Source organism: Ceratotherium simum, chromosome 23 (genome assembly GCF_057802395.1).
Source record: "Ceratotherium simum simum isolate JZ-2026a chromosome 23, ASM5780239v1, whole genome shotgun sequence".
NCBI classification, from domain to species: domain Eukaryota; kingdom Metazoa; phylum Chordata; class Mammalia; order Perissodactyla; family Rhinocerotidae; genus Ceratotherium; species Ceratotherium simum.
The window spans coordinates 30,397,638-30,525,036 of record NC_141922.1 but is presented as its reverse complement, the minus strand read 5'-3'; the positions used below and the strand labels follow the sequence as shown (position 1 = coordinate 30,525,036).

The window sequence follows — 127,399 nt, the reverse complement described above, 5'->3', positions numbered from 1 at the left end:
TCTTGACCAGTTACCTTTTTTTTTAATTTAATTTATTTATTTATTTTTCCCCCCAAAGCCCCAGTAGATAGTTGTACGTCATAGCTGCACATCCTTCTAGTTGCACATCCTTCTAGTTGCTGTATGTGGGACGCGGCCTCAGCATGGCCAGAGAAGCCGTGCGTGGGTGTGTGCCTGGGATCCGAACCTGGGCCGCCAGCAGCGGAGCGCGCGCACGTAACTGCTAAGCCATGGCGCCAGCCCGACCAGTTACCTTCTTAACGTGTGTCTTTAGGATCTGGTTGAGGGAGTGAATGGCACAGAAAAAAATCATCGCCATGCATAGGAAATTCAAAAGACCTACAAGTTGATGGTATGTTGAGAGAAATTGCTGTAGTTTCTTATTCTTACGTCAATTTTGGCTCATTATAAGGTATTCTGCCCATAATCAGTTTCATTTGTTAAAATAGTCAATCCTTAATTTATACAGCAATGCAGTTTCCACACCTGTTGACTATTGCTGAATAAAATCATTGCTTACCTATTTTATGGAGAAAAATGACATTATCGTAAGGTATGTTGGGCTCTGGAATCATTTTTTTTTTTAATTTTGACTCAGTATTTTACTGTAGTTGTAAGTGATGTAAGATGTGCAGAAGGATATAGATATATTTGACTTGCTTCATTTAAGTTTAAAGTACACGAAAATACAAGTGCTTTTTATTCCTTTTTGAAGCTTTGCAGTGCATCTGAACCTCATAATTCCCTATCTGTCTTGATTAGAAGGAAATTTTATGGAGTAAGGTAGTACATGGGTGATCGTTTTAAAAATTTTCTTCCATGTACTGCTTTCAGTGAGAGATGTGAAAATTATTGACTGCTTCTGTTTTTTATTTTCTCTATACAACCAACAAGCCAGAAACAATGTGCTGGTTCAGGAGAATTAAAGGTCAGTGTAAAATGCCAACACCTATTGTTTACTGTAGAAAGTGAGGCTGGCAAAGCACTTCAAACACTGTGAGGTATTGGACCGCAAGGAAGGAGAGGGAGGTTCTTACTGCACCATCAAGTTAGAGAAATAATGCACCTGTTAGTAGTTTTTCATATTCTAGTCCATTACAGCTCTAGTCTAGCGAAAGTTACTTTTTCCAAGTTATTCAAATAGCTGTGACCAGAAATGACACTTTGAGGGAACAAGACTGAAAATATCCTGAAAGTGGGTCAGACAAGATCACCATGGGGATTCCTCCAAGGCCACGAGGAGGAGGCAGCTCTGATGCCTGCCTTTAATAGCGTTCACTAGGGGAGCCCGGACTGGGGGTTTTACATCATCATTTACATCACCGTAGTCCCAGATGCTTCCAAGGCCTCTGTACTTGAAGCCAGAGATCCTCTTCACGGTTAAACCAACAGAGCACCGGCAAAGTTTTGCCAGGAAAAGTTAGAAAACAACTCCACTAAGCATTCATTTGTTTAGGACAGTAGAGGATTGAGTCCTTTCGCATTACCCAGAATACTACGCCAACGAACTGAGAGTTACTACCCAGGAGACCTTAGATGAACTGGCAGTTCTCGAAGAACCTGGGATATAGTGAAGTGTTTTTCAAGCTGTTCTCAGAGGTGATACTGAGACCACTGCAGAGAAAGAGAAGGAGGCAAATGACGGGACTCCAGGCCTGGTGGCCCTGTTCCAAAAACTTCACTTTTACGTGATTTGTGTATTGGGGTTTTTACGTTGAAAACATTTTTTAAAAGAGATACACCTTTTACAAAACTTAAATGCTACTGAAATATTCCAATCTTTTAACACAAGCTCTTCTTAGTAGCATTTAAACTTTTTGAATTTTAAAATTCTTTGGAATTATTTTTATAAACATTAGTTGTCACAATCATTGTGATTGTGGAAGAATCAGTAGTGACAGCAGAGCATGTCTTCCAGTGGTTTAAAAATAATTACCTGATATAAACTGGTTTTATATTATTTGGACTTTCTAATTGTTTTTGTTTGGAACTATTGGGAGTTTGTTGACATTCTTTTAATATTTTATTGCTATAAACTGTTATTTTAAGATTTTATTTATTCAGTTTTTTCCCCCCAAAGCCCCAGTAGAGAGTTGTATGTCATAGGTTCACATCCTTCTAGTTGCTGTACGTGGGACTCGGCCTCGCGTTGGACGGAGAAGTGGTGCCTCGGGGCGCCCCCGGGATCCGAACCCGGGCCGCCAGCATCAGAGCGCGCGCACTTAACCGCTAAGCCACGGAGCCGGCCCTATAAACTGTTATTTTAAATTTTTGATATCAACTGTTATTTTTAATTTAATTTTAGACTGTTATTTTTAATGTCTTCATTGTGCACAATTTTGCCTGGTAAGACTGGGAATAAGTGAATTTTGTAAAAGAACTCACTGAGCCAAAATGGAAGTCAGAAACTACCCCAAACCTTTTAAAATGAAAAATCCTCAAGAGGAAAACATATCAGACCCAACCACTACTTAGGCAGGGCCTATGAGAAATGCAAATCACAGACTTCCTTTTGCTCTTGCCACAAATGTCAGAAACGCTTGGCATCTGAGTGCATTGCATTTTTTTTCTCTTTCTGAACAGCTCAACTTGGAAAGGTCAGCATATCCCTTTCGGGAAAATCTCTTCTGATAAATTGGAATGTTTGCACATATAACTATAGGAAATGTTTAACATTTGCTTTGATGGGACAGCAATTTGTTCAATAGAGTGGAATTGTTCTTCTTTTTCCATTTTCCTGCCTATTTTACATCACAGGCACCCAAATTACTGAGAGCAATTCTGAGCGCTTCTTTCTATGGGATCAGATCATCCTGTCCACAAAAGTAGCCAACGCCTTGGGCTTCCGAAAGGCAAGCTATGTTCCATCTTTTATTTACTCCAAGGGACTCATTTGTGAGAGACTTTGTTCTGAATAAAAGCAGTAATTTTCCACAGAGTCTACATACTGAAACCCTGGAGGAGGAGGGGGGCAGGATGTGGAGGAGGGGGAGGAGAGGAAAAACGGAATAACTGCTCTAGGATCTCCTGTTTTACCTTTGCATAAAAATTTGTTTCTGTGTAGATAGTATATTCAGTGTCCAATGTTTCAAATCAGTTAACTTTCTTTGAATCTTCTAGTTTTTGTAAAGAAGGATACAGGTCACTAATGCAACAAAGCAAGTTGCTATTTGCGATCAGCTGCCTCCAATTTGATAATCAACATAAATATTTGTGGTTCATGGAGAATTCTTCTTCACCAGAACCCATCTTTCCATCCATCTTGAATTGATGAAGAACAGTGCTGAGTTTGTGTGGTTATATTTGTTTCTGTAGCAACAAGTGGATACCAAAACCAAACTTATGAATTTTCTTAAAGTAAAAATACTTTAACTTAGCAACTACTAAAAATAAACACAAGGAGGGATTGCAAGGAAGATAACAGCATCTAGGTATTGGTCTGGGCTGGACCACAGGAAGGGACCTGAGTCAGCTTGGCTCATGATTTTGGGACACTTCCGATTATTCACTTCCAGAAATAGCTTCTCTTCCATTTCAGCCAAATCCCTCTACCGTGTGCTGTGTGAGGGCCCAAGTGTGTGCGAGGCACGTGTGTATTCCAACAGAAGAGATGGCCTATCAGAGACAAGCCACCTCTCTCCAGACGTACATCCTCATGCCCTACATCCTAACCCTTCTCATCTTCCCAAGGGTTTCCCTCCTTCAATTAATCCTTTCTCTCCTAGGTCATCATTTCTTTCTCTTCATTGGCTCGATCACAAAAGCATACAAACGTGCTCTATCTCCTCTCAATACTGAAAAATAAAACAAATTTTTGTAACTCATATCCCCTTGTAACTACCACCCACTTTTCCTCTGCCCCTTCACAGCACAAGTTAAAAAAAAAAAATTAGTTGCACACATTGACTTCTACTTTCTTTCTTCCATTCACTTTCCAACCCACTCCAATCTGGCTTCAATCCCCATTTCTCCAAAGAAAATGATCTTGACTAAGACTTTGCTGTCAAAGCCAGCGGACATGTATCTACTCTCATGTTCCTCAAGTTTCTGGTAAAATTTCAACACAGTTGGCCACTCCACTCTTGAATCACTCTCCACTCCTGGTTTTCATAATACTACATTCACCTAGTTTTCCTCCCACCTTTGGGCTGCCTCTTCTCAGGCTGTTTTGTTGGTTCTTCATCCTCTAGCTCTACCTAAATGTGTAAGTGCCCTAGGACTCAGTCTTCGGCTTTCTTTTCTTCTTTACACTCTTCTTGGATGATTTCATCCACCCCATAGTTTTAAATACTATGTAAACACTGAAGAACTCCAATTTTAAAACTCTAGCCCTGACAAATCCTGTGATTTTCACATTCATGTATGTAATTACTCTCTTGACAATTTCACATAGATACTTAATAGACATCTCAAGTTTATTTTCCCAACCAAACTTCTCTTGAACTCTTTCCATTCTCAGTAAATGGCACCACCATTGACCCAAGTGCTCAAGTCAAAAACCTGAGTCATCCTTAATTTCTCTCTTCTTCTTAAACCCTACCTCACTCCCTCCTCACATCCAATCTACCAGCAAATGACATCAGTTCTATCTTCAAGTTTTATCTTTAATTATTTAACTTAATTATATCCCACTTCCACCTCCAAATTTTCATAATCACTCATCTCGACTATTACAGTGGTCCCTGCTTCCATTCCTGCCTGCTTACAATGCATTCTGTACATAGCGTCCATAGAATTAATAAAAATGAAGAAAACCAGATTATATCACTGCCTTGTTTAAAGTTCGTTAATACTTCTCATTGCATTGGGAATAAATTCAAACCCACCCTAACATGGTTTACATGGCCCCAAACTAGGTTCCTGTGCACTTCTCCAGCCCCTCCGGCCCACCCTGACTCTACTCTTGCCACCCTGGCCTCCTTGATGCTCCAGTAACATGTTGAGCCCTTTTCTGCCTCACAGGCTCTGGGTTTGTTCTTGCAACATTTTACCCCCCATATCTTCATATGATTGGCTCTTTTTCATCCATTAGCACTAATGTTTTTTCTTCAGAGATGGGTTCCTTACCTTCACTCCTGTCACTCTTAGTCAAAACACCTTATTTCCTTGGAAGCACTGACCACAATCTAAAATGATCTTGTTCATTTCTTGGCATGTTCTGTCTTTCACAGGCAGAATGTAAGCTCCCCAGGGGCAGAAACTTTGTCTGTCTCCATTATTTCTGACCAGCCCTAGTCAACTGCCTGGCATGCGAGCACCCAGTAAGTACTCGTTGGACGAATTAATTCATTCAACAACTCTTTTTAGAACCTCTACTATGTGCCATGTACTGTTCTAAGTTCTTGACGTGTCTGTGAACAAAACAGAACACAGATGCCTGCCCTTGGAGAGTTAATATTTTAGTGGGGGAGATGGGCAATAACCAAGACATAGTAAGTAAAAATATAGTATGTTTAAAGCTGGTAAGTACTATGGAAGGAGAGTTTCTGGGTGAGAACTTAGTATATTCTCCAGTCTTTTCCCTTTGCCTGGTAAAGAGGAAAGGGCACTTGCTTTGCAGACACTTGAAATGCTTGCTTCTAGAGATGAACTATGAGATCATGAGCAATTTACCTCTTTGAGACTCAACTCCCTCATCTGTAAAATACAGTAAGACCCACCTCACAAGGTTGGTGCCAGGAATAAATGAAATATCAATCAAATATTATCTCATCCCTTCCCAGCCACCCACCCTCACCCTATTATTCCAAGGGGAGGGGGCACTTGGTTCTAGCATGTTCTCCCTCTCTGCACCCATAACATGCTTAAAAAAAAATCAACTCAACTTTCCTGAAAATTACTCAACACATCCTTACTGAATAAATATAGGGACAAACAAGTGTATGGGTAATTTTAAAAGCAAACAATCAAAGCTACTTTTATTCAGAAACAATGCTTTTTAAAAGACAGAGAAGGAAATCCTTGACTTTAATAATTATTTTTCCCTCTTGCTCATTTCTTAATTCCATTCTTACAGACCTCTATTGATAATGATGCAAGTATCTGTCATCCATTTAGTCTTTCTTATCACATATAGAAATAAAACCACAGAGATTATTTCATTGGAGGATAAAACATTTATTTAAATGGAGACACTAATCTTTATTTTCATCATGCTGAAGTGTGTGGTTACAAACAATTTCCAATGAAACACTATATAGAATAAGCAAAAAATAAGTTAATACATTGTAAACTTACATACAGTTTCATCAATTAACAGGTTTAAGAACAAACAAGCCATTTTAAGACTTGGGAGCTACATTTAGTAAAAAATTGCAAACACTCAAACCTTATCAATCCCAAGTAAGACATTAAAGAGCTAGTCAAGACTTCTTCAAACCAATGACACAAATACGTTTTTATTTTTGGTTACAGTCCCCTGCGATGCACAAGACCATTGGAATGCTGGAACAATTACACATTTTAAAACGGCACAAAGCAAAGCAAGGAGATAACATGCCAGCCTTACAGAAGCTGTCTGGAAAGTGCAAACCTTGCATTTTCTCTTCCTGAACCACTAGGATAAGAACGGGTACCTCAGACGACACGGCAGGGTCACGAGCATGCTTTCTATACCACACTGCTGGGACATTTACTTGAACCAGGTCTCCATGCCTTTGAAGATACCTCCGGTTTTAAACAGTGAACAGGCTTCAACTAAATATAGTGCAAATCAAATACCGAGGAGCAAAACGACAGAATAGAGACCGCCATAGGTTGACCTGCTGTTTCTCCACCTGGCACAACGCCACACGGGACAGATTGGCACATGGAAACAACTACTTCTATTTAGGTTTTGATGTGGAAGGCGGTGCGGCGGAGCGAATGCAGGGCGACCACACAGCAGCCCCGGAGCAAGGCTCCGATGTTGTAGACGGGATCTGTCCCCCCTCTCTGAGTACTGAACGCCCACAGAACGGTGGGGACCACAGGGGCGGCCACAGCCAGGAGATCCACCAGGAAGCTGCTGCTCCAGTACTGCCTCCCGACGCTCCCCCGGGACAGCCGGATGATGCCATCCAACCTTTCTTCCGCGGAGACTGCGAAATCCAGCTCTCTCATGAGGCGGTTTTCTTGAGCTTCTGTATCCACCGTGGTGTGTGGGGTCTCCACGGGAGACAAAAGGATGGCTGAGTTCGGATTCCTTGGAGTTAAATCAACCACTAATGCAGAGATGGGTTCCGGGAAGCTTTCTGTCGAGTCAGCCACAGACTCATCAGGGGATGCTGAGCTCAAGGGACAGGGCTCCCGGAGCTTGAGCACATACTGAATGAGCTCCGAGACTGCAGGGCTGTAGGGTACCACGTCGGTCTGCACGGCTTGCTCCACCGCCACACTGCCCTCCTCCTGACCCACCGCCATGGGGAGCATCTCAAGGACCTTTGCCCCAGGGGTGGAATGAAGGAGCTCCAGGTCACCAGCCCCTGTGGTGGTGGCTGTCACCATCTCATCAAACAAACCTGTGCCGTCGGCCAAGCCATCTCCCACGAGCAGCTCGCTGTCGGCCCCTTCCTCTACGCTCTGCTCTTCCAGAGACAGCCCATCTGCCATCTTACCAAAAGGGGTGTTTAGGGTTAAGCTTTTTTCGGGGGAATCACACGGAAAGTCTAAACACAATTCATCCCTCAGAGAGCCACTGTGTGCCATCTCCATGCTCTGAAGTAGAGACTCCAACTTCCTGTTTTGAATGTTTATGTCCACAAAATATTTCTGAATGCCTTTATCTTTATCAGCCAAGTTGGTCCTCATAGTTTCGATGACCTGTTTGAGCTGTTTAATCTCTTTCCTGGCTTCCTTGAGGGCCAGCTGGGCCTCCACCCGGTGGCACTCTTCCTCAATCCAGTCTTCTCTCATGCGGGCCAGCTGGGACTTCAGCTCCACAATTTCCGTTTCCCTGGAGTGAGAAGACAAGCGCGGTTAAGAAAAACGTTGACTCTGAACCAGGCAGCAAGCAATTCTGACACACGGCCAGGAGGCCACGCTTTTCCACTTGAAACAGAGACGTTAAATCAGCTTTGAAATTCTCTTCCTGGGCAGGTATTAGCCACGAACTTCCCCCCCCTTGATTGTAAAATAGCTAAACTAATGATAGTAACTAGAATCAGAACAAAAAACGCTATGCTGTTTTTTTGAGTGCTGTTTTTTTGAGTGCTCACTATGTGTCGGACATTGCACTAAGTACTTTACAAGCGTTATCCTCTACTCAATACTTAATATTTGAAATTTCATTATCAGAACACATTAGAGTCTTTTAGCCTGCTTTTATCTCCATAGCCTACCCTTTTGTATGTCTACAGTTTGTGGAAGGAAAGTCCATCTCACTTTTAAATACCTATCAAAGACAGAAGGTAGACTGATAAATTTTACCCTGGCAAAATTGTTCTGGTCATATTCCAATGATAATTAAAAACACTTTTTAATCATAACAATGCTACATGTTTCAAGGACTTTGTGAAAAGTTGATCATTCTATCTCCTCTCAGAGATGATGATATTGGATCCATCACACACTGAAGAGAATCTCATATTCTCAGTGGATATGAAGTTCACGTAGGATCCTGATATATGTGAAGAGATGTTGTTAGTATGGCTTCTTTACTTAGGCTTGAATATTCTCCAGTTTCCCTGCCTCCCCAAACCTCCCTCCCATGACTGCTCAAACCCTCCCATAGACTCCTCAAATCAGACTTCCAGAAAGTAGGGTCTGACTCACCCTCACAGCCACCCTAGTCAGAGCTCTGCTTGTCTATCTCAAAATGTTCCAGGGGAAAACCATCAAGCAGAAAATCTGGCTGGCCGCAAGACGTCAAAGGTCTTTTCTCTCTGAGATAAGATCTCTTGAGCATGGGCTGTTTTGTTTTGTTTTGTTTTTTTACCTTAACACTTGGCCAAGAATAACAAACCTCTTCCTTCAGCACAGAAATAGCCCGCGGGAATCACAATGCACACGGCCATCCACTCTCTCCCAGAGATAAACAGGGCTTAATCGAGGCCCAGTGTGTGTGACCCATTCTGCTGGAAGTACAGGATTGTTCCTGCAAGTGTTCTTGAGATTTAAAAATAGTGACACACACACTCAACTCTTCATGTCAAAGCTGTACACACTCAGAAAAAGCAGAGGGTCTCCCTGGAACCTTAGAGGGTCCCCTGAACTCCTGAAACAGCCAAATCACGTGGGATTAGGAAATGGCTCTTTTCAGAGGCTGATTTAAGGAATCTGACAAAAATTAAGTGAAATCATGTTTCTTCTTTTCTATTTTTCTATAATGTGGGTTCATATTTCACTTATGGAGAAAGAAACCGTCCTAAACCACAGCGTGCAGGGAAGGCGCTCCACCTTTCATGAAGTCGGCGCTCAGACTCCTTCAGCTTGGTCTTCAGGTGTCTCACGGTCACCTCTTTCTGCTGCAGAGGAGTCAAATACTGCTCTGGATTTGGGGGTTTGACACCATGGTTTTCACCACAGGACATGTACCTTCCAGACCGCCTGAAACAATCCAAGTAATGAATTGTTACTCTCTCTATAAAAAGAAAAGCTAAGGCAGAGCTAACAGCTTGAGAAGGAAGGGCAGCTGTGTGTTGGGGTCTTAAACCTCAATAATGTGACCTCACTTCGGAAGGGGGACTGTAATATAGCTGCTCATCTCAGGACTGTTCATTACTTGGAAGACTGGCGGGGCGGGGTGTTTGTGGAGGGGGTGGGGACAGTGGGGAGGGAGGATTTTCTACGGCTTAGGAGTGATCTCACACAAAATAATGCCTAATTGTCCACGGGCTGCCTGTCAGTCCAGAGCCACATGCTGTTATATTAAACAACAATGAGTGGGGGCAGGCGGGAGGGAAGGGTGGGAGTGAGATGACCTAACTTTCCACACAAGGCGCTACTGCCTCAAGATCCTGATTGTTATTAGCTGAAGCCAAACTGTTCTGAAATCAATCCTTGGCGTGAGTGTGCTGATCTGGTGGAAAATTGCCTTCTTCTGAAGAGAAAAGGGCTACTCCACCCTCACCAGAGCATGTTTTGTGAGAGAGGCGCCCAGTGTTCTACAAAACTTTCCCAGCTGGAATCCTGGCCCCTCTCTGGCCCGGCCAGGAGCTGGGCATCCCCGCTGTAAGAGAGCTGACTAAGGAGAACAGGACGCCCAGAAGGAAGAAGACTGAAGGAGGAGGGCTGGTAGCTCCTTCCCCAACTCTGGACCAATCCAAGCCACTATGCTCGCCCTGCTCCCCTTGAGCCTGCACTCCATCCAGGACGGCCTATGTCCAGTTTCCAACCCTCCAGACCCCCTGTCGTGGCCCGTTTGGATGTGTATTTCTTCTTTCTACCCCCCTTAACCCCACTGGGACTACTTAATTCCTTCAGATCTCATTTCAATTTCACTTCGTCAGGGAGGCCTCCTCTGATCCCTCCAGACTGAGCTGGAGCCTCTCCCGACCTTTTACAGACACATATAGCAACAGGTACTTGCAGCATAATCTTAACATGTTTTTGTCATTAGATGACTAACGTGTTTCTTCTCTGGGCGGGAAGCACAGGGACCATGTCTGCTTTCACGCTCTATTCCCAGTGCTTTCCCTAGTCCCTGGCACAATGCGCCAATAAACATCTGGTGTCTGAATGAATGAATGAACACATGAACGCTTCTTCCCTGTTCGGAGGGAAAGGCGGAGGACCCTCCGACTGCCGCTGTGCCATTTTCCTCCCTATCCACTCACTACGTGGCTTGCTGCACCTTAATAGAAATTGTGGCTCACATTCCCTCTACAGCCCTTGAAGAATTAGCTTAGTGTGGGAAAGGAAAGAGAAATGTCTTATTGCAGAATAAGGCAGGGGATCAAGAGGTGCGTAACTTGTTTTTGTTTTTTAAAGAAAGGCTTACAAAGTAGGACAAACTAAACCACGAATTGGGAGATGACCAGCACTCACCTCATGATTGGGCTGCAGTCACTTCCCTTGTAGGAGCCCGAGTTGCTGCTACTTGGGGAAGAAGGTGCATAACTGGGATGGACGTTCACGGGACTCAGCTGATTTCTGCACAGCATGGACAGAAGGTCCTTTTCCCGGGGGGACGGTGGACTGTTGCCAGACTTGTATGAGGAAGCTCCATTACTCCGCCCATGGGGACCTCGACTGGGAGAAAAGCAAGGAAAATGTTAAAATCTTAGGGCTACCGGCATCCAAATGCTAATGCTTTATTCCTTTATAAAGCTACTTACTACTAAGGAAATCCAATTTACAGAGTTGAAAGGGGCAAAATAATTATTAGTGCAAACTGTCCTTTTGAGCAGCCTTCTTCCCGCCTGCCCGATATTTTCTCTCCTCGTGTCATCAGCACAGGCAACCTCTCCCTCTGCTGTTCTTTCAGACTGTTTCTGACCATAAGGCTTGTTTTGGATTAAACCCAACTGCCTGCTAAGAACACAACCCATGTAAAATATTGATCTGGTTTAGGTTCATTTTGAAGATGTGGTTTTTGTTCCAGTACACCTGTTTCAGTTTAAAAATACTTGGGTTTGGTTTATGTTGGGATAAGAAAATTAGGGTGTTTCATTTGGAGGATGGGGGAGAAGGGGGTGGCCCATGAAGAATGAGGAGAAAATAGGACAGATAAACATAGTGCACATAATGTATCAATCTATAATTTTAACCACCTCTTTTTTTTCTTTTCTTTCTATCCCCAATGACTCAGCACAACCTTTATCCCTTAACTGCTGAAATGTTCTAACAGCCCCCTCTTCATTTCCCAGCCTCTTATTTTGTCCCCTCCAGCAAGGAGGCTGACCCTGTGGCTGGAGTGGCCTTTCTAAAATGGAATTTGAATATCACCGCCCTCCTCAAAGCCATTCAATGACTCCCCACTGCCTCCAGAATAAAGGCCAGACTCCTTCACATGGCCCACAAGTCCAATCCCACTACCTGGTCCAACCCGTCCTCTGCCACCCCTCCCACTTCCCTCCGAATGCCAGCATTCCAAACGACTTACAGTTTCCTGACGATCCATGTTCTCCATCATCTTTATACTTTTGAATTTATCATTTTCTCTGCCTAGAATGTTCTCCTTCTGCTCGCTACCCTAAGATGCAGGACACTTCCTACTTCGAGACTGATGGGAACCAACTCCAATAAGCCTTCTTTGGATTCTTCCTTCCCTAGGCCGATGTAGGTGCTGCTCCTTGGTTCTCCCTAATACTCTGTGCAAACTTCCATCCTGGGACTTTTCACACCGCATCACAGCTGTATACGTCTTTCCTGCTAGACTACGGCATTCTGAGGGCAGGAACACAGCCTGTTCTTTTACATCCCCACGACTTCCTGGCACATGCCAGGTGTTCCCTAAATGAGTGCGAAATGAACAAACTGGGTTTGGGTCCCGGCACTGCCACTGACTTGAACTTAGGCAAGTAAACCATTTAATATGTGAGGATATATAATAACCTTTCCTGCCTCCTTCCTCACAGGGTTGATGAGAAAATCAAACCCAAGAATGCAGGTGAGTGCATTTGATAAGCTGTTAAGGGCAATTCAACTGCAGAGTATAATTACAGGATAAACTTGTTTGGACTTCCCTGTTAATCTAGTTCCAGAGATTTGACACCCACTAGTGTAAGGAAGCATCTTGAGAATGTTGAAATTACTTAAATAGGATAACAGTCCTATGTCAGGAGTATTTCTTGACGACATTACAAGAAAACAAAAGGGAGCAAGATACCTTTCATACAGCAGTACTGCTTTTTGACAATCCTCTCTTTACAATTTTATTTTATTTTTTTGTGAGGAAGATCAGCCCTGTTCTAACATCTGCCAATCCTCCTATTTTTTTTTTTTTGTGCTGAGGAAGACTGGCCCTGGGCTACCAACCGTGCCCATCTTCCTCCACTTTACATGGGACGCCCCCACAGCATGGCTTGCCAAGCCGTGCGTCAGTGTGTGCCTGGGATCTGAACCGGCGAACCCCGGGCCGCTGCAGCAGAGCGCACGCACTTAACCACTTGCGCCACCAGGCTAGCCCCTGCAATTTTAATTATAGCTGTATCCAACCAACACATCTCGACGAGAAACATGTGTAAATGTAAATGTGAGCATGCGTGTGGGTAGACTTGGCTCCAAAATCATAATTACTTATTTAAAATCAAATACAATTACAGCTAGCTGTCAACCCAGTAAATCACACATAAATGAAACATCATCAAATTCTAAAGTTAAAAAGTTCTTTTCTTTTGAAATCATCCAAATAGATTCTGCTTCCTTTTCATGAGAAGGGGACACTTTATACGGAACAGATGGGCTGATGGCTTTGTGACAAACCAGCTTCCGCAGCCCAGTGGTGGGGAGGACTCCACGAGAACTGAAAAGAACATGTACTCTGGCTTGGATTCACTTCTCCATGCTTCACTTCTAAGTCTGGCACCAACCGGCCTGACTATTTCTTAATGTGACTATGAGAAATATGGAGGATTAACCATTACAAGTTAGGAGAGAAAGTAAAGAGCTATCCTAACTCTGACCTGGTTAGAGTTAACCTTCACTGAGGACCATCTGTGACCCTGCCTCTGTTCCAGATGCCTTATGACCCTTGTTTCACTTAATTATGACCATCATGCTATACAGCTGGTAGAATTATTACCTCCCTTTCACATTATGTGAAGTACATAAAGTACTCAGTAAAGTACTCAGTGAAGTGAAGTAACTGAGGCTCAGGGGAAAAAACTGGTCCCAGAACAGACAGCTAAAGTGGGATTTAAATCCAGGTCTTTTATCTCTCCAAAAACGTCTCCTACTTAACATAAACGGAATATACTGTTTTAGGCTTGTAAACAGGTATGTTAGGTACCGGTTATGTATGTGGTTATTACCCGAAGAATTCACCACCGACTTCTTCAGTGTGGTACATGCACTAAGATACAGATTAAGTTAGATGAGGATTTTGTAAGGACTCATCTGCTATACAAAATAAACACTTTTCAAGCTATTAAACATTACTAAAGTACAATCAAGTCTTCAAATATATTTCAGGAAATGAGTTATTAGACTACTTGTAATAGCTAACTTTAAAAAAAATAAACTACATGCTTAAAAGTATCAGTTCTGTTCCTTATATTTAGTTTAGTTTAAATGCTAACATATATGGATACAAAATCATCATGGATAAACCATTTTCAAAGGAGAAGCCAGAATTCCATGTTGGTCATGGCCGTGAACAGGCAAACCCGAAGCTCCCCTCCTCAGCCCACCCCAAATCCCTAGATCTGGTGGACAAGAATGCAGTGCTCAGAGGAGACAGAATTCTGCTGACCCCGCCCCCTTCCGCACACCTGAAGACAGTAAATGGAAAGCGAGAGAAAGAGAGACGTGAAGAAGGGAATCTCACAAGGGCCCACGTGAATTCCTATTCCCCAGCCACTGCCCTTTACTTCAGGTCACATTACTGTCACCATCATCATCATCACCATCATCATCACCATGATTATTGTTATGGGCTGAACCGTGTCTCCCTAAATTCATACGTTGAAGCTCTAACCCTCAGTACTGAAGAATGTGACTCTATTTGGAAACAGGGCTTTAAAAAAGGTATTTAAGTTAAAATGAGACATTAGGGTAGGCCCTAATCCAATTTGACTACTGTCTTTCAAGAAGAGAAATCTGGACACAGACAAGCACAGGGAAAAGTCTAAACGGAAAAACAGGGACAAGACAGCCACCTACAAGGAGAGGAGAGAGACCTCAGAGAAGCCAATCCTGCCGACACCTTGATCTCGGACTAATAGCCTCTAGAAGTGTGAGAAAGCAAATTTCTGTTGTTTAAGCCACCCAGTGGTAAGTCTGTGGTACTTTGTTATGGCAGCCTGAGCCAACTAATATGATGATGATTACCACATTCATCACCACCACCACCAGCAGCAGCAGCAGCAGCATGCCCGATAGTACTACTTTCACCACTACTGACTAAAACAACCATTTACTGACCCTTTTACTAAGTTCTGGGCACTGTGTTAAGCACTCATATATATCAGCTCATTTAACTCAGTGAAGTAGATGCCATTATTACCCCATTTTCCAGAACAGGAAACTGAGGCTCGGGGCGCCAGGTCTTGCACCTAGTAAATGATGGAGGCTACCTCAAGCCCAAGTCTGTCTGACTCCAAATCCCAAGCATATTTTTTCTTCTCACTTCTATCTGCCTCTGATCAGATTAGGGTTTTAATTTAAGAAAGAGAATTCCTCAGAAATATCAGCAGAGTTGGCCTTTCTATAAGAAGAGATCATTGGTAAATCTTTAAAGTTTTATTTTTAAAATCACCTGTCAAAAATATTCTCACCAACTCCACTGTCCCTCATTTCTCCCACCCCTTCACCAAATGTTCCCGCTAGCCTTCCTCCCAGGAGCTAATTCTCCACTGAGAAAACTCCTTTATTACAGGAGGAACGAGCCAACGAAAAGGATCACAAATTATTACAGTTAGCCGTGGATACCTGGCCCATCTAGAGTCGTCCTCAATGCATGGTCCTGTAGAACACACAGATTACGTGAAATGCCCAAGATATTCCAACACCGCAATCTACTGATGGTACTCTGTGCCTGGGTCAGATAAAAAAGACTGAGGGAAACGGGTAAAACACGGCCAATTTCAGTTTTCCATCTATTAAGCATATATCTGATTTGCACAGAATTATATTGAGCTACTTTACGTTTAACATATCAATTTTCAATCACTTAGAGAAATCATGGATTCTAGACTAGGATATTTTCCCTAAGTCACTCAGTATTCTTGACATTACCTTGGAATTTAAACACAAACACAAATTCCTTTGAAATGCTTCATAAAATTGGCTTGCTCTTCAGGCCATTTCTTTTTTCTTTTACCTCTCTGTTCTTGGATACCTGGTCCCATGGGTATGTGCTAATTTCTTGAATGGGTTAGATAAATGGTTTATTCTCAGAGCAAGCCACATCTGATTTATAGTCATGTATAATTATACATATTTATATATACATATAGGACTGTGTCTAGTCAGAGTCTTGTAGAGAATGTTTATAGTCACGTCCTCTGATCCCAGAGGCACTTTATTTCCAAAATAGATGGTGTTTGGGGATAAAACAATTTTGCTCTTTCACTGTGGACTTCATGCTTTTGTTACAGGTTTGTCTGGCTTCAGCTTTGTTTATAACAATAAAACTGCATTGGGGGTCTGTCTCAGGTCCCCTTCTAAACATCAGCCAAACCTCCTGCTCATCCAAGAGAAATGGGAAATAGCTGCTTGCTGAGTCCTGGAAGTGTAAGTTTCAGAAATGCCAGTTTTCATTTTTAAGAAACTGAACAGGCTTTCTTTAGGCAAGGACCTTAAAAATCATGTAGTCCAACCCCCTTTTTACAGATGTGGACACTGTGGCCCAGGACAGTCCAGTGACTTGCCAGAGTCTAGAGACAAATCGTCCCCAGGCATCTGTGTGGCCCACTCCATTGCTCTGTTCAGGCTGGCTCAGAGCTCACCTCATCACAGAGGCTTCCCAGAACCAACCCATCTAAAATACACCACACATTCCATTACTCTCTACATCCTTTCCCTGCGTGTTTTTAAAATAATTACATTATTTATATATTATTGTCTTTCTTTCCCTGTGAGAATGAATATAACTTTCCCAGAGTTTTGTTTATGGCCATATCTCCAGAACCTGCCTCATAGTAGATGCTCAATAAATACTTGTTGAATGAATAAATAAAGTCACTGATGGTAGCAGAGAATCCTGTGGCATACAACCAGTCCCACCAAACGTGAACAGTGGCTCCATTTCCCCACAGTCCTGCTCTCCCCCAATCCAAACAGCATCAATGGCGAACATTTGTTGGTGCTTGCTATCTCCCAGCACTGACCCCACACTTTACCTGTATTAACTAATTTAATCCTAACAATAAACCCTACGAGGTGGGTATGACTATAGCCCTATTTTACAGATGAGGAAACTGAGGCATAGAGAAGTTACTATTAACCAACTTGCTCTGGACCACACAGCCTGTGGGGGGTGGAGCTGGCATCCAAACCAAGGCAGCCTGGCTCCAGAGCCCACATACTTAGCTATTCTGCTCTACTGCCACTTTCCGTGGCGGCCACCCATGCCTATAACTTTATACTTTCTTCACTCCTTCCTTAAGCGAGCACTGGGGTGGGGGTGGGGCACAGGGTCACTACGCTTCTTTCACAAGGACAAAAAAGAGGAAGCTCAGGTAGAGGAGAGAAAGGGTGCAGTCAGAGTCTCCAGGGCTCAGAGATGACAGACGCGTGAAAGGGAGGCAGCGGGGGGAGTGGGAGACTACTAGCTCCATATCCAGGTGAGTGCATACGCGAGTGAGGGAACGAGACGGAGGAGTGGACACAGGGCCAGGGACTGGATGGACACAGCCATGGCTGGACAAACAGGCCAAGCCACGTGACCACAGCAGGGAAAAGCACCAATTTCAAATCACTGTAAACAAGAAACAAAATCCACTCACTAACAATAAAATACGAACGGACAGTCATCCAGGGGGTTCTGGAGAAACATAAAGCACAGGTGAGTCACCTGCGTAAAGCATCTCAACAATTCCAGAGCAGGAGACAGTGCCTACTTGCGTGAAAAAGAGGAGCGCTTGCTTCCCGCAGCAGACATATGGACCTCAGGAGCGGAAATGCTGCCCGTGCTGCTCGAGGAGCTAAAATCGGCGTCACTACCTGAAAAACAACAGGGGAGAGAGAAGCGTGAGGGACAGGAAACCTGAGAACACGCTGGCCAGCCCCTGCCTTGCGAGGTCCCTGGCGCCTGCGTTTGCACACACGCCGTAACTCAGCAAGTGGCGAGATTCCAGCGCTTCCAGGCTCTCAGTGTTTTCCTCCAGGCAGACAGAGGAGGCGCGAACACAAGCACATCACTTCATAAACACAGCTTAGGAGCACAGCAAGGCTGGTTTCCTAAAGGTGCTGGTTTTCCAGCAGACTATCAACCAGGGACCCAGGCGAGGGGAGAAATGCACGCCTCTCCCCGTGTCAGGCGCGCCCTCAACATCGGCGTGCTGGCCCCAAGTTTAAGCAGCATGAAAAGCATACTTGTCAGTCCAAAAGTAGTTTTTCCAAGACAGTTTATCTTTGGGCTTTTGTAGTCCGCTAGCCATACTTGAATTGGGCACGTTAGCGTCTGGAGATAATCAACCAGCCAGAAGCATCAGGAAGAAAGCCTGGGCTCCAGATAAATGCTCGAACTGGCACTATCTGATTACTGACTCTCTCGGACTGCAGCTACAGTTATTCTATAAAGAACAGAACCTTAACAAAAAGCAGGAAGTGAACACTTCCAAACAGAATGAAACAAGTTTGCGGTGACAGTGATGGAACCTGTGAATTATACTGAAATTTGGAATTTTAGTTTTGGGGGGGTGGAAGGATTACCCATTAGTTTACAGAGATCACAGTACATTTTGAGTACAGGCTAGAGTTCAGTATGTAATTAGAAACATGCCGCGTGGTACAGTAATTAATACAAATTTATTTTTAACAAAAAACCCATAGTTCTGAAAGAGTAATAATGGAAATATTTCATGGGTTGCCTGGGGAAGTGAAAGAGAGTGGAAGAGGCAAGAAAGAACAATGGGAAGAAGAAAAAGAGGATCTTTTTTTTAAAAAGATGAAATTCTATATGCTTTTGGAAAATAAATCTATGTATACGATTTTATTTGACCTTGTCTCTCAACTACTACAACACAATTTGTGACTCTTCTGGTCTAGAACCCCGAGTCAGCTCACATTTCTGAGTTGAGGAAAATAAGAATGATCTAAATTTCTTGAGTTTCTAACAAGCAGTGAACGATAATTATCATCATCATCATAACTATTTATTGAGTGCCTACTGGATTCCAGGCCCTGCAGGAGATGCTTTCTATTCTTTTGTTAATCTTGACAACTTTGTAAGGCAGATATTAATCTCACTATTCTACTATTGAGGAAACCAAAGCCGATTTGCCCAAAGCCTGTGGGCAATGAATCCCATCCAGAACCAAATCCCCAGGCTACTTCTACGATACCACATGGCGTCCTCAGGAAGGCAGTGGGTTCCAGAAGAGGTTCCTGAATAAACTATACACTACCATCTCCCTCTCAGTCAAGATGAGCCACAGGTACAAGATGCGGCCAGACCTGCCCACTGGTGAACAGATCTTCTCACTCATGGGTCATATTAGTTTGGCTAGAGGGGTAGGTAGCCAACGGCAGAGAGAGAAAAATCCCTTCTCCGCCTTCTAGGATCTCTCAGGAAGTTCAGCCTCTTCTGGGAAAGAGATCAAGAATGACCCCTTAGCACAGATGACAGCAGTGAATCCCAGCTCCCAGCAGAATTCTGGGAAGATTAGAGTGGCAACTGATCAGGACTGAGACCAGCTATTCATTCTGGATTTCAGAGACTTTGTCTAATGACGTAATGAACTCCTACAAGCTCCCTGAACTTAATTAGTTGCCTCTGAGTAATGCGCTGGCTAAACTGTAGCATTTTACAATCTCAAGGATTAATGATTGCTAGTCCTCACAACCTAATTCAACCAGCCTTGTCTGCTAGTAAATTACCAGGTTGGTGATTAAATGATAAAGGCAGACGATTCTAAAAAATAGATTTTGTGGTTGCAGCCACCAGGTTTGAGACATCATTTTCTAATGTAAAATTATTACTCTGAAACACCCAATTGCCATTCCTTAAAAGACGTACAAAAACTCATCAATTATAACTCACCTGCCTGCATAAAGACGGAAATCATAGAACCGAAACAGACAAGTGCTGAATATCCATTGTTACCTCATGATGCCTTTGATCTGTGGTAATTATGTACTCTGAACTGAAGGGACAACTTTGTTCTACATGACCGCTACTGGAACTCAATATATTGACTCTTACGTATGTGCAGGGCCAAGGTCACTGGTTCCTCTGCTTTTCTAACTTATCTCCAGCACATCTGAGAGAGCTGAGAAGACTCATTCCGGGTACCCAGCAGCTGCGTTCAGGACTCTGAGTAATATGCTAGTGAAAAGTGTATAGGCTACTTCCCAACTATTTCAGTTTCTGATTTTAAAAAATATAAACTATTTCCAGTTTGTTTAATGCAATGTAAATTCAATGCACTCTTTGTAAGGGCTACACAGAAAAGTCAATTTTACTACATCATCTGATACACTCTCTCCATTTACTAAGCAAGATAACTAAGAGGAAGGCTGGAGACCTGACAACTCCCCATTTATCTATTAGCTGGCAACAAAGATACAAGGAAGGAGAGGCACTCAATTTGTTTCCTTTACACAGTGCATGCAACTAGGTTGTTGTGGGTGCTGTAGTTCAATGGCCTTTGGGGTTACTAAAATCATACAAAGAGAGTCCCTAACCTAAAATATGAGCCAGACAGCCCGGGGTTCAAATCCCATCTCTAAGGCCTATTAGATGGAGGCCTTTAGGCACGTTACTTCACCTCTTTGTGTCTCAGTTTCTTAATCTCTGAAATGGAGATAATAATCATAGCACCTGCCTCATAGGGTTATTGTAAGCAATGAATATACATCTATCTATCTTAGAAAAACACCAGGTCTGTTGTAAGCTCTCAATAAACGTTAGCTGTTATTATTATTCTGCAGGGGTTAAAAGGACAACTTTTACTATACTATACATTTCCTTTGTAGAAAATAGCAATGATCTGGAGGAAAAAATGTAGTCTGTAATTCCATCACCAAAAAAATAACTGCAGTTAACCTTTGGGTATACAACTATTCAGCATTCATACTTAATACATTATCATGTAACCTAATTGTTTTTCTTTTAATATGTGAATTTTGTTTTATTAAATCAATAAATATGTAGGCTATGTCTAATTTTTCTATTATTAGTAACAAACACTATGTGCCAGAAACCATCCTAAGCATCTTTTACATATTAACTCATTTATTTCTCATGATAGCACAGACCCTACGAGCTAGGGACAATTATCAGTCCCTTTTACAGGTAAGGCAGAGAAGCTGAGTGACACACGAGGTGACAAAACTAATAAGGGGAGCCAAGATTGGAACCCAGGCTATTTGACCCCATGTTCTTTTTTTTTTTTTTTTTTTAAAGATTTTATTTATTTTATTTTTTCCCTCCAAAGCCCCAGTAGATAGTTGTATGTCATAGCTGCAGATCCTTCTAGTTGCTGTATGTGGGACTCGGCCTCAGGATGGATGGAGAAGTGGTGCCTCGATGCGCACCCGGGATCCGAACCCGGGCCACCAGCATTGCAGCGCGCGCACTTAACCACCAAGCCATAGGGCCGGCCCGACCCCATGTTCTTAAATGTAGGCCTAACGTTCAACAGATATCCTTGGGTGTACAAATTTATATACTTGTCTGCTTATTTCTTTAGACTAAATTCCTAAAAGTAGAAATTTTAAGTCAAAGGATATGCTCAATTTAAAGACTTTTAATACATATTCCATAGGGATTTTTTGGATGGCATTAGCCTAAAGCAGTTTTGTGGTCAAGGTGTTTGCCCCCATCTGCTTATGTGCAGACACCTGATTGGTAAATCTCTGACACCACAGGAAATACTTTGACAAAGCATGGGAAACGATATTTGGCCATTGAAGAACTGTGCTTGAAAAGCTGAAGGGAATTTAAAAATATGCATATCCAAGTCATCCTCATCAATACTGTCTTCGTTCCTTATCAATATTGTCTTCGATCAGCTGCTTCCGGGATTCCAGGACTGAACAGGGAGGATGAACTTGATGACCTTTAAGATATCTTGTGGCACCAATGTCTTGGTGACTATGCATCCTGCAGGGGAAGACATTTCCCAACCATCAAGAAGCCATGCTCACTGGCCTCCAGGAGCTCTGGTGGTTTTTCACTTGGTAGGATTGCTGGATTCTCTTGAGAGGTGTTAACTTTTGTTAATAACGTTAGGATAATAATAAGCATTCTGTGCATGTGGTGGTAAGGCTGGAAATTAGTGAAGGAAGGAAAAACAGAAACAAAAGGAGTAGGTGCAAAAACTGCTAGCCCAAGACATTTTTTTAAAACACTGCTTGTGCTCTGGTCTCTTAGGATGTTATTATTTTTGCCTGCTTTCAGGAGATTGCAGAGTCCTCAACACATCAGAACACTGCGGGACTCTGAGAACAGAGCAATCCTGCTGTCTACTAAGCTGTATTAAGCCATTCTAACCACCAACTGAAGCAACCCCAAACCTTCCTTTATCCTTTGTCACCACAAAGCTATCAAATTAATTCAGTTTGACCATCTATATCCCCACCTCAAATAGAGGCAGCAAATTAAAAAAGAAAAAACACAAAAAACAGTCCCCCAGCCCTCCATCCTCCCATCCCCTCTCCCCACACACAGATACATGGATCTTTTATTTAAAGGTGTCAAGGGAGACGAGAGGAGCCATTTTCACTGAAGCCAAGCAGAGCTATTTAGGAGCAGCTGGAGCAGTGGACACACGTAATTACAGAAGACACTATTAAAAGAAGCTACTCTAAAGTAGATTCAGTAGAACTCTTAGCTGCAAAGCTTTGGGGGGCCCAGCCAACGAATCCAAGAAATGCTTCGCAGCCTAAAAAGGATTTTTGTTTCAGTTTTGCAAACTATTCCCTGAAGCCCCTACAGGTGATCATCTCTGCAAGGGAATATTTGATCAAAAGATCAATCAGTATATATTATATAAATATATATACAGGTTTTCTTGCATTTCAGAAGTCTTTCTGAAAAACTGTAAATATCATTCCCATTTATATCATAATTTGAGAAAGGATTCATCTTCATTATGAATGATGTTTGGCAGATGGAGCTGCCATAAACTTAAAAGCATATACATATAAACATTTAAAAACAAAAGGGAAGTTCAAATTTAAAGTATTTAGACGTGAACAATTTTGTATTGATAAATATAACTACATAAAAATAAAACTGCTTATGGGAAAACAGCAAAGTCAAAGACAAATAATAAACTGAAAGAAAATATTTACAACATGATAGACAAAGGGCTAATCTCCTTAATTTACCAAAATCTCATACCAATTTTAAAAAAGAAAACCTAACAGAAAAATGGGCAAAACACATGAACAGGCAGACAGCAGACAAATAAAGAAAAACAAATGACCAATATACATGAAAAGCCACACTCTCACATCATAACATTAAAAATGTAAATGAAAACAAGGAGATTTTTTTCATCTATCAGACTGGCAAAAAATTCAAAAAATCAAAGTTTGATAATACTGGTTCTGTCAAGATCTCAGGGAAAAACACTCTGATAAGAGTTAGTGAGATTGTGAGTTGATACAACATGTATAAAAAAGGAAACCATACTGCTAGGACTTTATTCTGCATATTAACATCCAAAAAGACAACCTAATTGTCCATTAATAAAAACTGGTTAAGTCGGGTGGTATAGCAACGTAGGAGAATACCCTGCAATCGTGAAAAGGAGGACATGAACCTGTGTGTGCTGAAGTGAAAAGATCCAGAAGACCTGTTATTAGATAAGAAAAACAAGATGCAGAATAGTGGGTGTGGCATATCTGCTTGCATGTAAATAAATCTTTAAATAATACACAAACTGCTATATGCATAGAACATTTTTCCTGAGGGATAAAAAGAGATTGGTTAATAGTGGTTTCCCTTGGGAATGGGACAATGGGGATATAAAGAGACTCATTTTCATTTTCTATCTTTCTGAGCCATTTGGCTTTTCTAACCATGTGCTTATTACTACTATAAAAAAATACAAATAGGAGTACAGTGCAAGTATGGACAATTGGTTTTTTCTTTAAAAAATCTGAATGTTTTTAAAGGAAAAATCATTTTACAATAAAAGTAATCATACCATATAACGTAGTATGAAGAGGGCTTTGGAGTCAAGCCACTTGACTTTGAATCATGGCTCTTCTACTAACTCTGTGGAGCCTTGGGCAAGTTATTTACCCTCTCTCTGCCTTAGTTTCCTCATCTGTAAAACGGGGATGAGGATATTAATAGTAAGTATCGCTAAGAGATTGTGGGAATTAGGTGAAACATGCAGAGAAATTAGAACAGTGCCTGGCACAGAGCAACTACTCAATATATGTTAGCTATTATTTCTGGCTAGCACTACTGGTACAGTAGCTTGAAGCCCAGAAGAGGGCTTTTCAAACATCTTTCCCTTAAAAAGCCTCACAATAGGAAACGACTTATCCCACTTAAATCATACATTTTTAAATCACTCTTTACAAAGGGTGGTTTTCCCTCAATCATTCTTCAGTGGAGAGCATGTTTCTATTTTTTACCGTGTGTGTGTGTGTGTGTGTGTGTGTGTTTGTGTGTGTACACAACAGAGTATGTCTAAACATTCAAGGTCCTAAAACAAACTCCCCATGGCCTCTTCCAAAAATCTCTAGTGTTGCTTCTAGGTTAGAACCCTGCCTTCAGAAAGCCACAGGGAAAATGCACATAGGTTTACAACAGCTGTCTTCTTAGCAGAGGCCAGTCCCCTGAGCCAGGTAGCTCTGAAGGTCTGAGAAAGGGAGGGAGGAAGTGTGGGAGAGGAGGCCCAACAGGACAGAGAGGGTCAAGGACAATTCCACCTCGTTCACTCCTTTATCTTGGGCTGGCTGACCTACCTATTTTGGCAAAAATACAGGCAATCCACCTGCTACCAAGAAAGTGGATGAAAAAAATGATAAACAAAGAGGGTGTAAAGAAACTTCTATAAAGCAGGAGGGGGCCGGCCCCGTGGCTTAGTGGTTGAGTGTGCATGCTCCACTGCTGTCGGCCCGGGTTTGGATCCCGGGCGCGCACCGACACACTGCTTCTCCGGCCATGCTGGGGCCGCGTCCCACATACAGCAACTAGAAGGATGTGCAACTATGACATACAACTATCTACTGGGGCTTTGGGAAAATAAAAATAGAAAGCAGGAGGAAGAGAAAATTCTGACCAGGACAAAAACCTTATTAATTTCTCACAGGAACCCAGGATACATCTAGTCTCTCTCTGCTTCACCCCCAGCAAAAATTAAAACTATGCATTGGCCAACCTTAATACAGGGAAGGAGAATGGGTGCTATTTGGCTTTGTGAATGACCATCCAACCTCCCTTGGCCTGCTCTCATTAGTAACAAGTAAATACAGGTAATTTACCATCGATGGCCAAAAGAAGAATGCTAGAGAAGCCATCAACTGATTCAACCCAAGGCCAACGAGATGCCTCTGGTGTCCTCCAGCACCACTGCCATGCACTACCCAGCATTACCAGAAGGGGGTGCCAGCTGCAAATTCACGCACCAACAAGCTCTACCTACAGAAGGCGCTATAAAGCCTGGCTCCACCTTTCACTAGCTATGTGTTCTCAGCCAAACGTTTTTAACCTCTCTAAGCCTTAGTTTCCTTATTTATGGATATATGTATATACACATATATATGTATATATATATTTTTTAAGGTTAATTTATTGTTTAACAGAAATTTATTGAGCGTCTGCCATGTGTCATGTGTCAGGCCCTGTTCTAGGTGGGATGATTCCCACCTTGCTGTTGTGAAGTTAAAATGAATGAAAAGTGAAATGCTTGGAAAGTGCTTGACATGCTCATAAATGTTATCCTATAATTATTAATAATGCAATGATTCCTAAACCTTACTGTGCATAAGGATCACCTGGGAAGTTGAATAATGGTGCAGATTTCTGGGCAACACTCACAGAAATTTCAGTTATGAAGGTCTGGGGGAACCCAGGAATCTGCATTTTAAGTAATTACCGTGGATGATTGTGCAGCAGGTGGTCATGGACCACATGGTGAGGAGGAGCTCCAAAGATAAAGCGCATACGGAATCTCTTTCCAGGTCTGGTCAAATTGCTTTCTTCAATGGGAAGTGGAAGGTGAGTGAGCAGAAGTTAAGGTGCACAGACCACCACCAAGAGGAGTTAGTTCAAGGGCAAAGTAGACAGGAGAGAAGAGTTGAACGTACAGAGTGACCTGTCCCCTCACAACTCTCCAGAAGCACTTTCTGGGCTAAATGCATTCTCAGAGGATTGGAAGGGGAGATGGGGACATGGAGAAGGCACAGGCTGTTCAAAATCAGGCCAGTGCCAGACAAACTTATGTGCACATGTAAAGCTAATAGGATACTTAGCAGTTGATCCATGGTTTGAAGTCCTCATGATCCTGTTTTAAAGAGGAGGGGCTGACCAGTTTGGAGTTGGGGGGTGTCAACACCATTCAGCAATCCAGCATACTCTCCATTTGGGTTATCCCATCAGCCCTAACCTGATGCCTTTGGTGTGGTCAATGTGTCCATGGGTGACAAACTGAATGGTACCAAAGGAACCACACAAGCATGTATTGTCTCCCACATTGAATTAGCATCAGTCAAGAACTCTACGGCAGGTGGGCTCGAGGCTGCCTTCCACTGAACAGATCTGGGAAGGGTCGCATCCATAGTGGCCATGAACTTCATCCTTATTATCTTGGGGGCCTGGTAATAACGAGTACAAATCCTCCCTGGAGATTTTTCCAGACTCTAACCTGTTCCTTACCTTTGATTTCTTGTCAAATTTAACTGAACTGAACTGGATTTCTACCTCTTTAAAGAAGCTAGCTGGAGAGCCTGCTGCTTCTATTTCAGGAGAAGTGTTTATGCAGTGTTCACCAAAATGAGGTGCCTGCCCTCCGTGTCTGGCAGGAAAACCTAAATCAGAGAAAAGCAGCCCTCGAGGTGGTGGTGGTGGGTTTGGAGGAGGGGTGTCACTACGGTGGAGTTAACAGAGGAGGAAGGAGGAGATGAAGGGGTGGGAGAGAGAAATGGGGACCGACATGCCACCAACACCAAAATGCCAAGGCACGGCCAGGACTGACATCTGTGATTTTAAGTCATGAATATAAGGGTGAAGGAAAGGACGGGTCTTTTTTGAAGTCACTTTGTCTTCCACTCTCCTCGGTGAGGTGGTGCTGTCTGTCTTTCTAGGAAAAAGACGACATCATTTACATCTCACTGCAGAGACATGAGACTCTAAAACAGCGCGTGTGTGTGTGTGTGTGTGTGTGTGTGTGTGTGTGTTTAACCTCATTTCTGTCCTTCAGCACAGTGTTTTTAATTGACTCTTAAGACCTAACAGCCTTAACTGCCTCCCTTCATCCTCATCACCGCCTTGTCACAGCCTCCAGGGCAACCGTACAGTGTCTGCTCTCCACTCACAGGTGCCTTTCCACCCTCGGCAGCAGCACCGGGAGCCACAGTCGACACTGCAGTCGCGTCTCACACCTGGCTCACGCCCTTGACTTTCTCCACAGCACTGACCTTCCCCTTCACTCCATTTAACCTGTCTGCCAGCAGAGGTACCTCACCGGACCTTGTCAGCGCTCGGCCATGCTCCACCTGTAATATTCTGACGGCCTTTCACCTTGGTTCATGAATGATCTATCTCCTCTCTCTTTCTCTCCTGCATTTTCAATCTCCATGAAGTTGTTTTTCTTTGCTTTTTACACGATAATATGGTTTGGTAGCCTTAGTTACTAGCTGTGTGACCTTGGGAAAGGCACTTAGACTCTCTGTGACTCACTTTCTTCTATGAAAGGAGAATGATAATATTATCTATCTCATAGAGTTGTTGTAAGGATTATGCAAGTTAATATATGTAAAGCATGTAAAAAGTGGTGCCTGGCACTCAGTAAGCACTTTAAAATATTGCTATTATTTTTATTTTTCTTCTCATGATCAACCTCTCTGAACCACATGTGGGTCCCAACACACATGAGGCCAAAATCAGAGAGAAGGACTTGGAGCAGGGATGAGGAGGGAGGTAAGGCTGTCTCATGGGTGTGAATGGCAAGCAAGGATTGAAAACAAGCATGAAAATAAACAAAGAGAAGATGGTTCTGACAGAGGATGGTCAAGATTCCTCCTCCTCCCTTTAGATTATAAATCAACAAGTAAATCCTCAGACCTGGGCTGTATTGACTGAACTCTCCAATATCATGGGAAAGCCTAAAGCATATTAAACAATAGAGAGCTAACTACTGAACCTTCCCATAGGGTCTGTGGGTCACAAATAATGCACCGTGGGAGACAACATCTCCACAAGTGTGAGACTTCATTGGTTCATATTTGTATGTCCCACAGCTCTTTGCACACCTCAAAAAATGTACAGTTGAGACAGGCTGATCCTGCCCTCAGAAAAAGGCAAACGTCTTAGAAGGGACATAAATTAGGTGCTAAAAGAGGTCAACAAAGGGAAATACTATCTCCTGCTGGAAGGATTAAGATTCCATGGAGGAGGCTCACTGAACTAGCTAGTTTTTGAAACTATTCACGACTATTCCAGACTGTAGCATGAAGAGCCGTGAAGACAGGCGTCTGGGGTGAAGACAACAGCGTATGGAGAGAGTTGTACTGGAAGAAGGAGAAGCAACAGCAGAGAAGGAGGCAATAAAGGCAATTTAGAGGCAGGCTAGTTTAAAATCCTTCTAAGCCATAGGCCCCAAAGTTTGTGACTGGCAAAGTTCTAAGCTTCTCATACTGGACACAAGGGTCTTTATTTTCTAAAATTTCTACCTTTGCTTCTCTGAGAAAACATATAAATGTGTTACCTTTCTCAGAAAACTGGATATCAAAGAAAAGGAAGCACATGTTTTTCCTACCCCAGTGATACACAGCCATAATGGTGTCTGAAGTGACTACCGACAATCTTCAATGGTCTACAATACTCTCCCTAGTGAACTCCATTTATAAGCTGGACCAACTGAGATGAGAGATGGGAGAAAGTGGCAAAGACTTCAGGTCTTATAGTGCTGTGTGAAAACCAAGCACGCACCTAGAGAGTGACATTTCAATATTTTCTCTGCAACCCAGAAAGCTATTTTCTCATCCCCCCTCTTTAAATGTACATCTCAGATGCACAAAATTGGAATCAAATTCCTTAGTTCTTGACACACTCTCATTACTGGTCCATGCAAGACTATCTTTATTTCTTTACTGACTGGTTTGTTTATGTATTTATGTTTTTGTTTATTTCTTTTCATTTAATATTATAATAGATAAACCACTACCCATCACAAAAACTAGAACATTGATGCTAACTTACATCTACCTCCTCCTTCTATCCCCTTCACCACCTCCTTTCTTTCATTTTTACAAAGAATTCTCACATCTCTATGTATTCCTAAAAAGTAGATTTTCTTTTGTATTCTGTTTTGCCTGTTTTTCACTTTTTAATAAACAGGTTATCATGATATATATAATGTGGGAGGACAATTTTCACTCAAAATTATATTGCTACAATTCTCCATATAGTTGTAGTGCATTTATTTGACTGCTATGTAATATTCCATTGTATGACTTATACTATAATTTATTTCTTCACTCTCCTGATAAGAAAATGAGTTGGGTTTATTCCAGTTGCTTACCTAGCTAGATTTTCCATTCTGATAAACATCTATTTGCATTTCCAGAGGCACAAGTCTCCCTAAGAAAAAAATGCCAAAAGAGTAAATCCACTTGTATATAATGTATTCTGTAGGCAAAAAGAAATGCTCTGTGGATCATTTCCCTCTCATTGTTATGGAGAATCAAGAGTTAAAAGCAACTAGAATCTCTGCTTTATCCCAGCCCAATTTTAGGATCCAACATGCTTAAGGTGACCATTCATCCTAGGTCATTCTGAGTAGTCTTAAAAGATAAGAATTACCTGATGTCCTCTGGGTTTTGCTTGGGTCACTCCATGACCTTGCCCCTTAGCCTTGGCAATAAGATCAGCCCATGAACTTGAGAGGCTGACCCAGAGCTACTGGATTATGCATATAAGCTTGATGAAGGAGAAAACCCTTGTCCCAGGTTGGGGAGGAAGGGAGGTGGCTGGCTTCCTTGAGAGTATGTGCTGGTGCCCAGAACTTGGTTCAGCACCTAGTTCCAAGGTCAAACGATGAGTCTGAGTCAGATGTCAGGGAAATACCTGGTTTTAAACCAGGCCCCATTGTTTTGGAGAAGGGGAAGCAACTGTGTAAAAGTCTCTATATTAGCAAGCAATTGTCCTGCTTTAGAAATGTTAAAGGCAAAGTAAAGATTTCTGTCTTTTGATTTTCATCTAAGCATCTATGTTAGAGCTGATATTCTGTCGCTTCAAAGTGTCTTTGTGAAGTTAAATAACTAGGTTTGCAGAGCAGGTCAGGTAATTTTAGGGTAGATTTTAAACCATCCTCTGCTCCTAAATTCACCAACCATTCTTCTCACTCCTCTAAGACCATGGTTCTCAAAGTGTGGTCCCAAGCCAGCAGCAACAGCATCACCTAGGGACTTGTTAGAAATGCAGATTCTCAGACCCCACCTCGGACCTCCTGAGTCAGCAACTCAGAGGCAGGAGTGGGGCCCAGTAATCTGGTTGTAACAAGCTCTTCAGGTATCTGAACATTGAAGTTTGAGAACAACTGCTCCAAGACACTCTTTGACTGGGATCCCTCATAGAGCAGCTTCCCGAGTGGCTGCCTCTGAGAAACAGAGCAGCAGGCTTGACTGTGATTTAACATATAGCTGCACACCATGGTACCCATTCTGGCAATCATTTTTACACATTTCACATTCGAAATGAGTCAATTTCTTCATTTACTTGGCATAAATCAGAGTGTTACTAACCATGCTTCATGGAACTGACAATACATATTTAACAGCTGTGGTTAAGAGCAGGCTCCAGCATCACTGGGTTCCGAGTTCAAATATCTGATCTTTCATTTAATGGCAGTGTGACCTCAGACAATCGCTTACCCTTCTCTACACCTCACTTTCCTCGCTCCAAAAAGGGATCAAAAGAGGCCTATCACAAGGGATCCTGTAAGAATTAAATGACACAATGGGGACTATTGCAAGTGTGCAGCAAATACTCATCATTAGTATTACTGGCCTACTTACTCATATGTTTGGTATGCGTTGCTAAACACTAAGTTTCTCTAAGCATCCTTGCATATGGGCATCATAAATGTGTTTCAGTACTGTGACAAATAACAAGGTGAAGTGTTTATTACATGACTAAACTCTAACATGAGTGATAGGTTTATTACCCATTACCTGGCTTCTCTCAGTAATGATCAGAAATGACTTCTTCACATGCTGTTCAAAGCACTTTACATCTATTCTCATTTAATCCTCACATCAAGCCTATGAGACAGGTACAATTTTATTTCCATTTTCCAGATGCGAGAAGGAAGGAACAAGTAACTTGTTTGAGGTCACGCAGCTCATGAATGGTGAAGCTAGGATTGGAAGCCAGGCATATCAGCTTGAGAAATATCACAATAATAAACGCCATCAAAATATGCCTTCAACACTGAGAACGCACACCCGCATGAAACTTCAAGAGTTGGGAGAAATTTTGTTTTCCCCATAAATGTTTGCTTGCTTGCTCTTGCAGAGGGCGTACTGAAATCTTCGAAAATTCATTTACAGACAGTCTGCAGCACGGGTCTTAACAAGATTATCATCACTCTGCTCTGCTCTGCATCCCTTACTGAGAGCGAACAATTAGTGAACACAGACCAGGCTAGCAAGGAGACTGCTCTTTTTTTAGCACATTAACCCTTCGGGCTGAGCCATTCACCTATTTTCAACAGAGATAATAGGACTGAATCTTCACTCTTAAATGAAAAGTTAACATATTGTGAGTACACTTAAAAGAAGTATTGCCATTTAAAACATCTAACAGAAAGGGGTTTCTCATGGTATAGTCTGAGGACCACTTGCATCAGTGTCACCTGGACTATTTGCTGAAAATACAGCTTCTCCACTGAAACCCCAGATCTGCTGACAGAGATTTCTTCAAGTCATTCCCACATTTTTACAAATTGCCCAGGTGATCTTTCATGCACACTAAAGTTTGAGAACCACTACAATAAATCGTTCTTGTTTTCAATATTTAACTATAAATTACAGCCACCTGCTCAAATCTGTCTGTTTAGTAACGCTGTGATCTGTCTGCTTCTTCCCATCCTGAATGCTCCACGCCAGGCCAGCATCATTTCTCGCCCAGAATTGCTGAAGCAGCCACTCACTGTGTCCCAGCTGCTCGGCGTGGCGCTGAGCACTCCATCTTCCACGCTGCTGCAGAGCATAAATCTCATTAGGTGATTCCTCTGTTGAAACCCTTTAATGGCATCCCGTGTCCTTAAGATAAGGTTCACACTCCCTGGCATGATTTACAAGCCCTTCACAATCTCTAACCGGCCACTCCCACACCCCCAGCCAGGGCAACCATCCACTCCTGTATTCACACGAGCTGTTCCTGCGCCTGGGTGATTTTCCTGTCCCTCTGGGCCTGGCTAACTACTACCGGTTCTTCAGGTCTCTTTAGCTTTGACCTTTTATTCCTCCAGGAAGGGGTTGGGTGCCTCTCCTTTATGCTCCCATCCCACCCACAATTTCACAAGCATTTATCACATTGCATTGCCATTTTCCAGCACACTGTCAGCTCCTTGAGGGCTTGTTCATCACTGTATCCTAGGGTCTAATGTAGCCTTTAGCACACAGTAGGTGCTGTTGCCTTGAAAAATTTCACAGCATTAAAGGTTCCTCCACTCTTGGTCTTCAGCAACGGCTCCTGGAAAGGCTCTCTACCGAGTCACCTTCCTCTTTCTCTCCCTTTAGGTTGGGTTGACCGACCAGTGTTATTTACAATTAGGATAAATATTACCTCCACTCCTACCTCCACCCTATATGCCCATATCTCTTAAAACTCCAGTTTTCAGCCCAAAACTTAGCACACAAAAACCATGCCGCTAGTGAAGACCTCTGTCTTGTTCATCACTGTATCCCCAAAGCCAAGCACAGTGCCTGGCACAGAGGAGACTCCGAAGAATATTTGCTGAATGAGGAAGGAAAGATACCAAAAGAACTTACAGATGTGATTGTGGAAACAGCACCACTAAGTCTTGAGAAATCACAACAGAAGACAGGTAGCAGGCTAGAGATGGACAAAAAGTGTACAGGTTATCAAAGCAGAGAAAAAGACACATTCTGAAGATCTGCTAAGTTTGATGTTGATCTCCAGTAAAATTGTAGAAAAGGTCCCTCAATAAGGCAAGTCTGAGCAGCAAGAGTTCACTAAGAACCAGATATAAAAAACAATTCTCACTTCCTTTTCTGACAGAGTTATGACTGCGGGCTGCCACATCAATCACGTATCTGGAATGCAAGAGGCATTTAGTCAAAACATTTAGGATAGTCTTATGAACAAGGCTGACATGTGCGCTGGACGACAGCACAATTCAGTACCCAAAGGATGTTGACTAATGGATTGCCTGTCAACCTCAAGGGAAATCTCTAGTAACGTGTCACCTGGTTCTGTTCTTGCCCTTATCCTATTTAACATGCTTTATTAACAACATGAATGAAAACATGGAAGGCATGGGGTTGACGGCAGACTACCGATTACACAAACGTTGAAGGGATAACTAATACAACGAATAACAGAGTCAGATACTAATGTTACTAGCCACTGTGTACTGAAAGCCTACTCTGTCAAGAACTCTACATCTGCTATTTCCTTTCATCCTTCCTCCCAAAGACATACAGGGTATAGAGAAGGAAACTGAGGTTCTGAGTGGTGATGAGCCTTGCCCCAACTCACAGAGCTAGTAAACAGCAAGGCTGGTTGTCTGACTCCAGGGTCAGCTTTCTTCTTTGCCTACTTTGCTTGGTAGCTTGTGATCAGAATTTACAAAGATCTAAGAACTGGAAAGCAAGATGATAACACGCCATTTAGTCCATTTCAAATATGTGTTGAGCCTTACACACACTCAGGCACTGGAGGGGAAACACGGAGAAGTACAGTTCTGTGCTCAAGGCTCCTTTCAGGAGGAGATGAGCTACAGAGACAAACAACTAGGATATGAGGCAGGACATGATGAGTGCAATACAGAGAGAGGGGCACTAAGGGAGCATGGAGGAAGAAGGAATACTCTCAGCTGGGGTGAGCAGAAGAGGGCAGGGAATATGTCACCAAAGAGATGCCACTTGAGAGGGGCCTTGATCACCAGCGAGAATATGAACAAGTGTTGGGGGTGCAGAAGTGAGCAGACCTTAGGTGAAAGGGATGGCATGAACCGAAACATGGAGGAAGGAAAACACAGGGCATATTTAGGATATACTGAACCCCTTGTTTGGCTGGAGTATAGTGATCAGAGGAGAAAATGCAGCCAAAAAGGTGAGCTGTACCCAGAGAGCTGAAGAATGTGAACGCTATGCTAATGAAAATATGGAAGGCATGGAAGGTTATGCTAAGGGTATTTACTCTGAAGTCAAGAGGGAGCCATGACAAGTTTTGAACGGGGTGGTAATATGAACAGAGCGATGCTTTATGGAGACTTGGTGGCAGCAACATCTGGAGAAGGGTCTGGAGGCTGGAAGGAAGGCAGGTAACAGAGTGGGGAGATGGGCCTATGGTTAAGCAGGAAAGAGCCCAGACCGCGGAGTCCCTTTCCACATAGCTCTTAGGTTCACAAGTAACTGCATGGGTTCAAAATCATTTAAAACTCCAAGTAAACAAAAGGATTTAAAACAGGAAAAGCATAAAGTAAGTTAAACATTAAGAAACACTTTCCTCTTATGTTGCACTCTTGACTGCAGTGCTGCCAACATAAAAGAACAGTTGAATAGAAATACATGTTTTTCGTACAACCAAAGAGCAGAAAAACAAAAGAGGAATTATCTCAGTCAAATGAAAGCAAAAAGTCCCTCAAATTGCCTGAGGACTATGTGAAAAATTAAATAATCTAATCAGAATGGACTGAGATGCTCCAAGATCAATGCTAGATTTACCACTGTGTAATCAATCTTTAATGCAAATATTTTTTATTTGTGAGCATAAATGTCAATAAAATAAATACAAGCTGGGTAAATTCTGGCAATTTCTGACATCTGTACAGAGTGTTAGAACAAAAGCAAACAGAGCAGTGGAAGGCCTAGCGGGGTCTGTGTTAATTCAGACACATGTTTAAAGTGAGAACCTGGGAGACAGGGAATAATGAAGTCACATGGAAGCGTTTCCAGGAGAAGGCCTGGCAGCACAACGGAGAGAATTCTGGATCAGGGTCCTGGCTCGGAGGAAAGCAGGTGCAATGCAGATTGAACAGCTCCCGCATTCCGCCCCTGAGACACCTGTTCAAGGCCCACGGAGCCTAGCACCTGCCCAGGCAGGGGACTTCACCTGGGACGCCATGCTCCCACTGTGGCCTTCAGAGCTGGATGCGCGCTTGGGAGAGACAAGGCATTTTGCAAACCAGCTGAGCTTCCAGAGGCAAGCTCCAGCATTTCACTTCACACCATTGTTTATCAATTGAAAACTATTTCTAACTCTCAAGCTTCTGAACACCATGTTTTGAATGTCTCCCCGAAAAAGTTCTCTACTTATTCTTGTGTGGTTTATAGCATTTAAAGAGAATGAAGCATACTCACGATTAGATTCTGTCCTGTACACAAATTATGCTCTGCATTTCCACGGACTTGTTTAATGGAACCTTCCCCAGGAGCTCAACTCAAAGTAACGTCTGGCACAGAGCACTCATTCCCAGGCCAACCCTCTGCTTGCCCAGTGACTCTGCCCCACCCCCTACACAAGTTAACTTTTAAATTCAAGTGTACTCAGTGTTCTCAATTCTCTCCACCCCTTTCCTCCCCACCCCCTAATGTTCCCTGAAAAACCAAAATGGGATGGAAAGGCCAAGCAGACCATGACAAAAATATTAAGGCCACTCTCTGGAGGACCACTGGAGAGTGTGTGTTTGCATGGCAGTAAAATGGAGAGGATAAGCAGGAAATGGTAATTTGGAAATATCCCTAAACAATTAAATAGTATGTGACTAATTTCTGTAGCCTACACCTATAAGCACCCCAAAGAGACAAAACTAACAAGGCTCAAAAGGAACAAACCCACTAAAGTTGAATTCTAATATCACCTTGACATATAGCATCACAGAATTATCCTGTAGGCTCTGGGGCATACCCATTCATTCACAAACATCTGGTGAGGATCTACTTAGTTCTCACACTGTGCTAATTATGGAGAACATAAAAGCAAACAAAACAAAGCTCCTTGGAAATTTTACCCTTGTGTTCCAATATATTTTTAGGGACACATACCTAAAGTGGTAAAATTATTTTTAAAGTGCAAGGAAATGATAAAACACACATTTCAATATAGCAGTTACCTCTGGGGGGAGGCAGAGAATGGGATCTGTGAGAGCACACAGGCAGCTTCAGGGGTGGGAATTCTTAGAGTGGAAGGTGGGGTCACAAATGTTTTTTTTACTATTATACCGCATAGCTTACATATACGTCATATATATATTCTTGTTATGCATCATATCTTATATATAATATTAAAAAGAATAAGGGAAGCAGCTAAAATGAATTTAAAATAAAAGATAAAATGGTTAAGAAAGAGAGAGGAAAGAAAGAAAGAATATAGGAAGGAGAGGGGAGGGGAAGGGAGGGGAAGGGAGGAGAGGAGAGGACAGGAAAGGAAGGAAGGAAGAAAGGAAGAGAAAGAAAGAGAACATGGTCCACGTCCAAGAGAGTCTCACACCCTAGACAGAAAAGAGTGATCTAAAAAATAATTATTAAATATAACATGGTAACCATAACAATAGAATTTTTTAAAAACTCTACGGGAGTACACAGTATTTAAATTAATAGCAACGGCACGTAAAGTTCAGATCCCCAACCGTCTTGACACTTAAAAACCTGGTTTTACCCTTTCTAAGTGTCAATACAGCATTACTCCCCCTGGGACACTTTCCAGACTCCCAAAGTCTGGATTCATGGTCCTCTTCTGTGCACTCATGGGACCCTGTACTTCCCCCAGGAACACGCCACAGATGTACAGGGAGCCCCTGGTTTACCACTGTATCCCAGTGGCTGGCTTGCTGCCTGGCACATCAGTAAATATTTGTTGAGAAAACAAATGAGTAGCATTACTGGGTTCAGTTCTGTTAAATGGTGGCTGAGACTGAAGAGAAAAGAAGGGTGGAAATGTTAAGTTGGAGAATTCCATCCAAAACTCAAGAATGCCCCAGGTTTGCACAGACAAAAACCCCTTCACTGTCCCTGATAAGCTGGGCTTGGCAGGATACGAGACGATGGCACTGCCTGCAGATCCTCAACCACTGCTCTGTATGCACTAGAGCTTCTCAGCCTGTGGCTCGGATCCTTCACTTCTTCCACCAACTACACAGGGAAGAAGAACATTGGATGTCAGGCAGTAACTCAGTATCAGGTTCAGGCACAGCCTCCATCTCTCAAGAACAGTCAGGCCGCCAGGAGTCCCAGCAGAAATCAGATCTTCCTGGCAGAGGCTTGCAGAGCCTGTCTATCTCCGCCACAGGGGTGAGTACAAGAAGCCAAAGACTCAGGAAGATCCAGTTTCCCTGAATAATGTTGCCGCCACACAGGACAAGGGAGCATCCCTCCCTCTGATGAAAAAAGACTCAGCAAATAGAACTGTTAACTGAGATCTCAAAATGCTCCTCAGATGTTGACAAAAGGCTATGACCCACAACGCATGACAGCAGCACCAAGTATGTAACAAACACTTGACAAACTGTGCACCATTAGAGCATGAGCCTGAATGACTAATAACAATGGAAAGAAAGTGGGGCATGATTCTGCCCATAGACCAGTATAGTATAGAGAAAAGGTCACCACGCTAGTGGGGATGTTGCTAAGGATTTAATTTTTGCCTTGAAACATTACAACGGAAGGCTTATTCTAGCTAGATTATCTGAGTGATACTGCCTCTGAAATCATGTTTAGCAAAATACATTTAGCTATATATCTGGACAGACACTGATTCCCAAGTTTCCAACCTCTAGACACCTCATTTTAAATCACATCCTACAAATGTCCTCCCCTTTTTCCATTCAAGTGAGTTGGTAGAGTTCTTGTTGCACATGCCACGTTCTTTCCAGGGCAAACAGATGGAAGGAAGAGAATATGCCAGAAAGAAGAAATGGAACATGAAAATGACATTACAATAAAAATGAAGCTGCAAAATATAATCTGGGTCAACTCTTCATGTGTTTTAAAACCAGCACCAGCAGGCTCTGCACATATGGCATTGGTTTTATATTTTTTTTGGCTCAGATGTCACACAGAATTAGTGCAAAAGGAAAAATCCCAGCATGGGGTCTATTTTTATACAGATTAATCAATCATTTCCCATCTCTTCCTCTCCCATCATTCCCCAAATGTTCAACTTAATGAAATTGCTCTCTTTTCAAAATATGTCATTTACTGCATTCGGAACGGAAATCCTTTCAGAAAAGGAAGTGAGCTTAAAATTTTAAGCTAGATTTTTAATTGTCACATTTTTAATGCAAGTTATAAATATTAACTAGACCTATGCTATGGCCTAGCCCTTTTTATCTTATATATCCACTGTGGAATCCCATATATTCATTAGTGGCAGCAAAATTAATTGGCAAACATTTTATTATATATAAGTATAGCCATTTAACAAAAAACAAGCCACGTATTTGAAAAGAGAAAACTATTGTACATCTCTCATTTTGTTAGCTACATTTTTATGTACATTGAATGCCATTAATTCTCACCAGGATACCAAGCACATAGTTAGGTTCTTAGTATTTGACAGGAAATCTGATAGGCTGAAGGGAACCAACCCAAAGATGTTGGGTTGCAATATTCAAGCTATTAGCTACAGCCTCCCTGGACCACAAGGCATTGTAGAAATGATGATGATGATGATGCTTATAATAAGAATAATACAACAGCAGCTAATATTTATTGTATGTCATGTGCCACTAAATTTTCAAAGCAGGCTTATGTCATAGGTACTATTATTATTCCACTACACGGATGAGAAAACAGTTTTAGAAAGGAGATTTAGGTATTTTGAGATCGAAAAAAATCCCACGCTATGCTGGTTTTCAGAGACGGGCAGGAGAATTTATTGCAGACACATTGAGAAAGGGAAATGGGGCCTTATACTACTAATGAAGTGAAAAACTTTGGAGATAGTGTCATCAACATTTGTTTCCATTGGTTCTCCAAAACCATGATCACTAAAGAATTCCTCACGCACCCTTTTCTGGCTGATGTTCCTTTGATGGATGGAAATTATATCATAAAATATTAAGGCAATGACCTAAAGCGTGACCTCAGTGACAAAGTTAGAGTAGTCACCAGTACATTCACATTCACAAAGGGTGGTACCTTTTTACCAATTTGGGCAATTAAAATTGAGCCATGACTAACAGTTGGAAAAGACGACACCACACTGGTTGTCCTTTGCCGGATGGTCAGTCATGAGTACAGAACATAAGAGAAATTTACAACCCAGCATAATACTCTGTGCTCACACTTTTAAATGATTAAAAATGAATCTCTCTTATACCAATACAGTACGTTTTACTTTTTTATAGAGCTGCTAGATGCGAGCTATCTACTGCAGACAGTCTAAAAATCTAAATTTTACACAATCTTCAAGTTATTGAACTAGAGCTGGGGGTTAGCATACGTATAGTTTTTCTTTTGTTTCTACTAATTAATGTTCACACCACAGGCATTAATCATTTGCCCAGCAGATGAAAATCGCTTTAAAATGACACGTGTATTTTACAACATTGCAAACCCGACCCTTCTGCTCTTGGAAGGTAGGGTAAAGAGATAGTGTTAGATGGAATCAGTTAATGAAATGAAAACTCTTCCACATTCCAATTCCATGGATATGAAGAGTTTCCAAATTTCTGCTGAATGCCACGTCAGAAAAGTAAATTAAAACTGGTCAGAGAGATGTGCTCTGAATACTTTCCATGGTGAACTGGCAGACATGAGCACATGAGCAGGCTCTCTCTTGATAATACACTGTATCTTGGCCTACACAGAGGCCCACTGCAAACTCTGTGCAGTGCCAATTAGCATTAATTGTGCTGTGTTCATCTATTCCCATAGCACCATTTGGTAAGGCCAGGCTTTGCATTTACAAATGCAGCATGCAATGCTCAGAGTTAGAAGAACATTCTAAAATGTAAGCATTTGTGGTCATTCTTTTTCATTTTGGCTTCGAATTGCACAATAGACTCACAAATGACAAGGGGTATTTAAAACAATATATGTGTGTATTTTTAAAAGTTAGTTATAGGGGCCGGCCTGGTGGTGTAGTGGTTAAGTTTGCACGCTCTGCTTCAGCGGCCCAGGGTTCACAGGTTCAGATCCCAGGTGCGGACCTACGCACCGCCTATCAAGCCATGATGCGGCAGGTGTCCCACATACAAAGTAGAGGAAGATGGGCACAGATGTTAGCCCAGGGCCAATCTTTCTCAACAAAAAAAGGAGGACTGGCAACAGATGTTAGCTCACGGTTAATCCTCCTCACCAAAAAAAAAAAAAAAACTTTAGTTATAGATTCTGCATTCAGAATCTCTGAAAGGCAGAGCTGAATATTTGTTTTCAGACTACATTTTTGGCCTACCACAACTAACTTTACCCACACACATACACAAAGAGCATATCCTCTGTGATCCAATATAATCATTTACTTACTGTGACTAATACTACTTACTTAGAATGTAAGTTCCGTAGACTTTCATGGCAAACACTGCCTCTGCCAACAGCCTCCCACCACAGGCTGGGGTATGTCTTGTGCAGAATTACAGTGTGTGCAGCTCATCTCTCAGTGGAGTACAGTCTCAGAGTGGGGTATCCATGGAGACCGAGCCTCCTACATGTGCAGGGCAAGGAAGTTACTCTGCCCGGCACCATAGCAACAGGAGGCAGAAGGGAGCCTGGCCTATCAGAGAAGAGCACAGGAGCTTCTCCCTGGTGACTGCAGCATTTCAAATGCAACCATCGCCCTCATGAATGGACACAAAGCATTTAAAGAAATACCAAATTGTCGTAGAAGTAAATGCCTACAACAACAGTCAAGGCTAATCCTTTGACAATGTTGGAGCAAAACAGTTAATTAAGAGTCTTTCTACAATGATTTTATCCGAATGGGCAAGAAAGAAATTGTATCAAAATCCCATATATTCCTAAATTTAAGGGCAAGCATGTGATGCTTTGAGGAAAACGTTTGGTGCACTCCATGAACTCCAGCTATTTAAATATGCAAGGCTCACAGTGCTGCCCGGGAGAGAGGAACAGGAGAGATCCGTTGTTCCCAAGGGAGAAAATGGAATCGAGGGCTCTCTGGGACAACTGTTGGCATATTCCTTCCAAATAGGAGTTTGCTTAGAGTAAACACATTTTATTAAGCTTTCACCAAAGCCCTCCATTATATCAGCATAATTCTTACTAAGGAGGCATCTGTGATAAAACAGGATCAATGCAGACAAGATGGTGAGTGGGCATTCAAATGCCTTAAAGTCGTGCTATTTGTAAACTTTCCTCATTTCTCATTTAATAAAAGTAATGAGAGTGATCATTTATTGAGCACACACTGTATACTAGGCAAACACTGTCCCTACAAATACAGCTTTCTGCCCAATGCTGACACTGATTTTTGCAAAGATACAGGATGTGCGTGTTTCCTCTCAGTGCTGTGCAGTATTTAAATGATGCACATGCTCCGCTATATACCTAGCATATTTTATGACTCTCACAGTAACCTCAAAAAGCTAAGTATTAATTATTTCTCCGTGTTATGGAGAAAATATTTCCTTATGTTACCAAAGAAACTCTTTCACCCACTAACGGCCCTTCCCTCCACTGCTCTGCAGGTGGCCTGGTCCACCCTATTCAATGTCTAACCTATAGGTGAGGTACCCTCCTCCCACAATTATCTCTCAGAAGGGAAGAAATTCTCTTATATTAGTCTTTCCAAAGCCTCTTATTATGGAGCTCTCTTTCATAATAGCTTCTTTGAACAAAAAGTGCCATTTGAAAAAGACATCAGTCTGCATTGATCTCAATCAGTGCTAGTTTGGGCTGCCTTCGGAGGTCAACTGATGGGATGGTTTAAGATGAAGGGGGCCAAGAAATTCAAAAACAGATTTTGTAGTTATTCCTGTGGTATGACTCCTCCAGCCTTTTAAAGATCACTTTAAATAGTGATGCAGTCAATGGTTAAGTTGTAGAGATCACAAAAACCCATACTCTTTGCTAAGTGAACTCCGGAACTGAACAGCTTTGGATAGCGAAGGATACTCATATACATCTACAGGAAAACAGAAAACCAGCTGTCCCCAAGCTGTACAGGATGTTGTGACTACCTGCTAGTTGCCCTCCAATGCCCACCTACATTCTCTCCTTCTTCCATAATAACAGGTGTCTATCTGACTAAGATGTCCTGGGGTATAGTTGGAAATGACATGTGCCACTTCTGTGTCCTGACCTTAAAATGACTGGATGAGTGTCCCCTGGTCCCTTTCCCCTTCCTTCTCCTCATAGACGACAGTCAACCTGACATAGCTGCCAACAGGCTGAATCACCCAAATACCTATGTGCTGTTTAGCAAGAGACAAACAAACTCCTGTCTGGTTTTAAGCCCTGTATTTTGGGGTCTCTTTTTACAGTACCTTAACCCATAACCTCACAGTACTTGTAGGCTTGAAAAAATGTCCAATGAGAACACCAGACATGGATTCAAAATTACTTTCTATCTAACAAATTGGGCAGAAGAGAAGATGATTCGCTCTGGAAAAATTAGATGAGTTAAAAAGTGGCTCTAGGGATGAGAAAAACTGAATAACATTTTTAAATTAATTATGAATTTAAAAAGTCAATGTTTCTAAATTAATAATAGAGTATAAATAAGTATGTTTAACTAACATAAATAAAAAACCCATCAGATATTGACTATTTTATCCATATCTCTAAAGGTTTACTCGAGTTAGCAAACAAAATAAAACATTTTTAAATCTCATTAGGAAAATGGGGGACCTTATATTTTGTCATATACATTCCACCCATACACTTTTCACTTTTCACTGCCTCCTTCCTAGGCTAAGCCATCTAAATTTAGTGTTCCTGCATCCAGTCTCATCTCTTAATAATCCCAGCACCACCGAGTGCCAGAAGGATCTCAAATGCATAAATCAAATTATGTCTCTGTTCTTAAAACCCTCCAATGGCTTCCCATTACTCTAACAATACAGACCTCACTCGCTACCACTCTTTTCCCCTCCTAACTCACTGCTCTGCCCACCATCCCCCCCAAACTCTTCTCAAGTGTGCAGGAATATGGCTAAGTTCTCAGCTCAAATGTCATCTCTCCAGACACTGCCCTGCCCCACTCCCAAGTTGCTGTCTATAGCATTACCTTGTTTTACTTGTCACCATCTGAACTTATCCTGTCTGCTTGTGTATCAGCCATCTCCCCACGATCAAAGCAGGCTCCACAAGAATGGGCATCTTATCTGTTTTTTCATTCCTCTATCCTTAACACCCGGAACAACGTGCATTAGCAAAGAGCAATACTCAGTAAACACTAGTTGAGTGAATGAGTGAAAGCTAGTCAATGTACAGCCAAGATTCAAACCTAGGTTTGGCAGAAACCTTTTATATGTGGTGAAGAGAGGGTTTCCTTCCTTTCCTTAGACTCTTACATAGATATCACTTTCCTGCAATGCCACACACATTCTAGTCTGTGCATCTGGGAAGGTGAGCCCACCGCGGCCAGGTTCCTGAAGCTGAAACATCACCTCATTTAACCAAGGCTGGCATTCATGCTGCGTACTGCCGCCCCTTGGCAGCTGTCGGATGCAGGCTTGGGTGGCAGAAAATTGTAACTCAGTGAATTACCCAAATCAACACACTTTGTTGTTCAACACATAACTTTTTGTCAATAATCCTACTGTACACCCAAATGCCACACAACAAATTATACTGACCAAGACAGAGAGGTCAGGCCATTTACTCATCCCTCTGGCTCCTTCCTTTCAGCGGCTTCCTTCTGCTACCAGTTGCTTCACACAGAGCCTCAGAGTCCTCTCCCTCTGGGGTCTGGGCCACTCGACCCTCCTCTTGCCTCTTCAGGATGTGGGAATGGCTCCAAGCTGTGGCCAGCAGCAAGTACTTCACCAGACCTTGCTGAATCTCCTTAATCATGCCCACACCTTTGCATACAGACAGTCTCTTCAATAAACTCTCCTCAGTTAGGAAAAAAAAAAAAAAAAAAAAAAAGAGCCCAACCTAAAGCATATACCTGCATGATTCACAACTGTTGGTTCCTAAGTTTGTGTGTAAAGGAAGTTTCCAGGTTTTTTCTCTTATGGTGGCAGTCGATAAATATGTTTAACAGTTGCTGTGTGGCCCGCTGGAGCATCTGCTATGCATGAGAGACCTATAATGCTTTGTTCTCAACACATCAGAGCACTTAGTAAGCATTTGGCAGGCCCCCAAATCGGTGGCTAGTAACGCCGTACATGCAATAAATCCTGTTAGACCCAGGACTGGGATGGCAGTTACCTTTGGGAAGAAGAGGAGTATAATTCACTAATTCTTAGGGAGAAACCATTAAGGGACCATTTGGCAGCATTACACTGATTGGGTGCACCATCAAGAGCACAGATGGGAGGAAGGCATGAGAGTAAATATGTAGCCCTGCCACAAAGATAAACACTCAAGTCCACTCATCACATTTAAGCTTCATTTTACTGGCCTGGGCTCTCTTGGGGACAGGTAATAGACTATACAAGAGGCCACCACAGAACATTCTCGCCTGTATCCTGGGTGAGCATTCTTTCCCTCAGGGTGGAAGTTTCAGAGATCCATTTCAGTACAAATGCAACAGCTGTTGTTTAAGTTGACAAAGTCTAATGATCTCTGTTTAGGGAAGTATTTGTGATATGCAGGGCGGCACATAAAACATTCTGACACGTAGAGAAAGGACTAGTTCATGATTAAGTGGAAAACACTAAAGACCTTAACGTTGCTTTGATGCTCACATCCTCATGGTTTATTTTACGGATTTGCATCCAAACAGCCTCATGTGTTCAACTTTCTGTATCTCATTGAAGTTACGCTAAGGTTCATTGATTTTATTATCAGCAACAGCTAGCATAACCTACATATGGACCATATCAGCTAATTTATAAAATTTAATAAAATTGTTAGGGATCTAGAAACGTTGAAGAAAAATAATTCCTATCTTATATCAACACATCTTTCTCAATTGTAACCTCCTTGATTGCAACTAAATTTACTCCCTTGAAGGCAGACCTTAAGACCAGTGCAATGGTTAAGAGTTGGGAGCAAGACAACCCTGTTTAAAATCTATTTACAAGCCGTGTGACCTTGGATGAGTTACTTAACCTCTCTGTGCCTCAGTAGCCCCATGTGTAAAACAGGGGATAATGATAATGATATTCCTTTCTCGCAATGATGGTAGGATTAAATGAACAAAGTGCTTGGAATTTTGCCCGGGACAGTCAGTGCTCAATAAATGTTAGCTAAAACATTTTTAAACCCAATTTCAGAGTGTTATCCAAGCCCCCAATTACATCTAGTATATCCTTCCAGATATTTTCATAAGGATTTCAGTATCCAAAACACATCACAGCCTTCATTTGAGGCAAGGCTTTGCTGCTGCAAGACCTCTGAGTGTAACTTCAAGCTGTTAGAAAAATAATGCCTTGCCCAGAATGCTGGAAGTTTCCATATAACCAAAACCTCTTTTAGCACTAAAATTTTAATTTTTTCCATTCTATGAAAATATTTCTAAAATGCTTAAGACATTTTTCTGCCCTCATACACACCATCTTCTGCCAACTCCACCATCACAATGACTCAGTCTGTTTCTAGAACATTAATTTACTGCAGTAAGTGCTACAAACCATTTAAACACTGAAAAGGCCACTATTTTTAGTGGTCTTTTGTCTGCTCTTTCATATTTTCCCATTTCTTTCCTCACTGTCAAGCCATCAGCTGTTATTTCGTACTCGTCTGTCCTCTATAGCAAATACCCCTTCCATTTTATGAGAACTGGGAATATGTCACGCTAGAATTTTGTTTCAAATAGAGTTTTAAGGATTTTCTTGTAAAAAAAAGTGGAATTTGTGACATCTATTTTAGGAACTAAAATGACCATTATTAACATTTACCGAGGAATTACTTTGTGCCAGGTCCAATATTGGGCACTTTAGATTCATTAGACTATTTAATCTTTACAACAACCCACTTTACAGATGCCAAACGCAAAGTTTCATGATAAGCAGATGAATATCACACAGTTATAAAGTGGTAGTATGAAGATGTCAACCTAGGATGCTGGACTCCAGAGTCTGGTGCCCCACCCCCCACTAACACATACACTTTTCTTCCCAAGACAGGGCAAGCTGGGTAACCTGTGTAAGTCTAAACTTGAAACTCTCCTCTAGGAAGCTGAAGTTATCATCAGAACGGCCTCCCCAGGTAAGCTGTCTAGCTCTCCTTTATTTCACAGAACTAACTTTGAACGGAACGCGATGTTGTGACAAGCATAGGAACATCTGTAGGCTATCGGCTGTGTGTGAAAGAGCCTCTATCTATTAAGGGAACCAGTGTTGACTAATCTCTAACCTGCTTGGTGCCTTCTGAGTTTTCTACCAAATGCTCTGAATGTGGGAAATAGTCTTTTTCAAGTAACCAATCCTCACGTATTGTTGTGAGGTTATTACAGTTCATCTGGCCAGGTCTCCAGTTTCAATAGCCAGGGTGGAGTCCAATGACAAGGGAAGACTAACTTAGTTTCAATGCTGATGGAATACGGTGACAGCTTTCAAATGCAGATTTCAACATTTCAGTTTCTAAATGTAGATTTCTTTGAAATTATAGTGACCCTAACCTTTGCTCTTACCTATCTCTTTAATTGGCAGGTGTTTTTTTTTCCCTTTCACATTTTCCGATTATTTGTTTAAATTGTGTAATTGTTTCCCCAGCTCTCCAACAAGCCTTGTGGAGAAAGAATTTAGTACTTCTATTTGTAAAACGACAACACTGGCTCCTTTTCTTCCTTGGATTAAGATACTCCCCAAGTAGTAAATCAAGCATTAAAGGAGGCCCAGGAATGTCATTTAATGTACCAGAGCAATAACTCAATTAGGCTTTTCCTTTCTGGGTAAAAAAAAAAAAAAAAATCTCATCAGGAAAACTGCAAACTAAATATAGGAGCACCTGGGAGAAGGAATGTTACCACTGCAGATTCCTCAACAAGTACCAGCTGGAACTTTCCTTCACTCCTTTCCTTTTAATTTGTACTATGGCCCCGATTTATCCTACAGTATTCTGCCTTAAATTATATGCTCACTAAGAGCAGGGATGATGTTGAGGTCATCTTTGCCCTATCTTTCCGATGCTCCTCCCACACTAAACATAATTCCTGCACAATGTGTATGCTCTATTTCTCATTTAAGTATTTATTGGCCACTTACTTTATGACAGATATCGTATTAGGCTCTGGAGATTCAGTCTTGAATGTCTGCTGAATTGACTTGTAGATAAAAGGAAAACACGAAAACACAAAGTCATCCAACTGGACTGTAGGGATGGATGTTTTCTCTTACTCTTTGGTGGCAATTTTTAATTAAATCTGCATAGGCCTTAAGTGACAGAAGCCAAAACGACAGAAGGCTCACTGCCTCCAAGAAGTTCTACAGTGAGTGCTGCCTGAAAGAAGGGTGATCACGCTGTGTGTGTCACAGTGCCAAGTTGGAAAGGGGCAGGCTTGGTCAGCTCACCTAAGCCCTTCCCGAATCCTGTGACATTACTTCCCTTCTCCTTCTGCATCACATACTCGGCGAACATTACTAGCTCCGTATCTGAATGACTCATGAGGCATTTCAATAACACCTTTCTGAGATGAATAGCAGTTTTCCAGCATCTAGAACAAGGGACCTAAAATTAAATGGGCTTGGGTTGTTTAATGTTAAACGGTCCCTGAGCATCTGTAGAAGAGACACTAATTGCCTGCTATTTTAATAAATTGGTATTGGTCCTAATGAGTCGATTTATTTTAAAAAAGTAGAGCGCGCATGAGGAGCTGAAGACGGGTTTGGGCTGAGGAGAGCCAGTTACGGAGGCTACGGAGGAGGTGGAACACTTTAACTCGAGAGCAGCGTCTTTAACAGATTACGTCTCTGCATTTTATCAATTTTGGAGTCATCCAGCTGCCTCGTTTCCGGGATAGCCTCTCTTCAGATTTATGAGACTGACAAGTTTATTCTGCTGAAAGTTCAGAGAATATAGGTCATGGTACAGATTGTTCTAAACACAAAGAGCTTACTGTGTAGAATTGGGTCCCATTCAAAAGCTCCAGCAGCTTTTTCAGTGACGATGTTAGGAATTTTAGGCAACTAAGAGATAAACCTTAGGGATTCCTCTGACTTTTGTTAAACGCAAATATATAAACAGATTATGAAGTAAGGACTGTTTAGGAGATGTCTGCCTATGAGCAATTAAATCAGAAGCAATCGATGAAAGTAGTATTTCAGGTTCTGCCTCTGGGCAAAAGTCATTAAACTAGGATTCAGAAATCCTAATAAAGGAGATCCATGAAACCTCAGAAACACAGTATGTGATTTTTTGTACACATGGGTATTGTTCTGGAGCATGGGTCCATGGCCTTCAAGATTTTCAAAGGATCCATGAATCAAAACAGCATGAAGAACAATTGTTCTTGTGTTCTTCTTTCCTTCTCTCCTTCCTTCTTTCCTTTCTTCCTTCCTTTTCTCCTTCTCTCCCTCCCCTCTTTTCTTTTTTGTCTGCATTTTCTTCATGAAGACCTAAGGCCTTAAACATTCTCAGCAACACAAGTGGCTGATCTTTAGCAAGTAAGTACCCTTGTTCCAGTATTAGGGACTTGCTTGATGTGAATTCTGTACATACACATAGGGTTTTAAGTCTTATGTTAATAAGTGATTATTCTTATTATGATTATTGAAACAAGGAAGGGCAATGATCATGTTAACTCCCATTTAATCTTAGTGTTTTCTTGCTGCACCACACTTGTCTCCTGTTTCACAGTTCCTTGTATCGTGACCACTGTAAAATGTTTTTGGAATGAGGCGGGGGCGGGTGGATAACAAAAACGAAATAATTTCAGGTTGCATTCAAATCCTACAATACCTTCACGATGAAATCTACTTTTTCTTTCCAATCCATGAAGCTAACAGTCTTTCCTGCACCAGTTTATCTTCTCAATCCCATAGCCTGCCTTTGCTGTTGAGGTCAACAAATGTTGATTGAGCCCCCAATATGCACCAGACACTGCACGCTAGGAAGACAAAGATGATGACAGGGCTCCTGCTCTTACATACCATATGTTAGCGAAATAGATTCTACTGGTGATTACTCCCAGGTTAAAAGAAAATTGAGAACATTTTTCCAAAGAAGATACACAAATGGCCAATAAGCACACGAAAAGACGATCATCATCATTAGCCATCAGGGAAATGTAAATCAAAAGCACAATGAAATACCACTTCACACTCACTAGGATGGCTATAATCAAAAAGATAGATACTAACTGTTTACAAAGATGTGGAGAAATCGGAACCCTCATACATTGCTGGTGGAAATGTAAAATGGTGCAGCCATTTTGGAAACCAGTTTGGCAGTTCCTCAAAGAGTTAAACATAGGGTTATCACATGACTCAGCAATTTCATTCCTAGGTATACAGCCAAGAGAACTGAAAACATGTTCACACAAAAACTTGTACATGAACATTCAAAGCACCATCATTCATAATAGCCAGAAAGGGAAAACAGCACAAATGTCCATCACCTGTGAATGGATAAGCAAAATCTGGTATATCACCACACTAAGGCAAGATGTTAATAAGACAGGAAGCTGGAGGTAGTGGTGGTGAGGGTGTGTATGTACTCTCTGTACACTCCACTCAATTTTTCTGTAAGCCTAAAATTGCTCAAAATAGAAGTCTACTTTAAAATGTGGTATATCCATACAATGGAATATTATTGAACCATAAAAAAGAATGAAGCACTGTTACATGCTACATTGATGAACCTTGCAAACATAATGCTAAGTGGAAGAAGCCAAACACAAAAGGCCACAGATTGTATGATGCCATTTATATAGATTTGCATCAAGATGACCTGTTCTTTTTCTTTTTTTTTTTTTTTGTGAGGGAGATCAGCCCTGAGCTAACATCCATGCTAATCCTCCTCTTTTTGCTGAGGAAGACCAGCTCTGAGCTAACATCTGTTGCCAATCCTCCTCCTTTTTTTTTTCCTTCCCCAAAGCCCCAGTAGATAGTTGTATGTCATAGTTGCACATCCTTCTAGCTGCTGTATGTGGGATGCGGCCTCAGCATGGCCGGAGAAGCGGTGCGTCGGTGCGCGCCCAGGATCTGAACCCGGGCCGCCAGTAGCAGAGCGCGCGCACGTAACCGCTAAGCCACGGGGCCGGCCCGACCTGTTCTTTTTCTAATTTGTGGGCACTTTACACGATACCAAGTAATATCTTTCTTTTTGTGTGTGTGTGAGGAAGATCAGCCCTGAGCTAACATTCGTGTCAATCCTCCTCTTTTTGCTGAGGAAGACCAGCTCTGAGCTAACATCTGTTGCCAATCCTCCTCCTCTTTTTTTTCCCCCAAAGCCCCAGTAGATAGTTGTATGTCACAGCTGCACATCCTTCTAGTTGCTGTATATGGGACGCCGCCGCAGCATGGCCGGAGAAGTGGTGCGTCGGTGAGCACCCAGGATCCGAACCCGGGCCGCCAGCAGTGGAGCGTGCACACAACCGCTAAGCCAAGGGGCCGGCCCCGGTACCAAGTAAAATTTCTTAGCATAATTTGTGCTAGAATTAATTACATAGCTTAAATGTCTATTAGCCCATCCAGTTTACATTTCTTCAACTTTGATCTTTTTTCTATGTCTTTATAATGCAAACATCACTATACTTACTCAATTATTAACAACCAGTACAGAAAATATTCCACCCTCTACCCCACTTCCTTTAAAAAAACAGATGTTCCTGGGTACGGGGTACAGCATTACTGTTCCCTGCCTTGGTATACAGGTGTTTTGTTTCAAACGTGAAATCACTCCAGTCACATCGCTCTGGGAAAAACATGAAGAACAAGCACACTCACCTGGCTTTACAAGGCCTGACTTGGGTTCTTTTTTATATCGAGCTGACTGGATGCTTCCTTCACCAACCATTCCAATTGTACATTTCTTTCTGGTAAAGTCTTCATCACTTCCAGGGCAAAAGCCAACAGGGCTGTTTCCAGCATCTGAGGGTGTCTTCACAGGAGACACTGACTGGCTACTAGGACAGCCTGTGTCATCTAGAAGACAGGAATCAATAAGTGTTTGATGATGAGGAAGAAATCAATGACGGCAAAGAGAAGCCAAGCAGTGACCCATGCACAGGGGTGCTCACACACAGGTACTCGGCCATGAGGCCCCAGGGGAACTCCTGTGGATGACTTTCCTTTTATTTTCCATATTTTTGCCAACCATGTTAACAAATAAAATATCAACTACCATAAAACATATTTTAAGGCAAAACTTTATGAGCTTTGTAGATCACAAATATTTCTGTAATATTCATGTTGTCAAAACCTAAAGGTTTGTCTATTTTAACACGTTAGGTAGTATACTTTTGGGCCATAACTGTCCACAGATTTTTGATGGGGTTAGTAATAAAAAATTCACCACAGCAACTCAGGATCATTAGTGTGAACTCTTCAGAGTTGTCTGTGTTAGGAAAAAAAGTTACTCTAATATTATTGACCATATCCAGTTTTTGATCACTTAGCCCATCAACCGGTTAACAGAGTTTGATAGATAAGAGATCTGGCTTCAGGAATTCAACGAAGCAGAAAGAAGTGATCATGTTTCATTATCATATACACTCAACCAAAAATATATCAATCAGATATTTTGTGATCTGGGGTAAACCGGTAAAATGAAAATGATATTCAAATTAGAAATGTTCCCTTAAATTTCAAGTTATAAATTATTACCATGGTCATTATTATAAGTTAATATGCACGATACGAAGTGACTGTGTAGATGCTTATCAAGCAAACAGAAAAGTCATACTGCTGACTCCTGTAAGTGCTCCATATTTATTAAATATTTATGATGGTTGGTTAATTCATTTATACTTTGATGAAGAGAACTGTATGGGAATTAATGCAAATCAATATTACTTAAAAATATGTCTACTCAAACTAATCAATTAGTGGTAAATTTTCATTACTAAATAATTCTTTATTATACGGAAATATTTGGATGCCAGTGTTACCTTAATAACTACTTAGACAAAAAAATGAACAGACATTTAATACAAATAACTTTTAGGACTACTACATTTTTACGAACGTTAAAGGAACTAAAATAATCTGCCATCTATGAAAGGCCACCTTAAAACTCCACCGCTTGAATGAAGACAGAAACAGAATTAGGCCTGAACAAAATATACTGATTGCCTGAATTAAGACGACTAGAATCCATCTAAAAAAGAATTGCCATTGCTTCATTTTTGGCCTTTATTTCAATTTCTATTATGAAATATTCCAGTTCCTGGAACAAAGTGAACTTGGCACTGGTAAAATGATTTATTTCTCTTCATGTCCTTTTTTGACTTTTGGACATATTAGTAAACATAGGCCCTCAATGGTCATTTCTGGAAATGAATGGTTTTTAGTGCACTGTTCACGCCTGCTGTGTTTGCTGCTCTTTTAAATGTGCTATGTTCTTCCCGAACTCCTGAGGAAACGTTCGCCCTGAATCCCAGAGTGATGAGAACCCTCTTGGCTGCTACTGCTCAGCTATTTCATCACTTACTGTCTCTGCCTTTCTCTTACATCTGCATGTCCCACACTTCAACCCAAAGAAATCCGAGCTCCTCTCTAAAGGTGCAAAGCTGCTAATTACTCAGACACGTTCCAGCACCTTTACAAGGCTCAACAGGTCTGCACACTGCCTCAGGAGAGCCTCTCTTTCTTGATTCCTATCCCAAACCAGATAAACCCAAATGAACAAAGACTAATCATTCAAAATTACCTATTGCCTTTAAAATTATTTCCTTGGGCCGGCCCCGTGGCTTAGTGGTTAAGTGTGCGCGCTCCGCTACTGGCGGCCTGGGTTCGCATCCTGGGCGCGCACCAACACACCGCTTCTCCGGCCATGCTGAGGCCACGTCCCACATACAGCAACTAGAAGGATGTGCAACTAGTAGCTATCTACTGGGGCTTTGGGGGTAAAAAAAAAAAAAGGAGGAGGATTGGCAATAGATGTTAGCTGAGAGCCGGTCTTCCTCAGCAAAAAAGATGAGGATTAGCATGGATGTTAGCTCAGGGCTGATCTTCCTCACAAAATAAATAAATAAATAAAATAAAATAAAATAATTTCCTTATGAGTCAGCTCCATAAATTATTTCTTTTGAAAGAGAGAGGGCTCAAATAAACAAAAATCCATGTTTCAGATTCTCTACCCTAAAAAGTAATTTTTCATGAAAACTCTGACTCAAAGGGACAAAGTTAAATAATTTCCAGTATTGAGAAACACTGTCAAAATTATACTTTAAATAAATAGAAAGCAAATGTGTTTTGCTTGATTCTATTACCATTTTGCTAGAGTTAAATAAGAAATAATATGTACACATCTTGACATCTTGTCTTTAGTACTAGTAATTTCAAGGCTTAACTGCTAGGGTATGGTTAAAAATTGGGAACTGAAATTATTTAGAGTGGTAGCAGTTTAGAAGAGGCAGCAGCAATTTTTCACCTGGAATGTATGCCTCACCTGTCATCAATATTTACAGCTAGTATCTCCAGGGACAGGGATTAAGAAGATGAATACCTAAATAAATCTGTAACTTCAGGTGCCTGGTATAGCATCTGAATCACTACATAAACTAGTGTTCACCCAACATCTCTCTCTTTTTTTTTTTTTTTTGATGAGGAAGATTGTCCCTGAGCTAACATCTGTTGTCAATCTCCCTCTTTTTGCTTGAGGACGATTGTCCCTGAGGTAACATCTGTGCCAGTCTTCTTCTATTTTGTATGTGGGATGTCGCCACAGCATGACTTGATGAGTGGTGTGTAGGTCCATGCCCAGGATCTGAACTCACGGACACTGAGCCACTGAAGTGGAGCACGCAAACTTAACCGCTAGACCACTGAGTCAGTCCCCACCCGACATCTCTCAACTGTCTAGTGTTGCACTTCATATTGAGGGGAAAACAATAGGAATATAAGACATGGTCTTTCATTGGTTAAACAAATATGTATCCAGTCTTGGCACTGAACCAGCCCACAGGCATTATACCCAGTCCCCATACTGACGGAGCTTAAAAATAAGCAAAAGGAGCTGGGTAAATATCACTTACAATGCACAGTTCCTGTAAACTGGCAAGCCTGTTAAGGCAAATCCATACCCAAGAAAATCTGTGAGTTATCAGAGAAGCTTGGGACATTTGCCTGTTTTGTCTAATGGGACCAACACTAACAAAGGAATCTAGTTTTGGAAAGGGCAGGGCCACTAATGTTCCTACCAGAGAGAATACACTTTAAGTTACGTGAAGTAAGACCCAAGGAAAGGCAACAGAGCTTCCTGTACCACAGAGTCATCTGGTCACCTGTGGCACCGGAGGTATTTTCCTCTGTGGAGCACTGGAGAAGTAGCTATTTTTTCAACAAGTCTTGTTTAGGGCCTCTTCTCCCCGCTGTCCCTTCCCTCCTCCTCCTCCTGTTTAACTTCATGGCCACAGTTGGAAGCAGACCAATAGTCCAGATGAAGATAATACTCCCTTCCAAAATTCCATGTAAAACATTCTTAGTTCACATTTACCCCAAGATTCTAAAAACACGGAAGCCAAGTTGATGTTCTTCAGTTGTTCATGTCTAACTTAAGTATGTGCCAAACTACGTGTGGATCAAGCACATATGAAAGAGATTTATCTATTAAACCTGCTTCTGTTAAAGCCTTTAAAGGTGCCTTCTGTTTCCTGCTGCTACCTTGACTGCTGATTTGTCCTGTACAATCCATAGATTCATATACACGATATTCATCATTATAGCTTTTATTAGTTATGTTAGTATAAAGAAATTATCAATGACAAAAATTTCTAATATGACACCATGAGGAAACTATTTCTGGGCAGGAACTTGTAGAAATATTGAATGATCTACCCAAAAAGTGTCGGGTATTTCAAATTTCCAAAATGCCTGAGAAAACTAAAAACATTTCAGCTTGACTTGAGCATAAGAGAAGCTCTGCTCCGAGGCTTTAGGAAGAGAGTGTGGGAGACTGTCTATGGGAGAGGGAGGAGTTTCTTTTAACACACACACACACCCACACCCCCACTCACCCCGACACAGCCAGTTCTTACATAGTGGAGTCTTTACATTTCCTTCTCTATTATTCATGGTTAAGTACAACTTCATTTAAAAACAACCACAACAGGACCACATTCTATGTTTTACACCGTGTGATCCCTCTGAAAGTATAGGATGATTTTCTTCTGGGGTCAACAATTGTCAATCCCACTTACATGGGCTCAGGATGGCCCCTGGTGGGACTAGGGTAAAAGCGACCCTCATTGAAGCCACATCTAAAGGATCACCATCTATCGCAAAGGTGATGGTGATTTACACGCCCTCCTTGATGTATATTAAGGAGGAGGTTCTTTTGCTGCTATTCTTGTTCATTTGCTTTGAATCTGTCAACACACAGGATTGAGGACAGTAGAGAGAATGCTCACAGACCGAGGAACCTCCAGGAGTTGTGGCCCATCTAAAGGGCTGTAAGAAGTATACCTACTAACTAGTTTCTAAATTGTTGTTAAGGAAAAAAAAATTTAAGGTCTATAAAGACAGATGGGAGAAACAGGCATCTATTATAATTTTGTAGCCTGGAAGTTGTTAACAATTGATTTTTTAATCTATTTTTCCTCTCTCTTTACAATACAAACTCTTTGAGCATATGGGATATACTTAATAATTTTACAGTTACTCTACTTACAATTCTGAAAAAGGTGTGTGTTAAGTATCTTTTAAAATAATTTGTATCTTATTTTAAATGCTCTAAAGGAACTTGCTAAATAAAGGATATCTGTTCTTGCTACAATTTTAACTTAATTTTTTAAATTATAAAAGTAATAATTTTTAATGTAGAAGAGTACAAAGAAGTAAAGAAAAAAAATAAAAGGATAATATTTTCCTACAATTGTAACACCCAGAAAAAATACTTAACAGTTTGGCATATTTCTTATTGATCTTTTTTTTTATGCATATGGTTTATTTGCTCACTTGCTTTGCGTGTTGTTAAAATTTCAACATACATTATAAACAGTTTCATTACTCTATTATTGAAAATTTCTCCCTGGAACCTGTTAGGCTAGAAAGAAAGAAGCTATTAAAGACTAACAGGAGCCAACATGAAGGGGCCCCCACTGGCCAAAGATGGGATAATTTAAATATCAAAAACAATGACAAATGGGGGCCGGCCTGATGGTGTAGCAGTTAAGTTCACGCCCTCCACTTTGGCGGCCCAGGGATCGGATCCTGGGCACAGACTGACACACCGCTTGTCAAGCCATGCTGTGGCGGCATCCCATATAAAGTAGAGGAAGATGGGCATGGATGTTAGCTCAGGGCTAATCTTCCTTCACACACACACACAAAAAGATAAATGTGGCTAACTAATGACTCTTGGACATATTTAAAAATCTATGAGGTCACAGTTACACAAAAAACATAAAACTGAAGAGAGAAAGAAAGAGTCCTTTCATCCAAAAGAATCCCAACCCACTGGAGATTATTGAGAATGACCCAGGGACCAATTCTTTATATTGAAATTTGGCAATTAAAAGGAAAGAAAGAATTAGCATATATCCTGATTGTAAAAACTATTCCTATACAAATTATATTTCAGTATAATTAAAATCCCTCATTGATGTTGAAAAGTTTTTCCTTACAAAAGCATTCTGATTAATGAAAATAGATGGAATAATAGAATCGAAAGTTACTTTTTTGCAATTATTTCTAATGAAATAATTGATTTAGGGAACAAACATAATGGATGAAACCATCAGACAAAAGGCTGATAGAGAGTTTACAGTGGAGGGATCAGGCCTTACCCATCTGTACCCACTGAGTATCCTTAGCTTCACAAACAGTGGGACAACAGACATTGTGTACCTTCTGATGGGATGCAAGATGAAGCACATAGCATCCTCCATAAAGTATTCTTCTTTTTTTTTTTTTGGTGAGGAAGATTGGCCCTGAGCTAACATCTGTTGCCAACCCTCTTCTTGTTGCTGAGGAAGACTGTCCCTGAGCTAACATCTGTGCCCATCTTCCTCTATTTTATATGTGGGATGCCTGCCACAGCATGGCTTGATAAGGAGGGCGTCAGTCTGCGCCAGGGATCCAAAGCTGTGAACCCTGGGCCGCTGAAGCAGTGTACTCGAACTTAACCACTATGCCACCAGGGTGGCCTCTCCATGAAGTATTCTTGCCACAAAAAATCTAATCTAATTCAGCTTTAAAGCCAACGTCCACCTTATAAAATATATGGAGAACAGAGGAATGAGTTAAATCACGGGTTGGCGAACCGCAGCCTGCAGGCCAAATTCTGTTCTCTGCCTGCTTTTGTAAATAAAATGTTATTGGAACACAGCCATGCCTAATCCTTTACATATTGTCTACTGTGGCTTTCAAGCTACAATGGCAGAGATGAATAATTGCGACAGAGATCATCTGGCTAGCAAAATCATAAATATTTACTATCTGGTCCTTTACAGAAAAAGTTTGTTGGTCTCTGGGTTAAATGATACCACGAGGAAGCAAGTAGACACTTTGGAGACAATTGGGGCTATTTCAATGTTCTCTGTCACACCAAGGAATTATGTGAACTGCGTTAGTAATGAAAATGGCACTATGATTATGTAAGAAAATGTCTATTTTTTAAAGAACTGCATCCCGAGGTATGTAGGTAGACATGAAATGACATGATGTCTGGAGATTTGCTTTAAATGCTTCAGCAGAGTTAAAAAAGAAAAGAAAAAAAGGGCTTGATGTAGCAAATATGACAATATCTTGCTATTGCTTAATCTGGATAAAGTGGATAAGTGGCATATTGAGGTTCACTGTAGTATTTTCTCTCTCTGCTCTTGAGTATGTTTTTAAAAGTTTCAAAATATTTTATTTAATTTCTTGAAAACATTATTTTAAATGAGTATTTGAAATAGACACGAACATAGTGTTTTAAAAAATCAATTCTTTCTTGTAGGATATTTTGGGTCGTCTCAAATTTTCTCACTATTATTGAAATTGCTTTAATAACACATTTTACAGATAAATCTTTGGTCAAATTTTTGATTATCTCATAGAATCTATGTCTAAAAGTGCAATTACTCAAACTTAAAGGAAGTTAGACACAACTTACATTCCTAATATTATTGTATGAAAGTATTCCATTTATTAAATTCCTGCCAGTATTAAATACTATTTTATTTGCATTTTTGCCAAGTTAATAATGAAAAATGCATTTTTGATGTTTTACTTTGCATATATTTAATTACTAGTGAGGCTTAATGTCTTTCATTTGTTCATTGGCCTTTTGTACTTATTCTATGAATTGTCATGTCCTTTGACAATTTTTCTATTAAGGTGTTATGGATGTCTTAGTGATCTCTGAGAAATCCTTAGACATGAAAGGCATTAGCCTTTTGTCGTATTTCACCGAGTCTGTTGTTTGCTTCTAATTTATAATATTTTTGATATTCAAACATTTTTCTATTTCTAGTTGTCAAATCTCTCCGTGTCCTATGTAATTTCTTCCAATGCTTTAATGCTTAGAATGTCCTCCTTACTCCAAGATCAATTAAATATCTACCTATACTTTCTTCAAAGTCCAAGAATCATCTCTAAAACTTCTGGTTCATTTTTGAATTTAGATTTCAGAACTCATTTGTTTTCCAAAATGCTGAACTAAACAATTCCAGAAGACGTACTTAAAAATAACATCAGGCAGAGAAAAATGTGGTTTTGTGCCATAATGTCTTCAAACATTCAGTTATGGTTTAATGCTGCTCAATGTTCGGTTGCATAATTTGGAGGAAAAATCACTGCTATTTTAAGGAAACATTATTTTAAATTATACGGAAATCTAGTTGATTCTCATGAATGACAGAATCATTTAGAGACTACTTATTTGTTCATTCATCAAATATCTATTGAACATCTACTATGTGCCAGGCACTGCTATACATATTATTATTCTTATTGCTCCCGACACTGACATTTTTGAAAATAGTCTGATGGAGACAGATAAAATGTCACAGCCTAAACTCATGGTTAACTTGAACCCTGTGAAATTCTCACCACAAACCAGTCAAATGTACTGAAAGGATGTAGGTAAGGTAAGTAAAGTAACATTTATTAAGGAGCCAGCACGTGGCAAGAACACTAATTTTTATCATATAATTTTAATAAGGTTTTACTTTACAGGTAGGAAAACTGAGGCCCAGAGAGGTTAAGAATTCCACTGTCACACAGTTACTAAGTAATTGACTCAAGATTCAAATTCAGGTTTGCCTCACTCTAAAGTTCTTGTTTTTCTCACCACCACAAGCTAACTGTTTTCTAAATTTTTCTACCTATGTATGTTCCCAGAGGAAACAGCAGCAATTCTGGGAATGCTCAAATTAAAAACAGAAAAAGGAAACTGTTAGAAAGAAGCCATCCCATAATAAACAGACCAGAAAAATTTGAGGCAAGACACTCTTTCTGGTTGTTTCTAGTTTTCCATATTCCTCCTTCAAAACAGTAACCGTATAATGCTTGCCATTCAGATAATTTTGCATTCTGGGTTTTCAATAGCAAAATTTGAACTTCTATTCTTTCACCTAATTTTAGCATCTTTTTGGAGTGAGTATTCGCAAGTCTACAAGTCTCTATACTAATTTTGCTTCAGCATTACACAATGTGACACTACCCAATCGCCAATGCTGAAGTGTAAGAATCTCATCCATCCATCCATCCGTCATTCTTTTCACAAATAATTACTGATTTCCTATTGCGTTCCAGGTAGTCTTCCAGATATTAGGGAGGTAATGAAGATCAAGACTCTAAGATCCTTGTCCTTAAGGAGTTCACATTCTAGTGGTGAAGAAAGAGAGTTAATAAACATGTCAAATTTATTCAATAACAAAATGTGTGTGGTGGGAGGGATAGATGAAAAAAGAATGACAAAATATTGATAATTATTAAATCTGAATGGCGGATATATTATTCTTTCTTCTTTTGCTTAAATTTGAAATTTTTCCATAATAAAAAGTTTTAAAAGAAAAAAATAAAAAAATAAACAAGTGAAAAAAGTACATAGAGGGCCGGCCCCGTGGCTTAGTGGTTAAGTGCGCACGCTCTGCTGCTGGCGGCCTGGGTTCGGATCCCGGGCGCGCACCGACGCACCGCTTCTCTGGCCACGCTGAGGTGGCATCCCACATACGGCAACTAGAAGGATGTGCAACTATGACGTACAACTATCTACTGGGCTTTGGGGGGAAAAAAAAGGAGGAGGATTGGCAATAGATGCTAGCTCAGAGCCAGTCTTCCTCAGCAAAAACAGGAGGATTGGCACGGATGTTAGCTCAGGGCTGATCTTCCTCACAAAAAAAAAAAAAAACATAGAGAAGATATTTTGATTGTGATATACTGTTACTGAAACAAACTGGGCGATATTATATATAGATTGACTAGGTGGGAGGTGGGAATGTACTTCATTAGACAGGTTGTCATGGAAGGTCCTAGAGAGGTAACTTGAGCTAAGACCAAAAAATGACACAGAATTACTCACAGAAAAGGCAAGGAAAATTACTCCAGGCAGAGGGAACAACAAGGAGTTTGGTGCACTGAGGAAAGTGAAAGGTGGCCAGGAAGGCTGATGAAGAGAAGGATTGATGATGAGACTGAAGGGAGGCAGAAGCCCGAGCATGTACAGGACTGTAGGCCAGGAATCTTCAGTGTACCTTAAGTGCAGTGGAAGCCATAGCGTGCATCAAGCAGGAGATGACAACAGCTTGGTTTGCCGAGAACAGACTGTATTAGTGATAACATATCTAGCTAATATTTATTGAGTGCCTACTAAGTACCAGGCATGTCCTAAACACTTACTTAACACAAGTCTTAATTAACTTAACCTAATATCCCTCTGAGATAGGAACCAATATCATCTTTCTTTCCAGGGGGCATACAAAACTAGCCACCTGCCTGAGGTTGCAGTCAGCAAGAGGCAGAGCCGTGGGACGAATCCACACAGGCTACTCCAGAGCTGCTTTTGTAACCACTATGCTGCGTGGCCTCTTCAGAAGTGAAACAGCAGAAGCAACTAAATCCATGTGGAGGCCACTGCCACAGCAGAGATGAGAAATGACGGTGATTTGACTATGACGGTAGTGAAAATGAGGAGAGTAGGTGGATTTGAGATATGTTTTGGAAAAACAATTGAGGGCCCGCCCCGTGGCTTAGCGGTTGAGTGTGCACGCTCCACTGCTGGCGGCCCGGGGTTCAGATCCTGGGCACGCACCGACGCACCGCTTCTCTGGCCATGCTGAGGCCACGTCCCACATACAGCAACTAGAAGGATGTACAGCTATGACATACAACTATCTACTAGGGCTTTGGGGGAAAATAAATAAATAAATAAATAATTGAAAAAAAAATTGAAAGCATTAATTTGTGATAATGAAAAAATAGGAGATCAAGGATGTCTTCTAGGTTTTTTGCTTAAACAATGGGGAATATGACGGTCATTTATGAGTTTGCAGGGGGTGAAATGAAGAATTCTGTTTTTGATGTTAAATCTGAGGCACAAATTAACCATGACATTGGAGACATCAAGTAGGCAGTTGGATATGTGAGCCTGAAGCTCAGGGGAGATGCTGGGGAGCATCATCATCCCACAGGTGAGGAATTTAGAGATTGGAGCCCTTGGGGAGGGCAGGAAGAGAAGAGGGCCAAGGACTGAGACCTGAGGCACTGTGACACTGTGAGGACAGGGAGGGGGCGGAGCCAACAAAGGTGACTGGGGAGTGACTTGAGAGGCAGGAGGAACACTCAGAAGGGTGGGACCACAGCAGACAAGGAGGAAAATCTTTCCTAAGAGAGGGGCTTGTTCAACTGTGTTGAGTGCTGCTGAGAAGCCAAGGCAAATAAGGGCAGACAAGAGAATGTCAGATTTGCCAAAGTGGTCACTCACGTGCTTGATGAGGGCAAATTGTGGCGACAGGATTTTAGAGTTTTGCTGTGAAGAGGAGCAGAGAAATAAGATGGCAGTTGCAAGCTACTGAGGGGTCAAAGGAAGCTTATTTTCTCTGAAAGATGAGCATATTCAAGCATATATGTGTGCTGATTGAAATGAGCTTGTTAAAAGTAATTTGAACAAAGCACCTCCACTAAGACATGCAACCTACATCTATAAAAATGAAGTGGAGAGTGGAGTAATTATTTAATGAATGTCTCCCTGGTTTCTTGGAGACAAAATAATCATTTCACACACAAACATTCCCAAGATTTCTGAGCTATTTTGGAGCCTCGAGTGCTCCCATAAAAGTCATTCTGGCGCAGCCCTTGGCAGTAAAGGAGGACGTGAAGTGAAGTGAGGCAAGTCTCCATTTCTTCATAGGACTGATGCTCTCTCTGAAACAAGGGCCTCCACTTGGTTATCTACCAAGCATCAAGTTGTTTGATTTGCATCAGCAGCCAGAGGAGAAGGAATCTGGAGGGGAAATATCTTGGTCCAAATAGTTAATGTAGTGTGAGTAACAAGGAGATCTGATGAGGGAGGAGGTGATGCTGAAATTGGGAAACAGGGTGGCTCTATCACTGCCAGAAGACAGGTGAGCCCCGGCAAGTGGGATGAGGAATTCTTCTCTCGCACAAGCTTTTATTTTTCTTGTTCTTTCTTTTGTAGGATTCTGATCTTTCCAAAATAGGCATGTTACTAATACTTCTCACCTTTCCTCTCCTTAGCAATATGTTTATTTGCAGTTTCTAAGCCATGCTTTTTTAAAGACTTTTAAAGTTATTTTTTTTAAGGTTCCTTGGTGAGAAAAGATAGAAGAGAGGGAGGGGGGAGTGGGAGGGACATGAACAGGAAGGAGAGAAAGGAAAGAAGAGAGACAGAGACACACCGAGAAGCTATCTCTGAATCTCTTGACAACCTTATAACAAGGACACTCCAAACCTCTCTAAGGACACCTGAATTACAGTTAGCTCTTGTAGCAATGTAAATATTTTTTCCCCCTCCATTCTATATATTCTCACATTGAGAATTTGCAGATAGTAATGGTCAACATAAAGAAAGGGATAAAAATGGAAGAACGTTAAGGAAAAAAACAATGCTCATTATCCAATTTATACAAATGCTACATTTGGGGTTGTTTCTATTTGGAAAAAAAAGAATTGTTTCAGATAATATATGTGTATCAAGGTATTTACTTCATTTTAAAAATGGAAAAAGAAAGGAGACAGAAAAAGTAGAAATATGCTCATAAAGAGTCTAATACCAGTGACATCCATAAAATAAAATTCTGAATTTGGAAGTTAGCTTCACAGATAAAATGTCCATCCACAGACGAATGGCTGAATAAATGATGGCCCCCCGCGTAGAATGGAACACAAGCTGTCATTACAATGAGTGGGGGGACTTCCACGTACTGACGAGCAATGACAGAAACAGATAATGCCCGGAATACACATCCCTGGAGGGCAGGAGGCCTGTCAGTATGGTTCATTGCTCTGGTTCAGCTCCTAGGATAGCGCCTTGCCCACAATAGGTGTTCAATAAATATTTACTTAACATATGAACAGAAAAGATCACAGATCAATACAGCATGATCTCACTTTGGCAAAAACCAAAACAAAATAATCCTATAAATGTGATTACATCTGCTCTGACATATGTGTTTGCACATTGTTATTATTTTTGAATTTAAAAAATATAATAATTAGCATTAAAGAAAATATAATCCTTACAAACATCTCAGAATAAATAGAAGGGTAGGTTACCCACAGGGTCTCAAGAATTCTGAGGGTTAGGTCAGCGTCTAACAGGAATCCTATCTGTACGGGCACCCACATCAAAGGAAAGAGAACAAAGACTGAGCTGGCCAGGAAAGAGGAGGAGCCCCGGGGAAATCCACACGGAGCAGGGAAAAGCTGAAGGATGTGTTTCTATGCGGATGGAGGTGAGGGCTGGATGAGCCCAATGATGAGCACTGGGGTGCACTGGGAGGCTTGCTTTGGCTTCCCTAAAGAGAGAGAGCAGTCAGCAGACAGGCCTCCTCCTGGAGCCAGAGGAGTGTAACCCCAGGCAGCGCGGTGCTGGGCACGAGGACTACCCAGCAGAGTGGGAGCAGCCAGGTCAGGAGTGTCTGCTCCAGCAGAGGGAGGGCTGGACTGTGTCTCCAAAGTGGGAGGCAGCCAAGTCAGCAGCAGGGCGGGTTTGGGGCAGTTACTGTGCCCAGGAGCCAGCAAAACCACTTTACAATACAGGCACGCCCAGAAGCCTTGTGTACCTGCCCGGGTCTCCCTGGGGTCAGTGGGAGGAGACTGGGGCTTTCTCACAGTAAAAACAACCTAGGGGTAGGGCAGGGCGGTGGCTAGTGTCAGGTCAGAGTCCTGGGAAACCTAGGTATGCGGCTTGGCACTAAATACCTTCTTGACTCTAAACTGGGCTGCTGGTTTTTCTCACCGCTGCACGACTGGGAAATAAGGATTAGGAAAGAGAACTCCTTGCCCTTCTCCATAAATGACCTGCACTTTTAGGTCTCCATGCTTTTAACATTGATCTCTCCATCTGCTAGGCCAGGTTCTGCTTCTCAGACTGCTACACAACCTTCAGAACCGTGCTGAAGTGCCAACTCTTGAGTGGAGCATTTTCTGATTTCCTTAGCAAGAGATCTCTGCTATAGCTACCCACGGCCCTGGGGTCATGGTTCTATTACAGAGCTCACTCTTTCTGACACTTAAGAGATGCTGAACTCCCAGGACAGGAATGTCTCCTTCATTTCATAAACCTATTAAATTGAGTCCTGGGTACTGTTCTAGTTGTTTTATTCGCCAACTACTAAGAGAGTGCCCTGCTCTCTCTTGGGTATTTTATTAAATGAATGAACTGTCCTATTTTCATAATTATGGCTTCTACCAAATTCTAACAAATACTTACTAAGCAGCCCCCGTGCGTCAGGTCTAGCGCAGGGGACTATACTGTTCCTGCCTTCATGAGCTTACAGTCTACTGGGGAGTCAGGTGACTAGATATGAATTTTAAAACCAGGTCACTTGGTATGACACAGGAAGCAGAAAGAGGGCCACCTAACCTAGACTTTGAAATATCTATCCTTCAGCTACCTATCCTGATCTATGAATATATTTACCGACATCCACCCAGCCTTTCTTTTCTTCCTACATGTGTTTCTGGTCTACCCTCAGTCTTGTTACAAAGCTATCACTTCTCTACTATTTTTCAATCTCTCTGTTTCCTTCTTTCTTTATTGTCTATTTCCCCTCAGCCTAAGAAACTTATCAGATACCTGTCATTTGATAAATACTCTATCTTGACTATAAATGCAACACCTGTTTTTATTCTATTTTCTCTTTCCCGTCCTACTTAAGCTTTTCAAAAAAGTTGTTCACACTCTATTTGTCTCCTCGCATTCACATCTCAGCCTGATGCCACTTGGATTCCATCCCCACAATTTTCTGGGGCTGTTTCTGCCTAAGACCACTGATAACCTAGTGGTCTCATCCCTGAGCACTTTTTATTGCACACTCGCTGCGACCTCTGAACCTGTTGGCTACTTTCTTCTCGAACCTTTTTCTTCCTTTGGGATTGGAGAGACTGTCGCTCCTGGATCCCTCCTTCCTCTTTGAATGTTCCTTCTCAGGTGCCTTGGTTTCCTTTTTCTGCCTGCTCTTACTGTATTTCAGGTTCTAGCCTTGGTCCTCTAATCTGCTTCCTCCATGCAGTCCCCTCGGGTAGTATTATCAACTCCCTCGACTTCAGTTACCAACATCTCCGACTTCTCTTCAGAGCTCCAAACCCATACCTTTATCTCAAATGCAACAAAGCAGAATCTGAGCTCATTAACTTGACGCACTGTCCTTCTCCCCGGTCCTGCTACTCCATTGTGTTCATCCAGTGCAAATGTAGATACAGTCCTTTCCTTCCCCTTCCCCTTGCAATTGGTGGCTAAGACCCAAATGGTCTAGCTGCCAATCCCCATACATATCATTTTATCAGTCCTCACTTAGACTGCCACAACGGTCTTCAAACCAGGCAGGCTCCTCGCCATCATTTCCTGCCCCCTCCCACCCACTGTGGAACATATAATCAGAAAGATTTTTCTAAATTATAAATCTGGCCATAACTCTTTCCTGCTGAAACCCTTCACTGGCTCTGCAAGATCGTTAGGAATTGCAAAATGGCAGCCCATGAGCCATACCCAGCTATTTATGCATGCTATTTGGTCCACAGAGTTAGTTAAAAAGCTGAATTTTTAAAATTCTAAATACCACTAAAAGGGGCACACACTGTCCAGTTCTAGAGTCCCCTCTATTGTCATCTATCCAGGAGGCCTCACTCTACAATACTGGTCTAGTTCCTGTACGGATCCTTGATCTCAGGATCAAGTCCTAGCACGGCATACAAAGCCTTTCCTGATCCGGCCCTGCCCACCTTGCTAATCTCATTTCATGCTTTTAACTCAGGTCTGCTGATGCCAGGGCTCCTATTTATCCACTACACCACGAATTAACATTACGTCTTTGAATCTTTGGGCTTATGAAATGTGAGAGGCCTACGCAGATAATAAACGGAGCAACAAACTCAAATTACAAGGACGGAGCGTGTGTGGAATGGGTGTGTGTGGAGTGGGTGTGCGTAAAAGGGACAGGAAACACAAGTAAGGGAAGGTAGTCGTGTGAGAATCACATCCAAAGATGTGTGTTATACCATTTATTCCAGTGCCAACGTTAAGGCAGTAAAATAACTGATTTTTCCAATCCCTGTGTTTTATTCATCTTTGTAGCTTTAGCACAACTGATCCTTAGCACGCATTTAATAAGTGCTTATTGGATAATACATCTTTGTGGAAGCTTGTAAAAAGCTGAATGTCCTGCTACTCACAGGCCAGTTTCTCTTTTTTCTACCTCTTTCAGTGTACCCACTGGGTGTTCAGGGTACACTCATGGGGTACCCAGGATACCTGCTTTCAGTGTACTCCAAATCACCCCAACACCAAAGAAAGAAAATGCAGAAGAATTAAAAGTATGGCAGAGGGCCAGGCCCGGTGGCACAGTGGTTAAGTGCTTGCACTCAGCTTCTGCAGCCCGGGGTTCGCCGGTTCGGATCCCGGGTGCGCACCGATGCACTGCTTGTCAGGCCCTGCTGTGGCGGCATCCCATATAAAGTAGAGGAAGATGGGCACAGATATTAGCTCAGGACCAATCTTCCTCAGCAAAAAGAGAAGGATTGGCATTGGATGTTAGCTCAGGGCTGATCTTCCTCACAAAAAAAAAAAATATATATATATATATAAAATAATAAAATAAAAGTATAGCAGAGAGAGTAAATCCAGAGAGAGGATTATACAGGAAAATAAAGGAAAAAAAGGAAGGAAATGTTTTCTCCTCCTCTTTACTTTTCTATCATTGGAACACAAGTTAAACCCATTATGTAGATATAAACAATATTATTGCTAAGACTAACGACATGGGAATTGTAAATATAGAGGGAGAAGCTATAATTTCCAGGGAATGTGGAGGCATTTTGCTTGTCCCATGCCATGGGTTTGAACAGCTTGGCTGGCCACCACTTCTACGGTGTTTGATCCTTGTTCATCTTGTGATGTCACCTGGGGCATACCCCTCCCATCCCTCACACAAAATCCCCAAACACACCCAGACAACAAAGCAATGAGGTTCTGACTTCAGTAGGCATAAGAATCATCTGGAAAGCCTGTAAAATATGGATTCCTGGGTGCTCCCATTCCCAGATGATAGGTTGGGGGGGGGCCAAGACATCCACATTGTAAACAAGTTTTCCTGAGGATTAAAACAGTAGACAAACACCATACTCTGAAATTGAGAAACAATATCACAAAAATGAGTATTTTAGAACAGAAAAGATTTTCATGCGAAGTACCATAATTTGCTCTCAGGCACAGTCCAATTCCATTGTGATCACCTTTCACAGTCGCCACTGCTAAGTACTTGTTATTAAATGGCAAAAAATTTTGCTTCTCCTCCTAACTGCAGTTACCACATACTCAAAGAAATATTGCCTACATACTCTTCATTTGTAACCTATTTCATTAGGTAGTTATTTCTGTGGCTGAGGCAGCTAAGCCCTTGAAATACATATTATGCAACAGTGCCTAGGTCCCATATTCATTAAAATGATACTAAAGTCTTAGGGTCTTTGTTGTTTTCTTCACAGCGGGTTGGCAGTCATTCAATTATAGTGTAATTTGGTACTGCAGCTCACTTCACTTTAAACAGTTCATCTCAATTCTGATCATTATGTTCAAAGGCTTCCTCTGTCTAGATGCCAAGTTTCCTCAACTGGACAAAAGCACAGCAAAAATATTTGTTTGACAAGGCCTGGCAAATTTTTGGAGGCATTGTCATGCCGCGGCAGGGCACTAGTCAGGTTGTAATTTGGCTTAATTGTTCTTCCCACAAACAGCAACAATGATTACCTCTAGGCCACTGGCACTCAAAGATGGATTTCTTCCCAGCCACTGTAAAAACCAAAATACGTTCTGCAAACACCTGACTCAGGTTCAAACTGCTCAGACTTAAGATTCTGACCATTTAGTGTATTGACCTGGGACATGTTTTTTAATGAGTTGTCACAAACTTGCCTATGTTATCTGTGTGTGCACATTAGAAACACGGCAATAACTCAGAGAAATCACTGGTCTCCCATAAAACAACCAGTGTTCTATACTCATAATTTGTTCCACCTGCCATGTTTACAAGGCACCCCAAGGAGAACCAGCTTAAAATCCAGCAATCCATCTGCTTCCCAGTTCTAAGGGGTAATTATTGCCTCAACTAAGCAAAGAAGAATGCAAAACAGGCGGCTAACCATGTCAGGTGACTGACTATGGGACTGACTTCCTCACTTAGCTCATCAGCTCTTCTAAGAGCAGCAGGAGCTGTGGTACGATGACAAACACAATTCACCATCAACAAAAAAGGGGGAGAAAAAGAGACAGAGGCCTCGATTCAATGGGCCACCCAGGGCACAAATGGGTTTTATCACTTCTCATGGGCATGTTAAAACAAGAAACACGGGGTGGGGGGGGAGGGGTATAGGTGACCTTATGCCAAAACACAGGTTAAAAAAAAATGATTAAAAACAAAAGAGGGAACGTGAAAGCAGGTGTTTTGTTTCTACTAACTTCCTATTAAATGTACTTCCTTATGTATTCTTTTTTTTTTAAGAAAGCATTAGTTAATATTTACTAAGAATATACAATGTTTTCCTGGCCATGCACACAAAATAGGGCTTGGCCTCCAATACAATATAAACTTAACTGTGCCCAACTAAAGTCTCAGTGACTAAGACTGGATACAAACTGTAAGAAATAGACTGTTTTTACAGGAGAAGGAAGTCCAAGTACAAAAACATATGCTGATGAAATGCACAAAACAAATGCATATTTTCAAGGAAATTCTGCTAATAGAGCTCTTTGGGGACACACCCCAAATGAATTGCAAAAGGTCACACACAACTCCCTCCCTCTGCAATGAGATAGATACAACATACAAATTAGCATATAGAACATCAAGTCATTAAACGTTCCTTGTCAAGTCTCCCGTGGGAAAAGAGGGGAAGGCAGTGGAGTTCGGGAAGGAATAGAGAAAGCGAGTAAAAACGGACAGGTCACTTTGAAAATAGTTCCCAGTCTTTTAATTTTACAGATCAGTAAAAGAAAATATGAGGGTGAGGGTAGGGGTGCTTCTACCCTCCACATCAACACAAAGTTGGCATTTATTTTGCCAAAGTATAACCACCATCCGCTATCATAATTTTTTATGATAAGAAAGCCAGACTCTCAAAATAGAGGATAATCCTTTATATTAAAGTAAACTTAACTTTCTGTAAACTCACTACGTTTTCTTTTTTTTTTTTTTTTTTGTGAGGAGATCAGCCCTGTGTTAACATTTGCCAATCCTCCTCTCTTTTTGCTGAGGAAGACTGGCCCTGGGCTAACATCCATGCCCCTCTTCCTCCACTTTATATGGGACGCCGCCACAGCATGGCTTGCCAAACGGTGTGTCGGTGCGCGCCGGGATCCGAACCGGGGAACCCCGGGCCGCTGCAGCTGAGCGCGCGCACCCAACCGCTTGCACCACCAGGCCGGGCCCTACATTATCTTTCTTTTACAAACGAAAAATATCTTAGAACATATGATGCTCTTCACAATTAATACAGCCCTTGATACAGATTTGGGGAAAGAGTCTTTAGTTTGCAGTTCTGAAAATGTAATTTTCCAATTAAATTGCATTAGGTTTGAGTAACATCTTCCTCTATAATTTCACTATCAGATAGTAAGAATCCCCCTAACTCTGAATGTCTCCTTTCACATTAGTAAATGTGATGATTTGTAAAGATGACAAACTAATGCAGAATGATCCCTGTAAGGTTATGAAGCTATGGCAGCAAGAGACATCTCTAAATTATTTTAGTTTTGTTCTAGCAGAGGATGGCATTTTTAATGTTTGCATGTACCCTGGTCTCTGACTTAACTGCCATAATTAAACAACCAACACATACTCTGGCCTGTGTTAAAGTGGCTGGATTAAAACCAGCTATTTCCCCCTGCTGGTTGGACATGTTTTACATTCTCTACCTCACTGCCTACAGCTTTAACGCTCCCCATAGTACCAAACCCATTTATTTCCCATCCACCGACTGACCTCCTAAAGCATCATTACCACGTCCCCAAAGGCCCTGCTCCTGTCAGTTTTAGTCAGCACAGCACTCAAAGCCATGGTGAGGTTTACCACAGCTCTACAGGAAAGGAAAGCAAAGAAGAAAAAGGCACCAACCCAAACCTTGGGGGATTGCCAACACAGGAAGGTAAGGCCCAGGAACAGAGGGAATCCTATCTGGAGACAGGATGCAAGGCTACAGATCGAAAGGCAGGTTTATAGCCACCCATAATTAGATGCTTCTGCCACTCAATTCTCAGATAGTTAATGGCAGAAGGATCAATATCTACTTTCGAGTTTCATGTACAGCATTATGGCCTTAGCGGGAGACTGGTCTCCTGGGAAGACAGGATGACCCAGGAAATGGGTCTTGGAAAGCATGACTCATGACCAAAATTAATAATTTCATTGGTCTGCCAAATATATTTTCTAAAATATATTTGGAGTTTTTCTTTTGTTTTGACCAACTTTTTCTTTTTTTCTGATAAGACTACTTACCCTGAAGTCAGCCACAGAGAAAATAATTATGCGGAGAGAATATCAGGAATGAATGTAGAATTGAGTTATGTAAACAAAGCCGTGTCAGTTTGAAATGACTTCCCCTGGGTTCACCCACATGCAACCAGAGTGATTCCTGTGCTCCAAAATGGAGTTAAAGTAAACAGCATTACACTCTGCAAATACGCCTCTAGGTTCTACAGACCTTAACTGCTTCAGCTTGTCAGTTTTTCTTTTGTTTTCTTCCTGGGACAGTATCAAGCAAACCATCAGTGGGTTTCAATTTTAAGCTAGATTCGTATAATTCAAACAACAAGCAATAAGTTTTAAAATATACTATTTTGATGCAATTATTTTTCAGAACCAAGCAGAGACTCTGAGGCTTTACAGAGAAAAAATAAAAAATAGGCAGCACAGTATTTCTAATGTATAACTTATGGATATAATTATTTTGTGAAAGTATATAATAAATCTAAAGCTGCACTTTAAAAATATAATAGAATATTGCACCCTGCTAAATGAGGGCCCTAATCATAGCATCTTGATTCACACGTCCCTTCTCATACATGAGTTAATCTTCAAATTACATTTTCCCTAAATAAGTTCTAAAAATTGTCCATTATGAAACATTCTTCATTAATCATAAGACAGTCACTCCTTTAAATTTTACCCAAATTCCTAATACTTCTCAAAGAATACAAGTTCTTCTAAGTTATGAGCTTCAATGGCTTAATCAGGATCTGTCAAGTGATCACAGTGGCACCTTCAGGAGCTCTAAAGAGATTTGTGCCTTTACCAAATATGCTCACAACTCCAAAGAAACTTTCCTTAATCGTGCCAAAACTGACATCCATAGCTCTTCGTATTAAGAACCATTATTTAGCGGGACTGACCCAGTGGCCTAGTAGTTAAGTTTGGCATGCTCCGCTTCAGTGGCCCGAGTTCAGTTCCCGCGCAAGGACCTACACCACTAGTCGGCAGCCATGCTGAGGTGGCGACCCACATACAAAATAGAGGAAGACTGGCACAGGTGTTAGCTCAGGGAGAATCTTCCTCAGCAGAAAACAAAAACAAAAAAACCCCCCATCATTTATTAAGCACCTTTATAACCCAGGCACTGTGCTAGGAGTACATTTAGCAAAGTGGTCTCATTCAATCTCACAGCAACTCTACAAGGTAGGTATTATCATCCCATTTTATGGATGTAACAACTGAGGCTTAAGGAGATTAAGAAATCTGCCCAAAGTCACACAGCTTATAAGGGGCACAAAGGCCAGGGATTCCAGCTCAGGCCTGGAAGATTACACAGCCTGTGCTCTTCTCTCTAAACTACAAGGTCAGGCCAGCCCTGGGATATAAACCTCCTTGATCTTGACCTCATTCACTAGGAGTTGCTTTATCTCTTGGGATTCCAGAAATAAAAGTACACAGGCTTATAAAGGTTGCAAGCTAATGCATCTTCCAGATTTAATGAAGGAATACATTTTTTTAAACAGTCGTAGAAATAAGAAGTTAGATTTTACATTATAAACTATAAACTAGAATAACACATAAAAACAGGTACGAAATTCCATTGGGTTGAACCATATGAAACTGCTATATTTGTAGGTCAAAACAGCCATAAAGGTGCAATCTTATACAATTCACCCTAATAACAGAAGTCTAGTTCTAGGCTCAAAGGGCCCACTCCAGGTCCATTCACAACGCACCCGCAGTGCACACACTTCGTGCCTGCACGTGGCTTCCCGTACCTGAGCAGAAGCTGTTGCTGCTAACGGTCCTCGCTGAGCGCCCAGAGCTGCTGGGGTTGAATTCTCGGCTCTCTTCCTCAGAGAAGGGAGACTCAGAGGCTGGGGACACTTTGTGCTGTTGCTGGGGCAGATGCGGCCGAAGAATCAAACGGGGAATTCGGCTTCGGGAAATCTCCTTCTCATGATGCTGTGCTCTCTGCTCCTTCTCAAAATGGGATATCAAAAAGAAAACAAAAGGAAACTTGTTTCCCCCTCTTAAGTCCTGTCTGCTCCTTCTGGGCTCAGTTTCTAAGAAATCACATTTCTGAATATTGAATCTTCACAGAGAAGTCCTTACCTCAGCTGTTGAAATGAGCTCCAAAACTCTTCTACTGAGCTAACCCTTCTATTCTACTGAGGAGCACACACACATACACTTCCATGCGCTAGCAGGAAGGCCTTTCCACTCCCCCCTGCGATTCCTAACTCACCTTCCCACTCTGGCTTTTTCTATCGCACTCAAGGCTCTCTCAAAGCTCTTTATTACTCACAGAACACACCGGCTTATTACTCGATTTCCTCTAGACTTCCATTTTGCTTCCCCTGAATTAGCTGTGACAATGTGACTTCTGTTTTCCTGTCTCCTCACAAAGTAGACCCCTCTACCTGGAACAACTCTTTCCTGATAGATCGTGCATCTTATCTTTCAAATGCCTCCTCTTCCGGCCAGGATCTTAATTATTCATTAATATCCTGGTACACAAGGCTTGTTGCCAACAGAAAACCAAACAAAAATCCAATACCCGGTAAGATGGCTCCGCCTTGTACATCATGGTCAGCTTTTGTTCTCCTTACAGGGCACCCATAACAAGAGATTTTTCTCTCTCTCCTTAAAAACACAGCCTTAAATACAGAGAGCCATCTCTTGGTTTAAAAAAAAATGCATAAAAAGTAATATGTTGCCAATGTTTTTTCAATTTTTAAAGTGCTTTCCCAATCATTACCTAATTTAATCTTTACAACCCAGACCATAGAGAGAACACTGATTTGTGTCCCTATTTACAGATGAGAAAACTGAGACTGAAAGAGGTAAAGATGCTTAGCCAAGACTGTACATCTTCTAAAAGCAGAACAGGCCTGAAGTCCAGTGCTTTTCAGAGTCACCACCACCCTGCCTTATGAAAATGGATTCCTAGGAGAAGCTCTTTGCAGAAAACCCACTGCTCCCTCCAACCTCGGCAACTGGAAAAAGGCTTCCTATTAGATAACAAACGTTATTTCTGACACACGACCTCCTGCTTATTTCCACGCTGCTTACCAGGAAGGGTCGGTGCCAAAGTAAATGCCTCTGGGAGAGCCGCTCAGCGCAGGAATTGAAGGGAAAGCCCCAGCCGCAGGGAACTGCTAAGGTCGCTCAGGCACCCACCCTAGCCAGGGGCGAAAGCCGCGCCCAGCCTCCGGATTAGTTTTGCACATCAGTCACCCAGCAGGTATCACATGTCAGCCACTCCACTCGGCACACTGCAGACCCTGAACCAGTGCCGGGTCGCTGACATGCTGGAGCCCTTATTTCTGAGTCACCAATACATCAAATCCTTCTTATTCGCATCACACGCACAGGACATCAATTGAGAGCTAGATCCCAAATCCCCAATTTCGGGAAATGGGATTAACCTTCCAAAATCAATCTCCTTAATCCTCGCGTCAACCCCCAAAAGCTTTTCCCCCAGGACCACCTCCCCATCTCCCTGGTCTCATCACCTGAGCAAATGCCCCCTCTGCCTTCCCAGCATCCCCACCACCTCCTTGTCCCCGTTTAGCCTGACTCTAAACGCCACCCCTCCAGCTCTCACCTGACCCGCTTCTCGCCCCCCCAGTGCCCACCTCCCCTCTCCCTCCCGGACACTGCCACCCGCGCCCGCACGACGTGCCCTCCTTACCTTCGTCTCCCGGAGGGGCCCCATGGCGCTGCTGCCCGCCGGCTCCTCGCGCCGCCGCTGCCGCCGTCCAGGAGGAGGCACCTGCGTGCACCGGGGCGAGGAGACCGCGCTGAGCGCGCGCCGGCTGCTGCGGGCTGACGCGCCGCCGCCGCGGTCGCCGTTCGCGCTCAGCTCCGAGGGCGCCCCGCCCCGGCCGGACACGTGGTGCCGCCGCCGCCCGCCGCCGCTCCCGGGGCGCCGCCCCCTCCCGCGACCTCCCTCACCTGCGGCCCCGGGGCGGCTCCTGCGCGCGCCCCGCCCGCCCGAGGTCGCCGCCGGCGCTTCCCCAGGGCCGCGCGCCCCTCCCTCTCTGCCGAGTCCCACCCGAAGCGGGCAGGCGGAGGCTCGGAGCATCTCCAGCCGGGAGGTGCCCGACACCCTCTTTTTGGCACCTGGTATCCAGTGTGAAGGGGGTGCACGTGGGATGGAAGAGCTGAGAAGAGCTGCGACATCATGGAGAGCCAAAATGGAGAAACGGAAAGTTTTTCCCTGGCGGCCCCTCCCTGCCCTCTCGTTTTTAAGTCAACATACAGCTCCCCACAATCACCTCGGCTGAGAGAGACGGGCGCGTCCCCTCCACCCGGACCCCAGCCAGCCCGGTGCTGCAGGGCGGACACAGCATCTCGGCTCCGGGATCTCACACGCTGCGAGTCTCCTTGGGGGATCCGCATCAGAAGGGCCTGGCGTTGGCAGCGCAGCGCCGCGGGAAAGGAACGCCAAGGCCGCTTCCCGCGGGCTTGGGGAAGCCAGGCTGTTTAGGGCGCGAGCAGCCTTTTCTCCAGCTCTGCCCCGAGCCCGGGAGTGAGCCGCAGCTACCCCCCTATGGGAAGGACGCCGCACCTGAACCCAAAACACCGGTTCAAGGCAGCAGTCCACGCCCTTCAAGCTGAGTGCCTCTATGCCTCAAGTTCTTGACCTCTCTGAACTTGAAGTTGATCCTCGTTAAATTGAGCGATAATAATAATACCTACCTCCAAGGTAGCTGGCAGGGTTAGATGAGGAAAACAAAACAGCTATACACAGCTGATTGGACAGAACTTTCCAAAGGGCAATTAAGTCACGTCCAGGTCGTCCATTCACTATTTACTGAGGCCTCTTACATGACAGGCAGAAAAATTTGTGAGGCAGACACATCTGCTCAAAAAAAAGTTCAAAAACCTGTCCAACTGAGGACTTAGGGATCATCGGTTGGGTCATGGGCCTTGATTTATTACACTTGCTATACTTAAATCTTATCTGGTGATGGAATTCAACATGTATAACAACTTAGATGCTCTTTATTCAGAATTGGAGAACATTCTAAGTAGTAACGTAGATGGGGAACAGTCTGATCCTTACATCCCTGTGTCCCACAGGGGAGGACTATGATCCTCGAAAATAGTATTTGAACCTCCACCATCCCCATTTGCCTGCCCTCCAAACAGTTTTTTTCTGAGTCTTCAACTCTCAAGTCTAGGAATGTAGGGTGCGAGTCTATAGACAGCATGACGTCAGAAGATTAGTGAAATCAATTTGCCTTCTTCCTATACCCTAAAAGAAATTTTACTCCATACATCTTCATGCCTTTTCAATCTACTTAGCTCTCTTAAGCAGTGAGGTTGGTAATCTTAGGATTCTTTATTTGGGGGGAAGGGGTGATTAATTCATACTTTCTATAGCCATAGCTGTCTCAGATATGGACTTCAGGAAAGTAATGGTCCAGGATGATTCCTACAATCTTTTATTTCCAAAATTATGAAGCTGAGGACATGCACTGTGAGATAGGAATCAACTGTTAAGGTCAAAAGGTGCTTCTGAGTTCCCCACTGAGAACTGAGAATTGAACTTGGGGGCTTAACAGCAGGACCACCCTCCACTGAGCAGCCCAAATCAGAACCTCAGAGTCATTGTTGACTTCTTCGTTCTCACGTGGCCCCCACGTAGCAGAAACCACCAAGTGATCTCCATGCCACTCTAGTTATAATGTCTTGAATCTGATGACTTCTGTTCTCTGTTGGACTCCATTATCTTCATTTAGAGTCTAAACCACAAACATCCTGGATTATTGCAATAGTGGTCTGACTGAGATTGTCTTGCTTCCAATCTTGCCTCTTATTCCTTTCTCACCAGTTTTTCAATTTTTCCACAAGGCCTTTCTGAAAGGTCAAATCAAGCCATGCTTCTTCATTAAAACCCATTAATGACTTCCTGGTAGTTCTCCAAGTAATATTCAAAGTCCCTAATGTGGCACAAAGGCCTTTTACGATCTGACCTTGTTTACCTCTTGGTCTCATTTCTTGCTACTCCTCTTCTATAGATCCCCCCTTCCTCAGCACCCCACTCCCCCACCCCTTCTACTCTTCGCTCCACATACAAATGGATATGCCTCAAACTGTAGAACTTGCAGTCCTCTGGAGATATTATGTTTTCTTTTTACCTCTAGACTGTTGCACATGCTGGTTCATTTTGTCTAGAGCATTTCTTGCACCCCACCACCCATCCTCCTCAACTCCTAAAGATACATTGTTTCATTTGAGAAACAGCTTCTTCCAGGAAACCTCCCCTGATCCCTCAAGAAGGTCAGTCTTTACATACTTCCAGGACACCTGTATTTAATTTACTCCAGGAGAGCTGTTATGATAAATTCCCTATTTATTTGTCTAGGCAATCAATATATAATAGCCAAATGAACGAATGCATGAATGAGTGAATTCTACAACCCCATAAGGGGCCCATCAGTACAGCATAAAAAACAGACATGACTTCTGTTTTGAAAATGACCCAAATAAAGCTGCCTCTAGTATGTCTTTGTACATGGTGATGGGGTGTGTGCCTAAAAAATCCAACACGTGTTCAGTGAAAGCTTTTACTGCAGAAGTGCAGGCAGTGAGAGACTGTGTGGTAGCCTGTTGTCACCATAGCAACTCTGCTGAGGGAAAGGCTGATGAGTTAGTGTTCAAACGCCTCTTACCTCTATACTTTCGGAACCCAAGCCTGTTTTCTCGCTGTTCTAAAAGGCAAGTTTTACAAATGATAATATCTATGTTGCCTTTAATTTCATTCAAGTGTTTCTCATGTCATTAAGAGAAATGTCTTATAACGTTTGGATTATACCATCAAAGAGATATAATCTAATACAGCATATTATATTCATCTTTCATCTGCTTGAAAACATTCTCATGCATCATTTTCAGTTTCTACTTAAATACTTATTTTATTGCCTGGTTTTGTAATTTTGTGGCTTTTCCTTTAGAAATGAATGTAATGCTGGTTTTTAGAAAATATCAACTGCTTTAGAAGGCTAGAACCTTTCAAGATTATAAATAATAACCCTGCCTAGGCCTGGGAGGGAACAGGGGAGAGAGAGTATTGTAGACTGGGGGAAAAGAAATGTGTTTATGTAATTATCCCGCCAAATCTGGGATAAATTATTTGATTCTTTATGTGAAATTTGTAATTAAATGATTCATACCTTTCATTTGCACACAACTTTATATTTTCAGAGCTCTTTCACATATATAATCTTGTTTGAGCCTCACAAAAATCTTGTGAGGTGTATGTGGCCAATCCTTGAAAGCAGATAAGTGATAAAGGACAGGTTTTTATTGATAGGAACTCCCCAGACTGTGAACTTCACAGAAAAGACAATACAAATGCACAGCCAAAGAGAAAACATCACCACACAACCGAGACACATCGCGGTCCCCACATCCGCTCTTCCTCATGGCTCACCTGCGTACGCTGGGGCTTTCTCGCACTCAGTCAAGGCGGACAGAGCACCAGCTCTTAATCCTAACAGCTGTGTGAGCCAGCACTGCCGTCTGTCTCAGTGACCCAGTGTTGAGAGATCTGCACAGCAACAAGGAGCAGCTGACGTGCTTTACAACACGTCATGAAGAAAAGAAACTGCATTCTGGGGCATCCTGGGATTTTTTTATGATGGGGTGGAGACCCATATTTTTCTTACTAGGGAGAGAGCTGCCCGTTTTCCCGCATGAGTGTGTGTGAGTAATCAACCCTCCTCTTATTGTACGTGGGTTATTCTATGGTTAAAAGGTTTTGAGGTTGTAAAACTGCAATGACTAGAATTCTGCAAGATCACTCCCTGAGGAGGGGGCCCAGAGAGTACCTGGGTCAGAGAGGGGAGGGGGTCACTTGAGGCAAAACCAGCTAGAACATTCATTGGGTTCAGAGTGTGTCAATTATCTCTGCTCTGCAAATGAGTTTTCAGTCAGAGACATCTCTCAGATAAAGCACAGGAATTAAGGGAAAGTCCAAATGAGGAGGCAGAGGTTGGGGGTTGGGGGCTTTGAAGGATGATAAGGATACAGTCGTCTGCTTGCCTGATGGGGGAGCAGACACGAGGTAATCCTCCAAAAAGGGCATCTGCTGTTTGTGGCCTTTTGTCCATTTGTGAGAATAAGGGAAGATACTAGCCAAAGACATAGGTATGGTGATCGTATTAAACAAACTGGGGACGGACACATGGTTGGACAAGTAGGTGTATACCTATTGTGGCAGTGGATTAGAATGATTGAAATTAGGATGCTCTGGAAAGTATGAGTGTAAAGGTTGCCATCCAGGTAGGAGGAACCGAGTTTTGACATTTATCTAATGACTAGACAAGACAGGGAGATGTGTGGGTCTTACAGACTTACAGAAAGGGCAAAGAAAGTTATCTATTATAAGTAGACAAGGAAGGCCTAAATCCAGACGTTGAATACTGGGCCTGAGAGAAAAGCACCTTCCTTTCCCAAGAGACCAAGAGACCAGGAAGTATAAGAAGGGCAGGGCGAAAGCTGCCTGAACCCAGCTGGGTAGCTACCTAGAGAGAAGACAGGAGTGGAGGCCAAGACGTGGCAGGGGCAGAGCAGTGACCCCAGTCTGGAGGCTCCAAGCGATTCCTTCAGCGTCCACAGCGGTCTAGGCTTAGAAATTTATAAATTTAAATTTATAAAGAAATTTATAATCTGGGTCCCCAGAAAGCAGATTGGTGGCTCGGTGTGAGTTACATTAAGATAAAAGAACCTGTTCTCCATTTTATCATTTATTTCCAGGATTTTGTACCTGTCTTCCCGTCAACTTTTCAGTAAAAGTTTTTTTAGACTTCTGCCTTTATTTCTGCTAAAAGCTGGGAGGAAAATAGGATTTTGAGATTGTCTACTCGAAGGACATGAGCAGTATTACAAAATGGAGCAGAGCACCCCTAGAGACCAACTACTATGACAGCAGCTCCAGGAGCCCAGGGACTCCAGGGGACTGCGGGGGCGGGTGTGTGTATGTCTGTGTGTGTGTGTATATCTCTGCAGTTGTAGAGCTGAGGAAAGTTTTTTGTTTTTTTTTTTGAGGAAGATCAGCCCTGAGCTAACATCCATGCTAATCCTCCTCTTTTTGCTGAGGAAGACTGGCTCTGAGCTAACATCCATTGCCAATCCTTTCCCCCCCGCCCCCAAAACCCCAGTAGATAGTTGTATGTCATAGTTGCACATCCTTCTAGTTGCTGTATGTGGGACACGGCCTCAGCATGGCCGGAGAAGCAGTGCGTCAGTCGGCACCCAGGATCGAACCCCGGGGCCACCAGTAGCTGAGCCAGCGCACTTAACTGCTAAGCCACGGAGCAGCCCCTGAGGAAAGTTTTTATTGCTGCTTTGTTTCCTAGGCCACTCCTGTGAACTATTTTCCTTGATCACTCAAAATCTTGTGACCTAGTGAGTAAATTAGCCCTTGCTATGTAGTTGTAGCTCCTCTCTGATCCACGGCAGAAAAATCTGTAGGAAGATAAATCCAGAATTTGGGAATCTGGCCTACATTGTTTCATCTGCCCATGTATCCTCTCTAGCTATTTCTAGAATGCTGTTTAATCAGAGGTAAAAAGGTACTTTTTAAAAAAACTTAACTTTAATATTTTTCTTTTAAAGGTATTAAAACCATATCATCAAAATTTTGGAAAATAAAAGAAAAATATTACTCATCATCTTATTGGCCCTAATATCAATTATCCGTATTCCTTCTGTTAGCATTTTTGGCTCATCTGCTGTGCATCAAAAATAGCACTGTTAAAATGAGAACAGGATTCCAAGTAACATATGGCATTTGGAGTCACTGACGCCATCACATCTGGCTGTTTCTGGATGGCTGTGGTAGGCTAGCATTTCCCAGGAAGTTATTCACCTCTGTTTGTCCTCTGATTGGGCACTAATCTGAGATAAGAGGCTCTCAGTCCTCCTTACCACTGCTGACAAACAGCTAGGGCTTCTGCCAGAAGCACAGAAGTGCAAGGGTGGCTTCCCAGGTCCCCTGCCCTGGTGGCGACTATACCAGCCAAAAGTTTCAAGAAGAGTTGCGGGGGGGGGAGGGAGGGGGAGGATTTGCAAATTCAAGACTGGAGAAATGACCTCAGCTCAGAGGCTGGTAGAAAAACACCTGTGTCCCCTTCTATTCAGAAGCCCAGCTACAGGCTTACCATAGTGTGATGTTAATTCAAGGAAGAACAGAAAGTGAAATGAGTTTCCCAAAGTCTGCCAAGAGATCTGTGACGAAAAAACGTTGTTTAATAAAAGACACAGATTCTCAAGTTTTGTAGGCCGGGATTTGCCTCTTTCTGACTGTGAGACCTTAGACAAGTTGTCCAACCCCTCCAGAACTCAGCATGTGATAAGTGCATGTTCAAAAAAGAAGGAAGGAGAGAAGAAAGATCAGGTCGCACCAGTTAATGTCTTCGGGCAAATTAACTTCTCTGATCTTCATTTTCTCACCTATAAAATAGGCTTAATAACAGTAATTAGCTCATAATACTGTTGCAAAGATTAGACAAGAATCCACGCAAAGCATACCATTTATGTGTGGTACGTGGTTAGAGCTTAAGAGATATCCTCTCTTCCCCAGGATCAAACTATTACAACCACCATTGCTGCCTCCTGCTTGCTTGTTTCACATTCCCCATCCTAAAGATTTTTATTTTAACTTTTATTAAAGGGAAGCATTAACTTTTCCCCAAATCAGTTCTGAGATATAAAGAAACTGAATTTCTCATTAGAAAAGATACTTCTCTAAGAAAAGACAGGATTTTTCTTCCCAAAGGTGGATCAAAAAGGTTAGAGAAAGAGGCATGATAAATGGCCAGATACCTATCATTCATTCATTCATACATGCATCATCCATCAATGTTAATTTCATTCCTATTCTGAGTCAGACACTCCCTCAGACATGGGCCCAGGCACTGGTTCCAGAGTATGCAAAGATGAACAGTGTTTCTCGTCCTCAAGTATCTCACAATCTAATTAACAGAGACGTGGGCATGACCATCAGCTGTTCTGCACTATGACAGATGAATGCCCTGAGAGCTTGCCAGCCTCTGAATTAGACTGGGGTCTGAGACTTCCCGGGGTGAGTTTTGAGATGAATTTTGAAGGATGGATGAATAGGTCCTATTATAATTTTGGCTCCTTCAGAGTTCCTTTCTCTTTATCTCTCCTTTCCTCTTCACTCGCTCTCCTTGCCCTTCTCCCACCCCCTTCTTTCCACTTGGCGAGACTTCTGCTGCCCTACATACTGGTCCCCAGTGGATTCATGCAGAGAGAAGCTCTGGGTTTCCCCTTGAATCTTTACTGTCTGACTGTAACCTTCTGGAAGAAAGAGATTTTGTCTCAGAGTTTTGATTACCTAGCACAGCAACAAGCACAGTACCTGGTGCTTCAATCGATATTTTGTTAATATTTTGTTAATTATTTAAAATTTCAAGAACACCATGTTATACTGCCACCTATTGGTTCATTAGTGAATTTTTCTTCTGACAGATAAAGTAAGTCTTCATAACAAACCTCAATAGTACCTTTATTCAAACTTTCAGCACTTTCAGAAAGCTTTCAAAATTTAAGGCTACACATACCAATGAATAGAATCAATATTCAGTGGGTATGGAATAAGGAGCATGTGCTTTGTGGTCTGACAGACAATGGTTCCAAACTCTTTTCTTCCCTTTACCTGCTAAGCCACCATAGACAAGTATGGTTAAGTCATATTTGTAAGTCTTATTCAGATAGTCCCTACCTTGTATATCCCAGGTCTATTTTTTTAAATTAATAGACTTTATATTTTTTGAGCAGTTTTAGGTTTACAGAAAAATTAAGTAAAAAGTACAGAGAATTCCCATATACCCCTTTACCAAGATTTATTTATTTATTTATTTATTTATTTTTTTTTTTAAAGATTTTATTTATTTAATTTTTCCCCCCAAAGCCCCAGTAGATAGTTGTATGTCATAGCTGCACATCCTTCTAGTTGCTGTATGTGGGACTCGGCCTCAGGATGGACGGAGAAGTGGTGCCTCGATGCGCACCCGGGATCCGAACCCGGGCCACCAGCATTGCAGCGCGCGCACTTAACCACCAAGCCACAGGGCCGGCCCTCCAAGATTTATTTTTTATCTTTGGCCACAATCCATTCCCTAACTGATTAATTAGGTATAATTATACTCTACTTCTGAAGAAGGTGCAAATAAGTGCCTATGAAATGGATCTACACTCCTTCCTCTTCCTCATACCCCCTGCCTGTTTTGTCTGCCTCCAAGGTCTTCTGAGTCTCCATGGTGGACTCAACACCAAGACTTCTGGATCTTTCTTGCATAGTCTTAACAGCACTACCTCTCCTCTGACCTGAAGTTGAGCACGGGGGGAAGCCCCGCAACCCTGCAGATGAATGACAGCGCTAGCACTGGCTCTCTAACTGCAGTGGGGCCTCAGTGCTGCCTGGCAATCATTTTATGCCTGTTAGTCAGCATTCTCTCCTATTCTCCACGGGGTCTATTTGAAACCTCCACACTTCAAACCTACCAGCCTACCACTTCTACCCTCACGCTGTGCAGATGCCCTTATCTCCTGACTGACAGACAAAACAGAAGCTATTGAGAGAACTCTCTCAATCTCCTGCCTTCAAACCTACAGATTCATCTACTTCCATCCCATCCTTTCCATTTCCGCCCTTTAGAATGGAAGTTGTCCCTTTTCTGTACAGGTGTTAATTCCTTTACCTGGGCTTTGGATCCCACCCTTTTCCACCTCTTAAGGGAAATTATCTCATCAGTTAGTCCTTCTAAGTCTCTAGGTTTCTATTTCTTTATCTGTAAAATAGAATAATCACAGTACCTACCTCACAGGGTTATTGTGAGCATCAGAGGAGTTAATATACGTGAAGAACTTGGAAGAGCGCCTAGTGTATATTAAGCATTCAGTGAGTGTTAGTCTTATTAGCTATTATTCTTTTTTTAATAACTTTAAACTTCTTTTCTATCAGACACTTCATATTAGCATTTAAACATGCTGAAACCTTTCCCAACTAAATAAATGACTCTCTTCAACTCTCGTGTCTTTCTAGTACTACCCAGTTGCTTCTTCCCATTCATCATCAAACTTCTGAAACAGAGTCAATATTCACGTCCCACACCCTCCCTGCCCCTTCACCCAGCCCACTCCACTCATGTACGTGTACCAGCCATTCTGTCAAGCAGCTCTTGACCAAAGTCACAAATTACATCCACATGGTTTAATCTAATGGCTAGTTTTCATCTTGACCTGTCATCAGCCTTTGGCATCAACACTCCCACATTTTTGAAAACTACTTTCCTTCTGTAACACAGCCCTCTTGTTTTTCCTACTTCTCAGTATCCAGTCAGGCTGTTCCTTAAACACTGGTGTTCCTCAGCCCTGACCCCGTTATATCCTACCCTCCCTCCTTAGGTACTACCTTTCCTTCCAATGGCTTTAGTTACTACTTACAGTCAGTTCTTCCATAAATTCTATTAATCCACATCTCTATTCCATGACTATCCCATAATCCATCTGGATATCTCACTATATTCCAAATGGAATTCATTATATTTCCTCTAAAAGCTGATCTTCCTTCTATGTTCCCTAAGTTAATAAATGCTATCATCATGCAGACCCAGAAAGCTGGATGACATTCTTAACTCTTTTCTCTCTCACCTTTACAATTAATTGGAACCTAGATACTACCTGCTCGACCTCTTAGTTATCTTTAAAATGTGTTCATTTCTCTACCAGCTCTTCCTGCCTGGATTTCTAACCTGGCCTACAGACTCACTCCCTTCAGTACATTTTTAAATAGTGGCCCGAATAATCCTTTAAGTGCAAATCTGATCATCCCCCATCCTATCCTGCATCCTTCCTGGCCCCAGTTGAAACACTTCAACGCTCACCACTGCCCTCAAGAAAAAGTTCATACCCTAATGTATGGTTTACAAGATCCTTCATGATCTAATCCTTGCATTCCACTTTTGACCTTCACAAATGTTCTTTCTACCCAGAACACTCTTGCCAATCTCAAACCTCCATCTCTCACCACCACCGTCTATTTCCTATTGCCTCTAGGTGTATGCATTGGAAAATTTGATTTATCAGAGTCATGGAATTTACTCCAGTCTTGAAAGTGAAATAGAAGAGAATGATTTCTGGCTTTGGAAATGCTTTCTGCTGGAACTATACAGGTGTATAGTATTATGGAAAAAAAGTCATATTAAAGATATGATGAACATAGAAGCTGTGTTAGCTTTTGGGCTTGTAACATGAGTTGAAGAACAATTCAAAAGATTTTTTTTGGTGATCAAGTGAAATAATGACTTCCAAATTGGTATAACCTGAAAAGCTTCTGCCAGAGAAAATACATATGTTTCATCCTGTTTATTATAAAATATTAATCTTCACTTCATTATTTTAATGGACTCACTTTTCTTGAGTGAGAATTCAAGGAATTCTCTTTGAAAAAGTATTCCCAAGATTCCTTATTATAGTTTTTTCTCTTGCTTTCCCCTACCACTTATTTGACTTTTGGTATTAAAATAGAAAACAATTCTAGATGAGCATTTATTTTTTAAAAAGACACATTTATATTTTTAAATATTCATATAGTTGTATTGCTATTTTTTTATTGTTATAATAAACTCAGGAAAATGCAACTTTTGCCAATTTTGCAATTTGAAAAGATTTATAATAAATAGTTACTTGGCCAAGAGAATACCAGAAAACCCCACAATACAAACTCTTTTAAATACACTTGAGAGCAGCCGATTTCCTAATGCTTGAGATACTAGTAGAGAAGTATGAGTTTGTTAAAACCAATGTTCTTATATCTCCCATAGTAAACACCTGTAATTTCTGCATATAAATTACTAACTTTTTTTGCCTACATTAATGTCAATAGTTCTCTCCACAGATCTTAATTCAGTAATATCTCTATAGGAAAGGACTGTGAAAGGTTGCAAATGCAAAATAAATATAGAATTAAGAATCTTCTGTTTTTCATTTTTCACTTTTAATTATGCAGTAATAGATATCTGAAAAATATTATTTTAAAATATTCATGGCTAAACACAATGGAGATGAGCAAATAATAATTTGGCAGTTTCTGTATTGCTCACCTAAGAACTGCCTTGCAGAGTTATACTTTACTGCTGCAAATCCTATCCTGTGAATTCCAGACTTTTTATAACTAAGTGATTTTATTTATTCAACAAATATTAGTTGTGTACCAAGAACTCTGGTAAATACTGGGAAACATTTAAGTAGTTTGCCATGGTAGTTGGAATAGGTGTGATTTTTTATTTTACTCTGTGCCCTCCTACAGCACCCTAAGCAGCATCTGGAGTATTGTATGGCCACGGAGCATAGAGGTAGAATGATGACCTCCACCCAAATATTAAGCCATGTTTTGGGCAAGTTTTAAATAATAAAATAAAAGATGATCATTTTAACTCTTATAGGTCTAATAACATGACTCATTTAATATTAGTATGGAGAGACTTCAACTTCTAGCTTTAAACTATATTTTAGGTTAAACCAAGAATAAAAGAAAAACGGAAAAGAAACATGACAAAAGAATCCTGTTTATTAATACAGAACAATGTTGTATTTTTTTCTTTAAAATTGAGAAATGTGGTCAAGTGAAAACCAAGCAAGTCTTTTTTTTTCCCCTTGGCTGAATCCCTTGAATTCCTTTTCCACAGAGCGCTGCTGTTTCTATAAACATTATGAACTAAATGGACACACAACCCCTTCATGGTAGGAAATGTACTCACTTCATTTTATTTTGCCCTAGTAGCTGTATTATTACACTTTACTACAGACCAGCCACTTCTCCATAATTTACATATATAGCCAGAGATAATGGTGATTTACAGAGGAGGTTTGAGCAGCAAATTCTATTTCTTTTTTATCAGAAGGAATATGGTTCTCCTTCAAAACTGAGGTTTTCTGATGGTCTTTTGCCAAAAGGTAATTTGTTTGTTCTGGTGAGCTTTAATCAGAAAAGGCTGACAGCAGGTCCATAGTTATATACTCCTGGCATTGGGCCTTTCATAAAAATGTGCATTAGATATTCAAGCCCTTTCTCAAGCATTCTATTCCTGTAACCTGACTTCATCCTTTCCTTTCCACTGCTGCCACTGAAACTGGAAATGACTGCAGAATACAAATCATATGATAAATATTTGGGAATTTGTCTTTGTAGTTTTTCAGCACCACTGCCAAACTTCTGGCCTAGAGAGCTGTGTGAGGCTTTTCAATCTGAAACCTTTGAGCAATACTATTCTCTAGCCAACTGGGAAGCAACCACGTGATTTAATTGTAGCAGCCCTTCAAAGGGATTAATAAACATTTCAAGTTCTTTGAATGCATATTCTTTTAAGGCTTGCTTATTTGTTGGTCATATATCCATATGTAATAATTTTAAACACTGGGATGCATATTCTTTATGGAGACGTCCAAAATGTGATACACACAGTTTTAAATTGCATTCGTATAAATGAGGGTTCTTTCCCTAAAATTTTTAATCACAGTGCTATCCCCCATTTAGTCTGATCCTTCTGAGAGATGCTATCTTTGAGTTTCTTTCTGCATTCACCAGTGAAATCACTGAGTGCACCGTACAAGCATTCACCTGCTTGACCTCTTTCAAACTTAATAATTTAACATTTGGCAAAGCTATCTTACCCACACAGAACATATACATCATTTTGCAGTCACTAGCACTTGTGTTTTCAGACCCATTAATAAGGATGGAAAAGTACTGAGCTTGCTAAACAGTGATCATTAGATGTTTGACGACTTTTCCAATGATGTGCATGAGCCTTATATTTACTTTCAGAAAGGCAGTCTCATGCAAAGTCCACTCCATGATGGGCTTCTAGTTGGGCAATGAGAGAAAATTAGCCAAGGGAATTTCCATTTTGGCCATTGTGTAGGCAATAACAAATAACTTGACAATCTGCTGCCTCTTGTTTGCCCCAGCACCTACAAGACTACTACTCATGACTGCCAAATTGAAGTTCTCCAGTGGAACAGGGGTGGGGACTTTTCAAAGCTGATAGCTCTTTGTTGCATTTCATGCCTGTTTATTTACATTGTCTTTTTTCAATGAGGAGCCCACAATGTCCTTGACAAAAGCAGCTCTATATTTCATAATGGCCCAATTTGAATTTTTTCTTTTGTACACAGAGAACAATGAATTTTACCAACCACAATCCCATCGCCAGATTCACAGGTGGTCTTCACCTCCGCAGGCCATTTTTTAACTCTCCCCACACCAAGAGCCATTCTGTTGTTCCCTTCTACTCCTGTTTTTCACTTAGTATTTTCCCTCTTTTCCAAATCTTATAGCTCTTTTGCAGTTTCCTGTAAATAGGTGCAATCTAGTGAACTGTCAATATGAGAAGGGAAAATATATATTTATTATTATCAATTAGTTTTAGAAGTGGGTGGGTTTTTTTTTTTTTTGAGGAAGATTGGTCTTGAGCTAACATCTGTTGCCAATCTTCCTCTTTTCTTTTTTCTCCCCACAGCCCCAGTATGTAGTTGTAGGTCCTTCTAGTTCTTCTATGTGGGATGCTGCTTCAGCATGGCTTGATAAGCAGTGAGTAGGTCCACACTCAGGATCCCATCCAACGAACCCGGGGCCGCCCAAGTGAAACACACGAACTTAACCACTATGCCACTGGGCCGCCCCGAAGTGGGTGTTTTTGTAGAAGTTTCTCAAGTCAGTTTTTAAAAAATTATATTGATAAGATTCTAAGTACATTTGTCATGTGAAAACAGAAATGCTGCATGGAAAAAGACAAAAAATTAATTTTGCTTCTATATCAACCTGAATGTTTATGAATCAAGCTTCCAATTAACCAAATAGCTCTCATGATATGATTCTAAAATATGCCTAATTCTCAGCCATCTTCTGGCAGGATCCATTTGCCTTCATTTATTTTAATATGAAATATATAGAAAGACATCTTTCTACATTGATTTCAAATTTAAAATAAAACCAGAACCATATTTTTTGTTTACAAATCAAAAAAGTAAAAGCTCTTTTTCTTGTTAGCCTAAGAAGTCAGCTGGTCCACAGTTATTTATAAATTCTTCAATTTTTTTCTATTTACAATTATAATAAATGACTTCCATCAGCACCATGGTGAGAAGTTACAAGTTATTTTAACATCTATTTCATTATTATATATATTTCTGGACAGTGTACTTAACTGTGTCAGTATTGTGTCTTATCTCAAATAATCCATTTGGGGTTCCCAGCTGTTGTCTGATATTTTAATATTCACACTGCCATTTTTCAATGCTAAGGTTTATTTTCCATAGCTCAAATGAGAATATATTTCCAAGTATAGTGTGGCTAGCCAGTCTAACTGGTTGCAGGATTATTATCTACCCAAGCATAGGAAAGCTTTTAATTCAAAGCTAAAGAAAACAATAAAGTGAGTGACAAGAAATGATAGGAATTAAAAATAAGTTAAAAGCAATAACAAATAAAAATAAATAAGACACTAATTAATATCATTTTCTACTCACTTGACAGGATTAAAAAATATTTTTGACATTACCATTTGACTCTAATCTCCAAATTATTTCTCACTAAGCAAATGTTGATGGAATATTTATTCTGACTCTGATACTGCTTTTACTTATGACAAATAAAAGGGAGGTCCTCTTTCGACAGTGAAAAGAGCTGGAAAAGACATGAATTGCTGGGTGTTATCAAAGGAAATTCTGGAAACATACAGAGAACATGGATCTGTCCACGTATAAATCTATATTGGCTAACTCTGGAAATACAATGCAATTCTCGATATCATATCCCAAGAACTGCAAGACAAAACAGGAGAAGATTTAAGCTAAAGTGATTAAAAGGAAAAGGGGAAACTAAAATGGAAAAAAGGAGTGAGGATTTTGCATGAGGAGACTAAATCTACAAGGATTCTAACCTGAGGGAAAAGGCTTAGTGGATTTTGGACAGAAGTGTGTACACCATACAGTGTATAGACCTAGTGATCTCAGACTCGTCCACTCAGCAAATGCAGGAATATGAGTATTGAGGAAGCACCTTTGACCCTTGAGAAAGTTAAGACAAAGTCAGTGGTCTCCAAAGTGCAGAGGAGCTCCTTGACTGGGGTAGTGAACAGCTAAAGAAACTATTGGGTGTGGAAAGGAAATGCTAGAGTGGCAATTTGTAAATAAAAAATATGATATTTAATATATGGAATGAAACCAGTGCCATAATTTAGCTCCTAAATCAGATGTCTGGCACCACCGAAGTAAATGCAGTGAGAATGAGAACCCCATAATGCAGGCTTAGACAGTGGGGCCCTCTCATGTACAGTGTATTCTAACAGAGTGCAGTTTACATGTACCCGGATAACAGAATAGTTTTAAGTCAACCAAATGCAGAAATGGCTTCAAAAAATGCCCTGCAGAAGAACTTCAGATTGAAATTCATGCTGATAGTGCAAGGAGAACCAGAAAATGACAGAGCTGCCTCCTCCCCCAGTATGAACTCTTCATTAGCTACACTAGCAAGTGAAAACATTGGAGAATCAGTTACATATACATACTAAGGGTGCACGCTCAAAAACTCTTATAATGGAGGTGTGTGATCAAAGAAGTTTGTAGAGCACTGGTCTAGGGTCATATAACATGAAATACAAGTATGCATGCTTCTCAAATTCATTACCTCCAAGAAGTAATATCTATTGAAAAACTGCAATCTTTGATATCTCTGCTGTGTTCTCTTCTCTTGAGAACTTTTGATTTCTCTGTGATACTGTCAAATTTAGATCTCCAGCTTGTCCAAGGTGAGGTCTTTAATCTCCAAATCTCACCTGGACATGTCTACTTGGAAACACTCTTGTCCCAAACCCAAACCTTATTTCAAATGTAAGTCATTATTTCTTATTTTCCTCAAATTAGCTCCTCATCCCAAATTTACCTGTCACCCTCATTTCTTTAGCACATGAGTCAGAGAATAACATAGAAGTTAAGAGCATGGGATTTGAATCCAGGCTGCCTGGATTAACATTTCTGCTCAGCTGTGACTTTGAACGAGTTACATTTCGTCTATGAATTTGTTTCCTCATCTATAAAATGGGGGAAGTATTACTTACATCAATAAATGCATCATGAAACTTGGGAAAAATCTATGCAGAGCACACAAAACACTGTCTGGCACAGAGCAAATGCTCCTAAACATTAGCTCTTATTATTTTTCACCTGTGCTCAAAACCCTGGGGTCATTTTTGACCCTCTCAGCCACATCTTTTAATCTCCTGTTTCCAGTCAGACACTGAGTACTGTCTGTTTTCCTCTCAAAAGCTGTCGTGGACCCTCTCCTCGAAATCTTCATGGGCAATCTGACGTCTACCAGAACATAATGTAAACCATGACTCTTGCTTTAATAGTCTTCAAAGTTGGCTTTACTTTGCAAACTTCCTTGGTTATTCCAGCCTGCTTTCAGTTTTTCTTCTCTGAATTAAAGTCTATGTTCCACAGAACTTAGCACTAACTCTCCATTTGTTTTCTAATTTTCTGTTTGTCTTTTCTTCTCAACACCGAAGGCAAAGAAACATATATTTTACTTTCTTTTTACCTTCCCAAAGCACCTGGCCCCAAGCACAGTAAACAGTTTGTAAATACACACTTGCTGATCAGTTGATTAAAATATTTTACAATACAGAAAAAGTCATGGATGATATTTATCAAGGGTTATTAAGAGAAACTTGGATCCTGAGATAAACTCTTGATTTTTTTTTTTTTTTGTGAGGAAGATCAGCCCTGAGCTAACATCCACGCCAATCCTCCTCTTTTTGCTGAGGAAGACCGGTCCTGAGCTAACATCTATTGCCAATCCTCCTCCTTTTTTTCTCCCAAAGCCCCAGTAGATAGTTGTATGTCACAGTTGCACATCCTTCTAGTTGCTGTATGTGGAACGTGGCCTCAGCAGGGTGGGACAAGCAGTGCGTTGGTGCGCGCCCGGGATCCCAACCCCGGCCAACAGTAGCGGAGCACGCGCTCTTAACCGCTAAGCCACGGGGCCAGCCCCACACTCTTGATTTTTAAGGTGGAAAGCAAGAAAACACGATGTTTCTTGTTTCCTAACATATATTGTATGTGTTCATACACTTCTTCAACACGATGTTTAATGCCAGTATTAGGGATTCCACAAATATTAACTGAATTATACCAGGCAATAGAAATATAAAGAGGCATAAAACACAGTCTCTCCTCTGTCTCCTTCACTCATATCTTACTTGAGGGGGAGGTCAAGTTCATAAAAATATTTGAATAAAACAAAGGAATAGAGACAGAGATAGGACTGACTTCGATAGGGACAATAAAGAATAGGGACAGAGACAGGATAGTCTCTGGGTCAGACCTAACATGACATTTCCTAGTTATCGTCTATCATGTTTAACCCTTACAACTGGCTTAAATATTCTAATTTTGGTTAGTCAATGCACCTGTGCATAGTAGTAATGAATCAATTAGGCTTTGGAATTTGGTCACTGAGAGCATAATTTTGAAAAAATAAGTTATAGTTAACATATGACCAAACTAATATTTGATGGAGGTGCTTTTTTTCCCCACAGTGTCATTTGATTACAATTAAAATATTTCTGGTGGTACTTTGTCTGTGTGTGTGTGTGTGTGTGTGTGTGTGTGTGAGAAGAGATCAGCCCTGTGCTAACATCTGCCAATCCTTTTTTTTTTTTTTTTTTTTTTGCTGAGGAAGACTGGCCCTATGCTAACATCCATGCCCATCTTCCTCTACTTTATATGGGATGCTGCCACAGCATGGCTTGCCAAGCAGTGCATGGGTGTGCGCCCAGGATCCGAACCCGCGAACCCTGGGCTGCCGCAGCAGAGCACGCACACGTAACCACTTGCGCCACTGGGCTGGCCCTCTGGTGGTACTTTATTATTCATCTTTGTTTTCCCTTCTCTGTAGTATGCTTTTTAAGTTCTCTTTTTCACTCTCATTTTCTCAGTCTTCTATTTGACCCTTAGCTTATAGTTTCCAGTGATTTTACTCCTTTTTCCCTCAAAGAGATACCAGAGGGATGTATTGGCTTTGTTTTGTGTTCCTGATGCTATTCCATACTGAACGGGTTGCAGGTTGTTCTGTGCTTCTACCACTAATTAGAGTTTAAATCTGAAAGTATTGTGCAAATGTGAGAGATATAGGGTTTAGCTGACTGTAATGTCTAATATTGCTATTATCATTAACAGAACTAATACATATGTAGTATGATCACCTAATATATGAAGCTAAGTCAACAGGTAATTAGCAGTTTTGCACAGCGCTGACCAAGATGATTTCTGGCTTTAAACAATCACATATAATATGTGTTAGGAAACAACAAAAATTTGAAAATTTAAGTAAAGGTATAAGATTTATGTAATGGCTCCAATTAAGAGGAAAAAAAACAAAATAGCATATGCCGATTAATGGTATATGCATTATTTCTCAAAGTGTGTTGCTAGTGGGCCAGCCTGTGGCTTAGCGGTTAAGTGATCATGCTCTGCTACTGGCGGCCCGGGTTCGGATCCCGGGCACGGATCCAGGGCACGCACCAACGCACTGCTTCTCCGGCCATGCTGAGGCCGTGTCCCACATACAGCAACTAGAAGGATGTACAGCTATGACACACAACTATCTACTGGGGCTTTGGGGGAAAAAATAAATTAATTAAAAAAAAAAAAAGAGTGTGTTGCTAGTAACTCAGTCCTGTGACGTGCGTGGAGGAAAAAAAATGTACTCTATTGTCAAAATGGACTGGGAAATGCTGTATAGCAAATGGCTCTTTAAAACTTCTCAAGTCAGATTAAGCTATTAAGGTCCCTAAGAAATCCTGCAATAAGGATACCTATATGACTGTGTTTGGCTCAGTCTTTACCTAACTTATTTAACCATGGAACTTTTTTCTCAGAAAACGTTAACTCCGGCAGTCCCAGTGTTAGAAGAAACATTCTTCTGGAAAGGCCAGTATAGATTAAGTGCTAAAAAGTTCAGAAGTGGCAGAGGCCACTTGCAGTTGGGGAGAATCATTATGAAGAAGGAGTATTTTGAGTTAGATCTTTAAGACAGGTGGAGATGAGGCAGGGGAGGCATCTCAGACAAAGGAAATATTGTGAGCAGAAAAACACAGAGGAGAGAGTGCTAGGTATTCAGAGAAAGGTTTGGAAGAACCTGTTTGGGGGAAGCAGAGGGTTCCTGTAGGGCAGAAATGGGAAAATGGGGTGTTAATATTATGAACACGACACTACATAGTAGAATGATTAACAAACTATGTATTCACGTGCATTTCCTATCCTATTACCATAATTTCTTAAATTCTTATTTGATAATGAAACTGACTACTTAATTAAAACTTGAATGGTCTAGGCCAATGCCGTCCAACAGAAATATAGGGAGCTACAAATGTACTTTTAAATTTTCCAGCAGCAATATTAAAAAAAGTAAAAAAGAAACAGATAAACTTTATTTTATTCAAACCAACATATCACAATTTTATCACATCAACATGTAATCAACATATAAATTATTGAGATTTTTCTCTTTTTTGGCCAAACCTTCAAAATTTGGTTTGTATTTTAGACTTAGAACACATCTCAATTCAGACTAGCCACATTTCAAGTGCTCAACAGCCACGTGGCTAATACCACCATATTGGACAGCACAGGTCTATATATTAGCATAAATTAGCTGGATAAAGCAGTCAATTTGGATAGTTTTCTAATAACTTTAACCATGATTGAAAGTTTTAAACTCCTTAAGATTAAATAGGTAAGGGGCCAGCCCGGTGGTGCAAGTGGTTAAGTGTGCGCCCTCCGCTGCGGCAGCCCGGGGTTCGCCAGTTCAGATCCTGGGCGCGCACCACCACACTGCTTGTCGAGCCATGCTGTGGCGGCCTCCCATATAAAGTAGAGGAAGATGGGCACGGATGTTAGCTCAGGGCCAGTCTTCCTCAGCAACAAAGAGGAGGATTGGCATCAGATCCTCCTCATACACACACACACAAAAAGATTAAATAGGTAAGACACATTAGCTTTACTGGTTTTTGAAATTTATGCTTTATTTTTTGGCTGGGTTTGAAATAGGCAAATTAGGTGTAATTATAGATTTAAAGTGAAACGCTCTGTTTTCCCTCCAAATCAGCTAATTAATGTAAATAAATTACTTTCTTGCTCTCTTTTGGCTTTCTTAATAAGTTAGGAAAAGTCCGTGGATTTGTGACAGTTAAACACGAAGGCTCTACTACATATGCCAGCTGATTTGTAACCATATACGTGCTCTAGGAAACTATCAGGTTTTTAAAATTTTAAATGATTCCTCCTGCTGGCGCAGTTTCTTCACACTTCATCACATTTCTAAATAAGTGATCATGTAACTGAAGATTTCATCTCCTGAAGGCATTACACCAATACTTCCAAACGCTTCTACTTAAAATACAAATCAAATATTCACACTTCCCATTTTTGAATCCACTAAGGCCGTTTTGGGGGAGGAGAAACTAGAAGCCTGCTGTTCTGTTTTTGTTTTCTACAAGCTCTCTTTACCCAGAACTTGTACATTTCTTGCTAAGTTTCCAAAGCACATTTAATACCCGTCAGAAACTGAGTGAATATGGCACATTCTTTAAATGGAAGCTCTAGAAAATCTGCTGCTTTAAAAATGGAAGATGAACGCCCACTACCCACTGCTGTCCTTTTGAGTAGAGAGCTCATCCCTAATTGACCAACGTGCACAAGGAACAGGAATGGAAAACATCCAACAACACAACATAGTCTTTGAAAGTTCATGGCTTTATTCCGGGGTTTCTGAACATCAAAATTATTAACATATTGGACCGGATAATTCTTTGTCGTGAGGGGCTGTCCTTTGCCCTGTGGCATGTTGAACAGCATCTCTACCTCTACTCACTAGCTGCCAGTAGCACCCCCTCTCACGCATGCCCACCCAGGTCTTGAGAAGTCAAAAATGTCTCCAGACATTTCCAAATGCCCTCTGGGGGACAAAATTGCCCCTGATGGAGAACCACTGCTCTACTGAAAAGAAAATTATAGATGTAAATGAAAATTATAGATGTAAAATATATTATATAAAATTATATATGTAAAAATATAGTATGAGCTCTAGTTTCAGAGGACAAACTCATGAATATTATTAGCTACATCTGCTTTTCCTAAGAGCTTGTAGCCTTTGGAAAATGGATTATATTCACATAATATTCTCTTGTGTCCCACCTTCTCAATCTCAATGATCTTGTTTCAGCTTGTCATCTAATTTCAAGTTAAATACCCCACTTCATTTTTACCTGGAATTGGTATACCATATTGATAATGTCGACTTTCATACACAATCAATTATTACATGTAACAGAGAGTGAAAAGATGTAGTAGGTTGAAACCCCTTAGTTGTATGTCAAGGGAGTTTATTGAAATTGTTTTTATAATGACATATATTCCCTAAACAAACAAGAAGGGCACTAAATCCTCACTACCACCAATTTGGTTTCTTTCAGTAGTACCATCAAGAAGATGCAGTAATTCATATTTTAAATAGCATCTAAAACCTTTCCAATCACATTAAATACCATGTGTGAATAAAATGCTTCAAAGCAAGATTTATATTTCTCTTTCTCTTTTAAAACAGGTCAGAAATCAAGCATCTTCTACTTAGTACAGCCTATTTCTCGTCATATGTAAAATTTGGAGCATTTAAGAATAGTAAAAGCATATTCCATATTTTTAAGCTCATACGTTTATTTTGAAATGACAGAACAGGCAGGGAGATGTGAGATGAGGACAAGAGACGCAGTAATTTCAGAGGCTAGGCTGGCAGCGCCTGGGTCAATGAATACAAACTTTGTTCTCTACTACCCTCTGGTGGTTTGTTAAAAAAAGTAACAGTTAAAAAAAAGCTTTAAAGAACCTTTGCTCTAATCCCTGATAGTAGCAACAGTTACTATATTGGTAAACACCATACTAGGCTTAATGAACATTCTCTCATTTAACTCTTAACAGCTGCTTGAGATGGCTATTATGACATCTGATAATTAAGGAAACTGAAGCTCAAAGTGTTGACGTAACTCATCCAAATTGATGTATCTGGTAGAAACAGCATTCAGATTCATACTTCTTTACGCCAAGGCTCCAGTTCATTCTGTGTGTTTTACTGCTTCCTGAGCAACTCTTTTTTTTATGTTTTCATATTCATATTTTTTAATTATATAAGTTTCAGGTGTACAGCATTATAATTTGACATCTGTATACACTATAAAGTGATCACCACCAAAAACCTAGTTGCCATCCATCACCATACCGTTGACCCCCTTCACCCGTGTCACCCGCCCCCAACCCCCTTCCCCTCTGGTAACCACCAAGCTGTTCTCTGTATCTATGAGTTCGTTTTTGTTTTGTTTGTTCGTTTGTTTTGCCTTTCTAGATTCCACATATGAAGGAAATCATATGACATTTGTTTTCTCTGTCTGATTTATTTCACTTAACATAATACCCTCAAGGTCCATCCATGTTGTCGCAAATGGCAAGATTTCTGGCAACTCTTCATTAGAGCTGGCCTGACACCACGAGGCTTGTAATTCGAGGAAGCTAATGGACTTTTTGGCAAAACAGTGGAGCCTTGTCATATTCTCATTTAAATTAATCAAATTCAACTATTCAATTTGAGAGAGAGGGAGAAAGAAAGAGAGAGAGATTTTTAATAGTGTAGACATTTTCCAGCTTAAGCCTGGGAGTTGAAATGGGAGATGCAAATCTACCATTTATTTCTCACAGCTCACTGAACCATGTTTCTAGTGTTTACAAGTACAAATATTTTTATACAAAGGTTCTAATTATAAACCAACAAGTTCATCTAGTATTTAACTAAAAAAAAGTGACCTGTTCTGATGACAGAAGGAAACAGGCTAAATAGTGAACTTATGGCCAATTTAAAGAATTTTCAAAGATAATTTGAACATTATTATTATTATTTAATTTGCACACTTTCTTTAAAACCTAAACCCAGCATACAATGTGATTCTACCAGCTCTGTACGTGTGTTGGGATGCTAAGAGAATAGGGGTAAGGGGTGTTTTTGAGGAGGATCTCACGCCACAATTTTCCAACAAGAAAAATGAAACCAAAAAACATATTCTTCATGGTACCATTTAAAATAGCAAAACAGTATCTTGCTCTTTCAGATCACTGCTGGCAAAGATGAATACATTTTAGAAGTTCTCAAGATAAATACAATTCAGACTCAGCCAGGGCAAAACTGAATGTGTTTTATTTTCAAATTGAATAGTCCTTCAAAAAAGTTACAGTGAAAAAGATTGTGCTGATAACTCAAGCTCAATAATTTATAACTTGAAATTCCCCTTTATTTTTATTATGTATATTTTGTGAAAAATAGTAAATATGTGTATTTAATTCAATTACATTAGCACTTAGATACAAATGGATTGAAATCCATCCACATGTCAAATATTTGAGTGCCGGGGAGACATTGAAAACAGAGCAAAAATTTTACTGGGCAGTGGAAATGCAAACTTATTTCCCTAACTTATTTAATTACTCTATGAAGCAACACATCTATGAGAAGATATTTATTGGCTGTGGCATAAATACCTATTAAATTTGATTGAGTAAATTACATTTGTGCAGTATTATTACATAAAACATATCAATGTGTTAAATTTCACGTTGAAAACATCTTATTGTCATTTCTGATGAAATACCACATCAGGTTTTATTCAATCAGCATTTCTGCAGTGCAAGTTAGAGATTCTACTAATGAAAAGCTTCTCTGGGTTGATTCTTTCCTCTTCCCACTTTTCTTCCCCAACCTCTCCAAAAGAACACAAGGCAGCCATAGGTTATCATTCATAACAGTGAAAAACACATTCATTGATTTCATAGTTGCCATATAAAGGACATTTATTTGTTAGCTTAAATAAGTGTTTTTGGTTTCAGCTGTCTTTGTGTTAAGTAATATTGACTGAGCCTGGATCCTAGCTGTATATGGAAAACATGGGAAATCCATACAGGCTTGTGCAGTCAAAGCACATTAATCTTTCAATAACTGACGAATGCGTATCATAGGTACATTTATTTTCAGTATTAATGTAGAAGATTAGTGGGTTTAGGCTAAATGAAGGAAAGATTAGTGATAGTCCCAGAATTATGAAGAGACCTCTAATAAATAAATAATTTTCATGATGTAGAAAGAGCTTCTGTTATTGGCTATTACCAACATATATAAGTATGCATCAATATGCCAACAAAAATACCAAAGATAAACACTAAAAACGTAAAATTCTACTTTAAGGAAATTTTAAAAATCAAACTTTTCATATTTACAAAAAGAAAATTCCATAAAAATATGCCTCCAATAATATTACCTTATACACTTTAGTTTTACAAATAATTTTCACGTATACTAGCTCACTTAATTTCTAAACGCCTCTTGAACTTTACTATGATGTTTTTCCTATAATACTATTTTTTTGTGTGTGTGTGAGGAAGACTGGCTCTGAGCTAACGTCCATTGCCAATCCTCCTCTTTTTGCTGAGGAAGATTAGCTCTGAGCTAACACCTATGCCCATCTTCCTCCACTTTGTATATGGGATGCCGCCACAGCATGGCTTGATGAGTGGTGCATCAGTCTGCACCAGGGATCCAAACCTGCCAACCCTGGGCCACCAAAGCAGAGCGCGCTTTGCTTTAACCATTACGCCACTGGGCCGGCCCCCTATAATACTATTTTTATTGAGCCTATTGTGTAATTATTTTTTGGTTTTGTGAATACTATTAAATGAAGATATAAATGGTGGTTCACTTCTGTCATAACTGTTTAAGATATAATATCTTTAAATGAAATTTAAAATTAAAGAACATTTGTTTTATCTCTGCCAGGCTATCAATTTTTACCAAACAATCTTGATTCCTTCCTTTCTTTTCTTCCTCTCTCTCTCTTCCTTCCTTCTTTTCTTCCATATATAATATCATTTTGGGAATATAATATAGTTATATTCTCTGTTTTTCTCTAAAGAAATGAGAGAGAGAGAGAGGGAAGAGACATTGCTTTACTTTATGTAGGTAACAAAGGGAATCTTAATACAGGATTTCTCCTCTCTGCGCTCTAAGGAATAAAAGAATCTACAGGTTCTTTTTAAAGGACTGTTTGAGACAACACGTCTCAAATTATAAATCTTCTAGATGAAGCTACTTGCTCTCTGCAATTTATAGCATAGTAACTAGGTATGAAAATCCTAACTTCAAATGTATAATGTTGGTTTTTCCTCCCATAATAATTCTTTTTGATAGAGTGAACTCAAATTTATATGCAGAAAACCATTCTTTATGGTAAAGTCATATTAAGTTCAAGACAAATTTTATTACAGATTTCTCAGGTTTTCTCCTTATTATCGGTGTGGCTAGTGTTTTCTTAAAAAGAGAGGAAGGCTATATGAGTGCATATTTCATAAGCTTCTTATTCATTATTCATACCATTAGAGAGAGAAGGAATATATATACACAGAGCATTCTCTCAGATGTGTCCTCTGAGAAGTACACTCAGCCTAAACCTCAAAGGGTCTCTTTTGGTGGGGGCTGGAAGGAAAGAAGCTCAATGAAGACAGCAGACGGCCTTCCTCAGATATATTCTTATAGTAATGCTCCAGTGGGTTCCAATTTCCACTGGAATTTAATTTTTGGCCACATGAATTAGACCGACAGCACTTTACCCTAAAATAATTTTGATTATTTTAGTGATTACAGCATTTGCAAAGTTTCAAACTACATAGTTTTGTTCTATGGGTTTCAGAAATATTATTTTCTGAAATTTGAAAATAAAACAATCTCTAATTCAATTTTGGGAGGGTTCATGTCACTTATTTATTTACTCATATAAATTGGATTCATGCTTCTTGCAAGAATGTATAGCTGACTTAGGCCTATGAGTTAATTAACATGCATTGACGATGCTGTGGGTACTTTATAAATATTTAATTATAAAAATGAGGAAGCATTTTCCTCCCCTACTTGAATTAAAAAGGAGTTGGTAGTGTAAACCTTTTTGAAAAACTCATTTATGAAGTCAAAAGGAACTAACAAATTGGGTGCTAACATGTATTATGTAATTTAAGAATAGAAATGAAAACCTTTTTCCTTAATATCTGCTTATATTTTTTTCCTGAACCATATATATAATTTCAGTAATGAATGAAATATTAAAAAGAAAACAGAGAAATAAAAAGGAATTTTAGAAGTAACCTCTTTCCGCATCTTACTTCCACGTATATCTGAGACAGATTCATAGCTGTTATCTTAGGAAAATATTTACTGACATTAATAAATTAAGTTCTCATGTAGCTGGTTATAATTATTAGAAAGAATGTAGCAAAAGGAAGTAATTTTAAGGTGGCTGCACATTTAATAAATCGTAGTTGAGCAATTTAGAATCTGGGGTCTCGATATCAACAGCAGTTGTCTAACTCCAATTTTACATACAGCATCAGATATTTTATACACAAAATACAAATTAGCAAGAATTCAACTGAAATAGAAAAAGCATAAGTAATTTCTGTATTGAGATGTATAGCTTGATGTTCAGAAGTTGTATGATTAAATGATAAATATTTTCTTAACAAATTGAGCTGTGGACATGGCACTCAAGAGAGAATGGGATTGGGCCAACCCCGTGGCTTAGCCGTTGAGTGCTCGCACTCTGCTGCTGGTGGCCAGGGTTCGGATCCCAGGCACTCACCAACGCACCGCTTCTCCAGCCATGCTGAGGCTGCCTCCCACATACAGCAACTAGAAGGATGTGCAGCTATGACATACAACCCCCTACTGGGGCTTTGGGGGAAAAGAAAATAAATAAAATTACAAAAAAAAAAAAAGAGAGAGAAAATGGGATTTTCTGTATAATTAAGAACATGTCTTTTGGCATTCAGTGGATTGCTTCGGCAGTAGTCAGCCGTTATCAACAATTAAATTGGCTAAGATCTCAGAGTATACATTGTGGAAATCGCTTTCTCTCTCTCTCTGTTAAGGAAGATGAAGAAAAAAAGCTAGAAATATGTATTCAGTTGGATAGAGGCAAGTGGTATACATATGAGTTAAGATTTGAGTCGGAAGCCTTTTAAAGAACTTGTGTTAATAAATGACAATGGTTGTTCACAAAACTAAAAAAATTTAGGAGGGGCCGGCCCCATGGCTTAGCAGTTAAGTGCGCGTGCTCCACTGCTGGTGGCCTGGGTTTGGATCCCAGGCGCACACCGACGCACCGCTTCTCTGGCCACACTGAGGCCGCATCCCACATACAGCAACTGGAAGGATGTGCAACTATGACATACAACTATCCACTGGGGCTTTGGGGGGAAAAATAATAATAATAAAAACAGAAAGCCCCAATAAAATTTAAATAAATAAATAAATAAAAATAAAAAAATAAAAAAATTTAGGACACTTTAAAAATAATATATACAAGTTAATCCCTGGAAACGTTACAAAAAATATGAGAGAACTCAATTTTTTTTGTTGTTTTTTTGTGAGGAAGATCAGCCCTGAGCTAACATCCATGCCAATCCTCCTCTTTTTTGCTGAGGAAGACCGGCCCTGGGCTAACATCCGTGCCCATCTTCCTCCACTTTATGTGGGATGCCCCCACAGCATGGCCTGACAAGCGGTGCATCGGTGTGCACCCGGGATCCGAACCCGGGCCGCCAGCAGCAGAGTGCGCCCACTTAACCACTATGCCAAGGGGTCAGCCCCAGAGAGAACTCAATTTTAAATGATTTCTGCAGTATACTTGCCACCATTACCAAAGTAAGGATGCATTTTAGCCATTTCCTTTTCCTTATTTTAACAACATTTAGGCACATTAATAAACCTTGCATTTTCTGCATGACTTCCTAGTTACTTTGAATTTCCTTAATTATTTTGAAACGAATTACAAAGAAATACACATCATGTTCCAGGCAAAGTTTTGAATTAATCCACTTTAAAAAACAGAGAATCAACCCTACACATAGGACATAATAGCTTTTCCATACCCATTGTCTAAAGGTTAACCTGGGATGTTTTCTTTTTTTTTTCTTTGTGAGGAAGATCAGCCCTGAGGTAACATCCCTGCCAATCCTTCTCTTTTTGCTGAGGAAGGCTGGCCCTGGGCTAACATGTGTGCCCATCTTCCTCCACTTTATATGGGACGCTGCCACAGCATGGCCTGACAAGCGGTGCGTTGGTGCGCGCCCCAGGTCCGGAACCCAGGCTGCCAGCAGCGGAGTGCACACACTTAATGGCTACGCCACGGGGCCCGGTCCAGTAACCTGGGATGTTTTGATGTTAAAATAAGCTGAAGAAGGAAGGGGAAAACTAACTTAGATTAAGCATCGGCTGTGTCTCAGGCACCATGCTAGACATCTGAACATGCATTATCCCATGAACCCTTTTAGCAACCTTCCAAGTAAAGTAGTAATCTAGCCATTTGTTCTAAATGAGGAAACTGGCCTGGGTATTTCCCCAACTGCAGGCTAAGATGGGTCTCAGGGACAGGGGAACTCTGATAAGCATTGCTGAATAACTACTTTTTATATGTAGTTGTAGATAAATTGAGATATGGAAAAGTAAATTAAACACTTTTTAAAATTCTACTTTTCCATACCTGACTCCAAATACATCACCATTTAGATAAAACATCTTGCTTTACATTCTCAAAGCTAAATACATTTGCACCCCTTTGAATATTATTCGCCATGCTCTGTTGAATTGTTGAATTAACCTTGCTACCTTACTACTTATCTCGAAAGTAGATAAATGACTCCAGTATCTGATATTGCTGCCCAGGGTGGAGAAGACAGCAGTTTCAGAGGACTTTTAAAAATCATGCAGAGAGGGCAGGCCTGGTGGCATAGTGGTTAAGTTCGCGTGCTTTGCTTCAGTGGCCCAGGATTCACAGGTTCAGATCCCGAGCTCGGACTTACACACCGCTTATCCAGCCATGCTGTGACAGACGTCCCACATATAGAGTAGAGAAAGATGGGCACAGATGTTAGCCAAGGGCCAATCTTCCTCACCAAAAAAAAAAAAAAAATCAGGCAGAGAGATAATTCTTTCTAAGGCAGTGGTTCTCAACCTCGACTAAATCTTAGAATTACCTGGCAAACTACAACGCGTTTATGCCCAGGGCCTGCCATGTGATTCTAATGTGCAGCTAAGGTTAGAAAACATTGCTCTTTTAGTTTCTATCCACAACAAGGGCACTATTCTTTTGCAATTGCTTTGCTATTGCACCCACATGACCTCAAATAAGATGAGCTTGGGGCACCAGGTGGGTATGAGGAATTAGGGACAGCACAAGTATGACAGCTCTCTATGTTATTAGCAATGAGATAACTCGGATAATAACAATAATCATCATCTCTTTGGGATATATTTCTGAACTTCTGCAAAAACAGGATAAGCCTTACTGGAGAGAAAGCTGTCTTAGGGCAGTGGGCAACCCTTTTCCCCCTTGCTGAGGTGGGAGTTTAGTTGGCATCCACTTACTGTCAACTGGGATTGGAGCCTATAGGAAAACAGCTATATTTAAATCCAGTTTCACCCGCAAGAGTCTCCATCAAGTTGTAAACTAGATTATTAAATTCATAGTAGCTATTTTTGAAAATCTACATACTAGATACTTTAGCAATAAATAATAAAGCATTTCTACTACACAGCAGATATGACACTTTAATCCTAATCTGTGACAACTCCCAACCAGGAGAACACATATAAACTCTCACAGGCCACAGAAGCATTCAATTTGTACAACCTCAAAACAGCTAAGATACCACATTCAAATTAATTTAATTAAAATGCCTCTATGTCAAGAGCATTATTTCTCAGTTACATTCTAAAGCAAAGCCTGCAGTATAAAATTATCCAGTCTGGAATAAACTCTGGATAGAGACTCATTGAAACTCACTCACTCATTCAACTGCTGTCTCGCTGGCAAGTGTCAGAATGGCTACATGCCACTGGAGTTAGCAGTTCTCTCCTTGTCAGCCAGATCAAGATGCTCATAGTGAAGAACACAGGAAGTAGTTTTGTATGGCTGGATAAAGGAAAGCTGCCTTCTACTAAAGTGACAAATTAGGGTTAATTTTTTATGACACATTTTAAAATTTTTTTTGCAGGAATCGTAAATCAGCCAGTGTAACTTCTTTGCTGTTTAAATGCTCACTTGGAAACAAATTTTCTCCAGATCCCTTCCAACTCCAAAACTAGGCTTCTCTGGAAAATTCAGCAACATTTTACAAAATGTGGTTTAGTTAACTACATCTTTCTTAATATTTTTCTGACCAATCTTTGACAAAAATAGAACCCCCTAGCAAAACAAATATTCCTCCCTCATCACCACAAGCAAACTTACCTATCGGGAAGGAGAAGTAATCAAAAATCACTGTCTCAGGCAAGTATAAACAGCTATGTGAGGCTTCCGTTCTGGAGCCAAGGGTTGGAGACTTGTTTAAATGAACCCAAGAGATAGATGGCTGTGGCTTCCCTCTAAAGGGAAACCAAAGGAATCTGCACTGGTGTGTAGTGTTTCCGGGCGCCTCCCTTTGTTCTAAATAGAATGCTAATGCTAAAATCGCAGTTTGCATTACTGCTTGCTCAGGGAACGCTGATACAGTCTGACAAAGCTTCCGGCTTAAATATCCTGATGGGGAGAAAATAAGTCCCAGAGATGGAGCCTCCCCTGTATACTAATAAAACAAGCCACATGATGAATGTATAAATCCGATCAGTTGGAAGTTTGTGGTCACTTTAATATTATTACAACTCGTTTGGAAAATATATTAGAGCCATTGAGAAAAGAAATTTTCCACTTCTTGTGAATGTCCATTAAGGAAGTCAAGGGTGTGTGTTTGAATTTTTTTCGCCTCTTTCTTCTCCCTGGTGTGCAAAATTTTCACTGGCAGATAAAAGCAGGTAGTGTAAAAAGAGAAAGAAATTCCTTAGGGCAGTGAAATATAGATCCAGGCATAGCATAATGGGATGAAAAATGTTATGAAAAAGTTAAGGCCATGAAGAGCAATAACAACTCTAATAGTGTAATTTATTCATGTGTTAACATGATATGTTTTAAAGTATGGGAGAAATTTAATTGCAGATCATTTTTAACACTGTTTCTCATTGTACTGGAGGAATATAAAACAAATCAGAGAGAGAAAGCATTATTATGGGCCCAAGAAAATCCAAAATGAAGAGTTTTTGGAAAACAAATAGAAATTGACAACTGTTAAATATTATTTCTGTCGGTATACCTTAATAAATAAAGGAAGTGTAAGAGCAAAATGATGCAAACTTACAAGCTGTACTTCAAATACGTTAAAAATTCAGTCTCCATGTTGCACATTATCCAATACACAAACTTGCAATGTGTGCAAATTTTTTGTGATGTTGATTATAAAGTTGAACAATACATTCATTTCTAAGTCAATATTTGTATTCTTATAGGTCATTAACAGGAATAAATATCAATCCTTTTTTCCCCTCTCTACCTGACCCTGTAGTGAGGCCACTGAGGAAAAGCCAGTTTCAGTACCATGGACAAAGCACCCAAAGCAGTCAGCCTTGCTCTTGGGAGCAAGAAAAGTTCCCCTTAGGTTAAAACATAAGAAATAACTTTATAGTTATTTCTTCCATTTTAATATGTTTTAAGGACCAAATGAATACTAAGGAATGTTCATCTGGATAATATAAAGTGTACACTTTCAAACCCCTTCTATCTTGTGGAAAAACATAATGGCCCTTTTAAAGACATGCATCACTGTGATAAATGTATTTAAGTGTCATTAGGTTTAATGGCTCCTACTCACTCAGACTATTATACCTCACCTTTTAAAGTTAATTTAATGTGTATTAATGGTGTTAAATTGATGAAATTATGAATTGAGTTTCCCTGGGCACAGGTTAAGCCAAAGAAGAAGGGAGAGGACAGGTTAATATTACCTTCCACCCCACTCGTCATTTGTACTACAAAAGATGTCAGCTCTGCCCTTGGGAAAGAAATGCTCACTGTTAGTAAGTCGAATTTAAATTGACTTTTATGATTTTAAACTCAGGGAACTGTCTTTGGTTGGGTCACCAAAGGTTTGCAGTTTTCTTCAGGGAATAAGAAAATATGTGCACTTCTAAGATCAAACTCATATTTTATTCCATAGTTTCAGAGAAATAGATAACTTGTGACTTCCTTCCCTTCCTGTATTCATCTTTCAGATTCAACTTAGAAGGTCATTCAGGATATTCTTATTTTGTAATCTCTCCTTCACATCATCACCATGTTATCAGACAAAATAGTGGTGTTTAATCAATTTAAAATCTGAGTTAAATATGATAATAAACACTATTACCATTAACACGAAAAATTGAAAAACCCAAGGTTCTGTTCCCAGGAACACTCAATGCAACAAAACTTTGGTTCATAGTATCAGGAAGACTGGAATCTAACTTTGAACTATGACTTGTAAAAATATTAAGAATGAGAAAAATATTCACTTTAATTATGTTTGAAAGAAGAAGAGAAAGAAAAGTATAACCTCATTACTTGTTGCAGTTCATTTAACACTGATGGATGACTAAGGGAAGACAGAACCTTGCCGCTACTCTTTTACTTCTCTATCAAGTAAAATGATCTCCAAACTAAAAAGGATGGAATAAAACTTAGTAAAGGACACTAAAGCTCAGGCCAAGTAATGCTACTAGCTTCCTCTAAGGCATTTAGTTCATTTGATAGACAAATTATGTCCTGGGCTTTATAATCTCACCTTTTACAAATAGGGTTATGATAACACTGTTAACATCTTTGAAGAATCTGGAGACGAGGAGAGATACCAAGAGGGTGGAAATCTACAAATGAAGCATATAGTTCTGATTTTCAAAAATTAGAGAGACGGAAGACTCTCTAAAACACTGTTTGATGAGACTGAAATGAAATATTAGGCAATATTCTGGAACGAATTCATAAAAAAGATGGTTTCTGAGCACTTAGAGAAGAAAAAAAGTGATTAAATTTAGAGATCAGCTTGTGCTCCAAAGAATAACTCAGCAAGACTGGGTTCATTTTTTTTTTTTTAAAGTGGGTTAAGACTAGCCAATCTGAGAAGTGGTCAGGACAGAAGACACAAACTCAGAAGTTTACATAGACCAGGCAATTAACACAAATGACCTAAGTGGCCCAGTGTACTAGCAAATGGAATGGTGATGGGCACTGTGAATAGAAGAGGTTGCACTCCAGCTACCACTCCTTAGCTCTAATTGATGTTCTTTTCCCAGGGAAGCCAGAAATCTGGGATTTTTATGTGAAGCCTCTTGATTTAAAAAAAATGTAACTGAGGGGCCGGCCCCGTGGCTTAGCAGTTAAGTGTATGTGTCCGCTACTGGCGGCCCAGGGTTTGGATCCCGGGCACACACCGAGGCACCGCTTCTCTGGCCGTGCGGAGGCCGCGTCCCACATACAGCAACTAGAAGGATGTGCAGCTATGACATACAACTATCTACTGGGGCTTTGGGGGAAAAAAAGGAGGAGGATTAGCATGGATGTTAGCTCAGGGCTGATCTTCCTCTCAAAAAAAAAAAATTTAACTGCAATCTTTTATTAATTAATACTCCCTTGATTTTTAAAACAAAACAAAATACATCTGTAGACTGAATCTTGTCCATAGGCTGCCAGCTTGGGACACGTGGCAAAGCATATGGACCTCTGTAAGGCAGCTGGCATGGTTTCACACGATGTCATTATTAAGAACCTCTTCTGGTTGGGTGACGGTAGAGACATTACAATTAGGTGAATTCAAATTTAATCTCAATATAAGGATAACTGGATCTTCCCAGCGATGGAATGGGCTCCCCTTACACTAGAACTACTCACCTTAACTACAATTTGGCAATTCACAAGACCATATGGGAAAAATAACCTGGAGCTGAATTTTTAATTTAATGTTAATATTTTCTCATAAATGAGAATACACTTACATGTATATACACGTCTTTCTTTTATTCACTCATTCATTTGAAAATATTTATTAAAAATATACTATTACCGGGGCGGTCCGGTGGTGTGGCAGTTAAGTGCACGTGCTCCAATTCCGTGGCCCTGGGTTCGCAGGTTCTGATCCCGGGCGCGCAATGACGCACTGCTTGTCAAGCCATGCTGTGGCGGCGTCCCATATAAAGTAGAGGAAGATGGGCATGGATGTTAACCTTGGGCCGATCTTCCTCAGCAAAAAGAGGAGAATTGGCATAGGATGTTAGCTAAGGGCTGATCTTCCTCACACACACACACACACACACACACACACACACACAAATGGATTAAAGACTTGAATATAAGACCCAAAACCATAAAACTCCTAGAACAAAACATAGGCAGTATGCTCTTTGACATCAGTCTCAGCAGTATCTTTTTGAATAAGATGTCTCCTCAGGCAAGGGAAACAAAAGAAAAAATAAACAAATGGGATTACATCAAACTAAAAAGCTTCTGCACAGCAAAAGAACTCATCAACAAAATGAAAAGACAGCCTAACAACCGGGAGAAGATATTTGCAAATCATATGTCTGATAAGGGGTTAATACCCAAAATATATAAAGAACTCATACAACTCAACAACAAAAAACCAAACAACCCAATTAAAACACGGGCAAAGGATCTGAACAGTCATTTCTCCAAAGAAGAAAAACAGATGGCCAACAGGCACATGAAAGGATGTTCAACATCACTAATTATTAGGGAAATGCAAATGAAAATCACAATGAGATATCACCTCACGCCTGTCAAAAAGGCTATTATTAAAAAGACAAGAAATAACAAGCGTTGGAGAGGATGTGGAGAGAAGGGAACTCTCATACACTGCTGGTGGGAATGTAAACTGGTGCAGCCACTATGGAAAACAGTATGGAGATTCCTCAAAAAATTAAAAATAGAACTATCATATGATCCAGCTATTCCACTTCTGGGTATTTACCCAAAGAACACGAAAACACTAATTCGAAAAGATATATGCACCTCTATGCTCACTGCAGCATTATTCACAATAGCCAAAGTTCGGAAACAATGTAAGTGCCCATCAACATTTGAATGGACAAAGGAAATGTGGTATATATATATTATGGAATACTACTCAGCTACAGAAAGATGAAATTTTGCCATTTGCAACAGCACAGATGGACCTTGAGGGTATTATGCTAAGCAAAATAAGTCACATGGAGAAAGCCAAATATCGTATGATTTCACTCACAGATGGAAGATAAAACAACGACAACAACAAACACACACATACTTATAGAGATTAGATTGGCAGTTACCAGAGGGGAAGCGGGGAGAGGGAGAGCGAAAGGGCTAAAAAGGCACATTTGTATGGTGACTTACGGCAGTTAGACTTTGGGTGGTGAACACAAAGTAGTCTACACAGAAGTTGAAATATAATGATATACACCTGAAATTTATATAATGTTATAAACCAATGCTACCTCAATAAAAAAATTAATTAAATTAAAAAAATAAAGTACTATAATATCAAACTAGGAAATTGACCTTAGTGCAATGTGTGTGTGTAGCTCTATGATACTTTATCACATATGTAGATTCGTATAATCATCATCACAATCAAGATAGACAGCTATGCCATCATCACAAAGATCTCCCTCGTGCTACTCTACTCCTTTACAGTCACAGACTCCTTCACTCCATCTCTAAGTCCTGCCAATCACTAGTCTGTAAAGTTACTCTTTTATGCTTCTTTCTTTTTCTTTTTTTTTTTTTTTGTGAGGAAGATCAGGCTTGAGCTAATATCCATTGCCAATCCTCCTCTTTTTGCTGAGAAAGATTGGTTCTGGGCTAACATCCATGCCCATCTTCCTCCTTTATATGGGACGCCACCTCCTTTATATGGCCTGACAAGTGGTGCATCCTGGTGTGCCTGGGATACGAAGCTGGGCCACAAGCAGCGGAGCGCGCGCACTTAACCACTACGCCACAGGGCCGGCCGCTATGAGAAAGCCACGGGACTGGGTGTGAAGAGATGGCTGGTTCTAGGTTTGCCACTGGCTAATTCACACCCCTGGACAACTCTCTGCCAGCCCCAGTAGCTCATCTATAAAAATGTAAGTTTGGACTCTGTTTTTCAGGAAACCACCATTTAAGAACTCATCCAGTTATTTGGTCTCAATTATATCACTTTAAAGACTATTAAATGCAAACCAAGTTAATGAAATATGATTTAAATATATGGAGATCAACAAGGATTGAACAGTGTGCTTTAAATGTGTTCTGCATGAAAATAGTGTCATTACCAAATAACTTAAATAACCAAAAGCTGCATTGTGATAACATATCGCTGCTCTAAAACCTACAGCAAGTAAAAAAATAATTTCACTTGGACCCATCTCTCAAGGGGACAGGTGCTACTGTTCTCCCAAATGTACAGGTGGAGACACCTTGGCACAGCGATTACTTCTTTTGCCCCCAAGGGCACCTTTTGGGGAAGAAGCAGCAAACATCTCTAACATGTGCCTGGCCAAGTATCTGAGCTAGCAGTGCTGCAGCAGAAACTCTAAGTTGAAGATTCTGAACTGTGGGCATCAAATTTGGCCCTTTTCTGAGAAGAGAGATTCAGACACTGGAGCTGCTCTTTGCTTCTGCTGCCCAGGGTCTGGGGCTGGGGCCAGAGGGCCTGCAAGCAACCTAGCAGTGGAGGTGCCTGCTTTCCTTGACCTCACTGCTTGTTCAACACAGAAGAACATGATAAAAACAACAGGAAAGCAGCTTTCCCCAGGTGACTCCTTCCATTTAAAGCTTTAATAATCTTTTCCCACGCACCAGTTTAAGCTTACAGATCTCTTTCTCTCTACAATTTACCCATTTTACTTTTTTTTTTTGGTGAGGAAGATTAGCCCTGAGCTAACATCTGTTGCCAATCCTGCTCTTTTTTGCTGAGGAAGATTGGCCCTGGGCTAACATCTGTGCCCATCTTCCTCTACTTTATACAGGACGCCGCCACAGCAGGGCTTGATAAGCGGTGTGTCAGCGCCTGGCATGCGAACCCGCGAGCCCCAAGCCAAAGAAGGGGAGGGCGCCAACTTAACCACTACACCACCAGGCCGGCCCCTACAGTTCACCCATTTTAAATTCAAACCTGTTGATGACACCCAGAATGAGGATGTTTTGAGCTCATCAGCTGAGGCCTTCAACAACACATTGTTGAAAAATAGGTCCTCCCTCCTCACCTGAAACAATCTGTATGAAAAATTCCCAAGGAAGTAGAAACTCGAAAAGTGTCCTCCGGGGACTTTGGCATCCACATCTTTGGAGCGATCTACTGAGGCTTTCTTTCCGGATACCGTAAAGTCGTTACTGAACCTTCCTTATCAAAAGGCACCATTTCTAAGCCCCACTCCCGAGGGCAATTAGTAAAGGGCGACCCAAAACCACTGGCCTGGTCAACCTTGCCTGTTGCAACGAGACGTCCAGCCCAACCGTCTCAGTCACCAATCAATCAGGGACGCTGTCCCTCAGTCTCCCTCTACTGAGTCTCCCTTTCCCACGACCTCCTTCTCTGTGTCCCGGAGCACTGGATACCCCCAGGCACTGGAAGGGGCCTTCCCGGGGTCCCGAGCGCCCATCTCGGCCCTCATGGGACCGCAAGGATCAGTCACCCTTCCGTGCCCGGGGGCACTGACAGCAGAGCCCGCGCAGACGCCTGGTCTTACCCTTTCTCTGCCAGAAGGGCCCCATCGCGCCGTCCAGGAGGAGGCATCCACGCGCGCCCGAGTGGCCGTGGCCCCGCTGGGCCGGGGTCGGGTGCGGACGAGACCGGGCGCCGCCGCGGATGTGAGCTCAGGCTCGGGGAGTCGGGCCCGGCCCGCTCCGCCCGCGCCAGCCCGGGTCGGACACGTGGTGCCTTCGCCGCCCGCACGCTCGGGTCCCTGCGGCCTCTCGGCCTCCGCAGCCGCTGGAGCGCGGCCGGGGCTGCGCACGAAGCGGGGAGAAAGGCGGGGGACCAAAGGGCCGGCACCAGTAGGTGGGGCGCAGGGACGTGCCCCGGCGAGGGCTGCGCGCCAGGGGTTCCAAGGTCCTGCTCCCGGGGCTCCCGATCTGCAGGCTCGGCCCCTGTCGCCAGGGCCCCAGCAGCTTGAGCTGCAGGCTCTGTTTCCCGAAGCCGCGCGGGGGCGGCGCATTGCAGAGGCTCAGGGTTCCCGCCGGTTGAGGGAACCGGCGAAGCGGGGAGGATCTGCGGTGCGCGACCCCCTTCTCGCGCCTGCCCGGATCGGGCCTGGGGCCGGAGTCCGCTCGCGGTCTTCACTCACCCTGGTTAACGAAAACGCTGTCCCCGCGCTGGTGATGCAAACCGCTGCAAACCGCAGCGTGGACCTGAGGTGCCCTTCAGGCCAGTCTCTCCCTGGGAAAATTCCTCTGGCGACCACAGCCTATCTGTCGGGGGGCAGCTCAGGAGGCACCGCCCAAAACTGGAGAGGAAGACTGACCTGCAGCCACAAGTTCTTTCCGACTTCACCGGTGACCTTGGGCGCCTCCTAAACAAGGTGCCTCTGTCTGAATTTCCTGATCCTGGGGATAAACGTGGCCATTTACTTTCTAGCTCTCGGGGGAAAATGGCGATTGGGTTTAAAAAAACAAAATAAAATACTCCAGACTTCTTTAATAGCAAATACAGTGTAGATTAATTTGTATTGACTTTAAGAAAGGCTGAAGGAAACCTCCGAACTGGAAAGAAAACGGTTCTAATTTGTTAGTCCAAATGCAAAACTAATTCTTCACCCCCACTGCTGCTTTTCTGGGAAAGTGGGTTTTTGAAGAGCTGAGTGGGAAAATACTTTCTTCCCTCAGAATTGCCAGAGTGCCAGGTGGCCCCGTCAAGAACATTCAGCGTCGCTGAAGAGCTCCATGATGCACCTGGTTGCATCCTCCTGGCCCACCACAGCTAAGGGTCGAAGAGCAGCCACCACAGTCAGGCTAAAGGCTCTTCCAGGTGAATTTCTTATGTTACTTGCGTACTCTTAGATTAATCCTCATATTTACCCTAAAGGGCACTTTATGTACAGAAGACTGCTTCTGGAGAACAGCGTCCCTGCCCTTACGCTGACCTCTTCTCTTTTTCCTGGCTCCCCTTCTCAGGCTATGCGTGAGAGTTTAGCACACACAGTCATCTTAAGGTACAACCGACTTCTCTTTGTGTGTTTGAGAACTTTACAGTGCAAAGTTCATACAGTTGAAACCCAGCAGTCTTAAATTATTTATCTTGGCACATATTAAATGCATGAAACATTTTATTCTGTTGTTCCAACTCATTTTCCTCTGGTCATCCCTTCTCCTACTTCTCTCATCAGAGGCTCAGACTCTTAGGTTTCTTCTCTCTGGTGTTTTCTAAGTCTTGGAAACCCTCTCCTCCATTAAAAATGCAGATTCATAACACACTGGAACCCCATCACAACGAAAATTCTTCTTTCGCCAAATCTTGACATTACTAGATATTAGTATGTACCTTGCCCCCTCGCTCCCATTCAAGGTGGAACCAGTGAGTTTAACGCCCTCAACCTTCAACAGGGATAAACCCACGCCTTTGGCGTCTCGTCAGATCTGCTGTCTGCACCTGCATTTCCTTCACCAGCTATCTCATGGTCTCTTGGGACTGTGTCCTAGGAATTTGGTTTTCTCTCTTCTTTCTCTCCAGAATCCAAGCTTCAAGGCCCTCTGCTTCAGATATTCCTGGGTTATTTCCTTTGAATCCCTCTTAGTTTTTTATAAGATTGTTGTGAAGCTAAAAAAGAAAGTGCATGTAAAGTGCCATGGAAATGTAAGACTATTGGGTTTAAAGATAACCAGTCTCAAGCCCTTGCAGTTTTATAGCTTCCTTTGAAAGAGGGATTCCAACCCGTCTGGAAGGAAATGTCATTAGATTTTTATTTCCGAAGGCTTTAGAGCACTGGGAGTGTGTGTGTGTCTGTGTGTGTGTGTGTGGTGAGGTGAGGTGGGATGAGGTGGTGTGGGATGGATATGAATGTGGTAAAATGGGGAAAGAGGGTTGGGTGATTTGGTACTGACGTGGAGTTCCTGAGTGGGAAGCGCTAAGTGAACTAGAAGACGGAGGAGGAGGAGGAAAATCCTGTTAGGGATAGTTTTCATCAGAGTGGGCACAGTGCTGGCTGCTGTGGAACAAGAGGAGGCGCTTGTCCCTAGGAGCTTAGTTTCCTACTCGTTGTCCATATACGTCCTCCACAATGCATCTTCTATAAAATGACCTTCAGAATTAAGAATACAAAAATTTGTCTAGACAAATATCCGAGCACAAACTGCTGAACTCAGTCTTTCCTGGACATGTTACAAGAATACAGTGTATTGTAGAAACTTGTAGAATTCATTTTGGGAATAAGGTTTAAACCAGGGGGTTTATAGAATCTTGGAGATGGAAGGGACTTTAAAAGATTATCTAATGAAGCCTTTGAGATGTTGCATCAATCGCGCTTCCTCGGTTCTTGATTCCCTGTTTCTTCTGTCTGGCACCCAACTCCTTCTCAAAACCCATGTTTCCAAGCCAGGACTCATTCCTCATGGCTGCCAAAAAATGTCTTTATCTCTTACCTACTTGTTTCTTCCTAGATGCTAGACTAGAGAAAATTCTCTTTTGATTTCTCTAGACTTGAGAATAATGTTAAATAACCAGCTCACAAGTTGGAAGGTTCCAATGGTGCCCAGAAGCCACATGGTCCTATAAGAAACCCAAAGTTAAAGGAAAACAAATTCAGTTAAAGTGATTGCAAAGAAATGCCAGCCTTTCTTTTCTGGGGCTAAACTGTAATTGTCTTGCGCTAAGAATATTTGAAGTTTAGTTTCTTCATTGCTTTTATCAAAATATGTAGAGCTAGTACCTGTCTGTAATTAATTTATTCATTCAGCAACATTTACTGAGTACCATATTCCAGACCTACCTTGTTTTTCCTTTTCTTCTTTCCATTGCCTTACAGCTTGTGTGTTAAAATGTGATTAGATTGATATGTTTCTCCTCCAAGTTGCCAGAATGGGGAGGAGCTCACATTTGCTGAGTGTGTATTATATACCAGGCACTAATTTACACCATCTAATTTAATTATTACATTTTTCTTAAGAAGTAGTTATTCTTAGTACACGTTCCTAATGAAGAAAAGAAGGTCCATGACTTGTTTACAGTCACAAAACTAGTAATATTTGGATTTGAACCCAAATATTTTTTATTACTCTGTATTCTTTTTCATTGTGGGAGTTTTCTGGAGACCATGCCTTTACTCAAAGAAATAAGTCAAATACTAGACACTACTGCAGGATGGATAGGGAGTAGATTTGGTCATCTTTTGTGCTCTCAACTCAAATATGCCAGTAGCTTTCTCTTTTCCTATAGGAAGGGGTGGGCTAGAGTCTAACCAAAACGCTTGGGAATACTGGAGAACCATGCTAGATTCCCTTCAACCACACATATGAGATGAATATTTATTAAAAAATACTCTGGAGAAAATTATTTTATATGACTATAAAAATATTTAAAGTATTAGCCAAGCCAACAACTTTTATTCATAACAGATAGGTTTAGTGAAGTGAGATGCATGGTGAATTTCAGCAACTCATATACCCTCTCTGAGCCTGTAGTTCTTCATCTATAGAACTAAACTAAGTAATAAACTAAGTAAACTTCATCTGTAGAACTAAAACAAAAGTAATAATTATAATGCTCCAGGAGTCCGAGGTGTCATAGGAAACAATGGAAGCAAAAGTTCTTTGAGAACTGTAACTACATGTACATTATTGTATATGACAATAAGAAAATAACTAAGTGGAAATTACATAGTGAATTAAGTGGAAAAGGAATTTTTTTTTTTTTTTTGGTGAGGAAGATTGGCCCTGAGCTAACATCTGTTGCCAATCTTACTCGTTTTGCTTGAGGAAGATTGTCACTGAGTCAACATTTGTGCCAATCTTCCTCTACTTCATATGTGGGACACTGCCACAGGCTGGCTTGACGAGTGGTGTGAAGGTCTGCACCCAGGATCAGAACCAGCGAACTCCAGGCCCCCAAAGTGGAGTGTGCAAACCCAACCACTATGCCACCAGGCTGGCCCCTGGAAAAGGAATACTTTATAATTCAAAAAAGCTTTGGGCTGGCCCCGTGGCTTAGCGGTTAAGTGCGCGCGCTCCGCTGCTGGCAGCCCGGGTTCGGATCCCAGGCGCGCACCGACGCACCGCTTCTCCGGCCATGCTGACCGCTTCTCCGGCCATGCTGAGGCCGTGTCCCACATACAGCAACTAGAAGGATGTGCAACTATGACATACGACTATCTACTGGGGCTTTGGGGGAAAATAAATAAATAAAATTAAAAAAAAAAAGTCAAAAAAGCTTTGATCACAGAGTCATGAAGTTTTAGCATAAATGGAAATTTTATAGATTATTTAATTTCCCACATTTTACAAATGAAGAAACAAATGCCCAGGGAAAGGAAATTGTCTACAGTCAGATCACGTCCTTAAGAATAATGTTGAAAATTCTAAAATAAGAAAGTGGTACCATAGGACTAGGCAGAGTCAGTCAATAAATATTTATTGAGTACCTACTGTATATCAGGCACTGTTTTAGATGCTGGGAATGTAGTGGTGAACAAAACAGTTTGCATTCCTTCTCTGCAAGATCTGATATTCTAATGGAGAGAGTCAGACTGTGTATATATATGTATATATACCTATACATGGATTGTGTATATATATGTATGTATGTATCATATGTGAGATAATATTGGGTATAATATAAGAGTGCGTGCGTGTGTGTGCAAAATAAAGAGAAACCAAGAGGCTATTAAGGTCATATTTTTAGGCTGGGCTTTGACATTAAAAAATCACAATAAAATCTACTGAAGGGAATTGGAAGAACAATATGAAGATTATGTGGGTCTCCCAGCTGTCAGCAAGTGTTAGAGTCAACCTCTCAGTCCAGGCACCTGACCCAGATTATTGCTGAGGAGACCCCACCTGGAGTCTTACCCCTTTGGAGCAGGACACAAGCCTGAAATATTTGGATAATTTAGCTGTACAATGAGCTAGATGTGATAATTAAATGAGATCTTAAGTTAGTTCCCTTGTGGTGGAAATGCCAGTGGTCTTTTGGAATGGTGTCTCAACCATATCCCTTAGCATCTTACTCGAGTATTTCATGTTCTAAATGAATTCTCTTCTTCAAAAAAAAGTTGTTTCACTACTAATATGCTAGCCAGTGTTAGATGCTAGATATGCACAATCCCTAATCTCCCAAAGTTTAGATTAAATGTTTCTCCTACGTGCTCCCATAGCACTTTTAATTTCCACCGTTAAAATACATAACATATTGTGCTATAATTGCCTGTATCTCCAACTGAAGTGTAGACTCCTGTAGGACAGGGCTGATTCACTATTGTATCTCTGTTGGTTAAACCAGGGGCTGGCAAACATTTTCTGTAAAGGGTCAGATAGTAAACATTTCAGGATCTGCAGACCATACAGTTTCTGTCTCAACTACTCAACTTGCCAATGTAGTGTGAAAGCAGCCATAGACAATATGAAAATGAATGGTTGTGACTGTGTTCCAATAGAACTTTATTTACAAAAAACAAGAGGTATGTTGAAATTTGTTCACTCTGGCTTGGCATATGGTAACTACTCAACAGATTTTTATTAGTAGTGGTGGTATGTTAATTTTGTTGAATTAATAAGTGAAAATCTAATGAAACATGATATTTTCTTTTGTGGATCTTACATTCTAGCAGAGATTAAAACAATTACAATATAGTATGAAAAGTCCTGTGCTGGACCATGTGCAGGTATTATGGAAGCCCAGAGAACAGGCATGGTATGAAACTGGGGAGGGGATTAGAAAAGGCTTCCTGGAAGAGGTAGATTCTGAATTCTATTTTGACGAAAAAATGGAAGTAATATGCAGAAGATGAAGGGGAGAAAGGGCGTTCTAGGCTAAGGGAATACCACCAGTACGAAGGCTGAGAGGCGTGGAAGTCCATGACACATTTGAAGAACTGCATGTAGTTCATTATGGGAATTTTAACTGTGGAAGGTGGCGTTGCAATTTAGTTCCTCCACCTGTGCTCTAACTTCCTTGTCTGTTTTCCTTGGGGACCAACGCCATTTTTTTTCTTTATTCTCTCTCTATTACTGGTCTTGCACCTTAGAGGATAAACATGGTCAAGTGTTTTCTATATTTAAAACTACTATTTCCATTTCTGTTGTCACTACTTGCACCTTCACCATCTTAGCTATCACCACCATCATCACCTCCGTCATGGCTTACACCACAACCTCCACTACCAACAGCGTCTTCACCACCACCTTTGCTACTTCTGCCACCTCCACCATTTTCATCACCACCACCTTCATCACCTCCAAGACCACCACCACTGCTCCCCCCTTCACCTCTGCCATCTTCGCCATCACCTCTGCTACCTCCTCCACCACCTCCACCACCATCACCACCATTGCCGTATCCACAGTGACACCTTCCTTTTAGTCCTCCATCCCTCTAAATCAGTTATGACAGTTCCCTATTTCACAGACAGCCTTCTTGAAAAAGTAGCATGCACTTAATTTTTCTGCTTTACACTCTCATGTGCTGTTCAGCCAACTACAGCCTGGTTTCTATTCTCATCACTCCATTGAAATTGTTTGAAATAAAGTCACTACTTACCATGATCATCATATTGCCACCATGGACCATCATATCATGGTCCATTCAGTGGACCCTTTGGCCCTTAACTTATTTGACCTATTAGTGGCATTTGAGTCTGTTTGGGTTTTGTAATGCTGAAACCTCGGGTTGCCTCCTAATTTTCTGTCCTCTTTTTTTTAATCTTCTCTAAGGGCTATTATCCAGTTATCCCTTAAATGTGGGAGTTTTCCTTGGCTGTTTGCTTATCTCACAATCTTTAGTCAACTGTGTGTGTAACCTCTCATATTCAGTTCCTACATCCAGTGAATAAGAGCAAGGCAATTTGCTGCAAGTGAGTAAGAAGACTTGGGCAAAGAGATGAAAGTTTGGCATAGCTGCTGAGAGAAATGAGAAAGGGAGCTGGCTAAGACATGCCGGGCCGGGCAGGGAGCCCAGCTGAGGTTGCAGATCTTAAATTTGTGGTGTCCTGAAACCACTCAGTTGTAGATTTTTTTCCAGCACCCTAAGAATAAGAAAAAAATTGATTAGGTGCATATGTGGCTAGAAAAGGGGATAGAATCCCTAAATAAACTTCCTTACAGTCTTCACTGGGACTGTTCCCTAAACTGAAATATCCCCAAATAGTTGAGAGGGTACCGTTATCAAAAAGCACTGATCTCTAACCATTTTGTAGTTAAATCAACACATCCTTCTTGTCTGATGTGAGAACTCTTTATTCTACCCATCCTTCATTTTCAAAGATGTTGAAATGTTTATATTTATTTTTTAAAAATTAATATGGAATAAAGTTAGATTTGTCTAGAGCCCTTGATGTGATCTTGTAGACTTTCTTAAGATGATTTTTTAACACCAAATCCTGAAACAGATAAAATAAATTTGATGTAAACATCTGGAGCTGTTATCTGATCCCCCCAAAAGGGGCTCCTCTGTATTTTCAGGACTGGGTCTAAACCAGTTTTATTTTTAACCAGAATCCGTATTTGACTATGCCTGGATAATTGCCTGGCTGAATTCATATATGTTATTTGGTGTTCTAGTTCATCTTGCATTTTCTGTTGCAAATCCTTAGATATATTATTTAAAATGATTTAGTCAGAGAAAATTATATTTTGGGTAAAATCCAAACATTTTTACATAGCCATTCATCAGAGGTCCTCTGTCTGTCTCTCTAGCCTCAACCTTCCATTTTCCCTAACCTCATGACATATGCTCCAGCCATACTGAATTACTTTCAAATCCTCAAACATGCCACACCCTCTCTCACCATCTTATCCTTGCACATGCTGTTCATTCACAGTGGATTACATTCTTCCCTAGCTAATTCCTGTGAATTCTTCAAAGCTTCACATTGGGAAGTCTTCCCTGACACCCTAATGTTAATGGTATCATAGGACTGAATACATTGCATTGTGATAATTCCATCTTCGTTGCTCCTGCTAGACAATAAGATCCTTGGAGACTCTGTTTTTGTCCTGATATACCTAATGCTTAGCACAGGGCTTGACAATTGAAAGCATTCAATAATTGTTATTTGGCTGAATGAATGAATGAAATTACTCTCCATGTTGTATTTTTCTTTTTAAATCACATTACTCTGACTTATTTTTGTCGTATGTCATAGTTTCTTGAATATAAAATTCTGTTTTAGTAATATTTTATATAAACATTGTTTCTCAGTGTTTTTGCATCTTTGTAGTTGTCTAGTATTATTCATCAGAGATCTTGTGCTATTCCTGCTCCCATGAGCTTCACTTCCTCTACTTTCATGCATTTACTTGCTTCCACCTACAGGCCTAGATTGGTTCCTGCTGCGGCAGGAAGTATGTAAGAAGCTTCCTGCCAGAGACTGAAGATTGTCTTGGAATCAAGCTCTCCTTTTTGCTGGTACCTGGTGTCTGTTCTTCTGCTCATCTTACTTGTAGATCACCTGGTTCCTGCTGACCTGCCTGGGCTTTCAACCAACCATCTGCCTTGTCTTCCGGCTTTGGAAATCTTCATTTGGTCTGTGCCTTCTTGTCTGTCACTCATCTGCTGTTTGCTCTGACTTTCCATGCAGGCACTGATTTCCTTTTCTTCTTGGTTTCTGACTGACTGCAAAATCTTGACCTCTGACTCATCTGTGTGTTTGAATTATGGAATAACCCATATGATTGCTGTTTCCTCACCTCACCTAGATCCCTTCCTCTGAATATGCCTTAGCTTTCCTGGTCTTAGATGCATGCATTACTATCTTTAGCTACAGGCTTGGCTCTGCCATATTATTTATTTTGAACAAGAATGCTATTTCCATTTTCTCGTATTGTGACTATGGAAGCTGAAGTATAAAGATTTATAAACTCCAAGTCAACTACTATGTTATTTATGGTGTATAAACAAAACATATACTCTAATGAATCTGAAAGGAGTGTTGAATCTATCACATACTAAATAAGTGTTCTTCATTGTGGCTGTGCATCAGAATTGTCTGTGGAACCTAGAGTACATGCATATGCCTGCCCCCATCCCATAGAGCCATTGATTCAGAATATTTAGGTAGGACCTTGGCATATGTGTTTTCAAAATTTTGCGATTCTTTTTGATGGACAGCATGGGTTGAAGTTGCGCAGCACGGCTACACTAATGATTACCTAAATATTATGCATTAGATATGACACTGAGTATCTCAAATGTTAGAGGACTAATAAAAGCCAAAATTATTCGTTGTTAACTGTATGCATCTTGTTTCTCATTTAATTAACCCTCAGATTAACACTATGAGCTAGGAACTGTCCGTATAGAGGATGACTGAACTTAAGTTGAAAGAGGTTAAGTTACTGGACCAAGGTAACATAGCTAATTGCAGAGTAGGAATTTAAATTTAACTCTTCCTTATGCTTAACCATTGTGCTGTAGGGCACACCAATAGCTCAGTGATCATAGTCACCATAAACAGTATCTTATAACTATTATCAACCCATCGTTTTACTACCAGAGTTAGTATGTTCAAAACAAATCTGATCATCTTATTACCCTGCTTGAGAATGCCCACAATCTCCTCACTGGCAGCAAGATAAGTAAATTTTCTCTGTCCTGATATGAAATATCCCTCACAATCTGTCTTGCAATTCCCTCTCTAGTTCTGTCTTCTCCATCATTTCGTGTATACATTAGTCATGCTGAATTTCCACATTTTTGTAACACACCAAACTCTGAAACAATGAAATGCCTTCGTATTTGGATTTGAGGGTCATTGGAAGAACACATCAGTTCTCCTTTCCAGATTCTGAAGCAATTGAGGAAGAGCCATAGGAGACACGGATCAATAGATCCACTTTATTATGAGTCAAGTGGAATTGCAAGAGGCACCTTGGACCCAGTGTCTTCCAGAACTGAGCTTACACCACCTGTCGCAGATGAAACAGCTGGATAACTGTAGGCCTCCCCTAGGGACGGAGGAAGCTGGGGCCGTCAAACCTTGGAGGAGCGCTCCTGCTGACTGTTGGGAGTGGAGCACATGAACTGAGGCTTCACGTGTTAATGAGAGGATCCCCAATCCCGTCAATCCCATCAGCCATGATTGTATGTAGGGTGGAATGAGTGAGAGATTGAAGGAATCTCCCCAAGATCTCTGAGAGGATTGAAGTCCCTGTTTATGATCTGAAATAAGAATTTGAAAAAAGAGAGTGGATGACTCCCCCTATACTTTTTTTTTTTTTTAAAAGATTTTATTTATTCACTTTTTTCCCCCCAAAGCCCCAGCAGATAGTTGTATGTCATAGGTTCACATCCTTCTAGTTGCTGTACGTGGGACTCAGCCTTGCGCTGGACGGAGAAGCGGTGCCTTGGGGCGCGCCCGGGATCCGAACCCGGGCCGCCAGCATCAGAGCGCGCGCACTCAACCGCTAAGCCACGGAGCTGGCCCCCCCTATACTTTTTATATGCAGTTTTCCCTGCCTTGATGGCCTTCTCTGCCTACACCACCAGCCCAAGTGTTGCTTCTTTGAAACCTTTCTGAGTTCTATCATGCAGAGCATCTGGCTCCCTCTCTACTCAATGCATTCACTGCATACTTCCTATGATACACTTATCCTACAGCTTATGCATTTATATGCTTCTCGCTGCCAAGGACTGGGAGCATTTCTGAGGCAGGAACCTTGTCTCATTCATTCTTGTAACCCCCAATGCTGGACACAGTGCCTGGAACATTGTGTTCACTCCTCACAGGCCTTAAGATTGCTCCTCCAAGGTATGACAGCTCCAAGCTGCCCTGCCCCTATAGAGGTGGCCTACAGTTATTCAGCTGCTCTGTGAACAGCACAGTACCTGGAACATCACATAATAAAGGTTGAGTGAATGATTTAGTTACAGCAGATAATTCTACATGATGAAATTTATTGGCTGCCATTTTGTTTCAAACTGTTGGACTAAACCAATAGTAAAAGATATGTATTTTGAGAATAGACCAGACTTGGGTAAAATCAATCACATATTACCATGGAACAAATAGAAAGAATCACTCAAATATCAAAAGAATCACTCAAATATCAAACAAAAACTACTGAATTGGGAAGCTCTAAAATTCCATGGCTTATACAGGGTTAGTCTTGCAAAATATATTCATATGCTTTTGAAAGTGCTGTTTATAATGCTGTATAACTGATGTGAATGGTCACATATATTCTTAGACGTTAGCTCTTGGGAGATTTATTTGTTTGTAAAACTCACATTCTATTAAATGGAAGCATTAAGCTTTTCTTGCAAATACTTGTGGCATGTTATCATCTTCACAGTCAAGCTGTACAGCTTTCCTCATATTTCTTTTAGACTGGTATTTTCTTTGAAAAGTTAAAATTTCTTGGGTTTCAGGAAGTAAATTGAAACTAGTACACAGTCTCAAGTGTTGCCACGTGAAACAATCAAATTAAACAAATATTGAAATGGACTATAAACAGATATATTCCTGTGCCTGCGAATCAGTTTAATTCCTCCTCTGGTCCTCTGAACTAGTGGGTGAAATCACTGGAGATAGCAGGTCAGCACACTTTTTTTTTTTTTTTTTTTTTGGTGAGGAAGATCAGCCCTGAGCTAACATCCATGCTAATCCTCCTCTTTTTTTGCTGAGGAAGACTGGCTCTGAGCTAACATCTATTGCCAATCCTCCTCCTTTTTTTTCCCCCAAAGCCCCAGTAGATAGTTATATGTCATAGTTGCACATCCTTCTAGCTGCTGTATGTGGGACGCGGCCTCAGCATGGCGGGACAAGCAGTGCATCGGTGCGCGCCCAGGATCCGAACCCGGGCCACCAGTAGCAGAGCGCACACACTTAACCACTAAGCCACGGGGCCGGCCCGCAGGTCAGCACACTTATACTGTACATTTGCTCCTCCAGACACAGACTAGACAAATTTCTTTTTTTCCTCCAGAAAATTTCATTATATTTTCCTTCATTTAATACTAAATGTTTAAAGAAGAAAGTAAACATGATATTAGAATTTTTATTTTCTTGAAGTTAAATATGAAAGAATGTCAGTAATGTCCAGTGCATGGTATATAAGAGACACTCAATAAATTGTTGCGGCTAGTCCTGCTTCCCTACAGATTTGTCTTCAAATTTTTAGTTCTATAAGCTCTGAGAGGCCCATATCCACGCCTTATTAACCTTTGTATTGCTTGCATCACCTAGCACAGTGCCTCACACACATGAGATATACTAAATTTGGGTGAATAAATGAGTGAATCAATGAATTAGAGAATTGAATGGGACAACATGTATGAAAACAGCTTGTAAATTATAAAATGCTGTCCAAATAGTAAAGGATTAATGTTATTGTTACTAAGAGTAATTTTTAAACTTTTTATTGTTTCCTTTGCCTAAGAGATGTTTCCAAAAAGATACGCTAAGGTTAATGTCAAAGAGCGTACCATCTATGTTTTCTTCTAGGAATTCTATGGTTTCACATCTTACATTCAAGTCTTTAATCCATTTTGAGTGGATTTTTGTGTATGGTATATAAGTGGTCTACTTTCATTTATTTTTGCATGTAGCTGTCCAGTTTTCCCAACACCATGTATAGAAAAGACTATTTTTCTCCATGGTATGTTCTTGGATCCTTTGTCAAAAATTAGCTGTCCATAAACGTGTGGATTTATTTCTGGACTCTCAATTCCGTTCCATTGATCTGTGCGTCTGTTTCTGTGCCAGGACCATGCTGTTTTGATTACTATAGCTTTGTAGTATACTTTGAAATCAGGGAGTGTGATGCGAGGACCTTTTTTTTTTTTTAAATCATTTTATTTTATTTTATTTATTTATTTTTTTGTGAGTAAGATCATCCCTTAGCTAACATCTGCCAATCCTCCTCTTTTTGCTGAGGAAGACTGGCCCTGGGCTAACATCTGTGCCCATCTTCCTCCACTTTATATGGGACGCCGCCACAGCATGGCTTGCCAAGCAGTGAGTCAGTGCACGCCCAGGATCCGAACCGGCGACCCCCGGGCCACTGCAGCAGAGCGTACGCACTTAACCGCTTGCGCCACCAGACCGGCCCCACGAGGACCTTTTTTTTCAATTGGCCATTCAGATATTCTCTTTTATGAAGGGCTGGTGCAGGATTTTGCATGTTTTTTGATGAAGTTTCTCTCTTTTTAAAAATTCTGTAAGAGTTCGTCACATATTCTGGATATAGGTTCTTTGCCAGATATAGATATTACAAATATCTTTTGTGTGAACAATTTTAACCTGCAGTCCATTCAGAGTAAAGCCACTTCACAAGCACCACCTACTGGTGCTGTCAAGCTGGCGTACAATAGAATCCCCTGAGTAGATTTTACAAGAGACCAGCTCTAAGCCCTCATTCCTGAGCAACTGAATCAGAATCTCTGGGAGCGGGAACTGGCTCTACACATTGTTCATCACTGTATCCCCAGTGCCTAGTAAGCAGTATTCTTGATAGTGAAACAGATATTTAAAATTTAATCTTTAGTTCATGGTTCATTCTTTCAGTAAACTATGTATAATATAATTTAAATGCATATTCTCATATGATTAAAGTAAATTACACAGTTTATAGGACTTGATAAATAGGGAAAAATAAAAATTTATCTTTGCATGTTTACTCCATATTCATTATTATAATAAAATAAGCTTTCCAATACAATGTTTAATAATATCATCATATAAAATGAAAGAACCTTTTAAAA

At 41.1% G+C, this 127,399-nt stretch overlaps 1 protein-coding gene across 3 annotated transcripts; it reads right to left on the bottom strand.

Annotated features, from left to right (window-relative positions):
- Positions 1–6,093: 6,093 nt before the first annotated feature.
- Positions 6,094–75,209, bottom strand: SYBU (syntabulin). 3 transcript variants are annotated; one of them, XM_014788122.2, is made up of 7 exons: positions 75,123–75,209; positions 73,204–73,408; positions 51,081–51,278; positions 17,643–17,745; positions 10,966–11,169; positions 9,376–9,525; positions 6,094–7,933 (listed from the first exon to the last, which is right to left on the bottom strand). In XM_014788122.2, exons 1-7 carry the CDS (start codon positions 75,144–75,146, stop codon positions 6,829–6,831), a joined length of 1,989 nt encoding a protein of 662 aa, XP_014643608.2. In that variant the 5' UTR covers positions 75,147–75,209; the 3' UTR covers positions 6,094–6,828. The 3 variants fall into 3 exon arrangements, with proteins under 3 accessions (XP_014643608.2, XP_014643610.2, XP_087303663.1); XM_014788124.2 differs by having other exon boundaries at positions 73,204–73,405; positions 75,123–75,201; XM_087447537.1 differs by lacking the exon at positions 9,376–9,525 and having other exon boundaries at positions 75,123–75,201.
- Positions 75,210–127,399: the final 52,190 nt, after the last annotated feature.

What these genes read in the sequence shown, in the direction of transcription:
- SYBU (XM_014788122.2), bottom strand. Translation starts at nt 75,146, where the DNA reads ATGGGGCCCCTCCGGGAGACGAAG. An exon ending in CAGCAACAGCTTCTGCTCAG is followed by an intron (nt 51,279 to 73,203) that starts GTACGGGAAGCC and finishes CCTGTCTTCTAG; the next exon opens with ATGACACAGGCTGTCCTAGT. An exon ending in CGCTCCTCTTTTTCACGCAA is followed by an intron (nt 11,170 to 17,642) that starts GTAGGCACTGTC and finishes CTTTTCTCCCAG; the next exon opens with TCGAGGTCCCCATGGGCGGA.